The sequence below is a fragment of the Mobula birostris genome, chromosome 13 (genome assembly GCF_030028105.1).
Source record: "Mobula birostris isolate sMobBir1 chromosome 13, sMobBir1.hap1, whole genome shotgun sequence".
In the NCBI taxonomy this organism is placed as follows: Eukaryota; Metazoa; Chordata; class Chondrichthyes; order Myliobatiformes; family Myliobatidae; genus Mobula; species Mobula birostris.
Window position 1 is genome coordinate 67,809,908 of NC_092382.1, and position 144,179 is coordinate 67,954,086.

General features: G+C 45.5%; 5 protein-coding genes and 1 long non-coding RNA gene across 21 annotated transcripts; 3 read left to right on the plus strand and 3 right to left on the minus strand.

Annotated features, from left to right (window-relative positions):
- Positions 1-2,753: 2,753 nt before the first annotated feature.
- LOC140207674 (protein NLRC3-like) lies at positions 2,754-11,299 on the minus strand. Its single transcript, XM_072276235.1, has 7 exons — positions 11,192-11,299; positions 7,141-7,312; positions 6,977-7,042; positions 4,282-6,037; positions 3,328-3,414; positions 3,006-3,173; positions 2,754-2,841 (listed from the first exon to the last, which is right to left on the minus strand). The coding sequence occupies exons 1-7, from the start codon at positions 11,282-11,284 to the stop codon at positions 2,754-2,756; spliced, it is 2,430 nt and encodes an 809-aa protein (XP_072132336.1). The 5' UTR covers positions 11,285-11,299.
- Positions 11,300-28,755: 17,456 nt separating this feature from the next.
- LOC140206929 (uncharacterized) lies at positions 28,756-38,292 on the minus strand. The gene is made up of 2 exons (XM_072275224.1): positions 38,173-38,292; positions 28,756-30,952 (listed from the first exon to the last, which is right to left on the minus strand). The coding sequence occupies exon 2, from the start codon at positions 30,542-30,544 to the stop codon at positions 29,579-29,581; it is 966 nt and encodes a 321-aa protein (XP_072131325.1). The 5' UTR covers positions 30,545-30,952; positions 38,173-38,292; the 3' UTR covers positions 28,756-29,578.
- Positions 38,293-38,706: 414 nt separating this feature from the next.
- On the plus strand, positions 38,707-45,159 carry LOC140206930 (uncharacterized). The gene is made up of 2 exons (XM_072275225.1): positions 38,707-38,765; positions 43,133-45,159. Exon 2 carries the CDS (start codon positions 43,451-43,453, stop codon positions 44,096-44,098), a length of 648 nt encoding a protein of 215 aa, XP_072131326.1. The 5' UTR covers positions 38,707-38,765; positions 43,133-43,450; the 3' UTR covers positions 44,099-45,159.
- LOC140206924 (NACHT, LRR and PYD domains-containing protein 3-like) lies at positions 40,658-95,309 on the minus strand. Of its 16 annotated transcripts, none has more exons than XM_072275217.1 (16): positions 87,515-87,533; positions 67,419-67,496; positions 66,535-66,623; positions 63,978-64,144; positions 58,985-59,156; positions 58,826-58,891; positions 53,667-55,467; positions 52,432-52,524; positions 52,099-52,269; positions 51,700-51,870; positions 51,394-51,564; positions 51,022-51,192; positions 50,037-50,204; positions 49,074-49,901; positions 45,422-45,625; positions 40,658-42,769 (listed from the first exon to the last, which is right to left on the minus strand). In XM_072275217.1, exons 3-14 carry the CDS (start codon positions 66,590-66,592, stop codon positions 49,814-49,816), a joined length of 3,297 nt encoding a protein of 1,098 aa, XP_072131318.1. In that variant the 5' UTR covers positions 66,593-66,623; positions 67,419-67,496; positions 87,515-87,533; the 3' UTR covers positions 40,658-42,769; positions 45,422-45,625; positions 49,074-49,813. The 16 variants fall into 16 exon arrangements, with proteins under 16 accessions (XP_072131318.1, XP_072131317.1, XP_072131320.1 ...); XM_072275216.1 differs by lacking the exon at positions 87,515-87,533 and adding an exon at positions 67,630-67,830; XM_072275219.1 differs by lacking the exons at positions 67,419-67,496; positions 87,515-87,533 and adding an exon at positions 95,232-95,309.
- Positions 77,240-82,598, plus strand: LOC140206932 (uncharacterized). Its single transcript, XR_011888431.1, has 3 exons — positions 77,240-77,488; positions 77,764-77,803; positions 82,519-82,598. It is a non-coding gene; the product is annotated as an uncharacterized lncRNA (long non-coding RNA).
- A 6,355-nt stretch (positions 95,310-101,664) lies between the features above and the next one.
- Positions 101,665-126,828, plus strand: LOC140206928 (NACHT, LRR and PYD domains-containing protein 3-like). Its single transcript, XM_072275223.1, has 10 exons — positions 101,665-101,776; positions 109,001-109,093; positions 111,284-111,450; positions 119,749-119,908; positions 120,011-120,076; positions 122,173-123,907; positions 124,996-125,082; positions 125,275-125,445; positions 126,427-126,594; positions 126,741-126,828. Exons 2-10 carry the CDS (start codon positions 109,033-109,035, stop codon positions 126,826-126,828), a joined length of 2,703 nt encoding a protein of 900 aa, XP_072131324.1. The 5' UTR covers positions 101,665-101,776; positions 109,001-109,032.
- Positions 126,829-144,179: the final 17,351 nt, after the last annotated feature.

Below are 144,179 nucleotides of genomic sequence, written 5' to 3' on the forward strand. Positions count from 1 at the left end.
GGATCAGGGGCAGAGGTTGCTGGGGCACTGGTGCCCGAAGTGGACTCCCTCGGGTGTTAGGACAGTCCCTCCGAAGGCGCCCCACCTCCCCGCATGTATGGCACCGTGGGCGCTCAGAGTTGCAGTACACCTGATAGTCTGCCCCCTCGTGTCGGACAGTAAACCGGCCCTCAACGTCGTTCTCCCTTTCCACCTGCACGAATACCTGACGCCAAACAGAGATTACGGTACGTCTCTTAAATTTGTGTCTGATGGCCGTTATCTCTGACCTTACTTGTCCCAAGTGGGCTAGTGGGGGAAGCAGGTCCTCGTTGGGAATGAAAGGCTTGACGTCACCGAGTACGATGCGTTGCGTGGGAGCTGTCACCAGCTCCAACTGTAAAAGGATGTTTTCCACCGTGATCTCTCCGCTAAGAGCCCGATGTACCAACTCATCATTCTGCAGATAAGACACTGCTTTCCCGAAGTCTTTCTCCGTGGCCAAAATACCACCTTTCCCCACCAGGTCCTCCATGGCCTCTGCACACTTTTCCAGAGGAGTTCCAGGACGTAAAATACATTGCACCCCGTGTTTTACTTTCACCGACCGAAACAGGGCGTTGTCCGAGGCTGGAGAGGCAGCGGTCTTTGCATAACTCCCCAACGGCCTGCGAGTCCCTGGAGACCGTTCCAGCATTTTGACTGTATGTCCGAATCGAGAAATATACGGCGGTGCCGGTTATAAATTCCTGGAGCGAGTAGAGTAACTGGAAGAAAAAGTTTGTACATGACAGTACCCCGCTGGCTCGGCGCCAGAAACTCCAACACCAGGAAAGTCTCCGTCGGTGCTGCAGAACTCCCAGGCCGTGAGAGGTCGAGACGTCTCAACAGATGCTTCGGCTCCTAAACTGGACGAGAATCGCGGCGATAAAGGTGGAATGACATTGTCCCGATGTTAGTGGGGGAACAACGGCATTTGTGTCCGGTTTTTAGAGCGAATCGGCTTCCTGGTGAGTTGCCAGCGGCCGCAGCTGGGAGCTACGCAGTTAGCAGCCACCAACAAACCCGGGGAGTGTGTGGTGAGATGGTGTGGAGGAAGCTTCACTCTGTGTCTGACCCCTTTTTTCCCCACACAATTCTTTTAGTACAAGTAGCGTGGTCTGCAATATTTACAAAACAGTGACTAACACAGCTGCTTCACTACAAATAGATAATGCACATGAAACCAAAATGTTCCCATCTCCATCACTGATGGCATTTACACCCCGTGGAGCCCAACGATCCCGGAACGCCTCTAAACTCACCGTGGATTGCGCGTGTTCCTTTTCAATATTTACCCGAGCACGAACATACCCACTAAACATTGCCAGGCTTTGGGATAGTGTGGAGCAGGATTCACTCTGTGTCTGATCCCGGGAATGTGTGACGGAATGGTGTGGAGGGAGATTCTCTCAGTGCTTGATCCGGACTGTTTGATGGGAGGGTGCGGAGGGTGCGCTCACACTGTGTCTGACCTCGGGGAGTGGAGGTTGGGTGGTGTGGAAGGAGATTTATCTCCGTGTTTTATCGGGGGACTGTGTGATGGGATGGTTTGGAGGAAGCTACAGTCTGTGTCTGACACAGGAATTTTGTAATGGCACAGGCCGGAGTGAGATATTCTATGTGTCTGACCCTGGGAGAGTATCATGGAATGGTGTGGAGGGAATTCTCTGTGTCTGACCCTGTGAGTGTGTGATCCGACAGTATGGAGGGAGCTGCACGTTGTGTTTGATCCCAGGAGTGTGTGATGGGACTGGTTAAAGGGAGCTTCACTCTGTGTTTGATCCGTGGACTGTGTGATGGGACAGTGTGGACGGAGCTACATTCTCTGTCTGATCCGGGGGGCCTGTGATGGGACGGTGCGACGGGAGCTTCACACCGTGACTGATCTGGAAGGTGTGTGATTTCGACTGCGTTGAAGGAGCTTCACTCTGTTACTGACTCCGGGAGTGTGTGATGGGATGCTGTGGAGGGAGTTTCACTCTGTGTCTGACACAAGAATTTTGTAATGAGACGAATCTTACTTAGATCTTATCAATGTCTGATCCTGGGAATGTATCATGGGATGGTGTGGAGGGAAATTTTTATGCCTGACCCTGTGACTGTGTAATCCAACGGTGAGGAGGGAACTTCACTGTGTCTTATCCGAGGAGTGTGTGAAGAACTGCATCGAGGGAGCTTCACTCTGTGTCTGGGCTTGGGTGTGTGTGTGTTGGGACAGTGTGGAGGGAGCTTCATTCTGTGTCTGACACAAGAATTTTGTAATGGGATGAATTGGAGATAGATTTTCTCAATGTCTGACTCTGGGAGGGTATCATGGGATGGTGTGGAGGAATTCTCTGTGTCTGACCCTGTAAATGTGAGGAGGGAGCTTCTGTCTGTGTCTTATCCGGGGAGTGTGTAAAGGGCAGCATCGAGGGAGCTTCACTCTGTTTCTGACCTGGGAGTGTGTGATGGGTCGGTGCGGAGGGAGCTTCTCTCGGTGATTGACCCCAGGGTGTTTGATGGGATGGTGTGGTGGTAGCTGCTCTCAGTTTCTGACCCAGGGACTATTTGATGGGTCGGTGACCGACCCTACGACACAGACCGTGACTGAAACCAGTTCGATTAGAACCGTCGGGAATTACACCTGGCGCACGGCCATTAACGGGAAGGGCGGGAGTTAAATGGGAGGGTGGGGAATCGGCCAAAAATGTTCCCATCCTTCGGGCGGGGAGGTTCACACATTCAGATGTTCACACGGACACTGTCAGTCCGGGTCTGGGCTCCAGAAGAGATCTCAGTTCCTTCCACTTGGTCTCACTGAACCGATTCCCCCTCAGCCTGAAACAGATGGAAGAATAAAGATGAAATAAACAGATTACACAACAGTGTCAGTAACAGTGGGCTGGGGTTAATGTTTCAACAACACTCACAGACAAATATCACCAGAAAACCCGCGGATCCGCTGATATTTTATCACATTGAACATTAACAAAATCACTCACGCGATCCAATCCAGACTCGGGAGGGTCAGTATGAGGTCTCGGAGAGCGGGGATAGATCGGTCTGTGAGCGAGTTCCATCCCAGGTCCAGCTCTGTCAGTGATGGGTTTATACTGAGAGCGGAGATGAGATCCTCGGCACCAGAATCTGTGAGACCGACACCCCCCAGCCTGGAAATGAGAAAGAGAGTGAGGGTGAAGGACACAGAGAGACAGGAGACGGTAGAAATCCCCAGTGTTTATCAACACAATTACTGGTCACGTTAATGTTCAGTGTCAGACACCCAGTGACTGTAAACACAATCTCCCACAGTCTGGTACTTACCCCAGTTTCTGTATTTTACGCTCCGGGTTCCTCAGAGCCGCGGACACCAGTTTCACTCCTGAATCTCTCAGTTTATTGTGCCCAATTCTAAACGCAAACAGACAAATTGATGAACAAAGTGATTCAAACCGTGGGTCTGAGGGAATTTCTCTCACTCGGATATTTCAGGAAACACTAAACCCTTCAGTAAATCACTGATCGGAGTTTCCATCGCTGTCAATGTCCCTCACTGCCCAGCTCCAGGGTATTCACCGAATGTCAGTAATGTAGTCTGTCGCTGTGACTTTGTGAACTCCACATATTCTGTCTCATTCCCCGATGGTTAGAAAAGTGTTCCTGACGTGAGAGGGTCGGAAGCGGCAAGGGTAAGAGAGATCCCACTGGAGGAAGGGGGATGGGGAAGAGAGATCCCACAGGAGGAAGAGGGATGGGGAAGAGAGATCCCACAGAAGGAAACCAATGGGAAAAGATAATCCTACAAGACGAGAGAATGCAGAAATAGATTGCAAGGGAGGGTGTGCCTGAACTGTGGAGAGGAAATGTGCCCATGGGTATCTGGTACTGAGCAAAGTCACACAGGTGGACTGATGGTGATAGCCACGCACGGAGAAGGGCAGGGGAGAACAATCTCACAATGGTATTTCTTTTCTTCTCACTGGTACAGTCCCCTGACGGTCTCTTGTCCCTCACCGGGAAGTGTGTGTGAATCTCTGACCCACCTGCTGCTGACAGTGTCAGTATCACTGAGAAGGAATATTGTCAATGGACGTGTCACAGGCAGCGAGAAACACGGCCATTCTTGTGATTTACTACTATTAAAGCAACGGCTGTTGTTCACGGGTCATTTGTCGCAATTCTTCACAATCAGATTTAATACAGTCTTACCCAAATTCCTTTACATTGAAACAACACAATGGAATAGTTTCACCGTTCAGAGTGAGAGATTCAAGTTACCTCAAAGCTTGGCACTTGTGCAGCCCTGGTCCCAGTCGCTGGATTCCTTCACACTGAATGTGGCAGCCAGCCAGGTTGAGGTGTTTTATTGTATCACAGAGTCCGATGACATGAGACAGGACCGCGCAGTCAATCGGGGTCAGTGTCATTCCACTGAATGAAAGTGTTTCCACTGATCCCAGCGTATCCTGAGCCAGTCCACGATTCTGAGACTCAAACAGGTAGTGCAATGTGTTCAGGAGGCTCCTTTTACCAGCTTCACACTCTGTGTTTCCAATCTGACGTTTAACCTCCTCCTTCACCCAGTCAATCACCTGGCAGGTTGTTTGATGAGGAAATGGACCCAGAAATTCCTCCAGACCCCGAGCTGTCATTGGGGAGGAGAGACCAGCAATAAAACGGAGAAATACCTCAAATCGCCCATCAGTCGTGTTGCGGGCTTCAGTGAGGAATTTCAGGATACCCCTGGGATGTGGATCCAGGAATTGTGCGACTGCAGCTACAAACTCTTGGATGGTGAGGTGTGGGAATGTGTACACCACGCTCCGGGCAGAATCCTCTCTCTCCAAAAGCTCCATCAGTAATCCGGACAGGAACTGGGAAGGATGCAGATTGTAGTTGATCATATCTACATCTGTAAACAGAATCTTCTTCTCGGACACTCCTCTGAAGGCCATCTGACCGACCCTGAGTAACACATCACGGGGGGTTTCAGTCTCACGGCCGTGGTTTTTCAGGATGTTGTAAGTATAGTAGGAGTACAGTTGGGTGATGGTCTTGGGAACTCGCTGCGGGTCCCTGACTCTTTGTGTGAAGAAGGGGCCCAGTGCCTGAGCGAGGACACAGCAGTAGGAGGGGTTGCAGCTCATGGTGTACAAGATCTCGTTCTTCTTCACGTGTTTGAAAACAGCTGCTGCCACCGTCTCATCTTCAAAATGTTTGATGAAATATTCCTTCCGTTCCTCACCAACAAATCCTAGGATTTCAGCCCGGACACTGATGTCTGCCTTTTCCAATAAATGTAATGCTGTGGGTCGGGTGGTCACCAGCACTGAACACCCTGGGAGCAGCTTGTGCTGGATTAAACTGTACACAATGTCCGACACCCTGCATTTGAATTCAGGATTTGGGCAGACATTCTGTGATTCTGTGTCTCTCTGACTGTCAGCAAAATTGATCCTGTCCTTGAATTCATCCAAACCATCGAATATAAACAACAATCCTTCTGGGTTCTTCCAGACCTCTCTCAAGGAATTCCCAAAGTAAGGATACTGATCCAGAATCAGTTCCCTCAGGTTTATTCTGCAGTTTATGGAGTTTAAATCCCGGAATTTGAAACTAAAGACAAACTGGAATAGTTGGTATATTTTCCCCGTGGCCCAGTCATATACAATCTTTTGTACCAGTGTTGTTTTCCCGATCCCCGGGACTCCGGCCACTGCTGCAGAAATCCCGGATTTGTTTCCAAAGAAAGAGCTTTTCAATTTTTGAACAAAGCTCCTCTTGAATAACTGATCAATCCAGATTTTTTCCAGCTTTCCGCGGAGATGTTTTTCTCTCCACTCCTCGTGGTCTCTGCCTCTTGCCAGCAGCTCATGTTCCACCAGGGTCTGATCTCGAACAGTAGAAATGACCGTGAGCTCAACGTATCGATCAACCAGCTGGAAAATCTTCACCTTGTCCTGCGTCAGTATCGTGTTCACTCTCAGTTTCTCTGTTTGCCCGTGCAGAATTTCCATGTGCTTCCATCGAACATCTTGGGACAGACAGAAAAAGATCGTCAATGTCTGATTTGATGAAGAGCACTGAACATAGCTGCCTTAACAAGAAAAATGTTCAAGACATTGTTTGGGTGAAATAGGGAGCTCAGAGATAAGAGTGTCTGGAAGTGAACGATGGCCCAGAAACATTTCTGATCTGATTCAGATATGTAGTTAAAGGCTCCCCCTCCCCTCTGTTCATAATTTTCAGATGGTCCAGCGAGCACCAAGTGCACAAGTGATTCTGGAGAGGAGAGTGTTGTGTGGGGCGGTGGTTTCACTGCTTTCACTGCTCAGCTTCTGCTCAACTGTGCAACACCGCAGGGGGGGTAACAGTGGAGGGGAGGAACAATTTACTTGCTCAACTCTTTTTACTTTTCTCACAATGGGCCTGATGCTCTTGACACGCCTTTAGGTTTAAGCTGTCAATACTGACCCACAGAAAAGGAACATAATCTTGGTTTCCATTTCCAGTCTGAGCCAGTCACGGTGTAACATCCTTGAACCGAGGAGCTGGTACGTGAACTCGGGCAATTCCCTGATGTCCGCAGAGGAATAACATCAAATCTCGGCCCCACTTTAGTTCTGAGCAGTGTTACTTCCCTTGCTGGCGTTGGATGTGTCCAATCGGAACAGTTTGGATTCAGTTTTGTCAAATCTCGGGATATTCGACATTAGTGAAAGGGGAGCGCTGAGGCTTCCTCTCTGACCAACTATAATGTCTGCTATAAAACTCATAGAGGCCTCTGGGTGCACAGCCCGAGACCTGGAAGGTGCCGGGCTTTGTAGCAGATACAAATGGTTTCCTGTCCTGCAGCCAGAGCAACAAAAAACCTGCCTCCTAGATTCTGACAGTCTCTAAACAAGCCTCAAGAGACAGGTATTCAGACTCTCAGAGTGAAATAAAGATTTGAGATTTTCGTTCCATCGCTTACCTTTCAGATGCGTGGGCACTTCAGATAAATCTTGGTCAGTGTCCATGTAGGCGAACTGGCCGTCACCTGTTCAAACAGATTAACCTGCATGAAGTCTGTTCTGTGTAATACTGTAAATTCATCAGCATTTACATCTGTAACACATAGTGTATTGTTCACCGTACCACGTTCCCGTATTTCATTCAATATCCTGCTCAGCTTCGGTAAATGGTGATGTAGTTTCACAAAGGATGCCCACATCACCCTCCGGGCCCCGGAGCCCTTCTCCATCACCAGATCCAGGAGGAGTTTGGATGCGCCCGCTTGGTTTCCCTTCTCCGCGAGCTCAGTCACACTCTGTAATGAACAACGGGGAATCTATTGAGGAGCGGAGGGATGGGTACAAATCTACCCTGAACATGGACTGACCCAGAACATTCTGCTCGCCGCATATCACTAACTGCCATTGAAGTGTTCACAGCGGGGGAGAAATTTTTAAAGAAGCGAGTGGGATCAGTCTAGACTTCCCTCACGCCACAGATTGTGGGGTAATTATCAAATTGGCAAGGTTTAAGCGGAGCAGACATAGTGTGAGTGAGCCAGAGATAGAGTGGGGAGTTGAGTCTTTGTGCCAGAGGGGGAGAGGCGAGACTGTAGGTAGATTTTTGGCAATATTTTACCGCTTTTTCATGGTTAGAACAGCGGGAATGCCAGGCAGGATCATGGAATGCCCTTCCTATGGGGTGTGGCAAGGATAGGGAGACCTCCATTGTCTCTGACAACTGCACCTTCAGGAAGTGCACCCAGTTGCAGCTTCTTACAGACTGTGCTAAGGAATTGGAGCTGGAGCTGGATGAGCCCAGGGTAATTCAGGAGACTGAGAGGTTGACTGACAGGCTCTACAGGGAGGGAGCTATACACAAGGCGCAGGACACAGGTAACTGGGTGACGTCAGGACTGGTAAAGGGGATAGGAAGCCACTGCAGGTCACTCCTCTGTAACAGGTATATGGCTTTCTGTTTCCGGGTACGGCCCAGCAGAGGAAAGCCACTGCGATTATGCCTTTGACACTGAGTTTCGTCTTGTGACTCAAAAGGGGTGAGAACAGTGAGCTGCGCTGACAGGGGGAATTTAATGATTAAGAGAACACACTGGAGATCCTGTTGATGAGAACAAGATTTCTGGATGGTGTGTTGTCACAGCCAGCGATATCTCGCATCGAGTCTGAAACTTTCTTAACGACACGGCGAGCAGCCGGCGGTCGTGCTCCACGTGGTCCATGACAAGAGTAGGAAGTGTGATGAGGTCCTGCAAAGTGAGTACATGGAGTTAGATGCTAAGCTGAAGTGCAGGACTTCCAGGGTTGTGTTATCAGTATTGCTACCTGTACCACGTGCTAGTGAGGCCTGAAACAGGACGATAATACAGTCTACGTGTGGCTGATGAAATGGTGCATGATCGAGGGCTTGAGATGTTTGAATGATTGGGCTCTCTTCCAAGTAATGTGGGACCTGGACAGACATAATCGTTTTGCACCCGAACTGGAGGGGGACTGATACCCTTGCGGGAAGGGTTGTTAGCGCTCCATTGGGAGACGATAAACTTGAGTTGCGGGGTGGGGAGGAGGGGTAAGGTGAAGAACCAGAGTGGATAATGGAATGGTTGTGTGGGAAAGATGTTGTTAAGCCGACATACAAGGTCAGCAAACTACAGGATGAATTAGGTGAAACTAATGTTCCGAGTTGTGTATTATTTCAATGCAAGGAGTATTGTGGGAAAGGCAGATGAGTTTAGAGCATGGATCAGCACATTGAGTTACAGCATTGTAACCATTAATGTAATTTTGGTTGCAGGAGGTGCAGGACCGGCAGCTCAGCATTCCAGGGTTCCGTTGTGTTAGACACGATTCGATAGAGCGGGAGGGATTTCAAATGGAGAGTGGCATAACTCGTCAGGAAAAAATGCTCCTGCATTGCTCAGACAGGACAAATTGGATAGCTGGTCCACTGAGACCACATGGGTGAAACTACGGATTAAGAAAGGGATGACCACGTTAGTGGGACGATATTACCGAGCACCCAAGAGTCAATGGGATTTAGATGAACAAATATGTAGAGATATCACAGAAACAAGAAACAAAAGGTTCTGATGGTAGATAATATTAACTTTCCATTTAGTGACTGGGACACCCATATTTTAAAGGACTGGATGGGATAGTGTATGACAAACGTTTTCAAGTTTCTGGGATCAATATATTGAGATCACAACTATAGACAGTGCATACAAGAATTCTATTAGGGAACAGGACATCGCGGGTAGCAGAGGTGTGTGCAGCGGAACATTTTGGATCTGGTGATCATAATGCCATTACTTTAAAGATCATTATGGAAAAGGATAGGTCTGGTCCGGTTAAGATTCTAAATTGCAGAAAGGCCAATTTTTATGGTATCAGAAAGAATCAGACGAAAGTGGATTGGGACATGTTGTTTTCTGGTACAGTTGTGCTTGGTAAGTGCGAAGGCCTCCAAAACTGAGATCTTGGTGTCCTTGTTCATCAGTCACTGAAAGTAAGCATGCAGGTACAGCAGGCAGTGAAGAAAGCTAATGGCATGTTGGCTTTCATAGCAAGGGGAGTTGAGTATAGGAGCAAAGAGGTCCTTCCTCAGTTGTACGGGGCCCTGGTGAGACCACATCTGGAGTATTGTGCGCAGTTTTGTTCTCCAAATTTGAGAAAGGACATTCTTGCTATTGAGTGAGTGCAGCGGAGGTTCACGAGGTTAATTCCCGGGATTGCGGGACTGTCATATGTTGAAAGATTGGAGCGACTGGGCTTGTATACACTGGAATTCAGCAGGATAAGAGGGGATGATAGGGCATCTGATTGAAACATATAAGATTATTAAGGGATTGGACACGCTAGAGGCAGGAAACATGTTCCCGATGTTGGGGGAATCCAGAACCAGAGGCCACAGTTTAAGAATAAGGGGTAGGCCATTTAAAACCGAGTTGAGGAAAAACTTTTTCACCCAGAGAGTTGTGGATCTGTGGAATGCTCTGCTTCAGAAGGCAGTGGAAGCCAATTCTCTGGATGCTTTCAAGAAAGAGCTAGATTAAACTCTTAATGATAGCGGATTCAAGGGATATGGAGTGAAGGCAGGAACGGGTTACTGATTGTGGATGCTCAGCCATGACCACAGTGAGTGGTGGTGCTGGCTCGAAAGGCCGAATGGCCTACTCCTGCACCTATTGTCTATTGTTGGGATATTGATCAAAAAAGGGTCAGCAGTTCGAATGAGAGACGATAGCCAGTGTTGCCTGGTCAAGTGAAAATGGAGTTGAAGGTAGACTCGAGAAATGAGCTGAGAAATAAGCCACTATATATTTGATCTGTGGGATACCTGGGGTCATCAAGAGAATACAAACTGATGAATGGTCATTAAGGTCGAGCATTGGGAACATGATGTGATGGCAGACAGTGTGGTGTAAAGTAGTTCCCTGTCCACTTGCAATGTCCGTCAAGTGTCACATCACTAAAGCTGTCAACTGTCAATCATTGTCTGTATCCTAACGGGTCTACAAATGTAAACACGAGGAATTCTGCAGATGCTGGAAATTCAAGCAACACACATCAAAGTTGCTGGTGAACGCAGCAGGCCAGGCAGCATCTCTAGGAAGAGGTACAGTCGACGTTTCGGGCTGAGACCCTTCGTCAGGACTAACTGAAGGAAGAGCTAGTAAGAGATTTGAAAGTGGGAGGGGGAGGGGGAGATGTAAAATGATAGGAGAAGACAGGAAGGGGGGGGATGGAGCCAAGAGCTGGACAGGTGATTAGCAAAAGGGATATGAGAGGATCATGGGACAGGAGGCCCAGGCAGAAAGAAAAGGGGGAGGAGGGAAAACCCAGAGGATGGGCAAGGGGTATAGTCAGAGGGACCGAGGGAGAAAAAGGAGAGAGAGAGAAAGCACGTCTTCCTAGAGATGCTGCCTGGCCTGCTGCGTTCACCAGCAACTTTGATGTGTGTTGCTTGGATCTAAAAATGAACGTGTTCACAAAGTTAGAGACAGGCTTGTATTGCTGAATAAAGTTTCATGGTTTCTGCAAACGAAAACTCTATTCCTGATGTTGACCACAAGCATCTCAGGATTTTCATAGCCCAGAGTTGCCGTTGCACCGGCTCTGTCAGTCTGTAATAGATTCAGTAGAATCTACACTCAGTCTATGTTCCTCCCACTTACCTGATACTCTCGCCCAGTGAAGTGATCTTCGCCCATTAACATGAAGCTGATTCCCTCCACACCCTCCTCAATCGCCTGCTCCAGTCGCTCCATGTAGAATCTCGTCAACCGGAACAGGTGGTGATCCTCACAATGTGACAGGAAGGCGGAGAATGCGGAGTTCAGGTCTGTAGTCAGTCACAGATCATAAAATAGTAGAGTGTACCATGCATATGGGACACGATGCCAACTTAAACCAATCCCATATTCAGGAACATGGTGAATATCCCTCCGTTCTCGACCTACTCATGAGTTGAAACACCTCTCAGATGCTCTGGGTATCTGTTTCCAGTCCCTCCCTAGGCAGCACATTCCAGACACCAATCACTCTCTGTGGAAAACATGTGTCCTAAATCCCCTTTAAACTTTACCCTCTAACTTCAAACCTATTCCCTCTAGTATTTGTGATGAAACCTGTCTGCACCCTCTCCAGACGGCTCACATCATTCTCATGATGTGGTTACCAGATTTGTGCACAATACTGAAATTGCCTCTTAACCAACGTTCATCCAGTTACAGCCCAACTTTTACAAATACCTCAACTCATCGCTACTAATTGTGTTGCCACTTTCAGGGAGCTGTGCACTTGCATCACAAGACCCGCCCGTACATCATTCTTATTCACTGTGCACATCGGCCGCCAACTTCACCTCCCAAAGTGCAACCTCTCCCATTTGCCCGAATTAACTGTACCTGGAGACTCTCCGCTCGTATTTCTGATTGGATGCTGAACAATTTCACAACAGTCCCAAATTTACCCAACTCCGCCAATTCTGTAAATCGACGAATCAGTCCACCCATGTGGTTTTACAAAGTACATCATTTTGAACAATACATAGTTTATTATTAATTTATTTACATCACACACGACGCATGGCAAGACAGTGATCTTTGAGGACACTACCGGTCACAGACCTTCAGCCAGAATAACGCTCCTGCAGTCCTGAGTCTATTTTATGAGCCCAAGACAACTTTGAAATCAATGTACAAATTCTCTGATTAAGATTCCTCAAGCCGAAACGTCGATAGTTAATTTCTCTCTATAGATGCTACTTGACCTGCTGAGCTCCTCCAGCACTTTGCGCCGTGCCTTCTCTACTTAACATTTTGTTTTACTTTACTCCTATTCGCCAAGGATATTTCATTTCTTCGGTAGCCACCACGCCCCCCTCCCGCCCCGCCAGAAACCCTGTTTAAAATTTCTCCTTTTCACTGTCTCCCGCACCCAACCAATTCTCCCAAAATATAATGTTCTTTAACTCGGCCACAGAAAATAGACACCGGAAACTCCCCTCACCTCCACTGAGCATCAACTCGAAAATCCAGGGAGAATTGACCATTGTCCGTCCAAAAAAGAAAACAACATTTTTTCTCTCACTGGCTGTTGGAGGCATTTCCCACATCAGGATGTACCAAATACTGACAGAAATTCTGTCTGTTCCCTGGACTGTTACATTGTCCGGTGCTGTATTCCTGTCTGAATTTCGCCCATACCCACCTTAACCATATAACAATTACAGCACGGAAACAGGCCATCTCGACCCTTCTCGTCCGTGAAGAACTCTTACTCTCACCGAGTCCCACCGACCTGCACTCAGTCCATAACCCTCCATTCCCTTCCTGTCCATATATCTATCCAACTTAACATTAAACGACAATATCGAACCTGCCTCAACCACTTCTGCTGGAAGCTCGTTCCACACAGCCACCACTGTCTGAGTAAAGAAGTTCCCCCTCATGTTACCCCTAAACTTTTGTCCCTTAACTCTCAACTCAGGAGCTCCTTCTCCTTTCACTCGGGTGAAGATTTGCCTGGTGAGCGGAGTGATTCGACCATTCCCGTTGTTAGGTCCTGCGCTGAACCTGGTGAATTGCTCCAGTGCTCAAGGTCGCTTTACCAGGAGGATCAATGACCCCGTTTGATGTACCTTCTCTCTGCGCCTTTAGCGCCCAGGTTTATTCCTCTGAACTATCTACACCTGCATCATAAGGACAGAGTCTTCATGGGAAAGAGCCAGGTGAGCATACCTGTGTCCATTCTGACTCTGACTGACGTTGGTTGATGGTCGTTTCCTTGTCTGCAAGAATGCACCACCTGCTGGCGATGATCTGAATTACACAAATAAAGCAGAGTGAGTCAGTTGCTGTCCCCTTCAATTTTAAAACACTCCTGTAAGGTTGCTGCTCCGTCTCCTACATTCCAGGGGATAAAGACATCCTCTCTCCAGATTGTGGCCATCCTCTCCTCAGAATAGAGGCCTTCTGGCCTTTACCACATGCTCGCAAATCTTCTCTGCACTCTTTCCACTTTAACCAAGTCTTTTCAAACATATAGCGTCTAGAACTATACTTTGTACTGTTAACACTGTCTCACCAACGACTTATACAACGGCCCCATAGTGACGAACACAACTCTTTACAGTTCGAACGACCCGGCTTCCATTTCCGCCGCTGTCTGTAAGAGTTTGCAGGTTCTCACTGTGATCGCATGGGTTTCCCCCGAGTGATCCGGTTTCCCCCACAGTCTCAAGACGTACCGCTGGGCAGGTTAATTAGTCATTGTAAATTGTCCTGTGATAAGACTAGGATTAAATCTTGGGATTTAATGGGTAGCGCGGCTCGCTGTATCTCAATATTGAATAAATAAAATGATGTCCCAGCTCCTGCACTCAGTACCCGGACTGTTGAAGGACGACGTGATAAACACGTCTTCACCACCCCATGTCGCCGCATTGAGCGAACTGTGCACTTATTCTCCTCGGTCCCTCTGTTCTCCGACAATCTCAGACCATGAGCTGCTTGTTGCCGCGAAGGTGAGGAACAGACTCAGTGGATTAAACCTGGTAGAGATGAAGCCAAAAGAACTGTGGATAGAAGTAAAGAGCATTATACAAGAGGTGGAGACAAAAAATATCACACCCTTGCTTTGAAGCAGGCGGCCATTGTTCTTAATTTTTAGTTAACCTGTCAATCATGCAAACAGGTAACAGTAGCAACACATAAGTCACCGGGGCCAGAAGTGACTTAAAAATAAAAACAAATATCTCCTTGATCGCTGTTCCAATGCACAGACAACTGGTTGTTTGAAAATAAAAAATCCGAAATAAATATCAGAAGCTGAATTATTCCCACCTTCATTCCCCGAGAGTGTCAGTTTCTGAGAGTGTGGATACGGTGTATCGTTTTGTTACAGATAGCCCCGCCCACCGCCCCACACGGAACTCTCGTAACCATGGCAACACACAATGCTGGAGGAACTCAGCAGGTCAGGCAGCTCTCTGGATGGGTGTAAATAGTCAACGTTGCGGACCGAGTCCCTTCATCAGGACTGGACTGGAAAGGGGAAGAGGGCAGATGATTGACTGATTTGGAAGGTGCGGCTTGTTATTCTGTGAGACTCGGTGCTCAGGGTCTGCGAGCAAGCAGCTGCCTGTCCTGTCCGTGCACATTCCTCAGAACAGGGAGCGGCCTTTCTGCTGAAATCAAATCGAAACCGTTCGACAAAACACCGTCATTCAAGCGTGAAGGAAGTTTAATATTGTAATTAACCCTTTCTGCTACAGGGAAGAGCGATAGAACCAGTGAAGCGATGTAAGGACATTACCCGGGGTCTCGAACCCGCAAAGTTACCAGTTACTTCGCTCCCCTGTTTGCTGCGAGCTTCCAGTATTTTGTTTTTATCTCAGACTCCTGTCATCTGTAGATGCGCTAAAAATAATTTTCAAGCTTCCTTCAAATAAATCAAACCGACGCATTCCGAAAAGCGACGTTTCGTAATATAACTGGGATTTGCCGGGATTCGCCCTGTCATTCGCCCTGTAGTTGCGTTTTAATGAGGGACAGAGAGATCGGTGACAGATCACTGCCCCGTGGGATTTCACATGTTGCTACCGGTGTGAAAGATGCCTTCAGCTCTCACTCAGTAGAAACCGCCCTGGAGAATATTTCTGGTTGACGGTAGCAACGTCGTTTCTCTTAATCCATTTGGACAATGATTGACCCGTTAACATGAATATGTCAGGACTGCCCTCTGCCACTAAATTCACTCCCGATCCCGATCAAAGCCGAGTTTCGCTGTAAACGCTGAATACTTGTACAGACTCATACACAACACTTACCTCTGATGCTGTAACCGGACGGCGTTCAGTGTGGTCCCGGGAAATCACAGACTGACTTCCCGGGTGACCGACAATGGTCCTGCACCGGTGGGCTCACCCTGTACGGAGAGTTGAGTCTGAGCTGCTGCTCCCGAGTCCGTCGGTCATTACAGATGGACAGGGCCGGGTGAGCCAGGGTAGAGCGGGACTGTCGCGGTCCGGGTCACACTAACTCTCACCGGCTCAGGACGGGTCCGACAGCGGGAGGAGGCGGGAGTGGGATCAATGCAGCAATGGAAAACAAACAGGCTGCGCTAACCATTCTGTCCGGATTTCCGTGTAAATCTCTCCTTTTTCTCTCATCGCAACCAGTGGGGCGGAGTTTCTCTATTTAACACAGCGAGTCCCAGGCTGCCGATTTGATCCAGCCCGGGTTCTGGGAGGGTCTGAGTTCCGCCCTCTGTGCAAACGGGACTGCCCGGCGTAGGTATTGTTAAGGGGGACAGCCACAGGGGTGCTCTCTAGCCTCTGACTGCCGCCGCTCCCTCTTCTGACTGTAACCGTCTTATCTGCCTCCCGAGACCCCGGTGTGACTACCTGCCTCCAGCTGCTCTCTATCACCTCCTCACTCTCCCTGACCAGACGAAGGTCATCGGGCTGCATCTCCAGCTCCCTAACGCGGTCCCTCTGGAGCTGCAGTTCGACGCACCTGGTGCAGAAGTGGCCGTCCGGGAGGCTGGGAGTCTCCAGGACCTCCCACATTTGACACCGAGCTCAGAACGCCGGCCTCACACACATAATTAGTCTGTCAGCATTGTACACAAGTAACGTACCTCGCCTTGACCCCTTACCTCCCAAGCCCTGTTGAGCCAAAGCCTTCCTACTCTGTCTCGCTCCACTCTTTCGCCCGCTGTATAAAGCTGTCTTCTTTTTAAACTCTTCTTGCTGTTCTCACTGGATGACCTCAATGAGGTTTTGCAGTCGTGCCCGTTCAAACCGCTGAAGAAATAACTAGCAAACCCCACTCTGTTGCGTCTGAAACAGCGGAACCCCCGAATATTGAGCTGCCAGTCCTGCCTCTCTGCAACCAAGTCTAACAGCTACAATGGGTTACCTGCCTTTGCTTCAATACTTCCTGCTTTGTAATTTACCAAACTCTGAACATTAGTCACAGCATGATTAACCTTTTGATTCATGACTTTGTCTGCGGTCTTAACAATATCTATTAAAGAAACTTGGATAAGTACATGGATGGGAGGGGGAAGGGGGCGTGTCAATGAGACTCGGCTGATTAAAAGCTCGACACAGAGACCGGGAATCGAGCAGAGTAAAACTCCTGGTGTGGAACAGGGAGACAGGGAATCGTGCGCCGTAAAACACCTAACGTGAAATAGGGAGACTGGGAATGGGAACCGTGTGCTGTGGATTTGTTCAGAGACTTGTGATGAGCCATGACTGGCATCCTTGGCACTGTGAGGGAATAAGTAGTTAGTCTAATAACTTTGACCAGTCACAGCACCTCTCTTCACTCATCCATGTCTCCTCGCCACGGATCTCCTTCACCCTGCTCTCTTCACCATCCCTCTCCCTGTCTCCGCATAAGCCTTCCATAAGACCATAAGATATAGGAGTAGAAGTAGGCCATTCTGCCCATCAAGTCTGCTCCACCATTCAATCATGGGCTGATCCAATTCTTCCAGTCATCCCCACTCCCCTGCTTTTACCCCATTCCCTTTGGATTATACATTTCCTGGATAATCCTCTCTACTCGCCACCCATCACACTCATCCCTCCTTTCTTGCCACCTCCTCATGCTCACCCCACCCTTCGCATCCCACAGCTTCACTAGTTCTACCTCAAGCCTGTCTCCTTAACCCTTCTCTCATTCCCACTCACCAGCCCTTTCTCGCTGCACAAAGTCGCTCACCCCTCCCTTCTCAAAAAAAGAAAGCTTCCTGCAACAGAAAATACGACAAGTCGTACATAAAACACGGATTTATTGCGACCGGAGACTCGCACGCTCCAAGCCCCCTGTGTGTGGTATGTGGAGACAAGCTGTCTAATGAGGCAATGAAGCCCTCAAAACTGCTTCGGCACCTTGAGACCAAGCACCCTGCACTTAAAGACAAACCCGTTGAGTTTTTTGTGCGGAAAAAATGTGAGCAAGCGGGACAGGAGCAAGTGGGACAGAAGGAAGTGCTGAGAGCCACCACCTCCACAAACGCTGCCGCTCTGAGAGTGTCGTACTTAGTGGCTAGCCGGATTGCTAAGGCTAAAAAGCCTTTCACTGTTGGTGAAGAATTGATTCTGCCTGCTGCCAAGGTCATGTGCCGTGAACTGTTGGGAGAAGCTGCAGCTAACAAGATGGCACAGGTTTCTCTTTCAGCTACCACAGTTTCAAGGAGAATCGATGCCATAGCGGAGGACATCGAAGCACAACTGTTGGAACGGCTTAACGAGTCACCATGGTACGCTATCCAGGTCGACGAGTCTACCGATGTCGACAACAAGGCAATACTACTGGTTTATGTGCGATATATATTTCAAGACGATGTGCACGAGGATATGTTGTGTGCACTGCCGTTGCCAACTAACACAACTGGGGCAGAACTATTCAAGTCTTTGAATGACTGCATGTCAGGCTAACTGGACTGATCATTCTGTGTTGGAATATGCACAGACGGGGCTGCAGCTGTGACTGGACGGCTGTCTGGTTTCACTACCCGAGTCAAAGAGGTTGCTCCTGAATGCCAGTCTACACACTGTATCATACACAGCGAAATGCTGCCTAGCCGAAAAATGTCACCTGATCTTAACAGCGTATTGAATGACGTTGTTGAAGTTATCAATCACATCAAAGCAAAAGCCCTTAACTCACGTCTGTTTGAGCAGCTTTGCGAGGAAATGGATGCAGAACACAAACGCTTTCTCTTACACACTGAAGTCAGGTGGCTATCAAGGAGGAGAGCCCTGGCCAGGGTTTTTGAGTTAACAGAGCCGCTACAGAGATTTCTTTCAGGAAAAAAGTCACCACTGGCAGCACACTTCAGTGACGAGGAGTGGAGAGCAAAACTCGCTTATCTGTGTGACATCTCCAACCTGCTCAATGAACTCAATTTGTCACTTCAGGGGAGAATGACAACTGTCTTCAAGTTGGCAGATAAAGTGTCTGCTTTCAAAGCCAAACTGGAACTGTGGGGACGGTGAGTGGACAGGGGCATATTTGACATGTTCCCAACATTAGCTGGGATGTTGGGAGAGACTGAGGCTGCACCATCCCTCTCACAGCTGGTGCGCGATCACCTGTCTTCGCTGGCGACAGAATTCGAGTGTTACTTCCCAACCGCAAATGACCCGAGACGTGCAAAGGAATGGGTCCGTGACCCATTTGTGAATGTTCCCAGTGAATCATCCATGTCAGCGCGGGAAGAAGATCAACTCCTCGAGCTTGCAAATGACGGTGGGCTGAAAAGTATGTTTGAAATAACATCTCTGCCGGCATTCTGGATCAAAGTCAAGGCTGAATATCCTGAGATAGCCACAAAAGCACTGAAAACGTTGCTTCCATTTCCGACATCATGTCTCTGTGAAGCGGGGTTTTCTGCAATGAATGCAACGAAAACTAAATTGCAGAATAGACTGGACATAAGGAACTCCCTTCGAGTATCGCTGTCTCCCATCACCCCTCGTTGGGACAGTCTTGTTGCAGGAAAACAAGCCCAGGGCTCCCACTGATTCAGCGATATTGGTGTGTTGCAATGATTTTATATGTTCATACGAGGAAAATATGTGCTGTGTGTTTAATATCCAAACGTTACTTAAAATGTTATGACTCTATTGACTTATAAGTGACTTATAGTTGAGTTATCACTATATTCATGCAAGGAAATTATGTGCTGTGTGTTTAAAAATAAATTCATTACATAAACCCTTTTAGAAACGAAATTGAATGTATTAGCCACTTATAAGTGACTTATAGTTGACTTATCACCTGTATTCTGGTCGTGATTAACACCACCCAACCCCACCCTCGTCGGCCTGTCTGCAAGAATATTGTTAATATTAAACCGGTCTGCAATGTGAAAAAGATTGGTGACCCCTGGTTTAAAATGAGAGAAAGTCAACATGATTTGAGAGGAACGTGCATATTTCAAAATCAAAGGATAAGAACAAATGTAAAAAAAATCATTGTATTTCAGTCAGAGGGGTGAATCTATGGAACAGTTGTAGTGAGAATTTAAAAACATGCACCACACTTAAAAAAGTTTTTAAAAATATATCAGAATAATTTAATGAACAAATATAAAACACATGATTTAAAATAAACGGGAGTAATGTAAATTAATGATACTTGGAACTGGATTTTGTGTTAAAAGATTATCAATGTTTTCATTTTGATGTGAAGATTGACACCAAATATGTTTTTGTATAAGTAAGAGGGGTAGGTGTAATAAGCTGTAGCTTCAGCCTACACCCTTTCGGTCTGTGTTAAAGAATATCTATGGTTTTGTTGTTTTATGAAATCATCGTTGAGAATGATGTTTTTTGTTGTTTGTACTGACCAAAAAATAAAATTTCATTCATATCCTTCCCACCATTCAGCCCACACCACCCGTACACGTAGTCAGATCCCTTTCACCCACATCCACCCTCCCAGCTAGGGGACCCACAACTAACTGATTCCACAATCCCAGCTCAGCACAAAATAAAACCGGGGCTGCAAGACCGCAGAGCCCGGAGCCTCTGGCTGTCCGGCAGAGCTCGTACTCGAACATTTCCCACTGCGACCGGCCCTCGATTTACACAAACCCGAGATCAGCCCCTTCCTCACCGCCGCCCGTACAGGAGGACCACCGGCGACGGCTGGGGTCTGCACCGAGTCTGCGTTTTGCAGGAGGTTCGCCGCGGCACCACCAGTCTGCAGATGCTGGAAATCCGAAGCAACACAAACAAAATGCTGGCCGAACTCGGCAGGCCGGGCAGCAGCTATGGACAGTCAACGTTTCCAGCTGAACCCTCCTTCAGGACTGAGAAGGAAGGGGGGAAATATCGGAACAAAAACGGGGCGGGTGAGGAAGGGGTATCGATAATCCACAATGAACTTTAATGAGCAATAAATATAATTCCTCTCTTTGATCAGCTGTCTGAATGATCCCCTGACTCTGAGAGGAAGGGGTGTCTATGGTCCACATTGTCAGGGTGTTGAGTTTACCAGGAGACAGAGACTGCAGGGACGGGAGGTTTTCTGGTCACTAATACACTGTGTGTGGACCCCGCTGGCAATTCTGGTGTTGTGACCCGAATCGAGACAAACACCACGCTGCCCACTCCACCAACAACACGGCACAGCCGGACACATAACAGGGACTTTACATCTCACAACACTGGATTCAGTGATGAAACCCGAGATTAATGTTGTTGTCCCACTGAAATCATAAGAAACGTCCATTCAGGTGCTTTTAAATACGTCCACGCTCACGCGCCTGACGTCACACATGGTTTCCCATCGCGCGTACCTGACGTCACACACGCGCTGCTGTGCTCGCGCTGAAACAGTTTAACGGCTGAGCTACCGACCACGAGACCCCTCCACCCCTCACCTCCGCTGCGCTGTAGTCATTGGCCCGAGGCGATGTCAATCATTGTTTCCGCCCAATAGCGGAGGCGGACCAGCCGAGAGGGCGTTACCCCGCTGACATCTCAAGAGGAACAAATCCCAAAGTAAATGTCCGCTTTCTGATTTATTTCCATTTCCCTCCGAGGGAAGTTGGGGCGTTTGTGAAGCGTCTCCTGCGGCCGGAGTCTGATGTATCGCTGAGAGGTAGGAGGAGACCGCTCGGCCCGTCGGTTTGATGCCGGTTCCCCGGGGAGGGAGAGGATGAAGACGGTGAGAGAGGGGGCGGACAGGATGTTTGTCCCGGTGGGGACAGGAGGGGCTCATCTGTGGAAATGTCTGAGCCCACGGTGGTGGCGATTCACCACATTGGGGGGCAAACACCGGCAGACTGTTGCCCTGCAAGCGGGGCCGATGGTCCGGGCAAAGTGACAATTATTTGTGTTTTGTTGAGATTGTACCGGGAATATGGTGTAAAATCCCGCTCCCCACACTAACACGGGTCACACAGACCAAAGAACAAACTGCCGGAGGAACTCAGTGGGTCGGGCAGCATCTGTGGAGGGAAATGGACCGTCAACATTTGGGGCCGAGACCCTCCCTCTGGACTGAGAGTGGACGGGAAATAGTCCGAGAAAAGAGGTGAGGGGTGGGGATGGGGCAAGAGCTGGGGAGAGAGAGGTGGGTCCAGGTGAGGGGGAGGTGGGAAGGTGGAAATAGTGACAGGGGTGGGAGGTGAGTGGTTGGGGCAACACGGGGCTGCAGAAGATGGAAATCAATTCCATAGAGGGTTAACAGAGAGGTTAGAGAGTATTTGTTATAGAGAGTGCAATGAAGATTCACCAGACTGATCCCTGGAGTGGTGGGGTCATCATATGAAGAAAGATCAAATGTGATAACCCTTTCATTTAGAGAATCGAGGACCGAGGGATGAACACATTGAAATGCACAACATCATTACCGGTTGAACCAGGGATCCCAGTCTCTGAAAAAGGGGGTGGACTGTCTGGGACTGAGATGAGGGGAAATGTCTCCACTCCGAGGGTGGTGAGTGTCTGTAAATCCCCACCACAGAGGGCGGTGAAGACTCAGTGATCGTCCTCACATAAAACAGAGACGGGCAGATGTGAGGAGACTGAAGGGATCGAGGAAATGAGGATCGGACAGAAACACATGGCTGAGATGGGAGAGACGTCGTCATCTTGTTGATGGTTAGAGGGGCTGAATGGCCACATCCTGCTGTTTCAGTGTTCCTTTCAGTGAGGACAGAGAAATATGAATAGAAATTAGAAACATAGAAAAACTATAGCAGAATAGAAGCCCGTTTGCCCGCAACGCTGTGCCGAACATGTCCTTATTTTAGAAATCACCTAGGGCTACCCTCTATTTTTCTAAACTCCATGCCCAGGAGTCTCTTAAAAGACCCCATTGTATCCGTCTCCACCACCGTTGCTGGCAGCCCATTCCATGCACTCACCAGTCTCTGTGTAAAAAACTTACCCCTGACAATCTCCTCTGTACCTACTCCCCAGCACCTTAAACCTGTGTCCTCTTGTGGCAGCCATTTCAGCACTCGGAAAAGCCTCTGACAATCTACAAGATCAATGCCTCTCATCATCTTGTACACCCCTATCAGGTCACCTCTCATCCTCCAGCTTAAACCTGTGTCCTCTTGAGACAGCCATTTCAGCCCTCGGAAAAGCCTCTGTCTCTCCACACGATCAATGCTTCTCATTTTATACACCTCTATCAGGTCACTTCTCATCCTCTGTCGCTCCAAGGTGAAAAGGCAGAGGTCACTCAACCTATTCCCATTAGGCATGCTCCCCAATCCAGGCAACATCCTTGCACCCTTTCTATGGTTTCCACATCCTTCCTGTAGTGAGGTGACCAGAACTGAGCACAGAACTCCAAGTGGGGTCTATTCAGGATCCTATAAACCTCCAACATTACCTTTCGGCTCCTAAATTCAATCCCACAGAAGGCCAATGCACTGTACGTCTTCTTTACCACAGAGTCAATGTGCATAGCAGCTTTGAGTGTCCTATGGACTCGGCGTCAAGATCCCTGTGATCCTCCACATTGCCAAGAGTCTTACCATTAATACTATATTCTGCCATCATATTTGGCATAACAAAATGAACTACCTCACATTTATTTGTGTTGAACTCCATTTACCACTTCTCAGCCCAGTTTTGCATCCTATCAATATCCAGCTTTAACCTCTGACAGTCCTCCACACTATCCACAACACCCCCAACCTTTGTGTTATCAGTAAATTTACTAACTCATCCCTCCACTTGCTCATCCAGGTCATTTATAAAAATCCCGAAGATTTGGGGTCCCAGAACAGATCCCTGAGTCACACCACTGGTCATCAACCTCCATGCAGAATATGACCCATCTACAATCACTCTTTCTCTTCTGTGGGCAAGCTAGTTCTGAATCCACAAAGCAATGTCCTGTTGGATCCCCTGCCTCCTTACTTTCTCAATAAGCCTTGCATGGGGTACCTTGTTAAAGATCATCTGAAAGTCTGAGCAACCAACATGCGCCGTCTCTGCTTTATCTATCTTGCCTGTTATTTCCTCAAAGTATTCCAAGAGATTTGTCAGACATGATTTCCTCTAAAGGAATCTTGCTGACCTTGTCCTGTATATAACTGCCATCATCATTCGTCCCCAATTACAGTGCCCAAAAATTTCACACTTAATACACTCAAACATATTCCTGACCACTGAGATCAGACTAACAGACCTATAATTTTCTTTCTTCTTCCTCCCGCTCTTCTTAATGAGTGGAGTGACATTTGCAACTTTCTGGTCTGCCAGAACTGTTCCAAAATCTAGTAATTCGTATAGATAATTACTCATTACTTTAAGAGAAAACTAAGGGGGAAATTATTTGTTCAGAGGCGGGGAGAGTGTGCAACGAGCTGCCAGAGCAAATGGTAGGGTCGATTTCAACCTTTAAGAGAAGTTTGCTTTGGGCCATGGATGAGAAGGATATGGAGGGCCATGGTCCAGATGGAAGTTGTTGAAACTCGGCAGCTTTGGCACAGACTAGATTGGCCGAATGGCATTTTCCTGTGTTGTGGTGTTCTATGACTCTAATGCCTTCATAATCTCTTCAGCTACCTCTTTCTGAACCCTGGGGTGTTCACGTTCTGGTCCAGGAGTCTTATCTACCTTCAGGCCTTTCAGATTCCAAAACACCTTCTGTCCTTGGTAAAAGCATGTATCCTCACTTCTGCCCCAGATACTCCTGAATGTTAGGCATTTATGTATTAAATTTAATGATACAATTGACTTCAATCTGCAGGAGGATTGGGAAAGTCAGATTTGTGTGAGATTGCAAGAGAGGGAATGTATTGAGTGCTTATGAAATGGGTTTTTAGAGCAGCTGATGGTTGAGCCTACTCGGGGAACTGTTATCTTAGATTGGGTGTCGTGTAATGACCCAGATCTTATTAGGGAGGTTAATGTGAAGGAACCATTAGAAGGCAGTGATTATAATATGATTGAATTCCTACTGCAATTTGTGAGGGAGAAGCATAGGTCACATGCGTAGTATCGCAATGGAACAAAGGGAATTACACAGGCATGAGAGAGGTGATTCCACAGGTGGATTGGAGAAGGACACTGGTGGGGATGACGCCAGAGCAGAAATGGCTGACGTTTCTGGGAATAGTTCATAATGTACCGAACAGATATGTCCCGCAGAAGTAGTTCTCAAACAGCGGGGCTAGGCTACCGTGGCTGACAAAGGAAGATAAGGACTGTAAAAAAAAGCCAAGGAAAGTGCATATAAGGTAGAAAAAGTGATTCGGAAGTTAGATAATTGGGTAGCTTTTAAAATCCAATAACAAGCAACTAAACAAAAAGCTATTTGAAGGGGAAAGATGAAATATAAGAGCAAACTAGACAAAAATATAAACCATTATAAAATTGTGAAAGGGAGGTGAGAGTTTATATTGGGCCACTGGAAAATGATGCTCATGGGGTAGAAATGGGGAAGAGATGGTAGATGAACTTGATAGGTACCTTACATCCATCTTCTCTGTGGAAGACTCCAGCAGTGTGCCAGAGATCCGTGAGTGTCAGGGAGCAGGAGTGAGTGCCATTGCTATTACAAAGGAAAACGTGCTAGGCAAACTCAGGTTCTTAAAGTGGATAAGTCAACTGGACCAGATGGACTACATCCCAGAGTCCTGAGAGAGGTTGCTGAAGAGATAACAGATGCATTGGTCATGACCTGCCAAGAATCACTTGATCCTGGCATGGTCCCGGAGGACAGGAAGATTGCAAATGTCAATCCACTCTTTGAGAAGGGAGGAAGGCAAAAGAAAGCAAATTATAGTCCAGTTAGACTAACCTCTGGCTGGGAAAGTGTTGGAGTCTATTATAACAGATGAGGTTTTGGGGTACTAGGAGACTAATGATAAAATAAGTCAAAGCCAGCATAGCTTCTGTACAGGGAAATCCTGCCAGACAAATCTGTTAAAGTTCTTTGAGGAAGTGATAAGCAGGGTGGACAAATGAGAGACAGTGTATATCATTTACTTGGATGTTCAGAAGGCATCTGATAAGGTGTCACACATGAAACTGCTTAACAGGATAACAATCAGAAGAAATACTGGCATGGACAGAGGAATGGCTGACAGCCAAGAGTGGGAATAAAAGGAGCCTTTTCTGTTTGGCTAGCAGTGACTAGTGGTCTTCAGGGGTCAGTATTCAGTCCGCTACTTTTCACATTGTTTGTCAATCATTTGGATAATGGAATTGATGGCTTTGTGGCAAGGTTTGCAGATGATACAGAGATAGGTGGAGGCGTTGGTAGTGCTGAGGAAGCAATGCGATTGCAGGAGGACACAGACAAATTTGAAGAATGGGCAAAAAGGTGGCAGATGAAATACAATATTGGATAATGCATTTTGGCAAAGGGAACAATAGTGAACTATTATATGATTGGGGAGAAGGTTCAAACAATAGAAGTACAGAAGGAAATAGGAGACCTCGGGCAAGACTCCCAGAAGGTTAATTTACAGGTGGAGTCTGTGGTAAAGAAGGCAAATGCAATGCTGGCATTTATTGAAAGTGAAGTAGAAGATATAAGCAAGGAGATACTGCTGGTACTTTACCAGACACGACTTAGGCTGCACTTAGAATATTTGGGACCCATATCTCAGAAAAGGTGTGTTGTCATTGGAGAGAGTCCAGTGGATGTTCAAGAAGATGATTCTGGGAATGAAGGGGTTAAGATATGAGGAGCATTTGCCAGCCTTGGGCCTGTACTCCTGCACTGACACATGTTTAATAAATGCAGATGATGGGGGGTAAATCTCACTGAAACCCACCGAATGTGGAAAGGTCTGGATAGGGTGGATGAAGAAAGGACTTTTTGTATGGTGGGTGTAGCCATAATAGAGGGCACAGCCTCGAAACTGAGGAGCCACCTTTTAGAGTAGTTAAGGAGAATTTTATTTAGTCAGAGAGCAGTGAATCTGTGGAATTCTCTGACACACACGGCGGTGGGGGCCAAGTCTGTGGGTACATTTAAGGCAGAAGCTAGTAGTTTGCTGATCAGTCAGGGCATTACAGGAGATGTCGAGGAGACAGGTGCATGGGGTTGAGTGAGGACCGGGATCAGACATGATAGAACGGCAGAGCAGACTCGATGGGGCTGAATGGCCTAATTCTGCTCCTATGTCTTATGGTCTTATAATGCTAGTGTCTTACACAGTGAAGATTGACACAGAATACTTATTACACTCAGCCGCTATTTCTTAACTATTACTGACTCACCAGCATCATCTTCCAGCGGTACAATATCAACTCTTGCCTCTCTTTTACTCTTTATATATCTGAACAACTTGATATCATTGGCTCACTTACCTTAATTTTTCATCTTGTCTCTCCTGTGTTTTTTTTTCAGTTGTCTCCTGTTGGTTATGCAAAAGCTTTCCAATCCTCTAACTTCCCACCATTTTCTTGCTGTATTATATGACCCCGCTTTTGTTTTTATCAGAAACAGAAGAAAATCTGTGGATGCTGGGAATCCAAGCAACACATACACAAAATGCTGGAGGAACCTAGAAGGCCAGGCAGCATATATGGGACAGAGTAAACAGTCGATGTTTCGGGCCGAGACCCTTCACCAGGACTGGGGGATAAAAGCTGAGACGTCAGATGAAGAGTGTGGGGGTGACAGGGGTGGAAGAAGTGGAAGGTGATTGGTGAAGCTGGGAGAGGGGGAGTAGTGAAGGAAAAAACTTATGAGGATATAATTTCCTTAACGATTCTCGAAACATGATTGCTATTGCCTCCACATCTCTTCAGCCACCTCTTTCAGATCTCTGCCGTGTTCACCATCTGGTCCAGGTGATCTATTTACCTTCAGACCTTCTGTTTCCCAAGAACCTTCTCCTGACTAAAGTAACTTTACACATTCTGATCACTGACATCTGGGACTTCCATATTCCTGCCAGAGTCTTTGACAGACAAGAGTGATGTACAATACTTATTCAGTTCACCTGCCATCACCTTGCACCCCCACCCCATTACTACCTCTCCAGCATCATTTTTCAGTGGTCCGATATCCACTTCCACCTCTCTTTTACACTATATCTACCCGAAGAAAAATTTGGTATCCTCTTTAATATTACTGGCTAACTCACCTATGTATTCCATCTTTTCCTTCTTAATTATTTTAGTTGCATTCTGTTTGTTTTTAAAAGCTTCCCAATCCTCTAACTTCTGAGTAATTTTTGCTCTATGCCCTCTCTTTGGTTTTTATGTTGTTTTTGATTTCCCTTATCAGCCACGGTTTTGTCACCTTACATTTGGAATACTACTTCCTCTTTGTGATGTGTCTTTTGCATGCCACTGTATATATCCTGTGCCTTCCGAATTGCTTCCAGAAATTCCTCCCATTGCTGCTCTGTTTTCATCCCTGCCCACGTTCTTTTCAAATCTATTTTGACCATTTTTTCTCTCATGCCTCTGTAATTCTCTTTATTCCACATCGGACTTTAGCTTCTCCTTCTCTAATGTCAGGGTGAATTTGATCATATTAAGATCACTTCCCCTGAGGGTTCTTTGAACTTAAGTGACCTAATTAATTCCGCTTCATTAAAACACCCAATCCAGAATAGCTGATCCCCAAGTGGACTCAACCACCAACAGCTCTAAAAAAGCATCTTGTAGGCATTCTAGGAACTCCTGCTCTTGAGACCAACACCATCTTAATTCTCCTAGTCACCTGCATGACAATCCCCCATGACTATTGTAACATTGCCCTTTTGGCACACATTTTCTATCTCCCACTGTAATTTGTGGCCCACATACTTACTACTGTTTGGAGGTCTCTATACAAGTCCCATCAGGGATTTTTTATTACATTTGCTGTTCCTTAATTCTACCCACAGATGCTGCACATTCCAACTCTATGCCACGTCTTTTCACAATTCTATTTAATATTTTACCAACAGATCCACACAACACCACTACCAGCTTGTTCTTGGCTTGTTCTTTCAAGAAGCATATAAGTATCTGGGAAACGAGAGGACCTGCAGATGCTAGAAATCTAGAGAACTACACACAAAGTGCTGGAGGACCTCAGCATGTCAGGCAGAATCTATGGATGGGAATTAACATTTCAGGCCAAGACCCTTCATTGGGACTCTTGATACCCACGTGTCTGGAATATCAACAAGCAAAGAAAATAGAAAGTAGTGTGAAATTGTGAAAACCTTTGACAAAATTTAGTTCAAGGCTTAAAAAAACCCTGCCAAACAGAGCTCAATAGTTAACAAATACAACAAAGGCAATAAACACTTTCATCAATACCGAAATTAGCTTTTTTATATGAAAATATCTTTGTCCCATTTCAATCAGTAAAATTTACAAAGATAAATAAGAACTTTAGAAAAGTTTAGAAAAGTCTATTTACACTCAAACCCACTTAGATTAACACTACCTTGGATAGAAGGAGGAAGAGAAATAACACACGTGAAAAAAAAATCACAACAGTCAATAGATAAAACCATCCCCAACACACACATGTTCCTCGACCAGTGGAGCACCTCACCACAGGTATTGTTTGTGTCATCAGTCAGACAACCGAAAGATTTTCTCTGTCAATCAGCTTCCAAATGTTGCTACTCAGTCATTCGTTGCCATGCCCCGCTGCTGATTCCCTTCTCCTCGACATCTTCAGTCTGCAGGAAGTTCAAGGGAAACCTCTTCACCCACAGAGTGGTGACTGGAACCTATCCCACAGGGAGAGCGAGAGATGAACAACAGGGGAGGGTTTAAAAGGACTGTTGTGGAACTGAATCACTGGCAGGGTCCAGCCGGCCTGAGTTGACTCTCTACTGTACACTAAATGTGTTATAAATTCACTAAGTACCATAGAGAGTGTTTAAAATAGGACTGATTTATTGGTCTCTTATCCAGAATATTAAACTCCAGTCCCATTAAAGGTCAATGTGCAGCAGAAGAAACTCCTCCCATGCCCAGTGACCAGGGTGCAGAACTGGGTGTGGTGAGCAGCAGCAATAATTGCAGAGTTCAGCACTGACAGTCACGCTCGAAATTGCATTCAGCAATGGTGATGGATAAATATGCAGCATGCAGCTTATTGAAAATTTCTCCCAGTGTGACCCTGGTATTGTATTACAAGGTTAGATGACTGAGTCAATCCCTTCCCACAGTCTGAGCAGGAGAACGACCTTTCCCCAGAGTGAACTCGCTGATGTTCCTTCAGATTAGATGACTGAGTGAATCCATTCCCACAGTCTGAGGAGGTAAACGGACTGTCCCCATGGTGGACTTGCTGATGTACCTTAAGTTGAGATGACAAAGTGAATCCTTTCCCACAGTCTGAGCAGGTTAATGGCCACACCCTAGTGTGAACTGACTGGTGTGTTTGTAGCCCGGATGACTGAGTGAATCCTTTCCCACAAACTGAGCAGGTGAACGGCCTCTCTCCAGTGTGAACACTCTGATGTACCTTCAGTTTAGATGACTGAATGAACCTCTTCCCACAGTCTGAGCAGGTGAACGGCCTCTCTCCAGTGTGAACTCTCTGATGATCCTTCAGATTAGATGACTTAGTGAATCCCTTCCCACAGTCTGAGCAGGTGAATGGCCTCTCTCCAGTGTGAACTGACTGGTGTGTCAGTAGGGAAGATGACAGAATGAATCCCTTCCCACACACTAAGCAGGTGAATGGCCTTTCCCCAGTGTGAACTCGCTGATGTACCTTCAGATGAGATGACTGAGTGAATCCCTTCCCGCAGTCTGAGCAGGTGAATGGCCTCTCTCCAGTGTGAACTCGCTGATGTACCTTCAGTTCAGATGACGATCTGAATCCCTGCCCACAGTCTGCACAGGTGAATGGCCACTCCCCAGTGTGAACTGACTTGTGTACCAGTAGGTCGGATGACCGAGTGAATCCCCTCCCGCAGTCTGAGCAAGTGAACAACCTCTCTCCAGTGTGAACTTGCTGATGTACCTTCAGTTGAGATGACCAAGTGAATCCCTTCCCACAGTCTGAGCATGTGAATGGTCGCTCCCTGGTGTGAACTCGCGGGTGAGCCATTAGGTCAGATGACTGAGCGAATTCTTCCCCAGAAATTCAGCAGATGAACAGCCTCTGCCCAGTGTGATCTGACTGGTGTGTCGACAGGTGGGAAGACCGACTGAATCCCTTCTCACACACAGAAGAGGTGAATGGCCTTGTCCCAGTGCAAACTTGCTTATGTACCTTCAGTTGAAATGACTGACTGAATTGATTCCCACTGTCTGAGCAAGATGAACGGGTTCCCCCCCGTGTAAAATGACGAGCATGTCAGTCGGTCAGATGATTGAGTGAATCCCTCCCCACATCTGAGCAGGAAGGATGATTGAGTGAATCCCTTGCTCCACTTCATAAATATCTGGACAGAGACAGCAAAACTGGCGTGTTGGGTTCAAGATTCCCATAGACAAATTCCTTGTCGTGTTTAACCTGTAAAAAGATTTACAAAATCCATCAGTGGGTGAAGGACAACATTTCAGATGAGATCACTTGAGTTGTCAAGGTGTGATCTGACATCACACTGTTACAGTGAAGTTCAACCCAAGTTGGAGACAGAAATCATCTTCTAACTGCGCACAGTGCTGGTATCTGGAATGACCATCAAATTCTCTGATGGTCTTCCTATCTCTATAAGAATGGGGCATTTCTGTCATCTCCAATCTGTGACCTGGCTCAGTTTGACTCTCTCCATTGGTATTATTCCCTGTTCTCAGTGAGCTTCATGGGTGTCTGGCCCCACAGTAATTGAAACACTCTCACACAAATAGCTGGCAGTGCATTCCACACACCCACCACTCTCTGTGTAAAAAAACTTACCACTGACATCCCCTTGGTATCTATTTCCAAGCAGCTTACAACTATGCCCCCTCGTGTTAGCCATTTCAGCCCTGGGGAAAAACCTCTAGCTATCCACACGATCAATGCCCCTTATCATCTTATACACCTGAAAAAGGCTCTAAACATAAACAAGGAAATTATACATTGCTTTGAGGATTTGTTAGAAGTATACAAAATTATGAGGGTATAGATAGGGTAAATGCAAGCAGGCTTTTTCCACTGAGGTTGGGTGGGATGACAACCAGAGGTCATGGGTAAGTGGGAAAGGTGAAAATTTAACGGGAACATGTGGAAAAGCTCTTTGTTGAAATGGTCGTGAGAGTGTGGAATGAGATGCCAGCACAAGTGGTGAATATGAGCTCGGTTTCACCATTTAAAAGAAGTTTGATAGGTACCTGGATGGTGGGGGTATGGAGGGCGATGGTCCCGGTGCAGGTAGTTGCATTAGACAGCTTAAATGTTTTTTCGGCATTGACTAACAGTCTTAGGCATTTAGAGGAACAAAATATCCAGGGCATCAATATCTCTTGAAAACCAAGGTTCCCTGCGCCAGTTACCTTTCAACTTTTAATTTGGCAGGCCCATACAAATGCTACACCCTCAAAATTTCACTTCTGAAGTCCTCCCAAATACCAAGTATTCCTTGGCCAAAAAACAGCCTATCCCAAACCACACTTGTCAGATCCTTTGATACCATCCAATTTAGAATCTCAACCTGTGATCCAGACCTCTCTTTTTCCATATTTGCTTTGAATCTCATGGCATTATGATCAATAATTTCTGTCACCAGCCCTGGATCATTTCCTAACAGCTTATTGCACATTTCTACATCGAGAATTCTACAAACTGATTAAGGGCACATTTGACAAACTCAAAACCATCTAGTCCTTTTACAGTATGGGAGTCCCAGTCAAAATATAGAAAGTTAAAATAACTTACTGAATCAACCTTTGTTTCTTGGCATGGTCTGCGAACTCTCTACAAATTTGTTCCTTTCAATCCCTCAGACTGTTGGGTGCAACCAAATCCCAATGATGGCTACAATATCATAATTCCCTGTCCTGAGCTCATCTGGCTTTCCTATGATGCTTCTTGCATTATGATATATTCAGCTCAGCACATTCATCGCACCATGCTCAGCCATTTGATTGCTGACCCTGTCTGAGGTCTGAACAACATCTGACTGGTGTCAAGAAAACAACCTCTCCCTCATTGTCACAAAAACAAAGGAGCTGATTGTGGATGACAGGAGGACTGGAGACAGGGTAACTCTTACTGACATCAATGGATCTGGGGTTGAGAGGGTGAACAGCTTTAAATTCCTCGGCATAAACATCACCGAGGATCTCACATGGCTGTGTTTTGAAAAGAGCACAGCAACACCTCTTTCACATCAGATGGTTGAAGAAGTCTGGGATTGGGCCCCAAATCCTGAGAACCTTCTAAAGGGATACAGTTGAGAGCATCCTGACTGGCTGCATCACTGCCTGGTATGGGAACTGGACTTCCCTTAATCGTAGGACCCTGCAGAGAGTGGTGCGGACAGCCCAGCGAATCTGTAAATGTGAACTTCCCACTATTCAGAACTTTTACAGAGACAGGGGTGTAAAAAGGGCCCGAAGGATATTGGGGACCCAATTCACCACAACCACAAACTGTTCCTGCTGCTACCATCCAGGAAACAGTACCACAGCAAAAGGACCAACAAGCTCCGGGACATCATCTTCCACCAGGCCATCAGTCTGATTAATTCATGCTGATACAATTGCATTTCTATGTTATATTGAATGTCCTATGAAAAAACTATTTATTATAAATGACTCTAAATTACACATTTAGACGGAGACATAACGTAAAGATTTCTACTCATCATGTATATGAAGGATGTATGTAATAAAGTCAATTGAATTCACCCTCTCCACTATCTGTTCTGTCATTCTGGCTCCCATTCCTCCTACAACTATTTTAACCACATCACCCCTCCTCCCCCCCACTAACACTAGCAAGGCTAACCACTAGGGTATTAGTCCCCTCTCGTTCTGTTCCCCTAACTAACGAATCCGCTGTCCTCTCTTTGAATTTTTTCTGCCAGGTAATCTCCCCAAAAGCTTCAAAAGTGGTCTACCTGTTGTTGTGTGGGATAGCAACAAGAGTACTCTGCAATGGCTATTTAACCTCATTCCGCTTCCTGACTCTCACCCAGTTTCCTGTGTCCTGCACCTTGGGTGCAACTCACCTCTCTTCATGTCATATTTATCACCCCCTCCAACTCCTGGATGATCTGGAATTCATTCATTTCAAGTTCCAACTCCTTAAAGTACAGGGTTACAAGCTGCAGCTGGATGAACTTCTTGTAGGTGAGGGCATCAGGGCCACTGGAGGTTTCCCCACCTTCCCACCAATGTCCCCTCTAATTTTTTAATGACAAGCGTATACATAAATCTTGTACCGTGCATTTTTTTACCCAGTGACAACATGTGCAGTGAATTTTATATAGAGAGGTATTCATTTTAACAGCTGGCAAATCACTGTCGATAGGAACTTTGATCTCCTCTGGGTTCGATCGAGTTCATCTGCACTCTCACACAAACTATGTAGCAGGCCTGTAACCGGTGATGAAGTATTTTCTCACCAGAGCTTTTGCACATTGTCCATCTGTGGTTTGCTTGCTAAATTACACTTTAAAAAGTCAGATTTCCAAATATCATTCCACTTCTTCCCACTTGTGAATTCTCCAGCAACTTTTGTATCACCACAATACACACAGGTAACACTAGTTTCTGTATTGGACATAAATATTTTCCCTGAATCCTCCTGAGGAATTGAGGATATATTAAAAAATCATTTCGAACCAATGTAACCTCTGGCTAAAAGAATAATTGGGACTGAACAGGAATGTTGAACTGAAGTAAACTCTGTCATCAGCAGTTAGCTATGACAGGCTCATTACCAGTTCTCTGCAGCTTGCAGAGAGACAGACTGAGAGCTGATAACATTATACATTGTACCTTCGTTAGTTGATAACATTATACATTGTACCCTCGTTTGAGTAAAGGGAGGAGGACTCACTGATAAGGACAGGAATGAACATCTGTCTGTAATTAAGTCAGGGCCTTACAAAGGGAACAACGGATAAGGACTGGATGGTACATCCTTCTGTAACTAAAACCTTATGAGCTCTCTTATCTAATTAATTAAGTTTTGCACCAACAGACATGGTGGCTGTACCAGTTCAAATAACATCTACCAACAGTAAGGTATGGGGCTTACTATGTATAAATATATGGCTGTAACCTGACTAACTCATTCCTCTTGTCAGTTGGTGGCAGTGCTTACCTGCCTTCCCTTTGACAACTGGGTCTCAAACTCCTGCAGCAGAATACACAATAAACTGTGGTGATGATAAGAAGCTGGTCTCTCAAGTTTTATTCAGATTTAACTTCAACATTCAGCGTCACAAACAGGATCCCAATATCGGGAGTGCCAAGCAGACTGTGGTGGGATATTACCTCATGAGAAAAAGCAGTAAATTTGATATGGAAAAAGAACTGTGGAAAGAAGTGGAAGTTGTTGAAAAGGGAATGGAAGGAAAAGGCAGATGTAAAGAGGAACAGTATATTATTAGCAAGTTGGAGGAATAATGCATGTGACAAACGGACAAAGGTATGTACTGCAGAAGGAATGCCAAAGGTTGGGAGAGGCTAAAACCGGAGTGTGAATGGTGGATGGGCGTTGAAAATGAGAGCAGGAAAAACAACGTAAGCAAACCAAGGCTGGCTTACATAGGAGGGAAGGGCAGGAACGTCAGTCTAAAGTTCTAACTGATAGGGAAACAAGGGATCCCGAACACATGTCTGGCATACCGACCCGTGCACCCGTGCTCCCGAACCCCAATTCTCCCAGTACTCAGATACGGTGGCGGCTCAGGTAAAACAGCGGCATCAGGGGAGGGGAGGTCCCTATACCCTGAGATCCAGAAAGGGAATACCGAGGATTATACTGAGACAGGGAGGGAAGAATTCAATAAAACCCCAGAGTTAATGGCTCCACAAAGACAATTGCCGACCCGAATGATGCCCAGTCCACGAGCAGGAGGAGGGACAGCCCTCAGTGATTCCTGTGTATGCACCCTGGAAGCCTTAAGAAATGATAATGATCATGAATCAGGCCCCACATAGAAAAGAAAGACCAGCACAGTTTGCTCAGTATGTCCGCAGTACTATACAAGTGTTCAATGTGACCCCGCAAGATTTATTCAGTCTCTGCTGCATGATTCTCTCAGCTGATGAGGGGCGGAAATAGAAGGCAGAATTGAGATACCAAACCTATCAGGAGTTACAGGCGGGAAACCATAATGAGAATGAACAGACAGACCAGATAATTCAAGCATTGGAAAGGGCTCTCCACCAACCTGTAGATATCACTAAGGTACTTTAATAAAAACCTAAGCCTGGGGAATCGGGACCAAACTATTGGGAGCAATTTGTGGCCTGCTACAGCACTTTCGCAGGAGACCAAGCCTTTAATGATGGGAACATAATTGTACACACCTGGGAAAGGAGGGAATGGTTGGTAACCTGAAACCCGTACACACATCAGACAGCTTTTTGCCAAAAAAATTCTCTCACCTCAGTTTTAAAGGGAAACATCTTTACTCTGAGACTGTGCTGTCAGATTAATATCTAATGGAAACATCCTCTCCATGTCCACTGTATCCAGGCTTTTCAGCAGTCGGTAGGTTTACTTAACCATACATCCCCCCAGCACCCCCACCGTCCCTCTGAACTCCATTGAGCACAGGCCCAGAACCATCAAATGCTCCTCATACTGTGACGGGGGTCCTGAATTACCCCTATGAACTGTGCTTTTGAAAAGAGAGATAGAGGGGTATTCAACACCAGACACCTTGTTAAAAGAGAGAGAAAGAAGGAGAGAGAGAGACAAAGACTGCTTTGAGATGATGTTATGGTTTTTCAGCAGCATGTTTACACTTTTGCAGGGACACTCTCAGCTTCTGTATTCTTACAGAGAGAAGGGAGGAGCTACTTGATAGGCAGTTGGTATTCAGTGCGGTGAGATAAATAGAAGGTCAGATGATAGACCTACAGACACAATGGTTTTGGACACTGAATGAGCTTTGTTGTGCCCATAGAAAAGGTGGGTTTTGGAGAATCGATCAGCGGCTCTTGCAGTGTGAAAAGGGTGTGACCGGTGGGGAGCTATTTGTGTGTCCAACCCTCGCGTGGGTTGATAATTCCACCACATAAGAACGGCCCCCTTTGTTGTGGTCACAGTCAGTGACTTCAAAAGGATTTCAGAAGACAACGGGAAGATCAACAGCATCAGCTCACCTGAAGACTCAAATCTCTTCCTCTCTCTCTCTCCATCACTACTCAACTCAATACCACGAACTGAACTGAACTTTACTCATCATTGTAAGATGATCTATTTACCCCTAGACTTGAAGAAGCTTGGTTTTTATATATTCCTATATATATATATTCATTGCTAACCTGTTTGACATAGCTGCATTTATATTACTGTATTGTGTAGTTATTAATAAATAATATTAGTTAATAGCAATACTGGACTTCAAAGTGTTTTCCATTTCTGCTGGATCTTTAACCCATCACGGGGTACGTGACAATACATAAAGCCGATCATTCCTGAGATTATTCTTGTAAACCTTGTCAGCAACAACTGTACTAAACACATTTCCAGGAATAACAGACAAGTTGGTACCAGGGAAAAGTTGTGCTTTCTTTACTGTTCTATTATGTCAAAATGAGCCATTTCCATTCCCAGCTTAAAACAGGTTCATTTCAGGAAATATAAACCAGTGAGTTTCATAAAAAAACTGGAATTACCAGAAACACTCAGCAGGTAAGGAACAGCTGTGGGGAGAGGAACAAACTTAATGATTCAGGTTAATAACGTTTTATCAGAATGGCCTCACACATTTTCAGTTTTTAGTGCAGATCTCCTGCATCTTGGGTTTATGTTTTATTTCCACTGCCTGATAGACAGGTGACAGTGAGGGGCAATTTCCAAACACAGTTTGAACACTGGTCTATTTTATTTCTACTGATGCAAACACAGAGCAGCCACTACCTGTGAGGATGGAGTGAGAACGCATCCTCTCCTCAGGTTACAAGCAACACACATAAAAGTTGCTGGTGAACGCAACAGGTCAGGCAGCATCTCTAGGAAGAGGTACAGTCGACGTTTCGGGCCGAGACCCTTGTCCTAACTGTACCTCTTTCTAGAGATGCTGCCTGACCTGCTGTGTTCACCAGCAACTTTTATGTGTGTTGCTTGAATTCCAGCATCTGCAGATTTCCTCGAGTCTCTCCTCAGATCAGCAGTCATTGTTTCCAAAGGAACTCCAGAAACAAAGATCTGATCCCAGAACTCAGCGCCTCATAAACCCGGGCAGCTCGACCCCGGGTCCATTTTACTTGGATCAAAAACTGTGATGCACCAGGACCCAGCCTCACAGAGTCAACAGCTGAATCTGCCACTCACACACCACCCCCACGGCTGGCACACCACGTGATCCTACGTCACAAAGCGGAGGGCGGGGCAGATCTGCGGTAAACAGCCTCACGTGACCGGCTGACGGGACTCCCATTTCAATTCTGTGGAAATAGACAGCCTGGGCTCCTGGTTTGGATCGTTCAACGCAGATTAAGTAAAGTCGACACATTTCTGACGAGCCCAAATAACTGGGTACTAAATGAGTAACTGGCCCTCAGTTCGGGGATCACGGCCCACATCAGATCTCCTTGCTCGGGATCGGGCTCAATACTCACCGATGGGAAAGTGAAAACTTCGGCCCGCAAACAGCGATCCCGACCTTTCCCGATCCCGCTGCCGCAAATGAATCGGCTTCAGCACTGAGCGGACAGGAAAACACCACCCATCTGGATGCAGTGAGCATGCGCGGCGTCAGTGTTACATCATCCGGAGGGCGGGGCCTCGGAAACATACGCGCAGATGCTGCCCATCCGCGGTCAAATGGAAGGGGGCAAATGGGATCACGTGACCGGTGGGGTTTCCCACCACAGGCAGAGACTCCAGTTGCCCGCCACTCTGCCTAAGAGGGTTGTACTTCGGTATTAGATACACGGAATACCAGTTTCTATTGAGTATATTGTTTATGGGAGCCGCTTTCTGTGTTAAAATAGCTGCTGAGTTTTCTATACACACAAAAAAAACTGAGGTGTGGACATGGAAGCGGTGCTTGCGGAAACTTTTAATGGTGCCCTGATTACCCATAAAGCCGGGAGTTGGAAATTTAGCCGTCGCTGAAGCACCGATCAAATGCGCAGGCGTCAGGATTGCGCTTTTCCCGAATATCACGCATGCGCACAATACGCAAAGGCCTCCGGAGGATCGGCAAGAGGTGAGAGAGAATCTCCGGGCGGGATTTTAATACCGACTTCAGGACAATTGATGTGAGATGCAGATACCGTGACCCGCAATCCCGGGACAGTCCTGCTCTCTTCCCTCTCTCTCAGCCCCACGCTCCGTACACGGGCCCCGGGGAGCTTCCGGCTGATGAGGGAATGGGAACCGATAGATCTCTCAGACAGAGCTGAGCTTCAGCTGTCTAAGTGCAAGGATTGGGAACTCGGAGAAAGGGAACAAAATATTTTACATCAGCTGTTGAGAAAATCACCTTTGTTCTACTTCCAATCACAAACAAGAGAAAATCTGCAGATGCTGAAAATCCAAACAACACACACAAATTGTTGGAGGAACTCAGCATTAGTACTCTTTTCCATAGATGCTGCCTGCCCTGCTGAGTTCATCCAGCATTTTGTGTGTTTTGCTTGTTCTACCTCCTCTTGTTCTGGACTTTTCCACCCGTGAGAACATGTTTTGACCCACTCTGTCTGGGTACATAATGATATCAAACACCTTTGCACTGGGCAACAAGTAGCTTTCACATCACAAATGTGCCAGACTCCAATGGGACAGACTACTGCCTTCCCTTCATATTCATTGACATTGCCATCAATGAGTTTACCACTGTCAGTCACCTGGGGGAGGGTTCAGGGGAAATATTTATATACAAAACAGAAACTGGTGTTACCTGTGTGTATTGTGGTGATGCAAAAGTTGCTGGAGAATTTGCAAGTGGGAAGAAGTGGAGCGATATTTGAAAAAAAAATGACTTTTTATAGCATCAGTTAGCAAGCAAATCACGTATGGACGGTGTTCAAATGCTCTGTTGAGAAAATTCTTCATTACCCACTACAGACCTGCTACGTAGGTTGTGTGAGAGTGCAGATGAAATCAATCAAACCCAGAGCAGATAAAAATGATTATTGACCATGATTTGCTAGCTGTTAAAATGAGAACCTCCATATATAACATTCAGTCTGCACATGTTGTGTCACCAGTTTAAGGAGTTGGAGCTGGGAATGAATCAATTCTGCATTAATCAGCAGTCGGAGGGGTGATTGATATGACACTGAACAGAGGTGAGTTACACCCAAGGTGTAGGACACATGAAACTGGGTGAGAGTCAGGAAGGGGAATGAGGTTAAGTAGCCATCGCAGAGTACAGTACTCTTGTGGCCATCCCCCACAACAACAGGTAGACCATAGAAAGGGTGCAGAGGAAATTTACAAGGACTTTGTGTCGATTAGGGAGCATGGTTTATGAGAATAAGTTGAGTGATCTTGGCCTTTTATCCTTGGAGCGACGGAGGATGAGAGGTGACCTGATAGAGGTGTACGAGATAATGAGAGGCATTGATCATGTGGATAGTCCGATGCTTTTTCCCAGTGCTGAAATGGCAAGCACGAGAGGGCATAGTTCTAAGGTGCTTGGAAGTGGGTATAGAGGAGACGTCAGGGGTAAGTTTTTTTTAAGCAGAGAGTGGTGAGTGCATGGAATGGGCTGCTGGCGGTGGTGGTGGAGGCAGAAACAATAGGGTCTTTTAAGAGACTCCTGGATGGGTACATGGAGCTTAGAAAAATAGAGGGCTATGGGTAAGCCCAGGTAGTCCTAAGCCAGGGTCATGATCGGCACAGCTTTGTGGGCAGAAGGGCCTGTATTGTGCTGTAGGTTTTCTGTGGTCTATATTCTACCACTTCAGAAACTGTTGGAGGAGGTGGGGGGGGGGGGTGGTTATCTGGCAGAGGAAAGTCACCAGAACTAGAAGGGGACTAATGTCGTAGTGGTAAGGCTTGCTGGTGCTAGTGTGGTGGAGGCAGGCTGGGTTAAACTGAAGCTGTAGTGGGAATGGGAGCCAGAATGACAGAACAGATAGTGGAGAGGGTGAATTGAATTGAATTGACTTTATTACTTCCATCCTTCACATACATGAGGAGTAAAAATCTTTATGTCACATCTCCGTCTGAATGTGCAACATGCAATTTTTAGTAAGTTATAATAGAACACGACAGTCACTATAACTTAGAAATGCAATTGTATCAGCATGAATTAAGCAGTCTGATGGCCTGGTGGAAGAAGCTGTCCCGGATCCTGTTGGTTCTGGCTTTAATGCTGCGGTACTGTTCCCCAGATGGTAGCAGCTGGAACAGTTTGTGGTTGGGGTGACTCGGGTCCCCAATGATCCTTCGGGCCCTTTTTACACTCCTGTCTTTGTAAATGTCCTGAATCATGGGAAGTTCACAACTGCAGATGTGCTGGGCTGTACACACCACTCTACAAAGTCTGTGATTGAGGGAAGTACAGTTCCCATGCCAGGCAGTGATGCAGCCAGTCAGGATGCTCTCAGTTGTGTCCCTGCAGAAAGTTCTTTGGATTTGGGGCTGCATTTCAAACTTCTTACAACTGTCTGAGGGGAAAGAGGCACTGTTGTACAGACCACATGAGATCCTCTGTGATGTGTCTGACGAGGAACTTAAAGCTGTTCACCCTCTCAACCCCAGATCCATTGGTGCAAATATGGGTTAGCCTGTCTCCATTCTTCCTGTAGTCCACAATCAGCTCCTTTGTTTTTGTGACAATGAGAGAGAGGTTGTTTTCTTGACACCAGAGACCTCAGGGCATGGAATGTGATATTGTAGCTATTACTGGGACTTGTTTGCACCCAACAATCTGAGGAATTCAGAGAAATAAATTTGTGGAGAGATCACAGACTATGCCAAGAAACAATGCTTCATATAGTGAACGATTTTAAATTCCCAAAGATTACTGGGGCTCCCATATATAAAAGGACTGGATGGGTAGAGTTTGTCAAATGTGCCCGAAGTCAGCACGTAGAACTCCCGACATAGAAGTGTGCAATAAGCTATTAGAAAATAATCCAGGGCTAGTAACAGAAATTAGTGTATCGGAACACTTTGTATGTAGTGATCATAATGTCAGGAGATTCCAAGTTAATATAGAAAAAGTGAGGACTGAACCATGGGTTCAATTCTCAATTGGAGAAAGGTCAATTTTGATGGTATCAGAAAGGATCTGACAAGTGTGGATTGGCACAGGCTGTTTTCTGGCAAAGGAGTACTTGGTAAGTGGGAGGCCTTCAGAAGTGAAATTTTGAGGGTGTAGAGTTTGTATGTGCCTGTCAAAGTAAAAGTTGAAAGTTAACTGGTGCAGGGAACCTTGGTTTTCAAGGGATATCGAGGCCCCGGATATTTTGTTCCTCTAAATGCCTCAGACTGTTGGGTGCGACCAAGATTCATTAATGACTACAATAATCATAATTTCATGCCCTGAGCTCATCTGATGTTTTTTTTTAGTTGTCGTCAGTTGCTTTCTAAAAGCTTCCTAATACTTTTTGTTCTTTTGTTTGCCGTCTCTTTGGTTCTTATGTTGGCTTAGGCTTCTCTTTTCAGCCATGGTTGTGTCCTCCTGCCTTTCTAATGCTTCCACTTCTTTGGGATGTGTCCATCACTCACCTCCCGAATTACTCCCAGAAACTCCAGCCATTGTTGCTCTGTTGTCATTCCTGCCAGTCTCCCCTGACAATCAAATTTGCCCAGCTTCTCTGTCATAGAGACATGGAGAAGGTCAGTACAGAATGTTCGAGTGGATTTCTCCTTTTCCTGAATCTATAACAGCTCCTGCTTCCCTGAGGATGTCTCTTCCAAGGATCGTGCCCTCATTATTTGGACATACCCAAAAATACACTGGAAGCTGTACTCCCCCGATTTCTAGTATTTGCATCTCGCTTCTTTCTGCTTTTACTGTTTTCCCTCCTACACCCCTGATATAACTGGCCTGTCCGGTCGTTGGTAAGGGCAAGTCTGTTATCGATACAGATGCCCCTGTGTCCACTAACATATTGCATTGCCGTCCCCCTAACAATGCCGTTATGTACATCCGTGAGTCACCAGCACTGGCCGTGAAGCCTGCTGCCACATCCTTCTCTGCCTTAAGAAGGTCAGTACAGAAACATGCCCACTCTGGACGATCAGAATGGTAATCTATGTGAGGAGACAAAATAGATGGGGGAGATTTAATTTTTTTTTTTTTTTTTTTTTTTTTTTTTTGCATCTCTATTTTTCAGGAGTTGGACACAGAGTCTATAGAAGTGAGGCAAAGCAGCATCAACTTCATGGACCCTGTACAGATTACAGAGGTGGGGGTGTTTGCTGTCTTAAGGCACATTAGCGTGGATAAATTCCCAGGGCCTGACAAGTTGTTCCCTGGGACTCTGCGGAAGACAAGTGCAGAAATCGTCAGGGCCCAAGCACAGTGTGATGTCAGATCACATCTTGGTGACTAAAGTGATCTCATCTGAAATGTTGTCCTTCACCCACTGATGTATTTTGTATATCTTTTCACAGGTTAAGAACGACAAGGAATTTGTCTCCCAGAATCTCAGAGACAACACGCCAGTTTTGTCCTTCCTGTCCATTAGGAAGTGGATCAAGGGATTCACTCAATCATCCTTCCTGCTCACACTATTGGAATGGATTCACTCAGTCATCTCAACTGAAATTCCATCAGCAATTCCACACTGGGACAAGGCCACTCACTGTTCTGTATGTGGGAAGGGAATTAGTCAGTCATCCTACCTGCGGACACACCAGTCAGTTCACACTGGGCAGAGGCTGGCCACCTGCTGAATTTGTGGGGAAGGATTCAGTCGGTCATCTGACCTAATGGCTCACCAGTCAGTTCACACCGGGGAATGGCCATTCACCTGCTCGGACTGTGGGAAGGGATTCGCTCGCTCATCAAACCTACTAGCACACCAAACAGTTCACACTGGGGAGAGGCCGTTCACCTGCTCAGAATGTGGGAAGGGATTCGCTCGCTCATCCAACCTGGCAGTTCACACAAGGGAGAGGCCGTTTACCTGCTCAGACTGTGGGAAAGGAATTATTCTGTCATCTCAACTGAAGGTACATCAGCGAGTTCACACTGGGGAGAGGCCGTTCACCTGCTCAGAATGTGGGAAGGGATTCGCTCGCTCATCCAACCTGGCAGTTCACACAAGGGAGAGGCCGTTTACCTGCTCAGACTGTGGGAAAGGAATTATTCTGTCATCTCAACTGAAGGTACATCAGCGAGTTCACACTGGGGAGAGACCGTTCACCTGCTCAGACTGTGGAAAGGGATTCATTCTGTCATCTCAACTGAAGGTACATCGGCAAATTCACACGGGGAGAGACTGTTCACCTGCTCAGACTGTGGGAAGGGATTCACTCGGTCATCCCACCTACAGGCACACCAGTCAGTTCACACTGGGAAATGGCCGTACACCTGCTCAGACTGTGGGAAAGGATTCACTAGGTCATCTGGCCTAAAGACACACCAATCAGTTCACACTGGAGTGTGGCCATTCACCTGCTCAGAATGTGGGAAGGGATTCTCTCAATCATCCAACCTTCTGGCTCACCAGTCAGTTCACACCAGGGAGAGGCCGTTTACCTGCTCAGACTGTGGGATGGGATTCACTTCGTCATCTCACCTACTAAGACACCAGTCAGTTCATACTGGGGAGTGGCTGTTCACCTGCTCAGACTGTGGGAAGGGATTCACTTTGTCATCTCACCTGCTGACACATCAGTCAGTTCACACTGCGGGAGAGGTTGTTCACCTGCTCAGATTGTGGGAAGAGATTCACTCAGTTATCCAGCCTACAGACATACCAATCAGCCCACACAAGGAAGTGGCTGTTCAACTGCCCAGACTGTGGGAAAGGATTCAATCACTCATCCACTCTCCAGAGACACCAGTCAGTCCACACTGGAGTATGGCCATTCACCTGCTCAGACTGTGGGAAAGGATTCACTCGGTCATTTCAACTGAAGGTACATCAGAGAGTTCACACTGGGGAGAAGCTGTTCACCTGTTCGTTGTGTGGGAAGGGATTCACTCGGTCATCCGACCTACTGGCACACCAGTGAGTACACATTGGAAAGAGGCCGTTCACCTGCTTGAACTGAAGGAAGGGATTCACCCAGCTATTTGGTCTAGGAGACACCAGTGAGTTCACACAGCAGAGATGCTGTTTACCTGCTGTGAATGTGGAAGGGGTTCAGTCACGTACGTAACCTTATGACATACTACTGGAGTCAGAAAAGTTTTAAGTTTAAAACTATGTTGAACTCTGCAATTTTTCCCACTGCTCATCCAGTCCTGCACCCTGGTCACTGGGCATGGGAGGAGTTTCTTCTGCTGCACATTCACCTTTAATGGGACTGGAGTTTAATATTCTGGATCTGGGACAAATGAATCAGTTTTGTTTTAAACTCTTTCTCTGGTAATATATAATTTAGAAATCTTATCTGACTGTTGAGTGATTTTTTTTTAATGTCGTTTATAGCTCTTCCTCCTTCTGTCCTCAGTAGTGTTAATCTAAGTGTGTTTGAGTGTAAATAGTCTTTTCTGAATTTGTCATTTCAGTTCTTATTTTTCTTTGTAAAGTTTCCAGATCGGAACCAAGATATTTTGCCAAGGAATACGTTAATATTGGAATAGTGAAAGAGTTTATTGCCTTTGTTGTATTTGCTATACCATGGAAATATGTTTGGCAAATGTTCTTAAGCCTTGAAGTCAATTTTGTCATATGTTTTCTCTTTTTCACACTACTTTCTATTTTCTCTGCTTATTGATATTCCAGGTACCTGGGTATCAAGAGTTCTGATGAAGGAAGGGTCTTGGCCCAAAATGTTGATTCCCAACCATAGATGCTGCCTAACCTGCTGATCTCCCCCAGCACATTGTGTGTGTTGCTCTAGATTCCCAGTATCTGCAGGGTCTCTTGTGTCCCATATACTTGTATGTTTCTTGAATAGGACACACAGGGAGGCAGAGAAGGTTGTATGGTTCTGTTGGTAAAAAATAAAATCAAATCATTAGAAAGAGGTAGCATAGAGTTGGAAAGTGTTGTGTCATTGTGGGTAGAACAAAGGAATAGCAAGAGTGAAAAGACACCAATGGGAGTTTTACAGAGACCCAAAACAGTAGTATGTATATCTTCCACAAATCACAATGGGACAAGGAAAATGCATGCCAAAACAGCAATATTACAGCATTCTTGGCAGATAGTCATGCAAATATATTGGGAATATCAGGGAGGTGCTGGATCCCAAGAGGAGGTTTCCTAGAATGCCCACAAGATGGCTTTTTAGAGCAGCTCCTGGTTGAGCCCAGTTGGGGATCAGCTATTCTCGATTGGGTGTTGTGCAACGAACCGGAATTAATTAGAGAACTTACAGCGAAAGAACCAAGAGGGGGAAGTGATCTTAATATAATGGAATTCACCCTGAAATGCGAGAAGGAGAAGCTAACGTGAAATGTGTCAATGTAACCATAGAATAAAGAGAATTACAGAGGCATGAGAGAAGAATTGGTCTGAATTGGTAAGTAAAGAATACTGGAATGGATGACAACAGAACGGCAGGAATTTCTGTAAGTAATTTGGAGGCACAGGATATAAGTACCAAAGAGGAAAAAGTATTCTGTGCCGTGTAGCTACTGTATAATATGGAACTACTTTATGTTGTAGCAACACGTTGTTGCGTGTGCTATTAGGTGCGTATTGATCTGTACATGTGTGCCGAGTTCAGTTGTTGCCAGTAAAGAACCATGGGCTGAAAAATGGCAGATGGAGTTTAATACTGACAAGTGTGAGGTATTGCACGTTGGAAAGACAAACCAAGGTAGAACATACAGGGTTAATGGTAAGGCACTGAGGAGTGCAGTGGAACAGAGGGATCTGGGAATACAGATACAAAATTCCTTAAAAGTGGCGTCACAGGTAGATAGGGTCATAAAGAGAGCTTTTGCTACATTGGCCTTTATTAATCAAAGTATTGAGTATAAGAGCTGGAATGTTATGATGAGGTTGTATAAGGCATTGGTGAGGCCGAATCTGGAGTATTGTGTTCAGTTTTGGTCACCAAATTACAGGAAGGATATAAATAAGGTTGAAAGAGTGCAGAGAAGGTTTACAAGGATGTTGCCAGGACTTGAGAAACTCAGTCACAGAGAAAGGTTGAATAGGTTAGGACTTTATTCCCTGGAGTGTAGAAGAATGAGGGGAGATTTGATAGAGGTATATAAAATTATGATGGGTATACATAGAGTGAATGCAAGCAGGCTTTTTCCACTGAGGCAAGGGGAGAGGAAAAAAACAGAGGACATGGGTTAAGGGTGAGGGGGGAAAAGTTTAAAGGGAACATTAGGGGGGGCTTCTTCACACAGAGAGTGGTGGGAGTATGGAATGAGCTGCCAGACGAGGTGGTAAATGCGGGTTCTTTTTCAACATTTAAGAATAAATTGGACAGATACATGGATGGCAGGTGTATGGAGGGATATGGTCCATGTGCAGGTCAGTGGGACTAGGAAGAAAATGGTTCGGCACAGCCAAGAAGGGCCAAAAGGCCTGTTTCTGTGCTGTAGTTTCTACGGTTTCTATGAAACATAGCAAAATAGCATTGTTGTGTAACCAGGCTACATACATAACATATTCCAAAGGCAAGATGATACAACTGTGGCTAATAGGAAGGTAAAGCCAACATAGGCAGCAAAGAGAAGGCATTCAACAGAGAAAAAATGGTGGTAGGTCAGAGGATTGGGAAGCTTTTAAAAACCAACAAAAGGCAACTAAAAAAATAATTAAGAAGGAAAATATGGAAATCGAAGGTAAGCTGGCCATTAAGGAGGATCCTAAATGTTTCTTCTGATGCATAAAGTGTAAAGGAGAGATGAGAGTGCATATCGGACCAACGGAAAGCGATGTTGGAGGAGTGGTAATAGAGGCAAGGAGCTGGCGGATGAACTGAGTCAGTATTTTTCATCAGTCTTCACTGTGGAAGTCCAAATATCAGTGGTCAGAAATATTTATAGTACATTCCTCAGGAGCAGGTTCTTGGGAAACAGAAAGGTCTGAAGGTAAAGGCCAGCTGGACCACATGGCGTACATCCCAGAGTTCTCAAAGGGGTGACTGAAGAGATTGTGGAGGGATTAGTAATGATGTTTCAATAATCAATTCAATCTGGCATGGTTCTGTAAGACTGACAATTTGGAAATATCAGTCCACTCTTCAAGAAGGGAAGGTGGTAGATGAACAGATATTATAGGCCAGTTAGGTTCACTTCACTCTTTGGGAAGATATTGGAGTCAGATATTGAGGATGTGTTTTCAAGGTATTTTCAGTCATTTTCAGCATGTTTTCCTCAAGGGAAAATCTTGCCTGACGAGTATGTTGAAAGTCTTTGAATTAATTGAAGTGACAAGCAAGATAGACAAAGGAGATTCAGTTGATGATATGCAGCTGAAGTTTCAGAAAGTCTTTGACAAGGTGCCACACATGAGGCTGCTTATCAAGTTATGAGCCCATGGTGTTACAGGAAAGACTCCCTTATGGACAAAGCAGTGGCTGATTGGCAGGAGGCAAGGAATAGTAATGAAGGGAACCTTTTCTGATTGGCTGCTGGTGATCAGTGGTGTTCCACAGGGATCTGTGTTGGGACCAATTCTTTTATGTTACTGTATATGGCAATGACTTGAATGACAGAATTGATGGTTTTGTTGCAAAGATGCAGATGATATCAAGTCAGTTGGAGGGACAGGATGTTTTGAGGAAATTGGGAGGCTGCAAAAGGACAGACAGATTAGAGAAATTACTTGAGTCAGAAGATGGTAAATGTGTGGAATTTTTTGCCATGAGTGGCTGTGGAGGCCAAGTTATTGGTTGTGTTTAAGGCAGAGATTGATAGTTTCTTGATTAGCCAGGGCATCTATGGGTATGGGGTGAAAGTAGAGGAGCAGGGATGACTGGAATGATTGGATCAGCCCACGATGGAATGGCAGAGCAGACTCGATGGGCTGGATGGCCCACTTCTGTTCCTATATCTTATGGTCTTATGATTTAAAGGAGGTGAAACCTTGAATTCTAATCTTGCTAAGAAATAGACACTACAAAAAGTGCGTCTTTGGAATGTTACGTATCTGAAGTTTTGTTTTATAACTTTCTGTCAGATCAGCGACGCCCCATGTGCTTTATTTGTAAACAACGAAACCATCAAGATTGCAGCAACACTTCCATAAATGACACACTGAAAAAGCTACTGATGGTTTTACTCGGTTCCGGAAGATGATAGAAGCATTTGAAAAGCGTTGCACACTCAAGTCATTTGGAAAGAAAGGTACAAATGACTTGGATTGTTGTCTCATTGCTTCTCATAACATTTCCAAAATGATAGTAGAAGTGTGCAAAATCTCACACAATTAGTGAAAGACTAATAACGCCTGCCGTATCAGGTACTCACCACTGTTCTCAAAATGGATACCAGTGTTGATGATGGATCTCAGCTCGAAACAGACATTAGGCATTTTCAGATTTCTTCACTCTGAAGACTGCTTCTGAAAATCTTCATTTTCGGGGGATGAAAATGCCATTTTAGTGTGGACAGAGAGTCAAAACGAAGAGAAAAGGCTTTGTTTTCAAAATTATCCAGCGTAGTGTGGATGTAGCCTCAGTCTGAATGCGCAGCTACTTGCCCTGATGAATTCAAACCTGGCATTAAAGATTTAGATTCCCACTATCTCTTGGCAGTGCAACTGGAGCACATGCCAACCTCCGTAGTCTCCCGGGAAAGTAGAGGCGCTGTCGTGCTTTCTTCACAATAAATCCAAAACTCAACAAAATAAAGTGATATTTGACGAATAACATTTGCAGTCTGAATGGACAGCTGCTTGCCCAGATGAATTCAAACCTAGTATTAATGATTTGGATTCCCACTATGTCTTGGCAGGGCAGCTGGAGCAGACCTTGGGCGAGTTCTGTCTGCATTTCCAAGGAGCTCAGATGTCAGACACTGAGGGATCTGGCAGCAGGTTAGTCAATGACCAGACAGCTCTGACACCCAAAACAGCAATGGGGCACCTGATGACGTGTAGTGGCACATGCTCATCCGGAGCTGCAGTTGTTTAGGGTTTCAATCCGAGTTGTGACTGTGAAATCGATGAATACTATTCCACAGGAGATAGTACTCTACATTTGAATGAATCACAGTTTAACACTAAGTCCATTTCTGTTTCCCCGCAATGACATCAGTTGATTTTGCCCCTCTGCAGTGAATGGATTCCCCTTCAGCCTGAAACAGATGTAAGAATACAGAGGACGTTATACAGTTTGACTAGCAGGGCGGTGGTCTTGCTATTTCAGCAACAAGTATTTCCAGGAAAGCCCAGTGAAGTTTTATTGCATTAAACATTAATATAGTACTCACGTGATTTTCCTCAAGCTCTTGCGTCGCAGTATCAGCCGGCGGAACGAGTCGGTCGATTTGTCTGTGAATGAGTTTCCTCCCAGGTCCAAAATTTTCAGTGAACTCATTTTGTTGAGAACGAAGCAGAGGGACTCTGTGCAAGAATCGGTCAGACCATTACTGTGCAGACTGGGGATCACAGAGACAAAGAACAAGAGTCAGATGAATCGTGAGTATGTTTTTATTTTTACTCTCACTGAAACTAACATGGATGATAGAGTTAGAGAGTCTTGGGTCATGGCACCATACAGCATTGAAACAGGCCACTCTGTCCACGACTGCGTCTCTTCTCACTTTGTCAAGACTCTGCTTCCAAAACTCTCTCCGGCTGTGAAGTACTGGTACGCACCATTCTCTGGTTGAAAATCACCACAGCAATTATTCCCCATCTCTATCCATGAAACTCTGCCATCCTACATAGGGAGAACTGTCTTGTAGTATTTATCTATACCTTACTTTTCAATATCTCATTAACCACTCTAAACCTCCTCCGTCCAGGGAAAAGTGACTGAGCCTCCCCAGTCTCTCATAACAGAAATATCCCATTCCAGGAGATACCCTAGCAAGGGCAACTTGACAGTAGATTCTGGAATATGGAGAGAATCACATATCGCTGGAGGACTGAGATGGCCATGTAGAATCTGTGGAGGCATAGTTACCATTTCTGATCGAGATATTGAATGAAGACCAACATCCTGTCAACTTTCACTGCACCATCTGCAGCGCTGTAACATTCTTCCTTTCACACGATCACCAGAACTGCATGAACTCCAGCTGGGATCTGTGCAATATTTGGTGACGTTGGAGATGAACGTCTCATCACTTGGGTCACTGTAATCAATGTGCCAATTTATGACGAAGGTCAGTTGTCCTGGGGCCGTTTTTACCGCATTGAGAAAGATGTTCACAGTCAGTTAAGAACATACCTTGTCACACTGATACTTACTCTAGTTCCAGTAGTTTACATTGGAGCTCCACCAGCACCTCAGACAGACGTTTAACCCCTGAATCTCCGATATTGTTATCACCCAGTGACAGAAGCTTCAGGGAGCAGTTTGTTTTGAGAGCGATAGCAAGATCCTCACTGAACGAATCTGTGAGAGCGACATCCCATAATCTGAGGGACAGAGACGCAGATGGAAATGGAAAGAGGAGGATCTGTTTTCACTTCCAATTCACTGTTTATTGATAATACTCCTCATCTCTTATTGTATACTTAACATTATTGATACTAACAATGATCCACTCTCTTAAATGTAATTAAATTTCAGACACATAGTAGTTGTAAAATATGACCTCTCCATAGTCTGACTCTTACCGTAGTTTCTGTATTTTACACTCTGGGCTGTTCAAAGGTCCAAATATCAGCTTCACCCCTGAATCTCCCAGATTATTATAGTCCAGGGCAAGATCCACCAGTGACGGGCTAGTAGCTAGAGCGGAGGCGAGATACTCTGCGCCAGAAGCTGTGAGACCGATTCTACATAACCTGCAGTTCAAAAGAAGCAAATGAAACCCAATGCAAATTTGTCATTATTATTCCAGCTGAGGTCAAAAAGTACCAAACACATTCTACAACATTAGGCATTAAGTTGTAAGTACAATTTCTCAGTTTGGTACTTACCACAGTTCCTGTATTTTACAGTATGGGGTCCTCAGAGCCTCAGAGAGCAGTTTGACTCCTGAATCCTCCAGTTTATTGTTATCCAGTTCCAGTTTGATCAGTGAGTGGTTTGTTCTGAGAATGCAGGCAAGATTCTTGGCGCAAGAAGCTGTAAAACTATTGTTCTTCAGTCTTGTGACCAGAAGAATTAGAGTGAGAGCAAATGAGGGGGAGAGAGAGGGTGGGGGGGGGGAGAGGGGGGAGGGGGGCAGTGAGAGAGAGAGAGAGAGAGAAGGAGAAGCAGAGAGAGAGTGAGAGGCAGAGAGAAAATTAGTACACCATTCAATCTGTGTTCCTGATAATAACACTAACGTTGTACAACTGAGATTAGAACAATATCTGTCACTCTCCACTACTTACCCCAATTTTTGTATTTTACATTCCGAGTTATTTAGAACTCCTAACAGCTTTTTTACACCTGTATCTCCCAATCTATTGTCCTTCATATCGAGCTCCGTCACTGAGCGGTTTTTAATGAGAGCAGAGGCGAGGATTGCAGTCTGAGAGGCTGTGATACAGTTACTGCCCAATCTGGTGTCCCATAATCAAAGGAAAAAAAGAGAGACTGAGACCTCAGAAGAAACAACTCAATATAGATCACCAGATTTTACCAGTAGTTACGTTAATTGTTCATAACTGTGTTCTGTTCTAGATATAATCAGAGAATCAGACTTCTCATAGTATGGTTCTTACCGCAGTTTTTGTATTTTACAATCCTGCTCCCTCAGAGCTACAGAGATTAGGTTCATTGCTGAATCACCCTCACCCAATTCATTGTTTGTCAATCTGAAGGAAAAGAGAGAGTTGTGAGACTCAAACTGGCTCAGACCCATGACCTGACACATTTTGCCATTCTGATATTTCAAGTAAACATTAAGTAGTGAAGAAGTTTTCAGCTAAATTATTCTCACACTAAGAATTAATCCCAATATGTTACATCCCACTTGTTTTCAAGGTCTGTGTTTTGTTGCTCTTTCTAAACTTATCTCTGTCCAGTTTTGCTTTCTGAATTATTTTGTTGTTATAATTTAGTTCATATTTGTCAAACCTGCATAATTTATGATGCACATTAAATCCCAGATTCACAGAGGAAGGGCCACATTCCATAAAATTAAACATAAGCTCGATCTGACATGTGCAATATTCCTGTACTATCTCAGATCAGCACGAACTGCAGCTGGGAAGCCCTTCAAGGAACTTTTCCAGACAGGCAGAATTTTGGTGGAGATGCAATTTTTCAAAGCACCAATTCCCTTCATTTATAACAGTCAGTTTTCATTTCAAACCCAACCATTCTTGAGAAACTTTTGTAGACTCTGTCTCAAGCAGAGCCATAGACAGCAAACAGATCATACCACTTTCCAGCTCAGTAGTTGAAATGTGGTGTGAGGGTGGCCACAAAATTGGTCCAATTACGTCCCTAGTCTCAGGATAACTGCTGCAGCCGGTATATTGTAACTGTTTGCTGGCTGCTATAAACGTCTATGTATCACCGACTGGACAATGACGATGGTGGGTGTTGTGACTGAGTCTTTGACTGCCTGGACCAGAGAAGGAGGAGGCTGCAAATGGGTGAAGGGATGCAGACGACTGAAAAGTGGAAAGGGCTGTGTCATTATTGTGTTAAGCTAACATCTGGTCACTTACAAGAAGCTCAGATCGCGCACTGACAACAGAGCTGTGCTCTGATCTTTGGCAATAAATGGGGATGTGGCTGCTCCCTGTGCAACACATGATGATAGTCGCTGCCGTTCTCCAGAAGGGATACGATACTGTTAGTCTGCTAATCATCAGTCAGTGACAAATTTAAGATATTTAGTCATCGGTAAAGCGAGCAAACAATGACACAGGGCTATTTATTTGGCTAAATACATTTAACATTAAATCTTTAATTTTCACTGTTAGAAAATCTAAATATTTAGAATTACCCCAACTCTTGGCATTTGTAGAGACTGGGTGCCAGCCGTTGGAGTCCTTCACACTGAATGTAGCAGTGATCCAGGTCGAGGTGTTTTATTGTATCACAGAGTCCGATGACATGAGACAGGACCGCACAGTCAATCGGGGTCAGTCGCAGTCCACTAAGTGAAAGTCTTTCCACAGACCCTAGTGCTTCCTGAGCTAGCACACGATTCTGAGACTCAAACAGGTAGTGCAATGTGTTCAGGAGGCTCCTTTTATCGGCTTTGTTCTCTGTGTTTCCACTCTGACGTTTGAACTCCCCCTTCACAAAGTCAATCACCTGGCGGGCTGTATCGCCAGGAAATGGGCCCAGAAACTCCTTCCAGCGCCAGGCTGACCCTGAGGAGAGACCAGCAACAAAACGGAGAAATACCTCAAACCGCCCATCTGTCATGCCGCAGGCTTCAGCGAGGATCTTCACAGTATCCTTGAGGTCTGAGGTCAGGTATTGTGCGACTGCAGCTACAAACTCTTGGATGGTGAGGTGTGGGAATGTGTACACCACGTTCCGGGCAGAATCCTTTTTCTCCAAAAGCTCCATCAGGAACCCGGACAGGAACTGGGAAGGCTGCAGATTGTTCTTGATCAAATCTTCATCTGTAAACACAATCTTCCTATCGGACACTCCTCTGAAGGCCATCTGACCGACCCTGAGTAACACATCATGAAGGTTCTCAATCTCACGGCCGTGGTTTTTCAGGATGTTGTAAATATAGTAGGAATATAGTTGGGTGATGGTCTTGGGAACTTGCTGCGGGTCCTTGTCTCCTTTTGTGAAGAAGGGGCCCAGTGCTAGAGCGAGGATCCAGCAGTAGGATGGGTTGTAGCTCATGGTGTACAGGATCTCGTTCTCCTTCACATGTTTGAAAACAGCTGCTGCCACTGTCTGATCTTCAAAATGCCTATTGAAATATTCCCTCCGTTCCTCACCGACAAATCCCAGGATTTCAGCCCAGACACTAATCTCCGCCTTTTCCAATGAATGTAACGCAGTGGGGCGGGTGGTCACCAGCACTGAACACCCTGGGAGCAGTTTGTGCTGGATTAAATTGTACACAATGTCTGACACAAGGCACCGGAATTCTGGGTCTGCACAGCATTGCTGAGGTTCTGTGTCTCTCTGACTCTCAGTAAAATCAATTCTCTCCTTTAGTTCATCCAAACCATCAAATATAAACAGCAATCCCTCCGGGTTCTTCCAGACTTCTTCCAGACTATTCTCAAAGTAAGGATACTGTTGCAGAATCAGTTCCGTCAGGCTTATTTCACGGTTAATGGTGTTTAGATCCCTGAATTTGAAACTGAACACAAAATGGTAGTGTTGGTATATTTTCCCCGTGGCCCAGTCATAAACAATCTTCTGCATCATTGTTGTTTTCCCGATGCCCGGGACTCCAGCCACTGCTGCTGAATTCCCAGGTTTCACTCTGTTCACTGATGTTGGATTCACAGAGTCAAATCCTAAGAATCTCTTTATTTGCTGCCAGTAAGTTATGTTATGGGAAAAGCTGCTTTGAAGCAACTGATCGGCACGGATTTTTTCCAACTCTCCCCGAAGATGCTTCATTCTCCACTCCTCATGGTCTCGGCCTCTTGCCAGCAGCTCGTGTTCCACAAACCTCCGTCCTCGAACAGAAGAAATGACCGTCAGCTCAGCATATCGATCAACCAGCTTGGAAACCTTAACCTTCTCCCTCAACAGAATCGTGTTCACTCTGAGCTTTTCAGTTTCTTCCTGCAGTGTCTTCTTGTGTTTCTCATGAACATCTTCCATGGGAACAGAAAGAAAATTGACACAGTTAGATTCTCAACTTAATAGCGATACACGCAAAATTCAAATCACTAGAATTTCAACAGTTAACTCTAAAGTGCTGTGGTTGTTACCACCAAAAGTGAAAATCCACCAAGACACAGCTGCTTGGCCTGTAACCAATATGCAAAAAAAAAAAATAAATAAATAAAATCAAGTCTTCACAGAGCTGTCAGCTGTGAAGGTGAACATATCTCTAATACTCCACTGCAACTGCCTGTGTTGACCAACTCAAGACCCTTTAATTTCCAGGTCCTTTATTTTGAGAATAAAGTTTGAAAATCCACATGTTAAGGGTCTCAGCCTTAAATGTGGACTGTTCATTTCCCTCTGTGGATGCTGTCCAGCCATATGAGTAATGTCAGAATCTGTACTATCTTCATATTGACAGGCGATGTTTTGTCAAGTTAAAATAGCTACTGGAAGAACTTATCAAAACAGTCACCGCATGTGTAGAAGAAAGCAGAATTAACCTTTCAGGTCACTGTCCTTATGAAGCCCTTAGAAAATCTGAATATCTTCAATTGCAGAGGAAAATGAGGTTGGAAAGAATGGGCAACCACAATATTAAATTAACCTCAGTCCCTTCTGCCTGCAGGCTCCATATTCCTCCCTTCCCTTTGTGTTTACAGTCCCTTAAGTGTCTCCATCCACCACCACCCTGGCTGCACACTCCAGGTACCCATCACTCTCTGTCCCGACACATCTCCTTCAGAGCATCCCCCTCTCACCTTAAACACATGCCCTCTGGCATTACGCATTTCAAACAAGATACTGGCTGTCAACTCTATCTATCAGTGACTTATAAACCTTTGTCTGTTTCCGCCCTCTGACCACACCAATCCAGAGAAAACAAGCCACGTTTGTCTGAACTCTCCCTGGAGTTAACTCCCTCTAACCTAGGCCGTATCCTATTGCCCGGGTGGCAAGCAGCGGTGGAAAGCCTCTACTCTAAGGCTAAGGAGCTGGTGGTAGACCTGAGGAGAGCTAAGGTACCGGTGACCCCTGTTTCCATCCAGAGGGTCAGTGTGGACATGGTGGAGGATTACAAATACCTGGGGATACGAATTGAAAATAAACTGGAATGGTCTAAGAACACTGAGGCTGTCTACAAGAAGGTTCAGAGCCGTCTCTATTTCTTGAGGAGACTGAGGTCCTTTAACATCTGTCGGACGATGCTGAGGATGTTCTACAAGTCTGTGGTGGCCAGTGTGATCAAGTTTGCTGTTGTGTGCTGGGGCAGCAGGCTGAGGGTAGCAGACACCAATAGAAACAACAAACTCATTCATAAGGCTAGTGATGTTGTGGGGATGGAACTGGACTCTCTGACGGTGGTGTCTGAAAAGAGGATGCTGTCTAAGTTGCATTCCATCTTGGTCAATGTCTCCCATCCACTACATAATGTACTGGGTGGACACAGGAGTACATTCAGCCAGAGACTCATTCCTCTGAGATGCAACACAGAGCGTCATAGGAAGTCATTCCTGCCTGTGGCCATCAAACTTTACAACTCCTCCCTTGGAGGGTTAGACACCCTGAGCCAATAGGCTGGTCCTAAACTTATTTCCTGGCTTAATTTACATATTACTATTTAATTATTTGTGGTTTTATTACTATTTAATTATTTATGGTGCAACTGCAATGAAAACCAACTTCCTCCGGGATCAATAAAGTATGACTATGACTATGACTATTCCCCAGTGTGATACAGCCAGCCTGTCCTGGGAACCGATAGATATGACCTTTGTGATGGAGACACTGCTTAACAAGACTGCCAACGTGCTCAAGCACAGATCGAGCCCTGATCCGAGTATCGATCGTAATTATGTCTATACGTACTGTTGCCTGGCAGGGGGACAACCTTATACTACCTGCTCACGGGGAAGCTCAGCCCACGTGCTATCATTGATGAAGAATGCTGCTCATACATTCTTGCCGAATCTGGAAATCTGTTTCCGCAAAACAGATTCCTGCACATTCCCCCAATCACAGTAAATGTATATTCTCTGGTATTAGCCATTGCGACCCGGGGAGAAAAGGTGATGGCTGTAGGTTCTACCTGTGCCTCTTATCACCTTATACACCTGTATGAAGTTGCCTGTCATCCTCCTCCACTCAAAAGAGGGAAGTTCTCGATTGCTCTAGGATGTGTAATCTAATATGGGCAGTATCCTGGCAAATCTCCTTTGAACTTTCTTTAAAGTTTCCACATCTACCCTATAAGGAGGCAACGAGAACTGAACACAACCTTCCACGTGTGGTCCAGTCAGAGTTTTAAAGAGACCCAACATTACTGCATCTCATGGCTCTTGAGCTCAATCAAAATGGTGTCACGTGTGTAGCGTGTGCGGGGGTTTCGCAGTATATCAGTGGGGGGAGGGAGAGCAGTGAAAAATGATATCTTATCCGTTAAATAGGGGCTGTGGACAATTCTGATTTGATGGAGACAGACGTGAAAGCACAGAGGAACATCTGGAGAAATTTCTGAAACGCCCGTTTGCTGCTCTCATTACTACGCGGTAGGGAATCTTCTGGAGGGAAGGCCTCAAAATCCCCAGCTTTGCTTGCTGTTGGCGACCAAGATTGAGGTCGAATCGTTCGGATAGAAATGTCGCTCAGTATTCGGTGTCAGAGAGCTGATCGGAGTCTCAAAGTTTTCGGATGACTCAGATTCGGACTGTGGTCGGGCGTGGCAGGAAGAGTTCTTCTTCCTTCTCCCGTCTGCGTGAAATGTGGGACATTTGAGAGACTTTGAACTTTTTACTGTGCTCATGGACTTCTTCATCAAGTTATGGTATTGTTGCACTGTTGTAACTATATGTTATATTTATGTGGTTTTGTTAGTTTTTTCAGTCTTGGTCTGTCCTGTGTTTTGTGATATCACAACGGAGGAAATATTGTATCATTTCTTAATGCATGCATTACTAAATGACAATAAAAGAGGACTGCGTGTCTTCATAATCTAATCTAATATCAGAACCACTGTAAGGGTTAATGAGGCTCAGCGGTTCATCAGGATCTGAACACTGGTCTATGGGTGTCACAGAATACGTTAGGCGTTCAGGGCCCAACGGCGCTAAATAGATGGATCATTTAATATAATTCATTGTCACATTTTAAAAATTTGTCATAGATTCGATGATTAAAAAGTTTAAACTGCAACAGGTGAGCGATTGGGTGTGAATTCCGTGATCATTCCCTTCAAATCAAACATTTTTTTTTCCTGTCTCCCAGACTGTGCAAACCTGGGAAGCAGCAGCTCTGGCTCACACTGATTCTGGCAAGTCAGCGGTGTCAGAAAGTGAAACCTCTTACCTTTTAATGGAGGTGGTAATTCGGTTAACCCTTCGCTGATGTTCATGTATTCTGGTATATCAGCCCCTGTTTAAATCAATAAATTAAAATTGAATCATATTGATACAGCTACAATGGTTTTTATTGTCACTTTGTGTTCAGTGTGTTGTTTTACTGTACCGAGCTCTTGGATTTCCTTCAATATTCTGTCCAACTTCGGTAACTCGTTTCGCATTTTCACAAATGCTTCCCACATCACCCTCCGGGCTCGGGAGCCTTTCCCCATCACCAGGGTGAAGAATACATTCGAACCCTTTGGCCGGTTTCGCTTCCGCACAAGTTCAGTGACTTCCTATAAATAACAAAAATAAATATATTGAGGAGTGTACTGACATAGCACATGCGGAAGGCCACTGCCCAGTCATGGGACGTCTCAGCAGCCAAGGTACAGTCACTGGACGGGCTCGTCACTCGTTCTGCAATCCTTGGATCGAGTCATCAGCGGGAAAACAGGAAATGAAAACTAATAAAACTCTGAATTCACTAGTTGTAGCAGAGTGGGAAATGATCAATACAGGTTTAATGTGATCAGTTCCCATGTTCAATATCCAACTTTATACAGATTTACCAATAAGGAAGTTTCAAGCTTGATAATTGTGGGGAATGCAAGACTGCATTATTGATCTGGGAGGCCGTCACTGGAAAACCAAGGGAGGATGCCTTAGAAGGTTCTTCAAACAAGGCAATATTGGACAGATTAGATGTACCTCAGTGCCTGATGTGACATAAACTGGGCTGCTATTTGACACGAGGAAAGACATTAATCAGGCACTATCTTCATTATCACCATTATCTTCTAAGACACTCGAAAACTTTCACAAAGTGCCATGTAGCATTCTGATTGACTGCAACGCCGTCTAGAATGGGGCGGGGGGTGTGGGGCTGGGGGAGATGAGCGGGCTACTGCACAAGATCGAAGTAAGTTGCAGCAACTTCTAAAAAATAATCATCTCCATCGTGGGCACTAGCCTCTGTAGTTTCCAAGACATCTTTAAGAAGCGGTGCCTTAAGAAGTCAGCATCCATAACTCCATCACCCAGGGCATGACCTGTTCTCATTTCTACCATCATGAAGGAGGTGCAGAAGTCAGAAGGCACAGATTCAGCAATTCAGGAACAGCTTCTTTTCCTCTGCCATCCGATTTCTAAACGGATATTCAACCCATAAACTACCTCACTACATTTTTTTTGTTTTATTTTTGCACTACCTATTTCAACTTAACCGTTTAACAGATAAACCTTCATTAGCCAGTCATTCTGTTACTGAAAAACAGAAACCCCTTTTTTTTTTTTTTTTACTTTTATTCAAGAACAGCAGATATAAGACGGGTGATTATATGCCTCGTGACTAACCTCACTGGCTGGGTGATTATTAGAAACTGATGAGAGAGGCAGGATTAATCTTCACTGGGAAAGACAGTTTGTGATCAGGTAGAGTCAACAGGCACTGCTTCATGAGCAACATGGCAAAATTCTGGATGAACTCAGCAGGTCCTGCAGGATCTAGGGAGGGAAATTAACAAACGACGTTCGGGGCCAAGACCCTCCATCAGGACTGGAAAGGAAGGGATGAGAAGCCAGCATGAGAAACTCGGACCAAGGCCTCCTCTACTGCCACGACGAGGCCACGCTCAGGTTTTTGGAGCAACGCCTCATATTTTGACTGTGTAGCCTCTAACCCGATGATAGAAAATTCACTTCTCTAACCTCTAGCCATTTCTTCTCCGTCCCTTCTCTCTTTTTAACTATTCCCAATTATGGATCTTCTATCATGTGCTCTCTTCTCCTTGACTGTCCATCACTTCCATCTGCAGCTCCTCCTCCTTCACTTTGTCACACGGCCCCTCTCCTCTCCTATCAGCTTCCATCTTCTTCTGTCCTTTGCCTTTTCCACCTATCACCTTCCCCACCCACCTCCCCACAAACCTGTTTTCAGCTATCATCCGCCACAGTGCACAACTTCACCCCAGCATAACACTCTTTTACTGTTGATGTCTCAGCCCAAAGCCACGACTGTGTATTCTCCTCATTCAGTATTCTGTAGATGTTGCTCTGGATTCCCAGCATCTGTGGGATCCCTTGTGTTTGCACTTGTCGTTGGGCAGCCTGTCCATAAGACCATAAACATGGGAGCAGAACTAGGCCGTTCACCCCATCGAATCCGCTCTGCCACGGCATCATGTCTGATCCCGGGTCCTACTCAACCCCATACACCTGCCCTCTCGCCATGTCCCTCGATGCCCTGACCGATCAGGAATCTATCAACTTCCCCCTCTAATGTACCCGTGGACTTGGCCTCCACATTGTCTGTGGCAGCGCATTCCAGAGATTCACCACTCTTTGCCCGAAAACATTCCTCCTTACTTCTGTTCTGAAAGGTTGCCCCTCTCCACATCCACCTTATCTAGTCCTTTCAACATCTGGTAGGTTTCAATGTGATCCGCACATATTCTTCTAAATTCCAGTGAGTACAGACCCAAAGCTGCCAAATGCTCTTCATATGTTGAACCTGCTTTGGACTCTCTCTCGCGGGAATGCATTCTTTCTGAGATAAGGGGCCCAAAACGTTGACAATACTCCAAGTGCGGCCTGACCAGGGTTTTATAAAGGTTCAGCATTATCTACTTGTTTTTTATATTCTATTCCCCTTGAAATGAATGCCAACATTGCGTTTGCCTTCTTTACCACAGACTCAAGCTATGAATTAACCTTCTGGGAGTCTTGCATGGAAACTCCTAAGCCCCTTTGTACCTCTGATGTTTGAATTTTCTCCCCATTTAAATAACGGTCTGCACTATTGCTCCTTTTACCAAAATGAAAATGCAGGATCATACATTTCCCAACACTATATTCCATTTGTCACTGGTTTGCCCATTCTTCCAATTTGATGGAGTCCTGCTGCAATTTCGTTGCTTCCTCAGCACTACCTATCCCTCCACCTATCTTCGTATCATCCGAAAACTTCACCGCAAAGCCATTCATTCATAGAAACATAGAAAATAGGTGCAGGATTAGGCCATTCAGCCCTTCGAGCCTGCACCACCATTCAGTATGATCATGGCTGATCATCCAACTCACAACCCTGTACCTCCCTTCCCTCCAGACCCCCTGATCCCTTTAGCCACAAGGGCCATATCTAACTCCCTCTTAAATATAGCCAATGAACTGGCCTCAACTGTTTCCTGTGGCAGAGAATTCCACAGATTCACCACTCTTTGTGTGAAGAAGTTTTTCCTCATCTCAGTCCTAAAAGGTTCCCCTTTATCCTTAAACTGTGACCCCTCGTTCTGGACTTCCCCAACATCGGGAACAATCTTCCTGCATCTAGCCTGTCCAATCCTTTTAGGATTTTATACGATTCAATAAGATCCCCCCTCAATCTTCTAAATTCCAACGAGTACAAGCCCAGTTCATCCAGTCTTTCTTCATATGAAAGTCCTGCCATCCCAGGAATCAATCTGGTGAACCTTCTTTGTACTCCCTCTATGGCAAGGATGTCTTTCCTCAGAAACTGCACACAATACTCCAGGTATGGTCTCACCAAGGCCTTGTACAACTCCAGTAGTACCTCCCTGCTCCTGTACTCGAATCCTCTTGTTATGAATGCCAGCATACCATTCGCCTTTTTCACCGCCTGCTGTACCTGCATGCCCACTTTCAATGACTGGTGTATAATGACACCCAGGTCACGTTGCACCTCCCCTTTTCCTAATCGGCCACCATTCCGATAATAATCTGTTTTCCTGTTTTTGCCACCAAAGTGGATAACCTCACATTTATCCACATTATATTACTTTGACAATGTGAAAAGCAGCAGTCCCAATACTGACCCCTGAGGAGCACCACTAGTCACTGGCAGCCAACCAGAAAATGCCCCATTTATTCCCACTCACTGCCTCCCGCTTGTCTGCCATTCCTCTATCCATGCCAGTATCTTTCTTGTAATACCTTATCGAATGCCTTCTGAAAATTTAAGTAACTGACATCCACTGGGTCTTCTTTGTCCACCATGCTTGTTACTTCCTCGAAAAATTCTAACAGATTTTTTTATGCAAGATTTTCCTTTACAGAAACCATGCTAACTTTGACATTTTATCATTTGTCTCCAAGTACACTTTCCCAAGTTAGGCTAACTGGGCTATAATTTCCTCTTTTGTCTTCCTCCCTTCTTTCTCACTGTCTGAATATACTAATTGAGTATTTTTAAAGCCAAAACTAAATACATTGCTGAAGGCAGTACGGTTGACCTTAAATTTGTTATGTGGAGATTGGAGCTTTCCAAGGGACACACCCACGTTTATTGAAAATTTCACCAGCAACAATGTGTTTGCCCACAGCCCGGGCCACGTGCTGTTTATATCTTGCCACGTGTGCTGACCAGTCATAAACAGAACTTTGTGCAATAGACAGCCATCACCACCCCCACCCAGACACCCCACCTGGAACTCTCGATGGAAGAAAGGTCACTGATAAAGCACCTGGAGAAGCTGGTGCCTCTCACACTACGGGAGGAACCGATACGGTGATGGCCAGGGCTGGGGTGATGGTTAATTTTAGCTAACTAGGGAAAGACAGCCGTGATTCAACCTGTCTTGACTCACCATCTGCAAGGTCTGTCTTTTTTCGTGGCTGAGTTGACTGAGTGAATTTAAACGGCAGCTTTGTAGAAAGATTGGCTCGAATTTTAACTCACATCTGTTCACCAGGGATGGTACATTCCGACTGCTCACTTGCCACTGTGGTATGCATGTTCAGTTTGGAAAGAACATGCTCCCCTAACTTTAAAGTACAAAGTTTATTGTCAGAGTACACACATCTCGGCACATACAACCTTGAGATTGCTTTTTCTGCAGGCATACTCAGCAAATCTATAAAACAGTAACTATAACATGATCAATGAGAGATCACCCCTAAGACAGTTCCCAGCACCCAAGCTCACAGGTTCCAGTGCAGATGCCAGATCTGCCAAAGAAGACAATGATCAGAGATCAGTGTTAATATTGCACCAAACAGCCGCAGGCCTGTGAGAAGAGGCAATTTGGTTTCTTTCCCATTGGTACCCTCAATTCTGTGATGTTAGACCCAACAGAAGTCACCATATTTTTCCCACTCACCTCGTGTTCTTCCTTACTGATGTGTCCCTCCAGTCTCAGCATTTTGGTGAGTTCTTCCACCCGTTCTTCAATCGCCTGTTTCAGTCTTTCCCGGTAGAATTTTGACAGTTGAAATAGTTGTTCATCGTTCCACTGTGAGATGTGCTCAGAGTTTGTCGTCATAGGACCTGTGAATATGAAGGGTGAATTTAAAAGATGAACCATGACTGTTCCCTTGATATGAGCATCACGGAGCCGGTCCAGTTGGCATTCGTTAACATTGGCCACTCCGCAGTCTGCTCACCAAATATCTCAGCTCACAGTGTAGTTCCGAATCCAAAGATTCAGCAAAGACCAGATATTCTACTTCTCCCTCCATCGACGCCACTGCGCCCCAGACTCAGAGCAGACACAACATTCCTCTTTCTCACATGCCAACTCTCCGATATCGTGGGCCCAGCCTCCCCGTCTCAGCCATTGTTTGATTCTTCCGAGCCCACCCTTATGGATACTGGGTTCCATCCTCTGGATACAGACGGGATCACATCTGAATATCCGATCAAATGTCATCAAAGTTACAATTAGACAGTCAACCACTGTCTTACTAGCAGCACCGACATCTGATAAATGATTAGATTATGAGGACACTCAGTCCTCGTTTATTGTCATTTAGAAATGAATGTATTAGAAAAATGGTACAATGTTCCAGTATGATATCACAGAAACACAGGACAAGCCAAGACTAAAACTGACAAAACCACATAATTATAACATATGGTTACAACAGTGCAAAGCAATACTATAATTTGATAAAGAGCAGACCATGGGCACGGTAAAAAAAAAAGGTCTCAAGTCCCGATAGCCCCATCATCTCACGCAGACGGTAGAAGGGAGAAACTCTTCCTGCCATGAACTCCAAGCGCCACAAACTTGCCGATGCATTGGAAGCACCCGACCGCAGCCGACCCTGAGTCCATCTGAAAGCTTCGAACCTCCGACCAGCCCTCTGACACCGAGCACCATCTCTGCCGAGTGCTTTGACCCCACCCCGGCTACCGAGCAACAAGCAAAGCCGAGGACTCGGGGCCTTCCCCTCTGGAGATTCTGGATCACACAGTAGCAATGGCAGCGAAGTAGGCATTTCAGAAGTTTCACAGATGTTCCTCTGTGCTCTCACATGTCTCCATCAAATCAGGATTGTGCACGGCACCCTACTTGACAGATAACAGACATCATTCACCGGAGTGGCCGCTGCGAGCTGCATCGCGCCGCCATCTTCTCCTCCCGCCAAAAACATTAGATTTAGTAATTACAATGCTCAGTTACTAATACCACCTCAGAATATCACTTCTATCAGAATAACTAAGTATCTGTTTAAAAAATCTAATTCTGTCCATAGACTGAGCAGAGGAGCAGGACATTCCATCTGAGTTGTTTCTCACACTAAACACCAACACTTACTCTCTCACCAGCTTCCATTTTTAGGTTTGGTTTCAAGTGCTGGTCTTTTTATTTCTCCCTGGAACAGACCATAATGTACAGGAGTAGAACTATGTCATTTGGCCCATCAAGTCTTCTCTGCCTTTTCATCATGGCTCATCCATTTTTTCCTCACAGTTCCAAACTCCTGGCTTCTTCCTGCATCTTTTCCCGACACTGTATTCCATCGTGATTTCTTTGCCCATTCTGCAAATCTGTCTAAGTCCTTTTGTAGCTTCTCTACAATCTGAAAACTACCTACCTTCATACCGTAGGCAAACCCTGCAACCGAGCTATCCGTTCCATCATCAAAACCAACGACATGTAACGCAAAAAGAACCAGTCCCAACACAGACCCCCTGTGGAGCACCACTAGTCACCAGCAGCAGACCAGTAAAGCCCACATTTTGCCACCTGACAATCAGCCACTGCTTTGTACGTGCCAGAATATATTCAACTGCAATACCATGGGGTCATAGCTCGTTAAGCAGCCTCATATGTGGCACCTTGTCAAAGGCCTTCTGAAAATCCAAGTACACAACATCAACTGATCCTACTTTTTATCACTTCAGAGGATTCCAACAGTCATGATTTTCCCTTAAGGAAACCATGCTGACTATGGCTTATTTTATCATGTGCATCCAAGTACCCTGAGACCTCATAGTTAGCAATCGACTCCAACATCGTCCCAAGCTCTGACACCAGACTAACTAGCTATTTCTTCCGGCTAATCTCATTGCTCTCATGCCCCAACTAACGTGTCTAACCTGCCATTCACAACCATTTCATTCTGCGTGGCCTACTGTTTTAATAAGACCATAAGATATAGGAGCATTTGCCCCATTTGCTCTGCTCTGGCATTTCATTATAGATGATCCATTTTTCCCTTCAGCCTCAATCTCCTGACTTCTCATACATTAGACAGACCAGTTAATGACAACTTCTCAAAAGTTCCCGTTCCCCCTGTAGCTGTAGTTGTGCTCTACACCTCCCCTCAGAACAGGTTATTTATCTTCTCTGTGAAAATGCATTTTTGCAAACCATATGCTCCTCAGTTGTCAGGAGCAACAATTATACTTTTAAAACATTTGGAACACACCCTTGTCCTTCCTTGTTGATATCTCCAGATCATCTCTCATCTCTACGACATCATCCATGATGGAGATCAGCGTTCCAATTCCTGGTGCTCTGTAAGAGATGGAACATTAATACGATGATAAGGAAATTATTATGAGAAAAAATTGTCCTGATAACCCCTATGCACATGTCATCCACTCTTTGTCCATTCAAGCACTGTCCAATCCCCTGAAGCCCAGCCCTAGCAGGCTACATACACACTGTCCGTTCTCCTGGGCCCCATCCTTCCTGGATCACAAACTAGCTGATCACAGAGGGAAACATTCATTACACATATTTTCCGACAACACCCTGTACCCTCCCGTCCCAGAGCCCATACGCTGTTCTCTTCACATCATATAGAAGGAATCATAGACCCGGTTCCTGATCTCTATGGCCCCTATAGTATGCAAGCAATTCAAATACATTACATTTCATACTTGGGCTATTTTTAAAATGTAACCTATTTCAGTGATTCCCCACCCCCACCCCATCATACATTGGAGTACAAATGTAAAAACACTGAGGCAGTGGTAAGTTAATTTGCATCATTCACCCACACCACCTTCAGAAAGCTTGTATGGAATCTTTCCTCCTCAACTTGTTTTCCTATCTCTTCCCGCCAGGTCTGCATGTGCAGTCACCTCCCTGCCTCCACCCAGATACAGTACTAGTATTAATCTGCCTATGTCACCCCACAGTTCTTAACAACTCATCTATCCAGCCGATCTCAACCAGCTGCTTGAGTTTTCACTCTCCTTCCCTAAAGTTTATCTTGTAGCCTGCTGTGTTTAGTTTCTGTTCCCTCTTGTTCTGTGGGCCTTGTGGCTTGTTATTCTACAGTCTAGTGTTAAGGTTATCACTCACCGCTAATCGTCTCTGCTGCCCTTTGGGTAAAACTTCTTCTATATTTCATCACACTTGCCACAATATTGGATTCTTTTACTTCGCAAAAAAAAATCATCATTTTAAATGAGATCAGGTTTTTTATCTTCTCTGTAAAAATGCATTTTTGCAAGCCAGATGCTCCTCAGTTGTCAGGAGCAACAATTATATTTTTAAAACATTCGTAACACACCCTTGTCCTTCCTTGTTGATATCTCCAGACCCTCTCTCGTCTCGGCGACATCATCCATGATGGAGATCATGTGGAGTTCTGATCACCTAACTATAGGAAGGATATCAGTAAACATAGAACATAGAATAGTACAACACAGTACAGGCCCTTTGGCCCACAATGTTGTGCCGACCCTCAAACCCTGACTCCCATATAACCCGCCACCGTAAATTCCTCCATATACCTGTCTAGTAGTCTCTTAAACTTCACTAGTGTATCTGCTTCCACCGACTCAGGCAGTGCATTCCACGCACCAACCACTCCCTGAGTAAAGAACCTTCCTCTAATATCCCCCTTGAACTTCCTACCCCTTACCTTAAAGCCATGTCCTCTTGTATTGAGCAGTGGTGCCCTGGGGAAGAGGCGCTGGCTATCCACTCTATCTATTCCTCTTATTATCTTGTACACCTCTATCATGTCTCCTCTCATCCTCCTTCTGTCCAAAGAGTAAAGCCCTAGCTCTTTTAATCTCTGAAAGCCCTAGCTCCCTTAATCTCTGAATCTCAGTAAGATTGAAAGTGCAGAGGAGATTTTCTAGGATGTTGCTGGGCATTCAGGAGTTGAGTTACAGGGAAAGATTGAACAGGTTAGGACTTTATTCCTTGGAGCGTAGAAGAATGAGGGGAGATTTGATAGAGGTTTACAAAATAATGAGGGGTATAGACAGAGTAAATGTGAGTAGGCTCTTTCCACTTAGACTAGGAGAGATAAATACGAGAGGACATGGCTTTAGGGTGAAAGGTGAAAGGTTTAGGGGGAACTTCTTCACTCAGAGAGGGGTGGGAGTGTGGAACGAGCTGCTATCTGATGTGGTAAATGCGAGCTCACTCTTAAGTTTTAAGAACAAATTTGATAGATACATGGATGGGAGAGGTCTGGAGGGTTATGGACTGGGTGCGGGTCAATGGGACTAGCACAGACAACCCCAATACACGGACCGCGGGCCAGGTCCAGACCGCGAGAACCAAATGTCTGGACTGCGCCGACCCATGGGCACTTACATGAACGCACCTGTCATAACATGTAAATAAAGCGCGCGCTGCTTAATTTATTTTAACCTCATCCCACTCTGTACACTTGACCTACGCCCCCGCAGAGCGCGCGACCTACTGCGTGCTCTCTACAGTCCTCCACTAGACAGCAGCATGCACCAGCTACCCACCTGTCATCTAAAAGTGAAACTGTCATTAAGTGATTTGTTACCAGCAGTAAGACATGGGCCCTAAACCAAGAACAACATGGCCTGATCAAAAAAGCGCAAAGTCGACGAGGAAAACCGTCAGTTCAAATCTGACTGGACTGATCAGTTTTGTTTTATTTTACCGGACCATATCAATGCTAAACCGACATGCTTAATATGCATGCAGTCCGTAGCTGTCTGCAAATCGGAAAATCTAAAGCGGCACTTCAACACTATGCACGCTGCCAGTTTCAATGCCAACTACCCTGCAGAACCAGATCAACGCAAATATGATAACATCATAAAGCACTCCGTTTCTACTATCTATAAAGAGATTCAAAGAGATTCAAAAAACTTTATTGTCATTCTAACCATAAATCAGCTCTGCAGGGCAGAATGCGACAGCGTTTCTCAGGGGCAGTGCAATCATAACATAACAAAAGCAACACTAAATAATAAACATTACAATAAATAGTAAAACACAACAGCCACATGTCAGTTAAAATCAGTTATAAGTGTCCAGTGCAAGTTAAAAGTGTCCAAAGCAGAGTCAGGTAGAGCAGCTATTTAGCAGTCTGACTGCCTGTGGGAGGAAGCTGTTTAGTAGCCTTGTGGTTTTAGTTTGATGCTACTGTAACGTTTGCCTGATGGCAGAAGAACAAACAGTTCATGGAGACAGTGTGAGGCGTCTTTAATGATGTACCGTGTTTTCTGGAAGCATCGAATCAGAAAGAGGTCTTGCACAGAAGGTAGGGAGACCCCAATAACCTTCACTGCTCCCCCTAACCACCCTCTACAAGGCTTTTTTGTCGACAGCACTGCAGCTGGAGTACCAGGTTGTGATGCTAAAGGTCAGCACACTCTCAACCACGCCTCTGTAGAATGTAGTTAAGGTGTTAGTGGGGAGTGATGCTTGTTTAAGCTTCCTCAGAAGGTGCAATCTCTGCTGGGCCCCGTTTCACAATCCCAGTGGTGTTCCTGGACCAGGTGAGATTGTCCGAGATCTGCACCCCAAGGAACTTGATGTTTTCCACTCTCTCCACTGTGGAGCCGCTGATGCTGAGGGGTGTGTGCTCAGACTGAGACCGTCTGAAATCGACAATCATCTCCTTGGTTTTGGTGGCATTAAGCAGCAATTTGTTATCCCTGCACCAGCTCTCTAGGTGTTTGACCTCCTCCCTGTACATAGTTTCATCATTTTTGCTGATGAGCCCCACGACTGTGGTATCATCTGCAAATTTAATGATCAGGTTCTCCTTGAATCTGGCTGCACAGTCATGTGTTAGCAGTGTAAACAGCAATGGGCTAAGCACAGAGCCTTGTGGGGATCCAGAGCTCAGTGTGTTGGAGTCAGAGATGTTCCTGCCAACACGGACTGACTGTGGTCTCTCTGTCAAGAAATCCAGAATCCAGCGACACATGGCAGTGCTAAGGCCAAGCAGCGACAGTTTCTCCACTAGTCTCTGCGGGATGATGGTATTGAACACTGAACTGAAATCAATGTACAGGATTCTGGCATAAGTGTCTTTGTTGTCCAAGTGAGAGAGAACTGTGTGCAGTGTGGTGGATATTGCGTCCTCCGTAGTGCGATTTGGACGATAAGCAAACTGTAGAGGATCCAGTAATAAATCAACATCTGTACAAGACAGCACAACAGCTGCATCATTGTATGTGTCATGGAATCTTGCCAAACTTAAGAAGCCATTCACTGATGATCCCAGATGAGTTCTCAATATGACAGCTGACAGTTGTGATAGCTACAGTCATTATTAAATGGCTGGTTTTGGACTTATTTTGTTTAAAGAGTGCATTTTTTGGTGTGACCCACAACACAGGCTTTGAGAATCCCAGGCCTACTACCACTACCATCATTACTACTACTACTACTAATAATAATGGTAATAGCACCAACAACAACATCTGCCCATAAAACAACTTACTGGCACAGTGAAAAAAAAAACCCTGGACGTTTTGGCCCTCGGCTTGGCATGCTTGACATAATTTGGCCCTTGTGGAAAACTAATTGGGGAACCCTGGACTAGCGGAATAAAGTTTTGGCAGACTAGAAGGGCTGAATGGCCTGTGTTCTGTGCTGTAGTGTTCTATGGCTCTATCTATGCCAGAGCCTGTGCATAGATAGTTCCACAGTGTTTCTATTACCCGAGTGAAGAAATTTCTTCTCATTTTGTTGCTGTTCAGTGACTGATAAGGAACTAGACTGCCTAGTGAAGTATTCTGCAGACATGCTCCAATGCGGGACTCCAAAATATAGAAACATTTTAATGAGGCCTCTTCCGGCTTCTAAACATTCAGCCCACTTAGTCTCTCACAATATGCCAATGAGACTTCCAGTAATTACATTCCAAATCCTTCATTACATCATTTCCCTATCTGCTGGGTATCGCCCTTTTGAGACAATAATATCAGAATTTACTCCACACTTGAAATGTGATCTAATCAAAAGCTCTGTATGATTGTATCCTGATTGCCTGTGACGTGTGCACTGGAACGCAGGTTCATTCTGACAGGATTGTCACCTGGCCTTTTGCCATTTCAATAAGCATTCACCAGTTCTCTTGCTCATTTTTCTTCCTGTTAGTCAAGATTTTGCTTACTTGGATTATTTCCCAATGCCTGGTAGTATTGTAGCAACTCACGACGAAAAATTAACCAACCAACACGTTTTGGGAAGAGATGGTTTACCTGCTGTAAACCATTATGGTGAATGTGAAAAGATCACACTGATAGTGAAACAGTACCCTACCGACGCGTTTCGGGAAGAGAATAGAAACAAGTTTCAAACCCACGTGGCGACTTGGAGAACTTGAAGAAAACACAGCAAATGCCTCACCTTCACAGGTCTGTGCTGTTGTTTTACCATATTGTTAGTGGTCTTGTTCCCAAACATTTAAATTGGAACGACTTTAGATTTGCTACTCTCAGACATCAGGAAGAACCCTGCTCAGGAGGAGATCACTGAGTCTTCAATGATGTCAATACAATCCATGTTAATCCAAATCCCTTGATGACCACATCACTGTTCTCCCCAACGCCACCAGATTCTTCGGTATTTCAAGCCTTCCACTTTGGACTTATTTAATGACTCTAACTCTACAGCAGTATGTGGTACAGAATTCCCAACACCCTTATTCAAGGCCAATCATTAATCTGCTCTACCTTCCCACTTCAGATATTCATCAATTTCAGCTGGTATTTTATAATATCGTGCCGTGTTTTGTCCATTACACCAGCAAGAATTCACTGCTCTTTTCATTTATGTCATGGGTAACTACTTGGATTGCAATCACTGCTTCCGAATGTCCTGCACCTAACTGGACCCATGAAGGCAACATGGCCTCCTGAAGCAGTGTATATCAACAAAGAAACACATGTCCTCCCTCTTGTTAATGAATTTAACAATCGGACCCAAATCCTACTGTCCCCTTCACCCTTGTATAATTTGTTTGGGCTCGGCCCTGAGGAACCGCAAGGTGGAGCCATTAGTGCCCAATAGTGGTTGGTGAATATCGTTTGGTTGGCCAGAAAGTCTCAGAATTGTCTTACATTGTCGATCCAATCCTGCTCTTCTGTCTGGACATTGCTAAATTATACGCTACATTTCGCATTCCTTGGCTGTGGTTTGTCGCCTCAATCCCTCAATAGCCAATAGACAATAGGTGCAGGAGTAGGCCATTCGGCCCTTCGAGCCAGCACCGCCATTCACTGTGATCATGGCGGATCATCCACTATCAATATCCAGTTCCTGCCTTATCCCCATAACCTTTGATTCCGCTATCTTTAAGAGCTCTATCCATCTCTTTCTTGAAAGCATCCAGAGACTTGGCCTCCACAGCCTTCTGGGGCAGAGCATTCCAATTATCCACCACTCTCTGGGTGAAAAAGGTTCTCCTCAAACTCCGTTCTAAATGGCCTACCCCTTATTCCTAAACTGTGGCCTCTGGTTCTGGACTCACCCATCAGCGGGAACATGCTTCCTGCCTCCAGCGTGTCCAATCCCTTAATAATCTTATATGTTTCAATAAGATCCCCTCTCAGCCTTCTAAATTCCAGAGTATACAAGACCAGTCGCTCCAATCTTTCAACATATGACAGTCCCGCCATCCCAGGAATTAACCTTGTGAGCCTACGCTGCACTCCCTCAATAGCAAAAATGTCCTTCCTCAAATTTGGAGACCAAATCTGCACACAGTACTCCAGGTGTGCTCTCACCAGTGCCCTGTACAGCTGCAGAAGGACCTCTTTGCTCTCTCTATATATATATACACTCAATTTCCCTTGTTATGAAGGCCAGCATGCCATTAGCTTTCTTCACTGCCTGTTGTACATGTATGCTTGCTTTCAGTGACTGATGTACAACAACACCTAGATCTCATTGTACTTCCCCTTTTCCTAACTTGATTCCATTTAGATAATAATCTGCCTTCCTGTTCTTACCAAAGTGGATAACCTCACATTTATCCACATTAAACTGCATCTGCCGTGCATCTGCCCACTCACCCAGCCTGTCCAATTCACTCTGCATTCTCATAAGATCCTCCTCACATTTCACACTGCCACCCAGCTTTGTGTCATTGGCAAATTTGCTAATGTTACTTTTAATTCCCTCATCTAAATCATTAATATATATTACAAACAGCTGCGGTCCCAGCTCTGAACCCTGCGGTACCCCAGTGGTCACTGCCTGCCATTTCGAAAGGGACCCGTTAATCGCTACTCTTCGTTTTCTGTCAGCCAGCCAATTTTCAATCCACGTCAGTACTCTGCCTCCAATACCATGTGCCCTAATTTTGCCCACTAATCTCCTATGTGGGACTTTATCAAAGGCTTTCTGACAGTCCAGATACACTACATCCACTGGCTCTGCCTTGTCCATTTTCATAGTTACATCCTCAAAAAAATCCAGAAGATTAGTCAAGCACAATTTCCCCTTTGTAAATCCATGCTAACTTGGACTGATCCCGTTACTGCTATCCAGATGTGTTGTAATTTCATCTTTTGTAATTGACTCCAGCATCTTTTCCACCACCGACGTCAGGCTAACCGGTCTATAATTCCCTGTTTTCTCTCTTCCTCCATTCTTGAAAAGAGGGACAACATTAGCCACCCTCCAATCCACAGGAATTGATCCTGAATCTATAGAACATTGGAAAATGATTACCAATGCGTCTATGATTTCTAAAGCCACCTCCTTAAGTACCCTGGGACACAGGCCATCAGGTCCCGGGGACCCAACAGCCTATCCAACACCATTTCCTGCCCAAAATAAATTTCCTTCAATTCATCCATTACCCTAGGTCCTTTGGCCACTATTACATCTGGGAGATTGTGGCATTCAGACCTGACCTGCAAAGGGTTGTTACCCTTTCAACTTTGTACCCTGGTGCTAGCTCTCTTACAGTTCATGATGCTTCCTGCATTTGCTGTTGTCCAGTGAATGGATGGGTCTGGGATTCTCCATGGGAGCTGTTCGGCTGTACCTCTGCTTAACAACCTACTAGGCTTACTGGACTAACTTGAATATTGAAAAGCCATGTATAAACAATTGTCAATACTTGGCAATTTTCCTCAAATCGTGCATTTCTCATAAAAGAATCAGCGGAGGATGAGTGCTCTGGGAATGGAAGAAATAAATGAAATAAACAGATAAAAACTAATTCACTGGTCTGTAGAAAAAGCAGATTTATTCCATCCTCATGTTTTAGGATCTATAATAGTGAAAAAGAGAGTGAATTGTGTTTGAAGTTTCAAACACAACTTGTGACTTGTGAGATTCTCACAGCTATGGAAAAATAGCACCATAGTATTTAATTTGGAGCTGCTTCATGTGCAAATATGCACAATGGTGCTTGTCATTTCCATCTACAGTCTTACATGCAAGGTTTCAAAAGTAAATTGTGGACATTCACTGAGAATATAGCATGTTGCTCATGCTAATGAATTGGCAATGTGATACAATAACTGAAATCCGCACACAGCACATAGTTTCACCAATGAATGAGCAAGGAAAGAAGAGCCCCAGACATGAGACTAATCTCTTGACACCATTTGTAAGAGTTTTTCAGCTGCTTACAAATCACAAATCAGTCATTTCAAGTGTGTGACGTTTCACTTTCTTGGGGATAGTTATCCTGCAAGTCCATTGTTACTGTGAACTGGTAGGAAAGTGGAGCTGAGGCTAAGACAGATAGATCGATACTTTTCGATCCCAAAGGAAATTGCAGTGTCACTGTAGCATTACAAATGCACAAATATATAAATACTAGAAAAGTAAGAAAGAACGAAAAATAAGTTAACTCAAACAACCTAACTGAAGGGGATATTCACTTCCCAAGTTATAGACTGACTCATTAGAGAACTTAATGGCCAAGGGGTAGAATGACTTCATAACAAGCTCCTTGGAGCAGTGCATGCCTTAGTCTATCTCTGAAAGTGCTCCTCTGTTTAGCCAAGGTGGCATGCAGGGGGTGAGAAACATTGTCCAAGATTGCCCGGATTTTCCATGGCATCCTTTTTTCTAACTCAGCCTCCAGTGTGTCCACTTTGACTCATATAACAGAGCCAGACTTTCTAATCAGTTCATTGAGCCTGTTGGCATCACCGGTTTGATGCCATTGCCTCAGCACATCACCGCATAGAAAATTGACTGGCAACAACAAACTGGTAGAACGTGTGAAGGACAGACCTGCATACTCCAAAGGACCTCCGTCTCCTTAGGAAGTAGAGGTGTCTCTGGCCCTCCTCGTACAAAGCCTCTGTGTTGGTGCTCCACTCAAGCCTGTCATCCAGGTGCACCCCAGGTAGTGGTAGATCCTCACCACATCCATACTCTCACCAGCAATAGTAACAGGAAGCACTGCTGGCTTAGTTTTCCTAAAGTCCACCACCATCTCCTTTGTCTTACTCATGTTAAGCTGCTGATGATTCAGCTTGAAACATTTGACAAGGTCCTCCACCAGGGCCCTGTACTCATCCTCCCATCCTCTCTTTATACACCCATTGCTGAGACATCACAGAATTTCTGCAGATGAAATGACTCAGTGTTGTATGTAAAGTCTGAGCTAGGTACAGGGTAAACAGGAAGGGGTTCAATGTAGTCCTCTGTGGGGCCACCGTGCTGTTCATAGCCATGTCTAACACAAAGCTCTTAAGCTGCACAAACTGTGGTCTGCCAGTCAGGTAGACCCACATTCTCCAATGGAGCATGGAATGGTCAAATGGCCACATCATTGTGCTTACGTGTATCATGCTCACAGTATGAGGATTATGATGGAACAGTAACTATGGGTCTTGCCATGGCTGCTCTTGACCACAGTGCAGGTAACAATAAATTACATTGTAATGTATCCTCCCTATATTGGCGATAATGAAATTAAAAGTAATTAAATAATATGCTGGCGGCTGTTCTTTCAGGAAGGGAACCTCCTCTCCAAATACCCATCAGAAAACCCCTGCATTGGAGATGATTTATACCATCCTCCTAGAAATGACTTAGTGATACACTTAATACAGGGGTATATAGAAAGGAGAAATGAGGCCGATCTTGCATGCAGTGCCACATCGCACAAACATATAAATGAAACAAATTTCCAGCTGCCGCCACTCTCCTGGGCCCCGGTCTCAGTGATGCCAGAAACTGAGATCAGTGCAGAAGGGTGAACCAACCTCCTGCCACTGGAAACACTGGCGAGTGCAGATGGTCTGGGCTGCCCTGTCCTTAAAAATCCATAGCTCTGGCTCGACGTTCAGAACTGCAAAGGAGGGGGGACAATTTCATAAATATCTCCAAAAGCAGTGGGTGTGGGAGTAATATAGTAATAAGCAATTTTGTTAATTATAATCATGGAAGAACACTGCTAATTCCTTTAAGAATGAATCTGTCACATATCCATTGTCTATTTGATAATTTAGTAATTTCCGACCGTTATTGTTCAATTACTGTTCAGTGCCTTGATAGTGTGAGCGGACAGTGATGGAGAGGAACATGATGGATGACTTCTCTCAGTATATTCCCTCGTGTGTACCCTCCTGATTCTGATCCCAGCAAGTCAGTGTTATGGTTGCAGAGGTAAATTAACACACACCAAGTAAATTTCAGCTCCATTTGGAAAGCATTAACCTAGCTCACATCTACCTCCTGGGCTCAGTGGTTGCTCGGAAACAACCTGTTCCATGCAACTTGGACTTTGGAGTAAATTTGTCCGTTTACTCACTTTTCTTATGTCAACGTCTGGTAACACTGACTATGCTTCTTTCGGCCCTTCTATCTGTGCTTCAGAGGAAGCATAGCAAGCTCAGGCTCGATATGATATTATGCTTGAGTCGGATTATACTTTCCGCACCACAACTCGCTTATTACCCACAGCAAGCTCCAGCTGATAGGGGCAAGGGTTACTGTAACATCACTGGCCTCCAGACACCAGTAGTATGCGCATTGTTTGCTAAGTATTCAATTCTTTTTCTCCTGTTATTTCCCACAGATACTGATCGTACATGTTCAAACTCTACCTGGGCTGAAATTGGCAACAAGGATGTGACGAAGCAAATCTGCTCCTGATTATTGCGTTCAAGGACTGTTGTTCAGCAGGCCCATGAACTTGCTCTTCTGAGACAAGCTTCAAGGTAACAACTACAGTTCTATAACGAGCTAAATCTGTCCCTGAGCTAAAAAGAGTAATGCTCACATTTCAGTTTCTGCATCTCAGCGATATTTCTTTCCTCGAAGATGCATTTGATTCCGTTATTATTTTACCAATCTCTCAACTAGTTGAAGATGTTTAGTTTTTATATGAGCTCTGTAAGTAGTTGCTGCTCGAGACAAATGAATGTAAATCATCCCACAACACGCTCCCATTGACAAGGCACGCTGATTTTTTTTTCTGCTTCCTTCTTTCCAGACGTTCTCCTAGTGAAATAGTTTGGTCTACAATATTCAGTGTAAGTATCCTGTCTTTGAAAAGGAACCATGCGTTCGAACCTGGATGCAACATATTGATACAGCTAGAGAGAAGGGAAGTTAGCAGCTAAATTTCATTCAGAGCTTGAGATTTGGTTTGCCACCCAAAACACTCAAAAACTTCTACAAATGTAATGTGGACAGCATTCTGACAGGCTGCATCACTGTCTGCTATTGGGGGAGGGGGGAGAAGGTGGGTCCACTGCACAGGACCAAAATCAGTTGCAGAAACTTGTAAAATTAGTCTGCTCTATCATAGGCACCCGCCTCCGCAGTACCCAATACATCTTCAATGGGCGGTACCCTAGGAAGGCAGCATCCATCATTAAGGAACCCCGTCACCCAGGATCTGTCCCTTTCACATTGTTGTCATCAGGAAGGAGGTACAGAAGTCTGAAGGCACACATTCAGTGATTCAGGAACAGCCTCTTCCCCTCTGCTATCCAATTTCTGAATGGCACTGAGCCATTTACACTACAAATTTCAACTGAACTATTTAATAGACAGACATATACGGACTGGAATTCAGTATTTTTTTTCTCTATATTTTTTGGAATGTACTGTAATGGGCATCATATATAAGTGTTTGGGTAAACAAGGTCTAATTGGGGATACTCAACATGGCTTTGCCCGTGGCAGATTACATCCAACGAATTTTACGGATGCTTTTGAAGCTGTTACCAAGAAGTTTGATGAAGGGAAAGCTGAATGTTGTCTGCATGATCTATGACAAAATACCCCATGGGAGGTTGGTCCAAAAGGGATATGTTATTTGGCATTCAGGATGAAGCAGTCAACTGGATTCAATGTTGGCTTAGTGAGAGAAGCCAGTACATAGTGTCACTTTCTAGTCCAATGCATCGGTGCTGGGTCTGTTGTTGTTTATCGTCTATATGAATGACTGAATAATAACGGGGCAAACAGAATCAAAAACTTGTGGATGACATCAAGATTAGGGGTAGAGTGAACAGTGCAGAAGGCGATCAAAGCTTGTAAGATGATCGAGACCATCTGGGAAAATGGGCTGAAAAATAACAAGTGGAGCTTAACATAGAAAATTTCAAGCTGTTGCACTTTGACAGGAAAGCCAGGCTAAAACATACACAGTGAGTGTTAGGGGACTGACATCACAAATATCACAAGTGACCTGACTTGGTCCAACCAAGCAGAGTTCACTGCCAAGAAGGCCCACCAGCGCCTTTACTTCCTGAGGAAACTAAAGAAATTTGGCCTGTTCCCTAAAACCCTCACTAATTTTTATAGATGCACCGTAGAAAGCATTCTTCTAGGGTGCATCACAACCTGGTATGGAAGTTGCCCTGTCCAAGACCGGAAGAAGCTGCAGAAGATGGTGAACACAGCGCAGTACATCACACAAAGCAATCTTCCATCCTTGTACTCACTTTACACTGCACGCTGTCGGAGCAGTGCTGCCAGGATAATCAAGGACACGACCCACCCAGCCAACACACTTTTCATCCCTCTTCCCTCCGGGAGAAGGCTCAGGAGCTTGAAGACTCGCACGGCCAGATTTGGGAACAGCTTCTTTCCAACTGTGATAAGACTGCTGAACGGATCCTGACCCAGATCTGGGCCATACCCTCCAAATATCCGGACCTGCCTCTCAGTTTTTTGCACTACCTTACTCTCCATTTTTCTATTTTCTATTTATGATTTATAATTTAAATTTTTAATATTTACTATTGATTTGTAATCCAGGGAGCAGGAAGCGCAGAATCAAATATCGCTGTGATGATTGTATGTTCTGGTATCAATTGTTTGGCGACAATAAGGTAGAAAGTATATTACTGGAGAAGGTTATCAAGATTTGTGCCAGAAGAATCAGATTGTTTGTGATGTATCCCAGGTAACTCTGGATGCAGTCAAGCCCCTTCAAGGTGCAACAAACCTGGTTACTGATCATATACAGACTCAACTACGAAGGAAACACATAAGACTGAGATTTGTGCCACATGGTCTACATGATTAATAACCATGATTGGCACAAATTTATTACAACTTGATCCCTATCAGGTACCAAACTGGCTATCAGGAGGGCAGACAGAAGAATGGCTTGAAGACAAGGTACCCTTATGTCACATTACATGTCTTACACTAACCAACAGTGCACTGGGTACAGATGGTGATTGTAAAGGCAGGTTTTATGTTGCTGCAAAGTTCCACATTCCTCAATGGGAAAAATGTAACCTGCCCTTTGAAAGGGATTCACATTGTCGTCAAGTGTCAGGAAAACACTTGTAGATTCACTACTAATGAGAATTGTTTATCGTCTATTCTGCCCGTGAATAATCAAGTCTTTCTTGCTATATGCATTGGTGGAACAGTCATATTACATATCAACAGCAGGCACGAGTCTTCCAAGGACTGGAAAACAGTGTCCTCTGAAGTAAATTTTACCTCTATCTGTATATAATGTGATCATAGCACACCTGCTGGGTGTCCACGGATAGTCAATAGAATGAGTGGAGGATAATGATCCTAAGATTAACATCCTTGGATCAAGGTGAGGGCGATGTTGGCCAGACGGAACTACAAGAGAAAACCCTGCATCAGACTACTTTTTGATGATTACAACAAATATACACTCAATTCTAATCTAAAAGCTCCAAAAACCTGAGCCCCTGTTCCTCTCTCTGAAACTGGATTGTTAACTTCCACACCAGGAGACCACAGTGTGTGGATCAGAAATAGCTTCTCTTCCTTCCTGACAGTCAACACTGGTGCACCTCAAGGATACGCGCTTAGCCCACAGCTCCACTCTCACTCCACCCATGACTGTGTGGCTAGGCACAGCTCAAAGGACAACCAGAAGTTTGCCAATGACACAACTATTGCTGGTAGAATTCCAGATGGTGATAAGGAGGTGTACAGCTGTGAGGTAGATCAGCTGGGTTCCGGTGACGTCTTCGTCCAGAATGGCAGCTTAAATCAGTAGCTCCTCCAGAAAAACGCATATTTTGCCCCATTAATCCATCAAATATAAGATCATTCAAAAATATCTGAATTGATGGGGGGGGTGTAAGAATGGGGAAAAAGAAAGGAGATTTCAAAAAAGCATCACTGCAGAGCCTATGGAAGAGAGACGTACAACGAGTGGCTCTCCTACGCGGGTGCGTGGCGGCAAAGCTGACGATGGGCCTTCTTCAGGCAAAGTGGTAAATATGATAAAGATTCTGGAAGAGATAAGGGAAGTCCAAAACGACATAAAACAACAACTAAATGATATAAAGTCAGAGCTCGCCAACGTCCATCAGAAAATAGCGGCGGCAGAGACACGAATTGACAAGGTGGAAGATCGCGTGCAAAACGTGGTACAGATACTAAGTAAGATGATAGAAATATTAAATCAACAGGAAAGTAAATTGCTTGACCAGGAGGGAAGATCGCGACGGAAAAATAGTAGGATTTATAATGTTCCCGAAGGAGCAGAGTGGTTGTCAATGATGGAGTTTGCAGAAAAGGTGCTGCTGGAAGCACTGGAGATTTCCCCGACTATGGAGATTGAAATTAAGAGGGCGCATCGTGTGCTCATCCCGAGGCCTTCCAGAGACAGAGAAAGTAAGTCGCGGTCAACAGTACTTAGATTCCTTCGATTCAAGAGCAAGGTGGAGATTCTACGAAAGGCCTGGGGAAAGAAGAGTTTATTTTGGAAAGGGAATTTAATATATTTTGATCAAGATTAGTCCCCAGTGGTCCTACAGAAACAGAAGGAATATTCCAAAGTGAAACAAATATTAAAGCAAGAAAAGATTAAATTCCAAACCATGTACCCTGCTAAACTGAGGGTGTTTTATGAAGAAGGGATACAGCTATATCAGACGGTGGAAGAAGAGACTACAGACATGAACAACAGAGGGTTGCTCGTTAGCGTGGTCAGACCGAGGGAAAGCCTGGCTGAGCAGTTATCCCGATCTGCATGGGAAATAGTAAGAGTATCGAGAAAGCAGGGGACGGGAGGAGGATGAGGGAAGGATATTAGGAAGAGACTGTGAGTTCTCTGAGGGCAGCCCTCACCTCCTCCAGAAGAGCCATAAGGTTTGGCTAACTTTAAAAGTACTGATAAACTAAACGGAAGCAAAAGTAGACGGTGATATACCTATCTCGAGAAATACGTATTATAATGTGGTTTTTATATTACTATTTTTTTTATTCATTCATTCACTCCTTTTTCCCCACCTAAATGAGAATATATACGTGGGAGGAATACACAGGGAAATGGACATAAATTGTTTTACTTACTTTTATAGGTACTGCAGTGGGGGCCCTCAACTCACAGGTAGGAGGGTCTATCCCCCACGGCTAGAAGTTTCTTCTAGCACAACACTGGGTTGTGCTAGAGACCCCAGCCTTGGAATCACACCTTCGTTACCTTTTTTTATTATTCGCATTTCTTGGCTCTTATTTGTTCAGGGAGTAGATCGATTAAGTTATATTCTACAAATTTCAATGATATACTAACAGATAAATACACATGGCTAAGGACAAAGTAAAATTCATTTCTTTTAATGTCAATGCGCTGTTAAATTCAATCAAACGCAGTAAAATTCTATCAAAAATGAAAAAAAAGAGCAAGCCCAGGTAGTATATTCACAGGAAACTCGTTTAAGTGATAATGAGCATGGAAAAGTAAAAGAATGGGCTTCACTAATTTGTTTTTTCTGCTCATATAAATCAGGGCATAGAAGAGGAGTTGCTATTCTCATCTCAAGCAAGCTAAATCTTGAAAAAGCATTCAAAATGGGAGATAAGGAGTGCAGATATATTCTGGTAAGGGGGAATATAGACAGAAATCCAGTTACTTTATTAAACACATATGTGTCTCCAGGAAGTGATATTAGTTTCTTTCAGGAAATTATTAATATTATGGTAACAGAAACAGAAAGTCTCTTGATATGTGGGGGAGATTTAAATTTACAATTACAACCAAAGTTAGACTCTTCCAATAGAAAAACTTATGAAACAAAGTCCTAACATAAGAAAGTTAACACTTTTTTTGAAGATGTTGGTCTAATTGACATATGGAGGGACCTTTTCCCGAACAGAAGGTATTACACTCATTATTCTGCCCCCCATTCAGTATATACAAGAATAGATGATTTCATAACATTTGGAAAAGATAAAGACAAAATAATCACCTGTGGAATTGGGACAATAGATGCAAGTGACCATGCACCCATATATATTTATCTGTTGATTTTGATCTACAACCAAAGAATACAATTTGGAAACTAAATTCAAGTCTGCTCAATGATCCCTATTTTAAGGAACAAATTAAAAAAAGACATTGGTGTTTACTTAGAATTCAATGATAATGGAGAGGTTTCACCTCCCATTCTATGGGATACTCTGAAGGCTGTCTTAAGAGGGAAAATTATAGCAATATCTTCATATAAGAAAAAAATAAGGAATAAAACATTGGAGGAATTACAAAATAAGCTGAAGGAACTAGAAGAAAAACACAAATTGAGTTTGGCACAGGACACACTTGAGGAAATTTAAAAAGTTAGGAATGAAATTAATAGTTTGGCTACACAAGAAATTAGAAAAAAAATAATGTTTCTGAAACAAAGACACTATGAAAGTGAACCTAAATCTATGAAAATACTGGCATGGAAACTGAAAAAAAAGAGAACAGAAAATACAATTCATAGAATTAGGGATCCAAGAACAAAAGTGATAAAAAAATAAGGTAAGTGAAATTAAAGAAGCTTTTGAAATGTTTTACAAAACTCTATATTCCAAAGTTCCAGGGGGAAGCATAACCCAAATTGACAACTTCTTGAGTTCTTTAGAGTTACCCACTTTAAGCAAAGAACAAAATAGAATGATGACTACTGACATAACTGAAGCTGAACTAAAAACTGCAATTAGTAGGGTTAAACTAAGCAAGTCACCAGGATCAGATGGATATACGGCAGAGTGGTATAAAGAATTTAGAGATGTGTTAATTCCTGTTTTACTCCCCACACTGAACTGGGCTCTAAGAAAGGTGCAAATGCCACCCAGCAGGAAGGAGGAGGTAATCTCAGCTGTACCGAAAGAAGGCAAGGATAAAATGGAATGTGAGTCATTTAGACCAATATCTGTTCTTAATGTGGATTATAGAATATTTACCTCCATCACGGCCAAACGATTAGAATAGTTTCTACGCACACTGATACATAATGATCAGACGGGTTTCATACAACAACGCCAATCACAAGACAATATACAAAGGACACTTCACAACATTATGGATCATATGAAAAATGAAATTTAAGCAATTGTGATAAGTGTGTATGCTGAAAAGACATTTGATTCAGTTAATTGGAATTTTCTTTACAGAGATTTACATAGATTTGGTCTACATGACACAATTATTAAAACTATACAGGCACGATATGACAATCCTACTGCTAGGATTAAAATCAATGGATATTTACCTAATAGTTTTACGTTAGAAAGGGGCACGAGACAGGGTTGTGCATGGTCACAGCTACTCTTCGCATTATATCTAGAACCATTAGCTCAACACATTAGACAAAATGAAGATATTAGGGGAATTACTATTAAAGGGACAGAGCGTATATCGGCCTGTTACACGGATGACATTTTGATCTATCTACGTCAACCAACATACTCTTCACCTAAATTGATGCATTCCTATGAACAATATGGCCAATTATCAGGATACGAGAGCAACGTACATAAAATCCAACTACTTTCATATAACTATAGCCCACCAAGAGAAATTGAAAGTAGATATCCTTAGGCATGGCAAACAGAGTCCATCAAATATTTGGGTATCGTTATGCCAAAAGATTTGGCAAAGTTATCAGAATGCAATTATCAGCCTATATATATAAAAAATTAAGGAAGATATAACAAGATGGAACCTAATTCCTTTCCTTAGTCTCAGTTCAAGGATTGAATCTATTAAAATGAATATACTGCCCAGATGACTATATCTCTTTCAGACCCTACCAATAGAAATTAACCAAAATCAAATCAATGAATGGAACAAGATGCTATCAAGATATATATGGCAAGGTAAAAGGCCTAGAGTTTGTCGCAGAACTTTGCAATTAGCCAAAGAAAAGGGGGGATGGGGCCTACCTTCTCTTAGACGTTATTATTTTGCAGCACAGTTGAGAGCTGTGATATGCTGGTGCAACCCATCATATAACGCTCAATGGAAAAACATTGAGGATAGAATACTTTCCATCCCCACACAGGCAATTTTGGCTGATAACAACCTACAAAGTTACATAAATATTATTGATAACCCATGGGTGAAATGGACTCTTAAAATATGGAAAACTATTATAAAAGAATATAAACTAGAGAGAGAAACATGGCAATTCTTAAATGGTGTGCATATGACTCAGATTTTACGTGAAATAAACTGGATGCTAGATTTAAGGACTAGACAGCTAAAGAAATAACAGCTATTTGCAATATAATGAAAGAAGGAACACTGTTCAGTTTTGAAATGGTCAAACAGAAACACTTATTAGAAAAACAAGACTTTTATCGGTATTTACAGATGCGACAGTATTTTAATAGGACGGTTAAAAATGTAACCAAGGCAAGTACATGTCTGATAGAGCTATTTAGAAAAGCACACAATTCAGACAATGGTAGTAGAATCATTTCAAGCATGTCTAAGGGTTTGTCAAATCTTAAAACACATTCGACTTCATACATTAAAACAAAATGGGAGAAAGAAGGAGGGATAATAATATCTGAGGAAGAATGGACACTAAAATGGAGGTATCAATGGAAGTGTACCAATACTGGCTGGTTACTTGATTTTATTTACTGTTTATTTATTTTATTTGTTGTTTTAGAGCATTGAGTACGAGAGTCGCAAACTCATTTTCGCTGTATTGGTGCATGACAAATTGTACTATGAAATGACAATAAAGATATTTCATTTCATTTCACAGAAACGGAGGGAGTTTGGGTGGAAAAAACTTGATAAGATATTTTATTACACCCTCTCAGAAATCCCATTATGATAGTAACCTCCCTGTTTGCTGGAGAAATTGTGGAAATCAAAATGCAAACCAATATCATATTTTCTGGGAATGTCCCGTTATCAAATACTATTGGAGTGGGATGCATAATGCCCTACAAGACATCTTTAAATGTGAAATAACCTTAGAGAGTAAGGCCATATATTTTGGGTATATACCTCAAGAATGGTTGAAATGAGATAAATATTTAATGAATGTACTGCTGGTGGCTGGTAAAAAGACCCTTACCAGGAAGTGGTTGTCACAGGAGATCCCAGCTTTAGATGTATGGATGGAAATTACAATGAGCATTTACAAAATAGAGAAGATAACAGCATCTGTTAATCATAAATTGGAACAATTTGATTCATACGGAGAAAAATGGTTTAACTACATAACACCTCATAGGCCTGATTTTATTCTCGCAAGTTAATGAATATGTTGTTAAAAAAAAGATCACTCCCTACTCTGTACATAATTTTCTTATTTTGATTGTTCTTTCTTTCCTCTCCTGTCTATAAGTGTATACCTCATAAATATTATGTGGAGATTTGTAACAAATATGATTATTTGATATATATATACAGTATCTGAAATAGATTTTATGGAAATGTTTCTTTGATGGTGAACTTCAATAAAAAAATAAATTACAAAAAAAGAGAGAGATCAGCTGATTGAACGGTACCAAAACAACAACCTTGCACTCAAATCGGTAAGACCAAGGAATTGATTGTGGATTTCAGGAAGGGGAGGTAGAGGGAAGAGCAGTGGAAGAGTGAGCGAGCAGCTTCAAGTTTCAGTTTGTCAACATCTTTGAAGATCTACGCTGGGCCTAACATATGGATACAATTACAAATAGCATGACAGCCGCTATATTTCATCAGGAGGTTTATGCGATCCTGGACGTTACCAGACTCTAGAAAATGTTAACGGATGTAACACAAAACAACAAGTTTCACAACATATGCCAGTGCTATTCAGTGCTGATTCAGTGCTCGGGACCGTTTTATGGGAGGGTCTAAGACCAGGGGTCACAGCCTCAGAATGGAGGGACGTCCTTTCAGTGCGGAGATGAGGATGAATGTCGTTACCCAGAGACGATGAATCTGTGGAATGCTTTGCCACAGGCAGCTGTGGAGGCCAAGGCTTAATGTGTATTTAAGGCAGAGTTTGATAGATTCTTGATTAGTCTGGGCATGAAGGGATACAGGGAGAAGGAAAATTAGATCAGCCACGATGTAATGGCGGAGCAGACTCAATGGGCCAAATAGCCTAATTCTGGTCCTCTGTCTTCTGGGGTAGATCTGCGGTGGCTTGTTTGCAGGATGTTCAGGGACGGATAAGTCGTGTAGGGCCCTGGTGAACTTTTTAAATTACAATAAGTTTGGGAGGCGGGATGTGGCTCCTGTTATCCTCCCATTACAGTGGGCGGCGGTAACACTATAACGAGGAAGAATCAGGAATCACAGGCTGTACAAAACGTGAGCGTGTGTCAGATCTGTATCTGATTGCCTTGCCTGAACGGGCCGACAAGGCAGGAACTCATACAAGTGGAGCTGCGTCCCGAAAATACAATTTCTCCGTTTTAAAGTGCTCTTTCCGTTCGGTGAATTGAACTGGGGACACCGCCGAATATCAGACCAGCAACACTCCGCGACAGGCGCAAATACTCACCGGTGAGCCGGGAGCCTCTCTCGACGGACGAAAACTTTCCCCAAACTCCGGACCGAGGTAACACCGAATGCGGAAGGACGGAAGGAAACGGCCGCCCACTGGCGGCATGCGCATGCGCAGCATGATATCCGCGACTGTTTGCTTCTCGGCGCAACAGAGCTGCAGAGGGTGCCGTCTCACTGGCTCTTCACTGAACCCTGGAGCACCGACTGTTATTGCTATTAATTAATCATTGCCCGATGTCAGTCATCGAAAAGTCACGAATCATGTAGGGGTCCTTTTATGACAAACAATGAAGGATATCAGCACCGATCCCTGCAGAATTCCACCAGTCAGAGAGGCAAACATCTGCTGCCACTATTTGCCTTCCTCCGCTATGCCAATGTCTACTCCCATTTACTACCCCACCTTGAATGGCAAGAGAATAAAATTTATTGGTGAACATCCTATGTGGTACCTTGTCAACTGCCTTGCTAAAGTCCATGTAGAAAATATCCAGTGCCTTACCTTCATCAACTTTCCTAGTAACATTCCTTGTAAGTTCTTTGAAAAACTCAATAGATTGTCTGGAACACACAAAGTCATGTTGGATATTCCTAATCAGTCCTATTTATTTAAGTACTCCTATAACCCGTCCTTCCAATGTCTTCCCATGTCTGATATCAAGTGCACTGGCCTATAATTTCCTGGTTCAATTTTGGAGCCTTTTTCAAACAGTGGAATGAAATTAGGTATCCTCCAATCCTCTGGTACCTGTCCTGTCTTTGAGCATAATATAAACATATCGGCTGCATCCCTGCAATTTCGCTTCTATCAGGGTCCGAGGGCTGAACTTCTCAGTCACTGGGGATTTATACACTCGAATTTGCCCAATATGCCAAACATCCATGGCCTCACTTCTATAGATTATTTTCCCGAGTGAACACAGAAACAAAAATCCACTTAAGAACTCCTCCATCTTTGTTGGCTCCATGCATATATTACCATTCTGATCATCCAGATGTTCGATTGTGTCCCCTGCAATCCTGTTGCTTTTAAAATATCTGTATAATCCCTCACCTTGTCTGCTAGGACAACCTTAGGCCACCCTATAGCCTGCATGGTTTCTTTCCTCAATGTTATCTTGCATTTCCTCAACTCCAGAAGTACCTCATTTTTTCCTACCTGCCTACACCTGTTATGCACCTATTTTTTTTTCTATACCAGGACCTCAATATCTCTTGAAAAACTGGCATATTTATCTTTTATTTGGACAGGCACATTGAAGTCTACAAATTTTATCTTTCAATGTCTCCCACTTACCAAGTACTCATTTGCCACAATATAGCCAACCGCACTAGTCAGATCCTTTTTGAGGCCATCAGAATAGGTCTTTGCCCAATTTAGAATCTCACCCCACGGAACAGAGCTATTGTTGTCCACACTTCCTTTCAATCTGATGACATTGTGGTCACCAGAATCAAAGAGCTTCCCTACACAGACTTCTGTTATGTGTGTCCTAGCTCAGTCCCTAATGGGAGATTGAGTATCACACTTGAGAGTTTGGGACTTCAATGTACTGATTAACGAAACTTCCCTGAAGACATTTGTCAAATAAATGAGTACATCTACTCAATATACGGTATGAGAGTTCCAGTCCGTGTATGGAAGGTTAAAATCAAATTATAACAAATTATGTTTCTTGCAATATTCACTGACATCTACTAATTTGTTCTTCTAAATCCCACAGACTCTTGAGTGTTCTATAAGATTGACTCATTAACATGTTCAAACAATTTTCATTTCTCCGGTCTACCCATAAAGCCTCACTAGATGAGTTCTGTCATCTGTCCCTCCTGCACACCATGACATTTTCCCTGAGTAGTGAAGCCATCCCTAGCCCGTTAATCCCTCGCACTCTGTCGTGTGTAAAACAATGGAACCCCAGAAAATCTGCAAGCCAGTCTCAATAATGGTGACAATATCATAATTCCATGTGTTGATCCATGATCCAAGCTCATCTGCCTTTCCTTCAATACTTGTTGCATTGAAATATACACAGCTCAGAACATTAATCACAACATGGTTAACCTTCGATTCCTGACTCTGTCTGAGGTCTTAACAACATCTATTTGAGAAACTTGGATAGGTAATGGATGGGAGGGGATGGAGGACAGGTCAATAAGCTCAACGGATTAACAGTTCGACAGGGAGACCAGGACCCGTGCAGAGTGAAACTCCTGGTGTGTGAAAGGGAGAATAGGAATCATTCGCAGTAAAGCAGCCAGTGTGGGATATGGAGACCAGGAATGGTGCACGATAAGATTCAAAGACCGGGAATTGTTTACGGAAAAATCCCCGTGTGGGAGTTGAGACCGGGACCACCGCTCTTCACCCTGCTCTCTTCTCCCTGATTCTCCCTCACCCCTCCCAACTCACCTCACTCATCACCCGTAGACCTCGCCGTCCATTCTCATCATCCCCCCCAGAACTCACCTTCCTACCCCTCCGCACCCACACCTTCACTTTTTCTGCCTCGATCCCGTCTCCTTCATTGCTCTGTCATTGATGTCATTCTCACTCGCCCGTCTTTCCTCGCCGCCCAAATCGGTCACCTTTCCTCCTCACTGTACAGCCCACCACCCTCCCACCTCACCACCCATCTCACTCATCCGTCTCTCCTTGTCAACCTAGTCACACGCTTCCTTATTCCCTGCTCCTCTCACTCACACATTCCTCCTCGACGCCTCCTGTGCACCCTCCTTCGACATCCCACTCACTCACCACTTCCTTGAGACCATTTATTCCAACTTCCCCTCCTACTCTCCCTAACCCTATCTCCTGCTCCCTGTCACTTCCTCACTCTCCCCACTATTTACTCCTTCTGCGCTCTCGCTCATCTCTCTCTGCCTCTTTCCTTCATCCTCTCCCCCATTCCACTCCCCTCTCTGTACGCCTCCCATTACCCTCTCACCATCCATCCATCCCTCTCACTCACTTTTTCTCAGCCTCTCAGTCACTCTCCCCACTCTCCCTTTTTGTTCCTCTCTCTCTGCCCCTCCATTCCCTCTCCATACCGCTCCCCCTCTCCATCCCCTCGCCCCTCTTTATAGACCTCTCTCACCCTGCTTTCCTCTCCCCACCTCACTCCCTCTCTTTGACCCTCTTCCCCTTCTTTCCCTCCATATGTATCACTCTTACTCCCCCTCTCTCTGTTCCTCCCTCCCCCTCACTTGCCTCTCCCCTCATTCCCCATCTCTCACTCCCCCGTCTCCCCCTCTCTCTCCTTCCCCCACACAATTTCAACTTCCCCCCTCCACCTTTCACACACTCACCCTGCCCTTCCCCTCCCCCTGATCACCCCATCACTCTCCTCCTTACTGTGTGAATCATTCAACTTTTCATATTTATCAAAAGCTCCTGTGAAAAGAAAGGGCAGGGGTGAAAAGGCACGAGAACATCAGATGGCCAGGGAGGTGATAAATTTGGTCAGGAAGGAAAAGGAAACCTATATAAAGCTTCAGAGTTAGGATCAAACAAAACACATGAGGAGTATAAAGACACCAGAAAATAACTAAAAAAGGGAATTATGAAAGCCAAGAGGGGTCATGAAAAATTCTTGGCAAGTTGGATTAAGGTGAATCCTAAGGCAGTCAATACATTTATCAAGAGCAGGAGGATAACTAGGGAGGGAAACGTAATGCATTCTCTTCAGTAATCAGCTCGAATCACATTAGGCTGCCACCATCCCCAGCATTCAGAAAACTGCATATTGTATTATATCAAAGAACACCTCACAAATACCTTCTTTGGAAAGGATCTCTAGTTTAGTAGATGACCTGAAGCATTGTTGTGCCTATTTTAAACACAGAAAAAAAGCAACTTTCTCTCACAAAGTGGTGCATGTAAAACAGTTCCACAAAATGGCAGCCTCCATCTCCAAGCACGTTACAGGAGCAAAGACAATTGATCTGTCCGCTTCCACTGTCCCTGACCCATTCGACTTCAACACTTTCTTCCAGACTTTAAATTCACCATCATTAACAAATTAACAATAATGAGTTAAATTGTTCCCAGTTATCACCGTCATTCTGCATTGATATAGAATTACAGTGCAGCAGCGTGACCAAATATGACGCAGATCCAGAGTCAACTGCTGAGATATTTATTAAATTAACATTAAACAGACAGGCTGCAACAGGGACAGGAGTAAACAGTCCTGATGTATCGACCTCATTACATAGCCAAACAGGTTCTCGCTCTGCATAACCTCACCCCTGAGATAATGAATCTGATTACTGGGGTCCCATTCTGCGCCCTATCCGGGGACACTGATGGGATTACTGGTGTCTGAGACCGAGCCCTACTTGGGTCTTTGAATAGCATTACCATGTGCCATTCTGCACACCATCTTGGGACACTCTTGGCATTACTAGAGACCCTTACTGAAACTAATCCTGGGGCACTAATGAGATCATGGGAAAATTTTGTGTTTCCATCGATTTCGGGAGAGAGAGGATGTGGTGGATGCTATCGTCACACAGAGTTACAAGGGATTTCAGCCACCCCAGAACAACAGGAGTTGTATTCTATGAATGTTTCGGAGATGGGGTCATTTTTGCTGCAGTTGGAAGTTTCCACATCCCTTGAAAGGCTAACAGTGATACCAGTGCCCAAGAAGAGCAGTGTGAGTTGCATTAAAGACTATCGTCCACAGCAATTACAACTACTGTGATGAAGTGCTTTGAGAGGTTTGCGATGGCTAGAATTAGCTCTTCTCTCAGCAACGACCTGGGCCTATTCTAATTTGCCTGTATCCACAATAGGTCACAATGCGATCTCTTCGGCTCCTCACGCAGCTTTGGATAACCTTGACAATACGAATTCTTACATCAGACCGCTGTTTCTCGACTAGAGCTCAGCATTTGACGCAATTATTTCTACAGTTCTGAACAAAAATCTCAACCCCATGGGACTTTCTACCTCCCTCTGCAACTCGATCCTCCATTTCCTCACTGGAAAACCACAATCTGTGCGGGTCGGAAATAATGCCTGCACATCGCTGACAATCAATACTGGTGCACCTCAAGGATATGTGCTTCGCCCACTGCACTACTCTTTCTGCATCCATGGCTATGCAGCTAGGCACTGCTCCAATGCCAGTGACAAATTTGCTAATGACTCTGCCATCGTTGGCAGATTTTCAGATGGCGAGAAGGCAAACAGGAGCGAGGTATATCACCTAGGTGATCGGTGCTGCAGCAACAACCTTGCACTCAACATCGGGAAGACCAACACACTAATTGTGCACTTCTGAATGAGTAAGATGAGGGCGCACACACACCAATCATCACTGATCAGTCAGCAGTGGAAAAAGTGAGCAACTTCATGTTCCAGTGTGTCAACATCTCTGAGGATCTATCCAGGGCCCAACACATCGATGCAGTTACAAAGAATGAACGGCAGAGACTATATTTCATTAAGAGTTTGATGAGACTTGAGATGTGACCAAAGACTTGCAGAGTTCTACGGTTGTACCATAAGAATTGTTCTAACTGGCTGCACATCACTTGATATGGTGGGGTGGGGGAAGTGGAGAAGCTACTACACAGGATCGAAATTCTCCCAGGAAAGTTGAGAATTCAGTCAGATCCATCATGGGCAGTAGCCTCCGTAGCATCCAGGACATCGTCATGGAGCGATGCCTCAAAACGGCAGCGTCAATCATTAAGGATCTCTTCACCAAGGAGATGCCCTCTTCTCATTGGTATCACCAGGAAGGTGGTACAGGAGACTGAGGGCACACACTCAACGAATCAGGAATCGCTCCCTTCCCTCTGCCATCCAATTTCTGAATTGACATGGAACCCATGATCCTACTTCACTGAAATTATTTTTGCAATACTTATTTAATTTAACGTTTAGTAACAGATACTTACTGTAATGCAGTTTTTTCCCCCTATTATCATATATTGCATTGTACTGCTGCCGCAATGCCAACAATGTTCACGACCTATGCCTGCAATATGACATCCAGATCTGATGACTCTTCGGGGATTTATTCCAATTGGGTCCATTGGGCGGAAGATCCAGTTCCTGTGTTCTTCTCTGTTCCCCAATAACAAACTGGGCAGATAGACGGACAAAGATGACATTCCCCACCCCTGGGACCCAGTCACAGCCACCGTGGGGCAGTAATGCCACTGCTCAGTTCATTGGAGATGGGAAACCATCTTTCTCATTTCACTTTCCACAGAGCCGGACTCTGGGCCTTGCCGATTTGGGGCTGTGTTCATAGGGATATCCGAGGCTTTTTGAAGCAGACTCACTCCACTACCCTGAGAGGACACTTACAGTGTGGAAGGTGCTACAGCAGCCCTGGGGTTATCAGCTCCTGGGCATTGGGCAACAGCACAACTACGCAATTTCATATTTCATAACTTCACCCCCATTTCAAACCTTTCACGGTTAATTTCTCCCCAGAGCAGTGAAAGTATAATGTGCAAGAACGTTTTTAGTCAGTTACCAGATGGAAACAACGTGACACTTACTGCTCTGGGAGAAAGAACAGTTAATTTACAGAATTAAAAAATATATAGTTTAATATAATTTAGCAAGACATTTGGCAAAGTCCCACGTGGGAGACTTTAGTCAAGAAGGTTCAGGGGTTTGGCATTTTGGCATTCAGGATGAGGTGGTAAATTGGCTTCGACATTGGTTTCACGGGAGAAGCCAGTAAGCGGTGGAAGATGGTTTGACTCCCTGACTGGAGACCAGTGACTCGTGGGGTGCAGCGGTGTTGGGTGCGGGGTTCATTGTTGCTTGTCGTCTCTGTCAACGATCTGGATGATTTACTGCAATGTTTGGTTTTGGCTCAACAGTAGGTTATTTGCCTTGGTCCGTACTCATTAAATTAGATTACAGTAACTCTGTAGTCAGAGCTTTTCTTGTGAACATACCAGGCAGAAATTGGCCACTCAGCCCATCGAGCCTCCTGCCTTACACAATGAAATAATGGCTTTCATTCCACAATGCCGCCTGCCACTTTCTGTAACTGATCACAACTTCCACCCCCCTGCCACACACACACACACACACACACACACACACACACACACACACACACACACACACACACACACACTGTTTGCTGTGTATTGAGGCCTTGAACAAAATCAACATCTTTATGTCTAAAGAATGTTGAGGAAAGCACCTTGAAAGACCAACAATAAACACAGTCACGAAGAGAAAAACGACATGCATTCATCTGAAATGACAAGGTTTAGAAACAGAAGCCGTGTTGGCCAAACAGCTTATCGCATGCTTGCTTTGAAATCATAACCCTTGATTCGAGAAGTTTTTAACCTTGACATAAATTGTGGAAAATCTCTATCGTGCAGACAGGAAACTGCAAGAACACAAATACCACGACCACCAGAAGAGACAAAATAGAGTGAATAACTTCTTGAAATACACAGAAAATGCTGGAGGAACTCGGCAGGCCAGGCAGCATCTAGGAAAGGAGTCCTGCCGAAGGATTTCAGTCCAAAACATCGACTGTTCACTCTTTTCCCAGATGCTGCCTGGCCTCCTGAGTTCCTCCAATATTTTGTGTGTGAGTCTTGGATTTCCAGCATCTGCAACATTTTCTCGTTTGTGAAAATCTTCTTGATCACTGATCCAAAACATAGGCAACGTGTCGACTGGAAATAAACATCAGAAGCTGAATTATTCTCACCTTAATTCATCAAGAATGCTTAGTCTCCATGTGGGTATATTTTCATGTCGTTTTCTTCTAACTTCATACCAGACAATCAGGCGAGGGTCATTTAGTAGTTATGAGTGAGGAGCTGGGATGGCTGTTCTGTTCTGTGAAACTCACAGCACGATTTTCTGTGTGTAAGCTGCTGCCTGTTTGCAGAGCAGATTCCGACTCGCAGACATTCCTCAGAGCAGGGAGCGGCTTCTCTGCTGAAATTTCGCGCTCACCTTCAACCGTGAACAAAGCTAATTTAATACTGTATTTAAATACTTCTGTTACAGGGGGAAAAATCAATAGAAATATAAAGATATAGAAAGGAAAGTTCACCAATGTCTGCAGTCTGAGTGTCTACTTGTTAAAATTGCTATCAGATTTTGAGAGTTTCCAGAGTTGTATTTTACCTTAAACACTCATCATCTGTACATGTATCTGTATATATACAAATAGCTTTCACAGTGTTGCGTCCAGATATAATCATATGGTCTGACACCAGTAGAGAAGTGGTTATTGGTGAACTCACAGTCTCCTGGGAAAACACGTCGATGAAGCCCATGAGCGCAATTTAACCAAGTATGCAGAATTAAGATCAGAGTGCAGAGACAGAGGGTGGAAGGTTTCATGCTATCCATTCGAAGTAGGCTGCCGTGGGTTTATTGCGTTCACTCTCCAGAAGTGGCTGCGTGACCTTGGCTTCACTAGAAGAGAGATCAAGTCAACCAGCAGGGCTGTAGCTGAAGAAGCAGAGAAAGGATCAGCATGGGTGTGGACCAACTATGTCCAGAGGGGCAGATTGTCGGACAGTGTATCCATCTTTTGCAAACTCTTCAGTAGTTGCATAGACACCTGAAGAGCTGACTATCTGTTGGATGGAAGTGACCAACAACTGTGATAGAGGCAGATGCCAAGTTTTTAAGCTCACCAGTGGGAGGTGGTGCTTTAGCACTGCTGGCCCACCACCTCGAGGGAGTCTTGATCATAAGCAGGCTGAACTCCTGAAGACAGGTGGCAGATCAACTGATGAATCCACTGGTGATAGCACAGGACAGTTAACATCTTAGTCCACGTGTATTTTGTAACTATATATATGTGCGTGTGTGTGTGTGTGTGTTCCTGCCTTATCCCCACAACCTTTGATTCTGCTATCTCTAAGAGCTCTGTCCATCTCTTTCTTGAAAGCATCCAGAGACTTGGCCTCCACAACCTTCTGGGGCAGAGCATTTCACATATCCACCACTCTCTGGGTGAAAAAGTTTTTCCTCAACTCTGTTCTAAATGGCCAACCCCTTATTCTTAAACTGTGGCCTCTGGTTCTGGACTCACCCATCAGCAGGAACATGCTTCCTGCCTCCAGCGTGTCCAATCCCTTAATAATCTTATATGATTCAATCAGATTCCCCCTCAGCCTTCTAAATTCCAGAGTATACAAGCCCAGTTGCTCCAATCTTTCAACATATGACAGTCCCGCCATCCCGGGAATTAACCTTGTGAACCTACGCTGCACTCCCTCAATAGCAAGAATGTCCTTCCTCAAATTTGGAGACCAAAACTGCACACAGTACTCCAGGTGTGCTCTCACCAGTGCCCTGTACAGCTGCAGAAGGACCTCTTTGCTCTTATACTCAATTCCCCTTGTTAAGAAGGCCAGCATGCCATTAGCTTTCTTCACTGCCTGCTGTACCTGCATGCTTGCTTTCAGTGACTGATGTACAAGAACACCTAGGTCTCGTTGTGCTTCCCCTTTTCCTAACTTGACTCCATTTAGATAATAATCTGCCTTCCCGTTCTTACCACCAAAGTGGATAACCTCACATTTATCCACATTAAACTGCATCTGCCCACTCACCCAGCCTGTCTAAGTCACCCTGCATTCTTATAACATCCTCCTCACATTTCACACTGCCTCCCAGCTTTGTGTCATCGGCAAATTTGCTAATGTTACTTTTAATTCCCTCATCTAAATCATTAATATATATTGTAAACAACTGCGTTCCCAGCACTGAACCCTGCGGTACCCCACTGGTCACCGCCTGCCATTCCGAAAGGGACCCGTTAATTACTACTCTTTGTTTCCTGTCAGCCAACCAATTTTATATCCATGTCAGTACCCTACCCCCAATACCATGTGCTCTAATTTTGCCCACCAATCTCCTATGTGGGACATTATCAAATGCTTTCTGAAAGTCCAGGTACACTACATCCACTGGCTTTCTCTTGTCCATTTTCATAGTTACATCCTCAAAAAATTCCAGAAGATTAGTCAAGCATGATTTCCCCTTCGTAAATCCATGCTTACTCAGACCGATCCTGTTACTGCTATCCAAATATGTCGTAATTTCATCTTTTATAATTGACTCCAGCATCTTTCCCACCACTGACGTCAGGCTAATTGGTCTATATTTCCCTGTTTTCTCTCTCCCACCTTTCTTGAAAAGTGGAACAACATTCGCCACCGTCCAATCCACAGGAACTGATCCTGAATCTATAGAACATTGGAAAATGATTACCAATGCGTCCACGATTTCTAAAGCCACCTCCTTAAGTACCCTGGGATGCAGACCATCAGGTCCCGGGGACTTATCAGCCTTCAGACCCAACAGTCTATCCAACACTATTTCCTGCCTAATATAAATTTCCTCAGTTCATCCATTACCCTAGGTCCTTTGGCCACTATTATAGCTGGGAGGTTGTTTGTGTTTACCTTAGTGAAGACAGATCCAAAGTACCTGTTCAATTCGTCTACCATTTTCTTGTTCCCCATAATAAATTACAGGCCCATCAGTGCACAATCTTGTGCAGGCCATGTAACCTACTCTAGAAGTTGCCTAGAATTACCTTACCACATTTCCCTCTATTTTTCTAAGCTCCATGTACCTAGCTAAGAGGCTTTTAAAAGACCCTATTGTATCTGCCTCCACCACTGTCACTGGCAGTGGATTCCAGTTAACCACCACAGTCTGTGTGAATAACTTACCTCTGACATCCCCGCTTGTACCTATTTCCAAGCACCTTAAAACTGTGCCCTCTCGCGATAGGTATTTCAGCACTGGGAAAAATCCTCTGACTTTCCACACGATCAATCCCTCTGATCATCCTATTCACTTCTATCCGGTCACATTTCATCCTCCGTCACCAAGGAGAAAAGGCCAAGTTCACTCACACTATTCCCATAAGGTATGCTCTCCAATCCAGGCAAACATCCTTGTAAGTCTCTTGTGCACTCCCTCTATAGTATCCACATCCTTCCTGTAATCAGGTGACCAGAACATTACCTCATGGCTCTTAAACTTGATATATATATATATCAGTTTCATTAAAACTTGTAATTATCTTTTTAAGAAGAGTCAGATTCCACAAATGTTTCCCGTAGGTGTGGATCAGCAAGTTCTGGTTGTGAAAAAGAAAAACTGCTGGTTTATACAGTAATTAGCTTGTGTTTCTGAGCTTGATGCAGCAAGGGCTAGGATTGAATTTGCAATAATCTCTCAATGACAATGTCAAGAAATGAATATTAATGAGCTCCCAGAAACCAAAAGTACTGAGAAAACATTTAACCAATCTTGTTACAAACAAGAGAAATTCTGCAGATGCTGGAAATCCGAGCAACATACACACAAAATGCTGGAGTAACTCAAATGCTGCCTGGCCTGTTCAGTTCTTCCACCATTTTGTGTGTGTGTGCATTGACCGAACTTGTTCGCAGTTGCAGTGGGAGTAAATAGACATCCGGCAGCTCTCTGTCTTGGGACAGGTAAGGAATGATTGAGCTAAAAGTCGTCCTGCCCCGGCCATCCCCGGTCAAAGTCCTGGCGGAGCTCAGAATCTGGGGTGGGCAGATCAAATTCTCGGTGATCTAGCAGAGAACCTTCGCCCCATTGGAAGGGATGGGTGAAGAATAAGACAGCTTGTCAGACTTGCACGCAAATCTGTTCTGAGCGACCAGTTCTACTTAACCGAGCAGTCCAGGCATTGGCTGGTCAACCTGAACTCCCGTGCCGAGTGAGCAGGTTGGTCGCTCACCTGGGACCGTGAGTCTATGGTATCCAGGACCGTACTTAACAACGTCTGGTTACATCAGAGGTAAGGGCTGACTGTACTTCACCACAATCTCTGAGTGTCCAGAGGCATTGAGTGCACATCAATAGGACAAGGCCACCCTGTCAGGCTCAAGTTAACGAGTCAATTATTGAATTGAATTGAGTTGAATTGACAAGAGAGTGTGATGTTTTTGGTGAGAGGGAACGTGAAGGTGCTGAGATCCTGGTCAGATCTGCCTTTCTCATGGTGAATCCGGTAGCTGGATGTAATTAAAACTCTGGCTGATGAAACCATATCCAGGGAATTGTAATTCTAAGAGGGGTTTTCATTACTCCGTAAGGAGAAACAATTGAGACATATGTGAAGTAAACGTGATTGCGGGGGAAACGTGAAGAGAGTAAGCGCTGATCAGCGGTCACTTATTTCCAGTAAATGAGCACATGGATGAAAGTGAAATGTACTGTTATTTTGCTGTTGTTATGTACACGTGGTTATCTCCAAGAGACTGTATTCCTGGTGCTGTTTCTTCGTTGCCCAACTGGTAACAGTTGCTGACGTTCGCCTTTACAAGCGGGCTGACCCGGAACTCGGTGTAGCTCCCTGCAGCGCGTGCACAGGTGAATCCTGGAGAAAGTGGCAACGCGTGTGCAGATAAAGCCGAGAACAACGAATGACTTCTGTTCAGAAGAAAAAGAAGAAGATTATTACAAATGTGTAAATTTTCATCAGAGTTCACAGGGCACTTCACTTAGCTGCCTCTGTAGAATTGACCCATGGTGATGCTTGCCCTGTGGGTGTCGCTGGGGTTTGTTGACTGACAATAAATGGGTCCAAAGATGCACAATAGCCCCAGCGAACCGAACCACGATGCAGGTCGCTAATCCTCTCTCCCGGGCAGATCGAATTGTCAAGAGAAGCATAAATGATTGCCACCGTCCACTGGAGTAATCATATGGAAGTGAGCAGCACGTAGATCCCTTTATCTGGATAACTGATGAAGGAAGGGCAGTACATGTAGAGTATATGGATTGCAGCAAGGCATTTGATAAGGTACACCATACAAGAATTATTGAGAAAGTAAGGAGGCATGGGATCCAAGAGGATATTGTTTTGTGGATCCACAACTGGCTTGCCCACAGAAGACAAAGAGTGGTTGTAGACGGGTCATATTCTGCATGGAGGTCAGTGACCAGTGGTGTGCCTCAGGGATCTGTTCTGGGACCCCGACTCTTTGTAATTTTTATAAATGACCTGGATGCGGAAGTGGAGGGATGGGTTAGTAAGTTTGCTGATGACACAAAGTTTGAAGGAGTTGTGGATAGTATGGAGGGATGTGTGAGGTTACAGTGGGTCTTTGATAGAATGCTAAACTGGGCTTAGAAGTGGCAGACGGAGTTCAACCCAGATAAGTGTGAGGTGGTTCATTTTGGTAGGGCAAATATGATGGCAGAATATAGTATTAGTGGTAAGACTCTTGGCAGTGTGGAATATCAGAGGGATCTTGGGGTCCGAGTCCATAGGATGCTCAAAGCAGCTGCGGAGGTTGACTCTGTGGTTAAAAAAACATACGGTGTATTGGCCTTCATTAACCGTGGACTTGAATTTAGGAGCCGGGAGGTAATGTGGAAGCTATATAGGACCCTGGTCAGACCCCACTTGAGGTATTGTGTTCAATTCTGGTCACCTTACTACAGGAAGGATGTAGAACCATAGAGAGGGTGCAGAGGAGATTTACAAGGATGTTGCCTGGATTGGGAAGCATGCCTTATGAAAACAGGTTGAGTGAACTCAGCCTTTTCTCCTTGGAGCGACGGAGGATGAGAGGTGACCTGATAGAGGTGTACAAGATGATGAGAGGCATTGATCTTGTGGATAGTCAGAGGCTTTATCCCAAGGCTGAAATGGTTGCCACAGGAGGACACAGGATTAAGGTGCTGGGGTGTAGGTACAGAGGAGATGTCAGGGGCAAGTATTTTACTCAGAGAGTGGTGAGTGGGTGGAATAGGCTGCCAGCAACAGTGGTGGAGGCAGATACGATAGGGTCTTTTAAGAGACTTTTGGACAGGTACATGGAGCTCCGAAAAATAGAGGGCTATGGGCAACCCTAGTAATTTCTAAGGTAGGGACATGTCCGGCACAAATTTGTGGGTTGAAGGGCCTGTATTCTGCTGTAGCTTTTCTATGTTAATGAGTCCTTGTATGAAGCAGGGTGTGGCGTCACCTGCTGATGAGGGTGAAGTCCAGGTTTATTAAAGTTTTATCAACTGAACTTTAACCAGGGTGTGTTAACTTACTGTTAGCATACATAACTTTCAGGTGCTCAGGCTTCCAGGAACCAGAAACATAAACTCAGCACAAAGTCAGAACAGAGACAGCACTGGGCAATTGTAAGGTGTTTTAATCAGTCCTCTCGTCGCAGCGGAGTATCCGGCAGGGCGATACTGTGCGGCTTTTTGGATCTGCAAGGGCTTTCTGGCGAAGGCAAGGTAATTCTGGCAGTGATATTTAAAATGAAACTTTCTAAATCTCACTGGTTGTTGATAAAATATCCCTCTTATTTCCCATTTAGAGAGCCATCGCAATATTCCACCCAGTCTCTGGTATGAGCACGGGTGAGATCTGCCCTAATTATCATTGAATCACTGTGCCCAGTGGTACTTAGTCCAGTATGGGAACACTTGATCGTATCCGATGGTGTTTACATGAATGAGGGGAAGGGGCTTCTGAATGTACTGGCACTGTGCTCGGTCGAGTGATGGTGCCTACGGTGAGAGTTTATAAGATCAGGCGGGGCTTCGACAGTGATCTGGAAAACACGTTTACTATTGTGGAGGAACTAGACACTAGACACTAGAGAACCACAGCTCAGTACAGGCCCTTCAGCCCTCGATGTTGTGCCGACCCATAACTGAATCAGATGTCGACCAAATAAGACTTATTTTCTCGCCGGTCTCGATGAAGGGTTTTCCACTGTTTACTCTTTACCATAGGTGCTACCTGGCCTGCTGGGCTCATTCAGCATTCTGTGTGTGTGTGTGTGTGTGTGTGTTGCCTTGATTCATAGCATATGCAGAGTTTCTCTGGTTTATGTTTCTTTTTCTCAGTGTGAGACTAATCTGTCTTTAGACTCTTTTCCTCAAGGGGAAAGAGAAACATTTTTTTAGGATCTGTTTATTTCAGTGTGATAAGGGAGGGAGTGGGTTGTTGCCGGCTGTCGCAGGATTTGCGGTGCTCTGATTACTATCAGAGTAGCCGCAATCAAAGTGAATGATGGAACAGGACTGAGGGGCCAAATTGCCTGCTCCTTGTTCAGTATGCCAGTAACACCTTCTGACAGTGAAGGGCCCCAGCGAATCTAATGCTCAGCGCTTTTCTCTCACTCACTGCTGAGGACTGGTTGATGTATTTGTAAATTTAAATGTGATATCAGGGAAATGTACCATCAGGAAGAAGGTAAACAGGGATAATTGTATTTGTGCGCTGAGGTGATCAGGCAAAGATATCCAGGAAGTTACGTCGTAAGTGAAGGTAAAGGACATTCTATCTTTGTGTATTGCTGTAAAGGAGATTGTCTCCCAGAGATGACCGCCTCGGGTATAGATTCTGCCTTGCCCAATGGTGAGCAAACAGTTTTAAGGTGCTTGGACGCACGTACAGAGGAGATGTCAGGGGTATTTTTTTAATGCAGAGAGTGGTGAGTGGGTGGAATGGGCTGCCGGCCACGGTGGTGGAGGCGGATATGATAGGATCTTTTAAGAGACTCCTGGATAGGTACATGGGGCTTAGAAATATAGAGGGCTTTGGGTAACCCTAGGTAATTTCTAAAGTAAGTACATATTCGGCACAGCATCGTGGGCCGAAGGGCCTGTATTGTGCTGTAGGTTTCCTATGTTTCTGTTTGTATTACTGTTCTGGTCCCATTGACGGTGGCTTTATGAAAGGGCCGAGACTGAGATCAGTGCAGCTCCAGGCAGCAGGCTCCCGGTTAACTCTGGCCAACGGAAATACATTGAACATTCAGAAGGAAAGATTATTCAAAATGCATAACTTTTCATCAGAACTCACAGCCCGCTTTCTTCTGCTGGCTCCGTCTAATCACCCCACAGCGACCTTTGTTCTCAGGGTTTATGGTCTGACAATAAACCGGTCCCAAGGTGAACAGTAAATACAGGTGTCAGCACATTTGAACCGAATCAGGACGCGGGCAGGAGTACTTATTGTTAAGGGGGACAGCCGCCGGGGTACTCTCTAGCTTCTGACTCCGGCCCTGTCCGCTTCTGACTGTTAACCACTTATCTGTCACCGCGCACTGAAGTAATGATATTAAATTGGACTGCACTTTGGGACAAGTTGCTTGAATAGGAAATTGTGTGGTTCCGTCCCAACTTTGTGGAACAGGGTGTGGAATCAGTTGCTGATTAGGGTGCAGTCCAGTTTTATCTGAATGTTAGCAGCTGAACATTAACCAGGGTGTGTTCATTTACTGTTAACACACATAACATGCAGATCATAATCTCGGCGCTGTTGCTACCTTTCCCAATACTGTAATTATCCCGACTGGTGACAACTGCTGAAGTCTGCTTTACAAACGGGCCTGACCTTGAAATCGCTGCAGCTCCCGTCAGCGCGTGCGCAGATAAATCCTGGAGAAATGAATGCCCGGTGATGAAAGGAAAATTATTATTCCAAATTCATAACTTTTCAGCAGAATTCACAGCACTCACTCCGCTGTCTCTGTAGAATAGAACCACGGAGATCTTTGCCCTACGGATGTCGCTGGGTTTTATAGTCTGACAATAAACCAGTCTTAATGTGAACAATAGCCCCAGCAAACTGAAGCATGATGCAGGTCGCGAATCCTCTTTCCGGGGCAGATGGAATTGTCGAGAGAAGGTAAATCACTGCCACCGTCCAGTGGAGTCATTATTTTGAAGTGAGCAGCATGTCTGAATGAGTCCTCATGTGCTCCTTGCGTGGAGCAGGATGTGGGGTTACTGGCTGATTAGGGTGAAGCCCCTGTTATCAAATGATCATTACCCAGGGCGTTTTCACTTACTGTTGGGGCACATTAGATTCAGGAACTCTGCTACCAGAATAGACGTTCGGCGCAAAGTAACGTCAGAGCCTCTATTGGGAAACGTTAAGGTGTTTCAGTTAATGCGCTTTTAACGGTAGTATATCGAATAGTAAAATATTGTCTTTAAAATTGTGCAGATTTACAGATCTGCAAGTGCATTTTAGCAAAGACGAGGTGCTTCCGCCGGTACATCCTGAAGTAAATATCACCTCATTGTTGTTAAAAATATTGAAGTCTACCCTCGGTGGGCACTTCCTATACCTAACAAACTGGCCTCTGAGTGTATGTTCATGGTCGGCTGCTGTGGGTCTCCACTTCTCGGCTGGAGAGTTCAGAGAGGCTCTTCTGCGCAGCGCTGTCGTAACGCCTGGTAATTTCAGTCAGTGTCGTCTTCATGTCAGCTTGAGTTACCCTAGATATTATTCTCTGATGGTTTTTTTTTCATTGTACCATCTTATGCGGATGCTGTGCATGAAAATCCCTGGAGATCTGTGGGTTTCTGAAATACTTAAGCCACCACAACTGGCACGAACTATAGTTCCATGGTTGAAGTCACTGAAATCGCATTTCTGCCCACTTTTCTGATCTTCGGACTGAACAACAGCTGAGCCTTTTGGTCGTGTCTGCATCGAGTTGCTGCCACATGATTGGTTGGTTTCCACAATAAAGCCGGTCTGCAGGTGTATGTATTAAAGTCGCCACTGAGTGCATTTTCTATTTAGACAACAATAACCCCCCACCCTGCCCCCACGAGGGCCGGTGTCTAAATCTGACCTAATTATTGCCGAACCTGCTGTTATTTAAAAATTTCGTGATCCTCTAGCATCCCTGTATTTGTCTATTGTATTGGCTGATTTGAATTAACGAGCCGGTGTCCGGGTGTACGTAATAATATAGCCACAGAGTGCATTTCTCATTCAGACACCACCCCCACGGCCCTGAATGGACAGTGGACCCATGAACTCTACTGCGCTATACTTTTGCACAACTATTTAATTATATATTTCTCATCATAATTTATAATTTATTGTTCGGTGCAGAGGACCTTCTCCAGGTAGATTACAGAGCTGAGGGGATTAGACTATGAGGAGAGATCGGGTCACCTGGAAATGTACTCTCTGGAATTCAGAAGAATGAGAGATCTTACAGAAATGTAAAAATTATGAAAGGAATAGATAAGAGAGGCAAGAAAGTCATTTCCACTGGTAGGTGAGATTGGAACTAGAGGACGTAGCCTCAAGATTTGGGGGAGTAGATCTAGGACGGAGATGAGGAGTAACTGCTTTTGTCCCAGGGAGTGGTGAATCTGTGGAATTCTCTGCCCAATGAAGCAGTGGAGGCTACCTCAGTAAATATAGCTAAGGGAAGGTTGGGTAGATTTTTGCACAGTAGGCATGATCTTATTGAATGGCGATGCAGGCTCGATGAGCCGACTCCTGCTCCTGTTTCTTATGTTCTAGATTTGTCACATCGCATATCAATGATGAATCCTTCACCTGTCTCAATGGACCAAACCTATTCTGAATATTGCATAAATAATCTCCTCGTTTCCCTGAGTACACCTTTTTTTTTCTTATTTACAGCCTGGGAACAGAGCCCGGAAAAAGCGATGCATCAAACTTTTAACATTGTACATCAGCAAGTTGTTTGTTAAGTCTGTGAAACGGATACACCTCTTTTTTTCCCTTATTGGGGAGAGAGAGAGCCTGTGGTATGTCGAATGACTGGGTGAACATGCAGTCATTGGGGCACTGCAAGTCTGTGTATTCATTGACGTCGATGCTTTTGCTGCTAGCGGTGGGAGCACTCGTTGCCTTGCTGATGCTTTTTTGAGTGGGGGAGCTGGGGGGCTTTGTTTTCTAACGAATAAATATAATTTATTCTTTGGGGCGCTAATTTGTTTTAGTGGATGTTTGCAAAGAAAAAAAAATTCTGGATGTATATTGTATACGTTCCTCCAACGTTAGAAGTGCTTATTGAAACCCATTGAATCAGAGTCACTTCACAGTCACAACGAACAGTTCCATAAGGTAGCAATTGCTGAATTGGAGTACGGACACTGCATCTATAGTCTGTGAGTTACTGGAAATCAGAAGACGGTCCAAGCATGTCACTGACATAAGTCCAGTCTGTGGATAAGGCTGACCACCTCACTACAGGAAGGATGTGGATACTATAGAGAGAGTTTTACGATCATGTTGCATGGATTGGTGAGCATGCCTTCTGAGGATACGTTGAGTGAACGTGACCTTTTCTCCTTGGAGCGACGGAGGATGAGAGGTGAACTGATAGAGGTGTATAAGATGATAAGAGGCCAGATGGTGTGGATAGCCAGCGGGTTTTTCTCCCCAAGGCGGAAATGGTTAACAAGAGGTCCCGCTGTAATATCCGACCACAATGTTGTGCCGTCCATGTAACTTGCCCTAGAAACTGCCTTGAATTTCCCTACCACACAACCCTTTTTTTTTCTCGGCTTCATGTACGTATCTAAAAGTATCTTAAAGGAAACCTTTTTATCTGCCTCTACCACCGTTGCTGGCAGTGTATTCCACGCACCCAGCACTCCCTGTGTGAAAAACTTACCTCTGACATCCCCCCTTGTACCTACTTCCAAACACTTTAAAACTATGCTTCCTCGTGTTGGTCCTGGAAAAAAAAAAGCCTCTGGCTATCCACGCGATCAAAGCCCCTCATCATCTTATACACCTCTATTAGGTCACATCTCATCTTCCTTCGCTCCAAGGAGAAAAGGACAAGTTCACTCAACATATTCTCATAAGGCATGTTCCCCAATCCAGACGACATCCTTGTAAATCTCCTCTGCAGTCTCTCTATAGTATCCACATCCTTCCTGTAGTGAGATGACCAAATCTGAACACAGTACTCCAAGTGGGGTCGAATGAAGTTCGTATAGAGCTGTAATATTACCTCACGGCTCTTGAGCTCAATCCCACGGATCTTTAAGGCCCTCACACCATAAGCCTTCTTAACAACACAGTCAAATTGCGCAGCAGCGTTGAATATCCTATGGGCATGGACCCCAAGATCTCGCTGATCATCCACACTACCAAGGGTCATGTCATATTATATCCTGTCTCCAAATTTGACCTCCGGAAATAAGCCACCACTCTTATCTGGATTGAACTCCATCTGCCACTTCTCAGCCCAGTTCTACATCCTTCCGACAGTCCCGCTGAATCTCGGAGAGATCACAGAACAGATCCCAACGAAACACCACTGGTCATCATCGTCCATGCAGAGTACAAACCAACTACAACCCCCTTTCCCATCTGTATATATACCAGCAACTTTCCTGGACCACTCTTGTTGCTATGTGCTCCGATTTCCCAAGTCTCACCAGTATATTCACTATGAGCACCGCGCAGACCCGAACCTCGCACAGATCTCAAGCTCGGGAGTTCATTTTGCCTATTCATCCATGGGCTGTCGGCACCAACTGTGAGGCCATTTGCCCAACTGCAACTGTGTTGGAACTGAATGGATTGAGAGGGTATTGCTGGGTATGGACAAGAACAAACATGAGGAATCCTGTCAGTGCCGGAGGTCCAGAACAACACACACACAAAACACTGGAGGAACTCAGCAGGCCAGGCAGCATCTATGGAATGGAGTAAACAGTCGACGTTTCGGGCCGAGACCCTTCATCAAGTCCTGAGAAGAAAAAAAAACGTGAGAAGTCAGAGCAAGAAACACAGAATCATACAGAACTGCAACAAGGAAACAGGCCCCTCGGCCCATCTAGTCTGTGCCTAACCATTTAATCTGTCTAGCCCCATCGGCCTGCACCCAGAGCAACGCCCTCCATACCCCTCACCATCCACGTACCTATCCAGGCCCAGGTAGATGGGAACAGGCAGTTTAAATGGTTCGGCACAGACTAGATGGGCCAAAAGTCCTGCTTATGCATTACATTTTTCTATGACTGCAGGACTGAGGTCCTTGTCCATCTCGGTGCTGGAGGTCAGTGGTTTCAGAGGTGCTGCTGGAACATCCAGCGAGAGTAGTGGTGCGGATTGCTTACGCGGGGACACTGCGTGGCCATTTTGGAGGAAATTGACGTGCAGGCGGAGGCTGGGTGCCAGTCAATCGGGGGTCCTGGATGGTTCTGGGTTTTCTGGGAGTTGGTGTTGCATTTATCTGCTCAACTGAGGCATATGCTAACAAACTGCTGACTTATAAGTTATGGAGAGTTGTCAGGTCATTAGTCTCTTGGTAGATGCCTTATGTGACTCTGATATGGCCGATGCAACATCTCCTTCACAATCACCACAAGACTTTTGGCTTGATCTCCCCCCTCCCCCGCCCCCCACCAGCTCCATTTGCTTTATGTTCATGTCTGCATGGCAAAGTATGACTTCTTTGCCATATTTAAGTTTACTGACGACTATTACTGGCAGGATGTGCTGCAGGATTTGTCCAAGTGCCTGTAATTAGGATTAGTACGGATGGTTGGTGTAGACATGATGGATTGAAGGGCTATTTCTCTGTGGTATGACTTCAACAACCTAATGGGGAGCTGTTTTCAATTGAGGGATCAGCAAATACACTTCAATGCTGTCAAAGATAAGTCATCCTTCTGACAATCCTCGTGTCTCTCTTCTGTTCATTGCAGGGAGCCTGAATATTGAAAACTTCATCCCCACCATGGCTGAAGGCACAAACAAGGACGGGGTTCGAGGGTCCTTAGCTGAGAGAGGGGAAACAGGTGAGTTACAGAATTATTTCAAATATAAACATTTGCTCCAAATTTGATGCTTGGGGTTCAAAGGTAACCATCAGATGATAAGATATAGGAAATGAGTTAGTTCACTTGGCTCCGTCATTCCATCGTGGCCAATTTACTTTCCTTCTGAACCCCGTTCTCCTGCTTTCTCCACACGATGACCTAGCAAACCAAGAACCATCCTCTGCTTTAACTAGACCCAATGACTTGGCGTCCACGGCCATCCGTAGCAATGAATTCCGCATATTCATCTCCCACTGGCCAAAGAAATTCTATATCATCTCTGGTCTAAATAGTTGTCCCTCTGTAGTGAGGCTGTGTTGTCTGGTCCCAGAATCACCCACGACTGGAAAAGTCCTCTGCACACCCAATCTATCTAGGCATTTCAATATTGGATCAGTTTCAATGTGATCCCCTCTCATTCTTCTAAATTCCAGCGAGTACAGGTAAAGAGCGATGAAAAGTTCCCCGTGCATTAACCATTTCATTCCCAGAACTTCCCCAGACCTTCTTCAATGCTAAGAAAACGTAGAATAGTAAAGTACAGGCCCTTCCACCCACAATGTTGTGCGGAACCTATTAAAAAAGAGTAAATTAAAAAAAAAAAACACCAAAGAAGAGAGAATCTGCAGATGCCGGAAATCCAAGCAACACGCACAAAATGTTGGAGGAACTCAGCAGGCCAGGTGGCATCTATGGAAAAATTGTGCAGTCGATGTTTCAGGCTGAGACCCTTCTGCAGGACTGGAGAATAAATATACAAAAAGACGTGGAGTAGATTTTAAAGGTGTGTGAATGGAAGAGAGAAACACAAGGGGATAGGTGAAACCGGGAGTGGGTGGGATGAAATAGCTGGAAAGTTGGTTGGTGAATGAGATAGAGGGCTGGAGAAGGAGGAGTCTGATAGGTGGAGATAGAATGCCATGAAACAAAGAAAAGGAGGGAGGAGCACCAGAGGGAGGCGATGGGGAGGCAAGGTGATAAGGTGAGAAAAGGAAAATGGGATCGGGATGCGTCAGACAGTGGAGTGATGGGGCCATAATCAGAAGTTCGAGAAATCGATGTTCATGCTATCAGGTTGGAGGCCACCCAGGTGGAATATAAGGTGTTGCTCCTCCAACCTGGGTGTGGACTGATCGTGACAGTAGAGGAGGCCGTGGACTTGCACGAGGATTACGGTTAGGTCATCTGAAAGCCGCTCTCTGGTGGTGAGGGATATGTTTATTGACAATAATGGCAGAATTGCCCAGGTAAAACCCGCATTGTTCGAAGAAAAGGCACAGAATTTCCAGCAGAACATTTGAAAACATTGTTATACCTGGGCAGCGACTGGAACAATAATGGGAGGAGTGAAATAGAAGCTTAAATGAGGATAGGAAAGGCGAGAGTTTTAAATGGCAGACATGTGGCATTAGTTTGGCTGTGGACATCCAAGGACCTTTAGCATGACTCAGGTTCAAATCCCACCGTATCTGGAATAACAAAATCAGGGGTGAAAGGCCAGGGTCTGTTTTTTTTTAAATTTGAAACTGCTGTATTATCTACAAAACCGCAAATGGTTCAAACATCCAATCCATGAATGGAAATCTAGCAGTGCCACTCCACGTCTTCATGCGACTCCAAACATACTGCAGCCACTCATCGCCTGCCCTCGGAAATGGAGGGGTTCCCTCCCTCCGGAATGTGGTATGGAAGAGCTGGTGTGACGACGGTCTCAAACTGTGGTTGAGCCAATTAGAGATCAGGCAAGACACTAGATCAGTAAATAATTCAGAACGGGCATACTCGAGGAAGATGGGAATTTTGCAAATCCAAGTGGAATTTGCGACCCAATGAACATCGTTAGATGTGAGTGTCGGCAGGTGGGAGAGGGCTGCGGAGTGCTGTCATTTGGAGGTGTGTTGCAGACGCAAGCGACTTTCAATCTACTGGCCCAGTTCCCCGTCTCCGAGCTTGTAGTCCGACTGTTGGATGTTTTGCACCCTTTTTCTCATAATGCTAGTGGTGATAACAACGCCGACAAACTGAAGGAGACAGTAATATTGTACCGATGATGGTGATAGAAGCAGACGGAGCGGACAGCGAAGATGGCCCCGCAGAGCTCACTTTGGCGAGCGAATGTGGGGCGGGTGCTGCGCCCACGGTGCTTACTTCTCCCGCTTGTATTTGCAGGTACCAAGCCAATGATCTCCGAGCTCCTGGCCCAGTGCGAAAATTACCAGCTCCTCCAGCTGGCAGATTTCTACCGGGAGAGACTGAAGCACGCGATCGAAGGAGGTGTCGAAGAACTCAGCCTGACTTTGAGACGGGAGGGTCATTTCAGCGGACCAGAGCATGAGGTGAGCGGGCGGAATTTGGCCGGTTTCTCTTCGCGGCGACAGAACCGATCGCAACGCGAGGGAAGAGACAGTCTGGTTCGATTCTCGGTTCTGTTTGCTGCAGTGATGACACTGGTCACAGAACAATTTCTCCCAACCATCCAACACTCATACTGCAATAACAGGCGGGGAGCTGGGCCTGTAGATTCAGAATCGATTGCACCTTCCAACCATGCTCAACACGTTGGTGTGGGGAGTGTAAATTAATGAGTCGCTGTCAATAATAACTATCCAGTAGAAATATCATCTCGACTGTCCAATTTTAACCACGAGAAAGTTGCGTTTGTCCGGGTTTAACTCTTTCGTTTGGAGAAAGATGCCTGTCCTCCACTCCACTCCATATTCCAGAAACAGGGCTAAAGTTTGTATATTGTCATTCTTCAGTAACGAGTGTAAAGGCGAGCGTGAGGTTCGTTCATCCTGATTCAATAGTATTGCAGGTTAACGCCCGCAGTCGTGGACTAATGTGCTGTAGCTGTTGAATTCATTTTAAGCTAAAAATTGGGCCTTCAACCCACTTGATCCCTACCGATCAAGATCAGATCTACGCTAGTCCCATTTCCCTCCATGTGGTTCATAACGCCCGAACATATCCTGTCCATATGCTTATCCAGTTATCTTTTAACTGCTGTTGATATATATTGCCTTGACCACTCCCTCCAGCTGATTTCATACACTGGCCACCCTCTGTGTGAACAACCTTTCTGCTCGGGACCCTATTCAAGTCCCCCTTCCCCCTGACCATAATACTATGCCCTCTAGTTTTTTTAATTCTCCACCCCGGGGAAAAGACTGCTGTGTTCACTCTACAGATGCCTCTCACATTTCATGCACCAGTGTAAAACCAATCTTGTACGGACCAGTGTAAACAGTCTCAAACTGAGCAGCTTCTCTCTATTACCCAGTACCTCAGATCCCAGAAAATCCCTGTAAACCTCCTCGGCACTCTTTCCAGCTCATTGGCATCTTTCTTGCATCAAGGGAACTAAGACTGAAATGTGTCCTCACCAGCATCTGAAACTGAAAGGTGCTATCGCAAATTCTCTACCCAGTGTCCTGATTGATAAAGACCAGCATGGCAACTGATCTTTTTAACCATCTGTTGACCCGTGACATTACTTTCAGGGAACCGTCGTCTTTTTCCCTAGCTCATTCTGGTAAATAGCTGCAGAACTGCACAGAATACTCCAAAGTAAGCCTCGCCAACGTCTTTTACAACATGAACAACATCCCAACTCTTGTACTCAGTACTGTGACTTATGAAGGCCAACGTGCCAGAAACACGAAATACGAACAAACCTACTGGTGACATCATTTTAAATAATTGTGCACATCTGCATTTCCGTATCCCTCTGGGAATTATCATCTGTATTCCAGATGCTCCAGGAATTACTATCTGTATTGCTGATCCCTCTGGGAATCATCAACCGTGTTTCAGATCCCTTTGGGAATTATCATCTGTATTCCAGCTATCTCTGAGAATTATCATCTGTATTCCAGGTCCCTCTGGGAATTACTATTTGTACTCCTGATCCCTCTGGGAATCATCAACAGTGTTCCAGATCCCTCTGGGAAATATTATCTGTATTCCAGATCCCTCTTGTATTATTATCTGTATTAAATATCCCTCTGGGAACTGTCATCTGCATTCCAGATCCCTCCACTTTACTGCCCTCTCAGTTCATTGTGTTAGCCCTGCCATGCCATGTCCTCACAAAAAGCCACACCTCACTCTTATCTGCATTAAATTCCACTTGTAGTTTCAGACCACTTATGCAGATAGCGCTACAAACCATGATGGACTTCTTCGCTGTCCACTACACCGCCCGTCTTGGTGTCCTCGGAAATTGTGTTCATCCTATGATCTAGATTGTTGATATAGGAGACAAACCCCCAGCACGGATCCCTGCGGCACACCAGGACTCCAGTCAAAGAGGAAGCCGTCTATTACCACTCTTTGGCTTCTCACGCAAAGCCAATGTCAAATTCAACTTTCTCGTCTTGAATGCCAAGTGATTGAACCTTGACTAACCTCCGCATGTGAGATCCCGTGAAACTGATTTGTCTTCATCAGCTTTCCTAGTAATCTCCTCGACAGCAACTGCGTAGGATTGGTTAGACATGACATACTGTAGCACATACAGGCAAACGGTGCCACGTCGAGTATTCCTCACCAGTCCCTGTCGAACCAAACAGATATATATCCGGATTTTTAAAATACCTCTTCCGAAACCTTGCCACTACTGATGGCCTATAATTTCCTGGTTTATTCTGAAAACTTCTATTCATCAATGGGACTATTTAGCTCTCCAACGCGCCCGAATCTGCCTCAAGGCATCAAACATCTGCTCTCCTGTAATCAGCACAGGGCCCACTGCCTCACTGTTCTTTTGCCTCAGTGTGTGTACTCTGCAACCGTCTCCAAAGTAAACAAAAATCATCAACTCCATGCAGAGATGACCAGGCTAATTTTCAAGAGGACCAATTTTTGCCTTTGATATTCCTTTGCTTTTAATAAATCTGTAGACACCCTTTCGATTCTCCTTCGCCTGGTCTGCTAGAAGATCCTCATGCCTTTTTTATTGTTCCTATTTCCCTTTTAGGGGTCCTTTACAAGAGAATGAAAAATGAAAGGGAAATGCAGGATAAGTTGTGGAAGTTTCCAGAATTTCAAAAAAAAAAAGACTATGTTTAGATATGAATAAAAAATAGATTCCAGTGACATGGAAGAAAGACTGAAAAAAGTGACGAAAACCAGATTGAAAATGTTCGATTTGAATGCAGGCGGAATATATGAAATATGGCTGTTAATCTTCTTCCACAGTTAGAAATTCAGCGGGATACAGTTGTGGGCATCAAAGAAAATCACAGTTGAGGGGTTTATATCCAATGATACACATCATATCGAAAAGACAGGCAGGGGTGTATTGGGGGGAGTGAATCTGTTGGTTAAAAAATTGAATATGAAACATAAGAAAGGAGCGAAATTGGATCAGAATTTGTAGCATCCCTGTCGGTAGAGACAAGAAATTGCAAGGCCAAAGTGAGTGTGATGGGAGTTCTTACAGTCCTGCACAGAGTAGTCCGGACGTGGGGTACAAATTACAACGAGAAATAGAAAAGGCAAGTAAAAAGGGCAATGTTACGATAACCACGGGAGATTTCAATATGCAGGGATGTAGGGAAAATCAGGTTCGTGCTGTGTCCCAAGAGAGGAATTTGTAGAATGCTTATCGGTTGACTTTCTTATAACAGTCTGTGGTTGAACCCACCAGGGAATAGGCAACTCTGGATTTGCGGGTGGGGCGTTTATAACCAGGGAGCTTAATGTAAGGGAACCACGAGGAGGAAGTGATCATAATACGATAGAATGCAGCCTGTGGTTTGAGAGGCAGAAGCTCCAGTCAGACGCACTGGTATTTCAGTGGATTAAAGGGAACTACAGAGGCACTGTTGGACAGCTGGCCAATATTGATGGGAAGGAAACATTAGGAGGGACGACGGCAGATCAACAATGGCTGAAGATATTGCTAGCAATTTGAAAGGTTCATCCCAAGGAAGAAATAGGCACGATGAAGAGAGGAGGGTGCGACCGTGGCTGACACGGGAAATCAAAAACTGCGTAAAAACAAACGAAAGGGCACGTGATGCAACACAAAACTAGTGAGGAGTTGGGAATGAGGAAGCTCCTAAGCACCAAGTGACAAAAACACAATAATGAGATGACAGATGAAATATGAAGGTAACCTGGCCAATAATATAAAAAAGGATACCAAAACGTTGCTTTTTACTGTCATATAAGGAAGTTAAAAAGAAGCAAGAGTCGATATTGGATCACTGGAAAGTGACACTGGTGAAGTAGTAATTAGAGACAAAGAAACAGCGGGAGAGCTCAGTAAGTATTTTCCCTCCCTGTGGAAGACACCAGTCATATGAGTGTCAGAGGACAGAGCTGAGCGCAGCTCCTATTACATAGGGGGAGGAAACTTGCGAAGCTCCAAGTCCTGAAGGGAGATAAGTCAGCTGCATGGGATGGATTCCACCCCAGGGCGCAAAAAGTTGATGCTAAGTAGATTGTGGACACATTCATAGTTCTCTTTCCATTTGGAGTGATTCCAGAGGACTGGAAATTGCAAGTACAGCTCCACACTTCAAGAAGGGAGGACGGAAGAAGAAAGGAAATTATAGGCCAGATTGCCTGACCTCAGTAGCTGGGAAGATGTTGGTGTCCATCATTAAGAATGAAGTTTCAGGATACTTCGAGGTGCGTGATAAAACAGGCCGGAATCTGCCGGCTTCCATGAGGTGAATCGGTCAGATTTATTTGAGCTAATATGTAGCAGGGTCCTCTTTTGAGTCAATATGGGTGGAAGTCAGGAACAGGAAGGGAGCAGTTACTCTACTGGGGGTATTCTATATGCCCCTGGTAGCAGCAGAGATACAGAGGAGCAGATTGGGAGGCAGATTTTGGAAAGCTGCAAAAATAACAGGGTTGTTATCATGGGTGACTTTAACTTCCCTAATATTGATTGGCACCTGATTAGTTCCAAGGGTTCAGATGGGGCAGAATTTGTTAAGTGTGTCCAGGATGGATTCCTGTCACAGTATGTGGACAGGTCGACCAGGGGGAATGCCATACTAGATCTAGTACTAGGTAATGAACCGTGTCAGGTCACAGATCTCTCAGTGGGTGAGCATCTGCGGGACAGTGACCACCGCTCCCTGGCCTTTAAAATTATCATGGAAAAGGATAGAATCAAAAAGGACAGGAAAATTTTTAATTGGGGAAAGGCAAATTATGAGGCTATAAGGCTAGAACTTGCGGGTGTGAATTGGGATGATGTTTTTGCAGGGAAATGTACTATGGACATGTGGTCGATGTTTAGCGTTCTCTTGCAGGATGTAAGGGATAAATTTGTCCCGGTGAGGAAGACAAAGAATGGTAGGGTGAAGGAACCATAGGTGACAAGTGAGGTGGAAAATCTAGTCAGGAGGAAGAAGGAAGTATACATGAGGTTTAGGAAGCAAGGATCAGCTGGGTCTATTGAGGAATATAGGGAAGCAAGAAAGGAGCTTAAGAAGGGGCTGAGAAGAGCAAGAAGGGGGCATGAGAAGGCCTTGGCGAGTAGGGTAAAGGAAAACCCCAAGGTATTCTTCAATTATGTGAAGAAAAAAGGATGACAGGAGTGAAGGTAGGACCGATTAGAGATAAAGGTGGGAAGATGTGCCTGGAGGCTGTGGAAGTGAGCGAGGTCCTCAATGAATACTTCTCTTCGGTATTCAGCAATGAGAGGGAACTTGATGATGGTGAGGACAATATGAGTGAGTTCTGGAGCATGCTGATGTTAAGGGACAGGAGGTGTTGGAGTTGTTAAAAAAACATGAGGACAGATAAGTCCCTGGGGCCTGACGGAATATTCCCCAGGCTGCTCCACGAGGCGAGAGAAGAGATTGCTGAGCCTCTGGCTAGGATCTTTATGTCCTCGTTGTCCACGGGAATGGTACCGGAGGATTGGAGGGAGGTGAATGTTGTTCCCTTGTTCAAAAATGGTAGTAGGGCTAGTCCAGGTAATTATAGACCAGTGAGCCTTATGTCTGTGGTGTGAAAGCTGTTGGAAAAGATTCTTAGAGATAGGATCTATAGGCATTTAGAGAATCATGGTCTGATCAGGGACAGTCAGCATGGCTTTGTGAAGGGCAGATCGTGTCTAACAAGCCTGATAGAGTTCTTTGAGGAGGTGACCAGGTATATAGATGAGGGTAGTGCAGTGGATGTGATCTATATGGATTTTAGTAAGGCATTTGACAAGGTTCCACACGGTAGGCTTATTCAGAATGTTAGAAGGCATGGAATGCAGGGAAGTTTGGCCAGGTGGATTCAGAATTGGCTTGCCTGCAGAAGGCAGAGGGTGGTGGTGGAGGGAGTACATTCAGATTGGAGGGTTGTGACTAGTGGTGTCCCACAAGGATCTGTTCTGGGATGTCTACTTTTTGTGATTTTTATTAACGACCTGGATGTGGGGGTAGAAAGGTGGGTTGGCAAGTTTGCAGACGACACAAAGGTTGGTGGTGTTGTAGATAGTGTAGAGGATTGTCAAAGATTGCAGAGAGACATTGATAGGATGCAGAAGTGGGCTGAGAAGTGGCAGATGGAGTTCAACCCGGAGAAGTGTGAGGTGGTACACTTTGGAAGGACAAACTCCAAGGCAGAGTACAAAGTAAATGGCAGGATACTTGGTAGTGTGGAGGAGCAGAGGGATCTTGGGGTACATGTCCACAGATCCCTGAAAGTTGCCTCACAGGTGGATAGGGTAGTTAAGAAAGCTTATGGGGTGTTAGCTTTCATAAGTCGAGGGATAGAGTTTAAGAGTCGCGATGTAATGATGCAGCTCTATAAAACTCTGGTTAGGCCACATTTGGAGTATTGTGTCCAGTTCTGGTCACCTCACTGTAGGAAGGATGTGGAGACATTGGAAAGGGTACAGAGGAGATTTACCAGGATGCTACCTGGTTTAGAAAGTATGCATTATGATCAGAGATTAAGGGAGCTAGGGCTTTACTCTTTGGAGAGAAGGAGGATGAGAGGAGACATGATAGATGTGTACAAGATAATGTGAGGAATAGATAGAGTGGACAGCCAGCGCCTCTTCCCCAGGGCACCACTGCTCAATCCAAGAAGACATGGCTTTAAGGTAAGGGATGGGAAGTTCAAGGGGGATATTAGAAGAAGGTTTTTTACTCAGAGAGTGGTTGGTGCATGGAATACACTGCCTGAGTCAGTGGTGGAGGCAGATACACGAGTGAAGTTTAAGAGACTACTAGACAGGTATATGGAGGAAACTAAGGTGGGGGCTTATATGGAAGGCAGGGTTTGAGGGTTGGCACAACATTGTGGGCCGAAGGGCCTGTACTGTACTGTACTATTCTATTCTATGCTCTAATACGTAACTAGCACAATAGACAAAGGGGAGTCAATTGCCTTATTTACACACTTGGATTTTCAGAAAGCATTTGAGAGGGAGTGGCAAACGAGGATGCTAAACAAAACAAGATCCCGTGGTATCACAGAAAACATACCAGCATGGACAGAACGTTGGCTGAGTAACAGGAGGCAAGCTGATGGAATGACGGGGATTTTTTTTTCTTCCATCCTCGTGCGCAGCTCCCTGTCAAATGCTTTCTGAAAATTCAAGTGCGCAAATAAAGCAATTGACCCTAGTTTTTCGAGTTAGAAACTTTTCTAGCAAAGCTTATTTTTGGAACCTCTTCTGTTCACGTTATATCTTAACGAGCTGGACGACTTTGTGGCCAGATTTGAAGAAAGGTAGAGAGACAGGGAAAGTTGAAAGAACAGGTATTCTCCAGAAGTATTTGGACAGAGCGGAACGATCAGATGGGATAAGGTGTAGAGAAGTGACGGTACAGAGTATTTTCCAAACGGGGAGCAAATTCAGAAATCGTAGGTTCCAGTGCTAGAGTCGGTGACAGAAAAATCAAATGCAAAGATACAATTAATTTGGAGAGGGTGATAATGTATGAACATAGATATAATGCTGAGGCATTGCTCGGGCCGCATTTGGAGTATATTCTGCAGTTTGAGGGTCCCTTAGAAAGGACAAGCTGGCATTGGAGAGGGGCTAGAGGCGACGCGCGGAAGGAAAGGTTTAATAGACGAGGATCATTCCGTGGCTCTGGACCCTTGCTCCCTGGAGTTTGGAAGAATGAGGGAGAATCTCGTTGAATTGAATTGATTTTGATGGCCTGGTGGAAGAAGTGTCCCGCAGCTTTTGTGCTGCAGTACCGTTTCCCAGATGGTAGCAGTTGGAACAGTTTGTGGTTGGGGTGGCTCGGGCCCCCAATGATCCTTTGGGTCCTTTTTACACAACAATCTTTGTAAGTGTCCCGAACATGGGGAAGTTCACATCTACAGATGCGCTGGGCCGACATGTTCGCACCAACATGAAATATTGAAAGGACTGGAGGGTGTGGACTGTGGAGAAGGTTTTCCAGTATTCCTGAACCCTCCCACCCACACGATGTTCATATGCCTCCATCCTCCTTACATCTGTGCGCCTATCCAAACATCTGTTGATAGCCTGTAATGCAGTTGCCTCTACCACCACACCAGGCAGCGCATTCCAGGCATCCACGGGTCTCTGATTTAAAAAAAAAACTGACCCCCACACCCTTCTCCCTTTGAACCAATCCCCTAAATATTCACAATAAATTTATTGCTCCCCTTTACAGAAAGTCGCCGAGCTCGTCGAGAAGGGAAACCCAGCAGAGAGTTCCAAACTTTTCCTCAGTCTGGTGATGGAGAAAGAAGCCCCGGCCCGGAGGGTGATGTGGGAATCCTTTGTAAAAATGAGGGACGGATTACCGAAGCTGGATAAGATACTGCAGGAAATCCAGGAACTCGGTACGGTAAAGCAACACATTCAGCCTAAAATCAGATTTGCAAGTTCCAGATTTAACCATGTTTGCCAGACATGATTTCATGAAAGCTTTCCAATATCAACAGGTCCTGATCCTTATGAGCACATGAGTATCACCCGAGGCTTTTGTGATTTGTCCCCGCAACTAAAGGGTAAGTGATGATGCAGTCATCTCAAACCAGTTACTTCACTGCAGTCCCGTACAATTTCAGGTGCTTTAGTGAATGAAATCTAGAGGTCTGTCGAGTGTTGAAAGGACTAGTTAGGGTCGATGTGGAGAGGATGTTTCCTTATGGTGGGGAGCATCCAGGTCAAGAGGGCACAGCCTCAAAATTGAGGGAGCGACCCTTCAGAACAGAGGTAAGAAGGTTTTATTTTAACGAGAGTAGTGAATCTGTGGAAAGCTCTGCCATAGACCGTGGTGGAGGCCAAGTCCGTGGGTACATTTAAGACGGAAGTTGATTGTTTCACTGATTGGTCAGGGCACCCAAGGATATGGTGAAAAGCCAGGTCTATGGGGTTGAGTGAGATCCGGGATCAACCATGACTGAATGGTCGATCAGACCAAATGGGCAGAATGGCCTAATTCTGCTCTTCTGTCTTATGGTCTTACCCTGGGATGTCAGTGTTCTGGGATCCTCGGAGCAGCGGCATGACTGAATTGAAGGAGCACGTGGATCGTGAGGGCAGTTGGGCTAATTTAGGTGTCAGACACCAGAAACATTTAAGGACTTGCAATGGTCTCTGACAGAGAATAAGAGTTGTTAATTCAAGTCATTGCGGAGGGATTCCAGTACAGAAACATGAATATGGGGTCGTTACGTGAATGGGGCTTGTTGAGAGTTGGGCACGGGTGTGAGACTTTCAGACAACGTCAGGAAGATGGATGATGAGGCAGCGAGACCAACCAGAAGGTCAGAGCGGCCGATCAGGAACAAGTGATAGTAACTATGACAGATGTTAACCCGGCATTTGTGAGAGAATCTGAAATCTGGCGTAGAGGCGTCACAGTTGATTAAATGGAAATGGGTGAAGAGATAGTCAGAGTAGATTAGAAAGGGACAGTAGCAGTTAAAGCCGTGGAACAGGTTCGCAGGGTTGCTTTGGAGAAACAGCAGAATTTCATCCCGAGAAAGAAAAAGAATACTGAGTGGGGAACGAGGCACCCATGACTGACAATGAGAGACAGATAGATAGTTGGATGGAAGGATGGACGGGTGAATGGACGAAGAAATCGATATATGGACTAAGAGATGGAATAGATGGATCGATGGATGGATGGACGGATGGATGGAGGGACAGACGGACGGATAAAGAGATAGATATATAGATAGTTGGATGCAGAGATGGATGAATAAATAGATAGATGGATGGCTGAAAGATATATATGTATGTACATAGCTGGATGGATAAAGAGATAGATAGATGGACCAATAGATCGTTGGATGAATAGATAGATGGATAGATTAGTAGATGGGTGGAGGGACAGAGATAGATGGATGGATAAAGAGGTAGATAGATAGATGGATGGATGGATGGGTAGGTAGTTGGATGGATGGATAGGTAGTTGGATGGAAAGATAACTAAATCGATAAAGAGATAAATAGATGGATGGTTAAAGAGGTAGATTGATAGATGGGTGGATAGATGGACAGATAGGTGGATGGAAAGATTGACAAATAAGTGGATGGAAAGATAGGTTGTTGGATGGATAGATAGATAATTGGATGGATAGATAGCTGGATGGATTGGTAACGAAATAGATAGATGGATAAATAGATAGAAAGATGGATTGATAAAGAGATAGCTGGATAAAAAGATAGACAGATGGATATACAGATAAGTAGATAGATGATAGAGATAGATAGATAAACAGACAAGCCAAAACCTGCAGTTGCTGGAAATGCAAGCAACACACACAAAACGGTGAGTTCCTTCCAGCATTGTGTGTATGTGTTGTCAAGAAAGTGGGTGCTGTGTTTTCGAAAGGAACGTGCGTGAAGTGAACGGGCAGGGTGTCATAAAGTACCGGGGGGCACTTTCTACCTTCACCACTCTGGATGAGGACCTGAGATTCCCTTGGTCATTGATCACATTCGAGTCAGTTGCCTCTGCAGAGGTTCACTTCCCGCACTCTGATCGATAGAAACTGAGTTATTTCCTGTCAGCTTAATAATGTTCCAATCGGAGTTTTCAATGTTTTCACACATCTAGTGCGGTGATAACTTTCTCACTATTCCTATTGAAGATGTTCAACGGAAACACAAGGAGACTCTGCGGACACAGACTGAAACACTGAGAGTGAACACGATCCTGATGACGGAGAAGGTGAAGGTTTTCCAGCTGGTTGATCGATACGCTGAGCTCACGGTCATTTCTAATGTTCGAGATCGGAGACTGGTGGAACACGAGCTGCTGGCCAGGGGTCGGGTCCATGAAAAATGGAGACAGAAACATCTCCGCACAGAGCTAGAAAAAATTCGAACTGATCAATTGTTCCAAAGCAGCTTTACACGGAGTAAACACAAATCTGGGAGTTCAGCAGCGGTGGCCGGAGTGGCTGGGATCTGGAAGACAACAATGGTTCAAAAGATTGTTCACGACTGGGCCACGGGGAAAATATACCAACAATTCCAGTTTGTCTTCAGTTTCAAATTCCGGGATTTAAACTCCATTAACTGTAGAATAAACCTGAGGGAACTGATTCTGAATCAGTATCCTTATTTTGGGAAGTTACTGAGAAAGGTCTGGAAGAACCCAAAGGGATTGCTGTTTATATTCGATGCATTGGACGAATTCAAACACAGAATCGATTTTGCTGACGGTCGGAGATACACAGAACCCAAGCACCAGTGCCCAGATCCCGAGTGGTGGTCTGAGGTTTCTGACATCGTGTACAGTTTAATCCAGGTCAAGCTGCTCCCAGGGTGTTCAGTACTGGTGACCACCCGCCCCACTGCGTTACATTTATTGGAAAAAGCAGAGATCAGTGTCTGGGCTGAAATCCTGGGATTTGTTGGTGATGAACGGAAGGAATATTTCATCAGGCATTTTGAAGATCAGACGGTGGCGGCAGCTGTTTTTAAACACGTGGAGGAGAACGAGATCCTGTACACCATGAGCTACAACCCCTCCTACTGCTGGATCCTCGCTCTGGCACTGGGCCCCTTCTTCACACAAAGAGTCAGGGACCCGCAGCGGGTTCCCAAGACTATCACCCAACTGTATTCCTACTATATTTACAACATCCTGAAAAACCACGGCCGTGAGATTGAGAACCCCCGTGATGTGTTACTCAGGGTTGGTCAGATGGCCTTCAGAGGAGTGTCCGAGAGGAAGATTGTGTTTACAGATGAAGATTTGATCAAGAACAATCTGCAGCCTTCCCAGTTCCTGTCCGGATTCCTGATGGAGCTTTTGGAGAAAAAGGATTCTGCCCGGAACGTGGTGTACACATTCCCACACCTCACCATCCAAGAGTTTGTAGCTGCACTCGCACAATTCCTGAACTCAGAGCGCAGGGATATTGTGAAACTCCTCACTGAAGCACATAGCAGGGAAGATGGGCGGTTTGAGGTATTTCTCCGTTTTGTTGCTGGTCTCTCCTCGGGGTCAGCCTGGCGATGGAAGGAGTTTCTGGGCCCATTTCCTGGCGATACAGCCCGCCAGGTGATCGACTGGGTGAAAGAGGAGGTCAAACGTCAGAGTGGAAACACAAGGAATGAAGCCGGTAAAAGGAGCCTCCTGAACACACTGCACTACCTGTTTGAGTCTCAGAATCGTGGACTGGCTCAGGCCGCACTGGAATCTGTGGAAACACTTTCATTCAGTGGAATGACACTGACCCCGATTGACTGTGCGGTCCTGTCTCATGTCATCGGGTTCTGTGATACAATAAAACACCTCGACCTGGATCACTGCTACATTCAGTGTGACGGACTCCAGCGACTGGCATCCGGGCTGCACAAGTGCCAGGGTTTGAGGTAAACGTCATTTTTCCTCACACTCTAAATCGTTTTTTTTATCGCACGTTTTCTTACTTCTGCTGCCCTCAACGAAAGTCCCTGTCATTCTGTCTCTCTCTCTCTCTCTCTCCTTCTCGCTCTTCCTCTCTCCCTCTCCCTCTTTCTGTCTCTCTCGCTGTCCCTCACTCTCATTCTTTCTTCCTCTCTGTCTGTCTCTCTCGCTAGCTTTCTCTTACTCTATCTCTCCATCTCTAGCTTTCTCAGTCTCTCTTTCTCTTTCTATCTTTCTGTGTCCGTTTCTGTTTCACTCTCTCACTTTCTCTCTGTCTCTCTTTGCTCGCTCCCTCTCACTCCCACTCCCCCCCTATTTCTATCATTGTCTCTATCTCTTTCACTCACTCCAAAACCCCTTTCCCTCTCTCCTTCCTTGCCTCTCCCCCAGACTCATAACCCACTCCCTCAGTCCCGTCTCTCTTTCACTCTGCTATATTGTCCACGAACAATTCCTTTTTCCCTCACTCACTCTGTCCCTCTCCATCACTTCACCACCCCTCCTCACTCTCATTCTCCATCTCTCTCACTCTGCCCTCTTCCCCTCTCTTCTCCCAGTCACTCTCTCATCTCCCACTTTTTCTCGACCTCTCTCCCTCTCTCTCAACCTTTCTCTCTCACTCTTCTCTTATACTCCTGCTGTCTGTCTGTTAATCTCTCCCTCTCTCTGTCTCTCTCACTCGCCGCACCCACTGTTATGTTTCTCCGCCTGCCGTCACCGCGCTTTTTTTCCGCTGGCTCCCCAACCCCTCCACCCCCGGTCGAAAGCCATATGATCTTGGTAGACCTCTGTCCCCCTCTTGAGTGGGAGATTTCTCTCGATAGCTCTCACGCGCACCGGGAATGTCTCCAGCAGACAGCGTACGGGAATAAGATGTAATGCACACGCACAGGATTTTATTAAACATATTTCACAAATAACCAGGAGCTGCAGTGAAAGAGGAATAACTTTTAAATCACTCTTAATTTCATTATGTTTCCTTTGTTAATACAGTGAAATCCTGTTATATTAGACCCCAGATTTTGAATCTACCTGCATCTCTCTTTGTGTTTAGACTGGGAACAAATGACTTGCGAGAACCTGGAGTGAAACTGGTGTCTGCGGCTCTGAGGAACCCAGACTGTAAAATAGAGAGACTCGAGTAAGTACCAGACTGTGTGAGAACGTGTTTGTGGTCACTGGGTGTCTGACACTGAACATTAATGTGATCAGTAATTGTGTTACTGATAAACACTGGGGATTTGCACCGTGTCCAATCGCCCTGTGCCCTTTACTTTCTCCTCTCTCGCTCGCTGTCTTGCACACCCGCACTCTCCCTCACTCGCATCTCCAGGCTGGACAGGAACCGTCTCAAAGCTTCCTGCATAGAAGATCTCGCCTCTGCTATCAGCATGAATCGTTCTCTGACAGAGCTGGACCTGGGTGGGAATAAACTGAATGATTCGGGACTGAGACTTATGATGGCAGCTCTGAGGAAACCGGACTGTAAAATACAGAAACTGGAGTAAGTAGCACTCACTGAGAGAACGCGTTTTCAGTCACTGAGTGTCTGAACACTGATGTGATCAGTAATTAAATCACTGATTGGATCTTCACTGTTTCCTCTCAATCTGTCCTTCACCCTTTCTCTTCCCCTCTCTCCTCCTCCCACTTTCTCCCTCTCTTTTTCTTCCACTCTTGCACACTCTCCCTCTCTTTTCCACTCGCTCTCTCTCTTCCACTCTTTCCCTCTCTGTCACTTCCACTCTCCCCCACCTCTCTCTTTTCCGCTCTGTCTCTCTACATCTCCCTCTCTCTCTCCCACCGTCTATCCCTCTCTGTCTCTCTATCTCTTCATCTCTCTCGCTCTCTTTCTCTCTCCCTCCCTCTATCTCCCCTCGTCCCCCTCCCTGCCTTTCACACCTTCTCCCTCCTTCTATCTCCCGTCGTCCCCACTCCCCGTCTTTTACACCCTCTCCCTCCCTCTATCTCCCGTCGTCCCCACTCCCTGCCTTTCACACCTTCTCCTTCCTTCTATCTCCCATCGTCCTCCTCCCTGCCTTTCACACCCTCTCCCTTCCTCTATCTCCCCTCATCCTCCTCCCGGCCTTTCACACCCTCTCCCTCCTTCTATCTCCCCTCGTCCCCCTCCCTGCCTTTCACACCTTCTCCCTCCTTCTATCTCCCATCGTCCTCCTCCCTGCCTTTCACACCCTCTCCCTCCCTCTATCTCCCATCGTCCCACTCCCTGCCTTTCACACCCTCTCCCTCCCTCTATCTCCTGTCGTCCCACTCCCTGCCTTTCACACCCTCTCCCTCCCTCTATCTCCCGTCGTCCCCCTCCCTGCCTTTCACACCCTCTCCCTCCCTCTATCTCCCGTCGTCCCACTCCCTGCCTTTCACGCCCTCTCCCTCACTCTATCTCATCTCTGTTTCTGTCTCTTTATCTCTCCCCCTGTCTCTCTCTATTTATCTATCTCTGTCTCCCCCTCCCTCTCACCTCCAGGCTGTACAATATCAATCTCACAGATGACTGCATGGAGGATCTCGTCTCTGCTCTCAGTGCACACCGCTCTCTGAAGGTGGTGAATCTCAAATCGAACTCCTTCACAGATGGGTCTCTCCCTGCTTTCCGCGACATTGTACACGCCCTCCCGAGCCTCAGACAGATCTGGTGAGTGTTTTCTGCAGTCGACGATGTGATGAGAACTCAGCGCACGTGTGGCTTTCCCCGTGTTAATTGTCTGTGTTGTTGAAACATGATGTACTGACACTGCTTTGTCATTGTTGCTTTTCTCGCCCTTCTCCCACCTGCTCCAGCGTGTCGGGGAATCAGTTCAGTCAAAATGGGAAGAAGCAACTGAAGTCTCTACAAGAGTCCAGACACGGTCTGAAAGTGACCCTCTGACCATCCGAATGAGCGGACGTCTCTGCCACGGGGTGGGGACATCCCTGGCCGATTCCACACACTGCATTTTAACCGCCGGGCAATAGTCCTACCGGACCCCGGGTCCAGTCGCGGCAGAGGCGGTCCTGCAGCAAAGTGACTCAGCCGCCTATCCTCTCGGGAGTGTGCACGCCACAAAGGAGGTTGGTGCAAGTTGTGAAGGGAGCGCTAACACATGGTGTGATTGCTCTGCGTACTGGAGTGGCCCATAAGATGCGCCCTCTTCCCATCTTTACCGAGTCCCTCGGAGAGGTTAGAGAGTGGAACAGGTGATGGAGGAGTGGGAGGCCTCCGTCAGCAGGCTGCAGGCCTCAGTAGTAGCCGCTGTTGCTGAAACGACCTCCAGTGCCCAGCAGGAGTCTTACAGGATGTCGTGAAAGATTTTACAGCGGACATGTTGCGGTTGAAATCTCCGGGTGCCGTCACCAACCAGGACACCAACGGTGAGCCGATGGGATGTAACAAGCAGAGGCCTGCTTCTGAACAGGATCCCTCAACCAGAGAAGTGACCGGCAGTTTCCGTTACCACTGTGAAGAAGATGGACACTTCAAGTGAGAGTGTGAAGGATAGGAAAATCTTCGGAAAGTAAGTCAGCCAGCAATCAAACAGTCAAAACGAGGTAAAACTATGGAGGGACCCAGTTAAGGAACGGGCTGACGTTTTGGAGAGGATATGGTCCTATCAGTGTGCCAAGGGAAATGGAGAAGTACCAAACACTATTCCTGAAGATTTAGTGGGACCCAGTTCTGATGTATGTACATGGACTGAAGGTGTTTATGTGACAGCCACGCTCGACACAGGTTCTCAAGTTACTTTAGTTTATAGATCCTTTTGCAACCGGTATCTGACGCTCTTACCATTGACAACACTCAGTGCCCTGGAGATTCTGGGGGTTAGTACTGATGGGTATCAATACGATGGTTACCTGGCATTGAAGTTGGAGTTTATGGAAGCAGACGTTGGAGTAACTAAGACTAATGACACATTAGTTTTGGTCTGCCCGGATCCGGTTGAGAAGGATGGTCCATTCTTGTGGGAACAAACACTGCCGTTGTGAGAAGGCTCCTGGGAGCATGCGAGGAGAGAAATGGAGAGAACTCTCTGAAAATCTCGTTCATTCACCCTGTGTTCAGAGCAGCTTCTGAGGAGCTGCAAGTTCCTCCTAAGCAGGATGATGAGGAGAAAGGGGGAAATGTGGGTTGCACCCAGACTAAACCTATCCTGCTACCTCCTGGGGGAGTAGATGTGTTTATCCATCGTCAACGTCGATGAGGACCTCAACACCATTATGATGGTGTCGAGACTAGCGCGTGATTTAGATTGAAGGGAGGGAGAGTTGCGCAGCGTCAGCCTCACTCTCTCTTCCCAATTCCCATCTGGATCCAGTGGCAAGACAGAGTCTAGACGGCTGGAGATGGGACTAGGCGCAGTGGATGACCAGGACGTCTTCTGTGTCTTGTCCTGGTCTACACGTTCCACGACGCTTGCAGAGACCGCCTTCCTGACCGTTGGACTTTCCATTGGTCTCGTCCGCTCAATCCGCCGGAGTCTGTCTTCACATGCTGGGATAGACAACTCCCTATCTCACCGAGGGTTTGTGACCTGTCGGCTACCCTCACTCGGTTTCGTCGGCTTGTCGAAGCTGTTGCCCGGGGTGTGGCTGCTGTCGCATGCAAACAGCTACGGGGAGCCACAGGTGAGAGCTGAGTGCCAGGTGGGGACAAAAGGTGGACAAACTGCCCTGAAAAGGATGCGACATGTTCCCCACTAGAGGTGCTACCCCTCCCTGACACTTCATACACCCCAGGGTGGGGGGGAGGTGGGGATAGCTAGAGTGACAGGAACCCCCAAATTTGCCGGAATGTCTGAAGGATGGGAAGGAAGCTTAAGTGAGAAGGTGTTGGGAGATGAAGATGTGCTTTCTACTGGTGAGGCCGATGTTGGTTACTCCGGGAGTACCTGCCAGACTATTGAAGCGACCGAGGACACCCCTTTCTGAGAGAAGTCTCACTGGTTAGCACCAGCGGAGGGTGAGGGTGTTTGGCCGCATTACTGTTAACTGACAGAAGTTAAATTCAGTCATGCAGCGGGGCGGCAGAGCCTGGGCTACTGGAACACACGAGTGGTAGACTGGGAGAGGCACCGTCCAGTAGACAGGCAGGGCCACAAGGGGTGGTTGAAGCCGGGGCAGCCGAAGAAACGAGAAGGAAGTCTGAAAGACTCAGGAAACCCCAGATAGGCGTCCCGATGACGCAACAGGGGAACAGACTGTTGTGTCTATCCCCCGAGTCACTACCATTCACAAATGGATTGGCGGTCCTGGCGTCACGGAATTGATGAAAATTGTTATTAATGGTGGGTTGATAGGTTTCAAAGTCACGAGGGCATGACTATTTTTGGTGGGGGTAGCCATAGTTCAGATTTTTACTGCTATGCTGTAGGTATTTCCATAGAACGTAAAAATTTCCATCACATGACAGGACATTCGCCCACAATGTAACCTACTCTAGAAACTGCCTTGAATTTTCCTAGCGTACATCCCTCTGTTTTTCTGATCTTCAAGTACCTATCTAAGAGGCTCTTAAAAGACCCTGTGGTATCCGCCTCCACCACCGCTGCCAACAGTGCATCCCACGCACCCACCACTCTCCGTGTGGAAAAACTTACCCCTGACATCCCCTCAGTACCTATTTCCAAGCACCTTAAAACTATGTCCCCTCATGTTAGCCTTTTCAGCCCCGGGAAAAAAGCCTCTGGCTATCCACACGATCAATGCCTTTCATCATCTTATACACCTCTATCAGGTCACCTCTCATCCTCCGTCACTCCAAAGAGAAAAGGCCAAGTTCACTCAATTTCATTTTAGCAGTTCTGTAAGAGCGCTCTCTTTGGCTCTCAGCTTGTTTGGGTTTGAGCTGAGATAAGAGGCAAATTAGCAAAGTGCTGTCAGCCAGTCGGTGTAGTGGAATTGGGAGAAGGTTCTGGAGAATGCTTGGTAGAGAGTCGTTGTTGGCGGGACCTGGAGGAGGTCTGGGGTGGGGATGTGTATGGCTTAGGATACCGTCCCTGTCGCACAGGGCGCTTTATGCAGATGAACGGCTTCAAGAAGGAAGAACCAACACTCCTGTGGGAGAAGCATTTGTTCGAGATGGATTGCGAGCAACGATCGCAAAGTGGTGTGAGCTTTCACACTGACCGAGGGTCCGGCAAGTGAGTGACAGGGAAGTTTCAGATGAGCTCTAACTTCTGCACATTTAACTGTTTGAGAGTAATGGACCATTTTTGATTTTTTTTTCTTTCATTTAATAACCGCTTAAATTAAGATTCTTAAATGTACTTCTTTATAAACTGCCTGCAGTGTACAATTTGTTATTTCTTGCTAGGGGGGGTGGTGGTGCAGTCAATCACTCAAACTGGGGACTGGTCGGGCAAGACATCCTAACCTGACAGGTTTGACAGGAACAAAGTTGTACACACCCGAGACGTACGAAGCCCAATAAAGGTGGGTTTATCGCCGTGGGATTCGGTGGTTGCTAGTGAGGGGCTAACGGGCCAGGTTTCCTGGGACGACCGAGAAGAAGAGGGTTGGGGTCCATATTATATATATATATATATACATATATATACACACACACACACACATATATATATATATATATATATACACACACACAATTACAGTTATTGTTATGTATTGCATTGTACTGCCACTGCAAAACCATCAAATTGCATGACATATGCCAGTGATATTAAACCTGATCCTGATTATTTACCCAATGAGTAGATGAGAAGAAATATTGTGTAAAGAATTGAACTGAATTCCTTACTTACATCCTTCATATGCAAGCAGTGCTGAAGCCAGTCAGGATGCTCTCAATTGTGCCCCTGTACAAAGCTCTTGGAATTTGGGAGCTGATGCCAAATTTCTTCAACCGTCTGAGGTGAAAGAGACTCTTTTGTGCCTTTTTCACCACACAGACGGTACGTACAGACCACATGAGATGCTCGGTGATGTGTACACCAAGGAACTTACACCTATTCACCCTTTCAACCATAGATCCATTGATGTCAATAGGGGTTAGCTAATAGACTGGCGAGTTTACATCGAAGGAAGTTAGTGGAGAAAATTCGTACAGATAAGATGTATGAGCATTTGAAAAACCATGCCCTAATTAGGGATTCTCAGAATTGCTCTCTGCAGAACAAGTCTTGTTTTACTGACAGCAGAGTTTCTGATAATACCAAACTTCTTCATGTAGGTCCCGGTGAGGATAGTGTGACTGGCAGATGGAGGAGGGAGGGGTGGAAAGAGATGTAGAGGGATGGAGGTGATGGGTGGTTTGCAGATGAGGAACTCTGATGGGAACTGAAGGTGGAGAATAGGCCTAAGTTAGGGAAGGAGGGAGGGCAGTTGGGAACTGAGGGGGAAAGGGACATCATAGATGTAGAGTGGACTAGGTGCAGGAGGAGAAGGAAGCTGGGTGAGGGGGAAGGTGTTTCTGTCGGGTTGTTAATGCGGAGTTGGGTGAATCAGGACTGGGAAGGGACGGAGTAGTGCAGGTTAATTTCAACTGAATAATTCAGTCTTTATACTGGCGCCTATCACCTCCAGACCTCACCGTCTATTTGCACACTTGCCTCTTCCAAGTTATGACCAGCCATCTGTAAGAAGTGTGTACATTCTCCCCGTAACCATGTGGGTTTCCTCCAGGTGCTCTGGTTTCACCCCACAGTCCAAAGACATACCTGTTGGCAGGTTAGATGGTCGTTGTAAATTTTCCCGGGATTAGTTTCGGATTAATTTGAGGGATTCATGGGTGTTGTAGCTCCGAGGGCCAGAAGGGCTTATTCTGCACTGTATCTCCGTAAAATAAAATTTAAAAATAACCTCCCGAGTTGATGAATGGGAGAGGTGGCTAATCCCCAGGTCAGAAACGTAGAGTGAATTCGTTAAAAACCGCCTCCTGAACACATTGCACTGCCTGTTTTGGACTAGCTCGGGCCATACATGGATCTGGGAAACACACTCACTTATTCAATGGTTTGAGACGAATGACTCCTGTCTCTGGCACTAAAATCCCTGCAAGCAAGTCAGGTGTTACACCTGCCCCTTCGCCAACATTCAGGGTCCACAGCAATCCTTCCAGGTGAGGCGACACTTAAACTTCACTAGTGTATCTGCCTCCACCACTGACTCAGGCAGTGCATTCCACGCACCAACCACTCTCTGAGCAAAAAACCTTCCTCTAATATCCCCCTTGAACTTCCTACCCCTTACCTTAAAGCCATGTCCTCTTGTATTGAGCAGTGGTGCCCCGGGGAAGAGGCGCTGGCTATCCAATCTATCTATTCCTCTTATTATCTTGTACACCTCTATCATGTCTCCTCTCATCCTCCTCTCCAAAGAGTAAAGCCCTAGCTCCCTGAATCTCTGATCGTAATGCATACTTTCTAAACCAGGCAGCATCCTGGTAAATCTCCTCTGTACCCTTTCCAATGCTTCCACATCCTTCCTATAATGAGGTGACCAAAACTGGACACAGTACCCCAAGTGTGGCCTAACCAGAGTTTTACAGAGCTGCATCATTTCATCGCGACTCTTAAACTCTATCCCTCGACTTATGAAAGCTAACACCCCATAAGCTTTCTTAACTACCCTATCCACCTGTGAGGCAACTTTCAGGGATCTGTGGACATGTACCCCGTGATCCCTCTGCACCTCCACACTACCAAGTATCCTGTCATTTATTTTGTACTCTGCCTTTTAAGTTTGTCCTTCCAAAGTGTACCACCTCACACTTCTCCGGGTTGAACTCCATCTGCCACTTCTCAGCACACTTCTGCATCCTATCAATGTCTCTCTGCAATCTTTAACAATCCTCTACACTATCTACAACACCACCAACCTTTGTGTCATCTGCAAACTTGCCAATCCACCCTTCTACCCCCACATCCAGGTCGTTAATAAAAATCACAAAAAGTAGAGGGCCCAGAACAGATCCTTGTGGGACACCACTAGTCACAATCCTCCGATCTGAATGTACTCCCTCCACCACGACCCTCTGCCTTCTGCAGGCAAGCCAATTCTGAATCCACCTGGCCAAACTTCCCTGGATCCCATGCCTTCTAACTTTCTGACTAAGCCTACCGTGTGGAACCTTGTCAAATGCCTTACTAAAATCCATACAGATCACATCCACTGCACTACCCTCATCTATATGCCTGGTCATCTCCTCAAAGAACTGTATCAGGCTTGTTAGACACGATCTGCCCTTCACAAAGCCATGCTGACTGTCCCTGATCAGACCATGATTCTCTAAATGTCTATAGATCCTATCTCTAAGAATCTTTTCCAACAGCTTTCCCACCACAGATGTAAGGCTCACTGGTCTATAATTACCCGGACTATCCCTACTACCTTTTTTGAACAAGGGAACAACATTCGCCTTCCTCCAATCCTCCGGTACCATTCCTGTGGACAACGAGGACATAAAGATCCTAGCCAGAGGCTCAGCAATCTCTTCTCTCGCCTCGTGGAGCAGCCTGGGGAATATTCCGTCAGGCCCCAGGGACTTATTTGTCCTAATGTATTTTACCAACTCCGACACCTCCTCTCCCTTAACATCAGCATGCTCCAGAACATCAACCTCACTCATATCGTCCTCATCATCATCAAGTTCCCTCTCATTGGTGAATACCGAAGAGAAGTATTCATTGAGGACCTCGCTCACTTGCACAGCCTCCAGGCACATCTTCCCACCTTTATCTCTAATCGGTCCTACCTTCACTCCTGTCATCCTTTTTTTCTTCACATAATTGAAGAATGCCTCGGGGTTTTCCTTTACCCTACTCGCCAAGGCCTTCTCATTCCCCCTTCTTGCTCTTTTCAGCCCCTTCTTAAGCTCCTTTCTTGCTTCCCTGTATTCCTCAATAGATCCATCTGATCCTTGCTTCCTAAACCTTATGTATGCTGCCTTCTTCCACCTGACTAGATTTTCCACCTTATTTGTCACCCATCGTTCCTTCACCCTACCATTCTTTACCTTCCTCACCGGGACAAATTTATCCCTGACATCCCGCAAGAGATCTTTAAACATCGACCACATGTCCATAGTACATTTCCCTGCAAAAGCATCATCCCAATTCGCACCTGCAAGTTCTAGCCTTACAGCCTCATAATTTGCCTTTCCCCAATTAAAAGTTTTCTTGTCCCTTTGATTTGTCCTCTTACAGCCTCTTGTGAGATATAAATGTCCTGACAGTGGGTTCTGATCTGGTGGCATATCTGGAGTTGACAGTGGGAAAGGGAATAGGGAAGGTGCTGAGGAGAGAGAGTTTTAACTGGGGAAGCATGGTCAGTGGTGGTGGGTACAGGAGCTGTCGAATGGATCATTTTAGTTGTTTTTTATGATCTCACAGATGGTGACTGGGGAAAGAGGCTTGTTGAGGAGGAGAGTGAGCGGGGAGGATACCCAGAGGTCAGCAGGTCAGACACGGTAACAGGAGAGTGCCAGTGATGTGATTTCCAGTTGGCCTGATAGCAAGAAGCAGAGAGTGATGGTGGGAGGCTGTTTATTGGACTCGAGGCCCTGCCTAATGATGTTCCCAGGGTTACGCTACTTGTCATCTATGTCAATAATCTGGTTGAGAATGTACACGGTATGGTTAGTAAGTTCAAACAGTTACTTCTTTTGAATGACAGTAAGTATAAACTATCCCCTCTCTTTCTCTCTCCCCACTGTCTCCTTCTCACAGCTGTCTCTATCCTCCCGCACCTTCCCCTCTTCCATCCCGCCTTCGCTCTCCACCCCACATTCTCCCTCACACACGAGGGGTCATAGTTTAAAGGTGAAATAGTGTACAGCAACCTGTGGAGAAACTGTTGAGAACGTGGAAGCAGCTCCCATCGGAAGTGCTGGGAGCCGGTTTGAAAGGGACGAAGCTTTGCTGATAATGACTGAACCCCCGTTATGGTAAAACAACACACTGAAAATCACTTTGAAACGGTACAGGAACAGGGCTTTCGGCCCACAGTATTACCAAATGTTGCATCACATGAATGCTGGTCCCTGACATTAGACCTTAAAAGCTTTTATCACTGACATCAGTCAAAGTTCGAAGCACATTTTATCATCAAAATACAGATATCTCACCATATACCAACTCTGTGGTCAGACTCAACAAATGTATAAAATAACAACACGCATAAAAATCGCTGGTGAACGCAGCAGGCCAGGCAGCATCTCTAGGAAGAGGTACAGTCGACGTTTCAGGCAGAGACCCCTCGTCAGGACTAACTGAAAGAAGAGATAGTCTTACTTCAGTTAGTCCTGACGAAGGGTCTCGGCCGGAAACGTCGACTGTACCTCTTCCTAGAGATGCTGCCTGGCCTGCTGCGTTCCACCAGCGATTTTTATATGTGTTGTGGAGAAAATCCAGCATCTGCAGATTTCCTTGTGTTTGCGTTTTTAAATGTAGAAAATAATAACTTTAACAGAATCAATGAAAAATAAAAACACCCAACTAGTGAAATTTGTTAATTTTGGACAGCAGGGCATAACAATCACTGTGTTTCAGAGTAACCCAAAGGGGAGTAGCGAGGTCGTGTTCACGGACCGTTCAATAATCTGATGGCTGAGGGGAAGAAGCTGTTCCGAAAGTGTTGAATACTCACTTCCTCTCACCCCCCCCCCTACCCCCCACCAATTCACTTTTCTCAGCTTTCCAGCCGGTTGCAGGTGTGGATTGTAACCAATGCTTCGAGGACAAACTCTGTTGTCTTCATCAGGGGTGATGCCAGGCAATGTATAGTCCAGTGGTATTTATACCCCCCATTGTCCCTCCCTCCCTAATGATTGGTTGGACCTCATCCAATCAGGTGTCCGTGCTCTCTCGACCTGATAGGCAGACTTCTCATCCCCTCTTAACCACCCCCCTCCATTTATGTCCCCTTCTCTTCCCTCATCCCCCACTTCTCTGCACACCCCTCCTCTCTCCACTCTTTCACTCCCTCCTTCCACTCCTTCACACCTTACTCCCTCCTCCTACCCAACCTCGTACACTCCTCCTTCTTCCCTCTCCAAACCCCTCAATCTCCCCCTTTACTCCCTGCCCCCTTCCCCTCACACCCCGTAACCAACCTTCACCGCACCACCCAACCTCACCAATTCCTGCATAACTTCCCTCCCATTTCCCCCTCCTCCCTCCATTCACACGCTCCTAGCTCCCCTACACCCCTCCTCCCTTCCCTCCCCTGTTACTTTCTATTCGTCCCTTTCTCGAGCCCCTTTACTTCCGGCCCATCTGCTCCGTCTGCTTCCCTTTCCCCTCATCCCCTCACCCCCTGCTCCCTTCGCTCTCCACTCAGATCTCTCTCCCCTCAACCATCAGCCTCTCCTCCCGTTCCTCGTCTCACCCTCTCATCCCTCCCCTCAGACAATCCCACCTCCTTTGCAGTTTCCTCCTATCCCAAACGCTCACACACTCTTTTTCACTTCAGCCCCTCCCTCAGTTTACCTCCACCTCCTCCTTTCACGCCCTCCATCTATTCATTCATACCTTCTTCCCTCCTCCTACCCATCCCTTTGTACACTCCTCCCTCCTCACCCTCACTCCCTATCTAATCTCCTATCACCCTTCCCCTTACCCCACACCTTCTCCCTCCCTGCGCACTCATCTACCACTGCTTCACACCATTTTCTCCCCTCACACTCTCCTCCCTTCCCCCCGACACCTCTAGCCACCCTTCTCCCCCTCCTCCCAGCACTTTTGCCTCCAACCCTCACCAATCCCCCGCGTAACCTTCCCTCCCATTTTCCCCTCCTGCATCCCTTCACAGGTTCCCCCTTCCCTTACATCCCTCCTCCTTCCCCTTCTTACACTCCATCCTTCCCTCACCCCTCACTGTCTATTCCTCCCTCACTGCAGCCCCTTCACTTATGGCCTGCCACCCCCTGCCCCCAATCCCTTCTCCATCTCCGCCACATCCCCTCGCTCTACCCTGTGGAGAATGGAAGTTGCAAGCCTCACGGGCTGTCTGCACCTTGAGGTGGGGGAGTGTGGGGATCGAACCCTGGTCTCAGGCGCTGAATGCCAGGAGTTCTGCCAGCCCAGCTGCCACAGAGTGAGGGATAATGTGGTAGGGCAGGGGTTTCCGGGAGGCGGTGGGTGGACGATGGGGATGTGCGCTTCAGGAGGCAGAGGAGATGGAAGGGTCTGATTCCTGGGGTCTGTATAACGGTGATGGTGATGCCCTTCCCTCTCTCTGCCTTTCTCCCACTTCTCCCCGCTCTCTCGCCCACTCTCTCCACATACACCTCCCTTTTACAGCATCTTCACCTCCCTCCCACACCCTCTTCCCTTTCCCCCTTCCTCTGCCCCATCTTCCTCCTTTCCCCTCCGGCCGTGCCCACTCTCCCATTCCCTTCCCCCTCCCTCTGCCCACCTCTCAACGCCCGCTCCCTCTCCTATACCCGACTCTACATATCCCCTCCCCATCCCTCTTCCACCCCATTCTCATCTCTCTCCCCGTGACTTCCCTTCTCCCTTCTCCCATTTCCTTCAGCCCCTCCTCCCTATTCTCCCTTCCTGCTCCGCTGTTATGTCCCTTCTCCCTCCGGATCTCCCTCCCTCGTCTTTGCCCTCCCCTCCTCCACTTTCCCACCTCCAGCAGGCTCTCTCCACTTCCAACATACGTTTCCATTTTCCCACACAGTTTCACCTCTCCCCACACGTTCTTTCCTGTTCCCCCCCATCACCAGCACATGGGTTCAGTTCAAACCGCTGTCTATGAGGAGTTTGTGTGTCCTTCTCGTGACTGCGTGCGTTTCCTCCGGGTGCCCCGGTTTCCTTCCCCAGCCCAAAGACGCATCAGACAGCAGGTTAAATGTCCCGTGGGTGTAATTGAGCATCACGTGCTTATTTGCTTATTTGTCTGCAAGAGCCTGTTACCATGGCCGTATCTTTAAAAAAAACACAAACACACACTCTTCCCTGCTTTGAAAACATCTCACCCCCAACTTTCACAAACATCCCCCTTCCCACACGTTCTTCCCCTCTCCCTCTTAGCCTCTCTGGCTTCCCACTCTCTCCCTTATCCTACAATCCTCCCTTTCCCCACACTCTGCCCCCTTCCTACACAGTCTCACCTTCTCTCTGTCTCCCTTTCCGACACCATCCACTGCCTTTCCCTCACACTCTCCTCTTTTTCACTTTCTCCCTCTTACGCACACTTCCCCTTTCCCTTCCCCTCTTCCCTGTCCCCTCCCACTTCATCTTCACGTCCAAATCACCTCGTCTCACTATCCCCTCTTTCACTTCTGTCTTCCTTATTCAGATTTCCACTGGCCCTCTCCCCTCTCCCCTCTCCCCTCTCCCCTCTCCCCTCTCCCCTCTCCACCCTCCCCTTCCCACTCAACACTCCACCTCCGATTGTCTCTCTCCTTTTCTCCATTTCCCCTCCAGCCACATCTCCCGTCCTCATCTGCCCCTAGTCTCCCCCGCCTTACCCACTCCCCCATTCAGCCCTATTCCCCTCGTCCATCTTCCTCTTCGTCTTCCCTTCCTCTCCCGTTCAACCCCAACCTTGCCCTCAACCAGCCTTGCCGTCACTCCCGCCTTGCCCTCTGCCCCCTCTCGCCATCACTCCCGTCTCACCATCAACCGCCTTGCCCTCGGCCCCCTCTCGCTGTCACTCCGGCCTCCCCTACCCCTTGCCCCATTCTCCTCAATGTGCACTTTTGGCGAGATGCTGCTAACGTAGACAAGATTGATCTCACAGAAGATATCGGCAGGTTGTCTGCAGAGAAGGAGACAGAGAGATTGAGGACAGGGAGGGAGGTGTCAGAAACGGACCAAGTAAATTGAAAGGCCGAGTTGAAGTTGGAGGCAAAATTGATTAAATTGACAAGCTCAGCATGGGTGCAGGAAGCAGCACCAGTGCAGTTGTCTGTGTAGCGAGGAGGAGTTGGGGGCATTCATAGGGAAGGCCTGTAACTTGGACTCTTCCACATAGCCACTGAAAAGGGAGACATAGCTGGGGCCCATGCGGACATCCACGACTGGCCCTCGAGCCTGGAGAAGAGGGAGTATAGGAAGCAGAAATTCAGGGTGAGGATGAAGGAGGGTTGTGGTGGAGGGGAACTGGTCATGTTGTCAGGTAGGAAGCGGAGAACTTTAAGACCTTCCTGCTGGGTGGGGATGGATGGGTTAGAAGTGCATAGGGACTGGACAGCCCCGGTGAAATTGAAACGATCAGAGCCAAGGAACTGAACGCTTCAAAGGGACATCAAGAGTGTGTGAAGGGTCATGGATGGAGGTAGTAAGGCAGGGGTCCCCAACCTTTATTGCAACACAGACCGGTTTATTATTAACAATATACTTGCGGACCGGCCATCCGGGGGTGGGGTGGGGCAGGTGGTGGTAGGGTTGCCAACGGACAAGAGTAGCAGTCAAATACGTTGTATTTACCCCGAGAAATACTACAATGACCATGAAGCCTTGCACAGGCACCAGTGTGCATGCGTGTACGTGCCGATATTTTTCCCGCAAATCGTTTTTGGCGATCCTGTTCGGGGGTGGCGGGGAGTGTTAATCACAACTGGAATATAGCTGATAAGTGGCTAATACACTCAATTTCATTTCTAAAAGGGTTTATCTAACGAATTTAATATTAAACACACAGTGCATATTTTCCCCGCATGAATATAGTGATTAGTCAATTATCAGGGGAGCTTGAAGTAAGTATTGAACGAACTTCCAGTAGAAGTGGTAGAGGCAGGTTCGATATTATCATTTAAAGAAAAATTGGATAGGTATATGGACAGGAAAGGAATGGAGGGTTATGGGCTGAGTGCCGGTCGGTGGGACTAGGTGAGAGTAGCGTTCGGCACGGACTAGAAGGGGAGAGATGGCCTGTTTCCGTGCTGTAATTGTTATATGATTATATAAGTCACTTATAAGTCAATAGCATCATAACATTTTAAGTTACGTTTGGATATTAAACACACAGCACATATTTTCCCCTTATGAACATATAAAATCATTGCAACACACCAATATCACTGAATCAGTGGGAGCCCTGGGCTGAATACTTGTTTTCCTGCAACAACACGGTCTTATCGAGGGGTGATGGGAGACAGCGATATTCAAACGAGTTCCTTCTGTCCAGTATATTCCGCAATTTAGTTTTCGTTGCATTCATTGCAGAGATATGTTGGAAATGGAAGCAACGCTTTCAGTGCTTTCATGGCTATCTCAGGATATTCAGCCTTGACTTTGATCCAGAATGCTGGCAGAGATGTTATATCAAACATACTTTTCAGCCCGCCGTCATTTGCAAGCTCGAGGAGTTGATCTTCCCGCACTCACATGGATGACGCGCAGGTGATGACCTCGCGTGTGTTCAAGCTCAACAGTGGGTGTGACAGGGAATGAGGAAAGGTGCAGCTGACTCATATCGCCAAGTCATCTTGTTTCCTCACGGCCCGGTGGTTGGGGGCCCCTGTAGTAAGGGACTGAACCAAATGGAGTCGAGGTATGTGGGCAGGAGCTCAGAGGAGCAGGAGCAGGCAGTGACAGTGGGCCTACTCGGACAGTCAGGGAAGAGTTTTTCCACACGTTCCCCTTGAATTTTCACCTTCCCCACTTACCCATGACCTCTGGTTGTCATCCCACCCAACCTCAGTGGAAAATTCCTGCTTGCATTTACCCTCATATTTGTGTATACTTCCAACAAATCCTCAAAGCAATGTATAATTTCCTTGTTTATGTTCAGAGCCTCTTTTCGGTGTGTAAGATGATGAGGGGCATTGATCATGTGGATAGCCAGAGGTTTTTTTCCCAGGGCTGAAATGGCTAACACAAGGGGGCACAGTTTTAAGGTGCTTCGAAATGTGTACCGAGGGGATGTCACGGGTAAGTTTTTCACACAGGGAGGGGTGTGTGTGTGGAATGCACTGCCAGCAACGGTGGTAGAGGCGGGTGCAATCAGATATTTTAATAGACTCTTCGATAGGTACATGGAGCTTAGAAAAATAGAGGGCTATGTGTTAGGGAAATTCTCGGCAGTTTCTAGAGTAGGTTACACGGTCGGCACAACTTTGTGGCCTGAAGGGTCTGTAATATGTTGTAGATTTCTATGTTCTCTGTTAAATAGCAAAACAACATTGGCTGTTCGCCAATCATCTAGTAACTCCCCCTGTCCCCAAGGATGATTTAATTATCTCTGCTAGGGGCCCGACAATGTCTGCACTTACCTTCCATAGGGTCCGAGGGAGCACCTTGTCATGCCCTGGAGATTTATCCACCCTAATCTGCCTTAGGACAGCAAACATCTCCTCTTCTTTAATCTGTACAGGGTCCACGATGTTAATGCCGTTTCCCACACTTCGAAAGACCCTGTGTCCATCTCCTGGGTAAATAGAGATGAAGAAAATATTCCCCGTCTGCTTTGGTTCCAAACATGGATTACCATTCTGGTCTTCCAGAGGACCAACGTTGTCCCTTGCAATACTTTTGCTCTTAATCTTTCTCTAGAATCCCTTAGGATTATCCTTCAATTTTTCTGTGAGGGCAACCTCATACCTTTTTTAGTCATCCTGATTATTTCTTATGTGTTCTCTTGCGTTTCTTATACTCCATAAGAACCTACCTGCCTATCCCTGTTATCCTGGTCATATTACGACCGAGGAACGTGTTTGTAGGCTGGATATTGAATGTTTTGCTGTTGGACTCTGGCCACATTCCACCGAGATACAACACTGGGCGTTACGGGAGGTTGTTCCTGCCTGTGGCCATCAAACTTTGCAGCTCCTCCCGAGGAGTGTCAGACACCCTGAGCCAATAGGCTGGTCCTCGAATTATTTCCATCTGGCATAGTTTGCATATTGTTGTTTGATTGTTTGTGGTTTTTGTATTGCTATATTTATGCTCTATTCTTGTTTGGTGTGGCTGTAATGAAACCCAATTTCCCTCGGGATCAATAAAGTATACCTATCTATCTATCTATCTTATGCAACTCCATTTTGTGCCTCACTGGGGTCTCAATATCTCTTGAAAACCAAGGATCCCTACAGTTTCTAACTTTACGTTTTATTCTGACAAGCACATACCCGCATTGTACTCTCAAAATTTCGCTTTGAAGGCCTCCCATTTACCAAGCACACCTTTGTCATAAAGCAGCCTGTCCCAGTCCATAGTTGCCAGATCCTAGTGTCATAATTCCAGTGTTGTTCCATGCTCTGAACACATCCGCCTTTCCTACGCTGCTCCCTGTGTTGAAATATACAGGGCTCAGCATATTCACTGCACCATGCTCAACTTTTTCATTCCTGACTTTGTCTGAGGACTGAACAACATCTGTCTCCATAACCCCTCCACTATCTGTTCTGTTATTCAGGCTCCCATTCCCCCTGTCAACTTTAGTTTAGTCATAGTCATACTTTATTGATCCCGGGGGAAATTGTTTTTTGTTACAGTTGCACCATAAATAATAAATAGTAATAGTAATATTACTATTAGTAAATAGTAAATAGTAATAGTCATAGAAATAATAATAGAAATAGAATAGTAATAGAAAATAGAAATAAATAGTTAAATAGTAATATGTAAATTATGCCAGTAAATTATAAGTCCAGGACCAGCCTATTGGCTCAGGGTGTCTGACCCTCCAAGGGAGGAGTTGCAAAGTTTGATGGCCACAGGCAGGAATGACTTCCTATGACGCTCTGTGCTGCATCTCGGTGGAATGAGTCTCTGGCTGAATGTACTCCTGTGCCCACGCAGTACATTATGTAGTGGAATGGATACATTGACCAAGATGGCATGCAACTTAGACAGCATCCCCTTTTTAACCCCCCACCCCTACCCCCACCTCCCACCATGCAGCTCTATCACCCCTTTGGCTTTCATCTCCCAGATCAATAAAAAGGGGGTGCATACCAGTTGGATGAGACACTGGTTTTGGGGGAAGCCAGACTGTGGTAGCAGATGGTTGCCTCTCTGAATGGAGGCCTGTGACTAGTGGTGTGCCACAGGGATCAGTGCTGGATCTGTTGCTGTTTGTCATCTATGTCAGATATCTGGATGACAGTGTGGTTAACTTTATCAGCAAATTTGTGGATGACACCAAGATTGGTGGTGTAGTGGACAGCGAGGAAGACTATCATGGCTTGTAGTGCGATCCGGACTCACTGGAAAAATGGGCTGAGAAACAGAAAATGGAATTTAATGCAGACAAGTGTGAGGTGTTGCATGTTGGTAGGAACAAGGTCTTACACAGTGACTGGTCGGGCACTGAGGAGTGATGTAGAAGAAAGGGATCTGGGAACACAGGTCTGTAATTCACTGAAAGTGGCGTCAGAGTTAGATAGGGACAGAAGGAAAGATTTTAGGACATTGGACTTTATAAACGCAAGTACTGACTACAGAAGATGGATGTTATGTTGACTTTGTAGAGGACATTGGTGAGGCCTAATTTGAAGTATTGTGTGCAGTTTTGGTCACCTACCTACAGGGAAGATGTGAAAGAGGTTGAAAGAGTTCAGAGAAAATTCACAAGGATGTTGCCACGTCTGGAGGACTTGGGTTATAAGGAAAGAGTGAACAGGTAAGGACTTTATTCCTTGGAACATAGAAGATTGAGGGGAGATTTGATGGAGGTGTACCACAATTATGAGGGGTATACATAGGGTCAATGCAAGCTGGCTTTTACCACTGAGATGAGGTGGGACCACAACCAGAGGCCATGGGTTAAGGGTGAAAGGTGAAATGTTAGGGGGAATATGAGGGGAAACTTCTTCACACAGACGGTCATCCGGGTATGGAATGAGCAGAAAGCACAAGTGTTGCCTGCAAGCTCAATTTCAACATTTAAGAGCTTCGTATCGGTACCTGGATGGTAGGGGTATGGGAGTAGAAAGTTTGAATAGCTCGGCACCAACTAGATAGGCCAGACATGTTTCTGTGTTGTTCTTTTCTATGACTGTGAGAAGAATCTTAATTAATACTGATATTCACTCTCAAAGTTGCTGGTGAACGCAGCAGACCAGGCAGCATCTCTAGGAAGAGGTACAGTCGACGTTTCGGGCCGAGACCCTTCGTCAGGAGAATTCCTCGTGTTTGTGCTGATATTCACTGTAATTCCATTTAACAGCTGTGCAGACCAACCATACATCTCAGTAGGAGATATTTACATGGCGTTACAATTGTGGCACTTTAAATTAACAGTACGTGAAAGAAAATCCCAGCTGCAGGTCAACAAAGGCTATTTGTGTGAGAGTGTTTCAGTTACTGTGGGGCCAGGCACCCATGC

Excerpts from the sequence above, each read along its gene's own strand:
- LOC140206929 (XM_072275224.1), bottom strand. The coding sequence starts at position 30,544 with ATGGCTCACCCGCGAGTTCACACCAGGGAGCGACCATTCACATGCTCA.
- LOC140207674 (XM_072276235.1), bottom strand. The coding sequence starts at position 11,284 with ATGGAGCGACTGGAGCAGGCGATTGAGGAGGGTGTGGAGGGAATCAGC. Across the intron at positions 7,043-7,140 it reads GAATGAAATACGGGAACGTG|GTGACGGCCAGTTCGCCTAC; the intron begins GTACGGTGAACA and ends CTGTTTGAACAG. Across the intron at positions 3,415-4,281 it reads CACAAGTGCCAAGCTTTGAG|AATTGGGCACAATAAACTGA; the intron begins GTAACTTGAATC and ends GTTTGCGTTTAG.
- LOC140206928 (XM_072275223.1), top strand. The coding sequence starts at position 109,033 with ATGGCTGAAGGCACAAACAAGGACGGGGTTCGAGGGTCCTTAGCTGAG. Across the intron at positions 111,451-119,748 it reads TCAGCGGACCAGAGCATGAG|CTCGTCGAGAAGGGAAACCC; the intron begins GTGAGCGGGCGG and ends AAAGTCGCCGAG. Across the intron at positions 123,908-124,995 it reads CACAAGTGCCAGGGTTTGAG|ACTGGGAACAAATGACTTGC; the intron begins GTAAACGTCATT and ends CTTTGTGTTTAG.
- LOC140206930 (XM_072275225.1), top strand. The coding sequence starts at position 43,451 with ATGGCTCACCAGTCAGTTCACACCGGGGAATGGCCATTCACCTGCTCG.
- LOC140206924 (XM_072275207.1), bottom strand. The coding sequence starts at position 67,699 with ATGATCTCCATCATGGATGATGTCGCCGAGACGAGAGAGGGTCTGGAG. Across the intron at positions 52,525-53,666 it reads TACAAATGCCAAGAGTTGGG|ATTGACAAACAATGAATTGG; the intron begins GTAATTCTAAAT and ends CTTTTCCTTCAG. Across the intron at positions 52,270-52,431 it reads TGTAAAATACAAAAACTGCG|ATTGGGCAGTAACTGTATCA; the intron begins GTAAGAACCATA and ends ATGGGACACCAG.